The 115,240-nt window shown below is 32.3% G+C and overlaps 7 protein-coding genes across 11 annotated transcripts; 6 read left to right on the forward strand and 1 right to left on the reverse strand.

Annotated features, from left to right (window-relative positions):
* Window positions 1-2,814: 2,814 nt before the first annotated feature.
* On the reverse strand, window positions 2,815-33,898 carry LOC134716227 (probable phosphoglycerate mutase). 2 transcript variants are annotated; one of them, XM_063579090.1, is made up of 6 exons: window positions 33,779-33,898; window positions 11,759-11,968; window positions 11,125-11,208; window positions 10,566-10,664; window positions 9,441-9,549; window positions 2,815-3,408 (listed from the first exon to the last, which is right to left on the reverse strand). In XM_063579090.1, exons 2-6 carry the CDS (start codon window positions 11,966-11,968, stop codon window positions 3,284-3,286), a joined length of 627 nt encoding a protein of 208 aa, XP_063435160.1. In that variant the 5' UTR covers window positions 33,779-33,898; the 3' UTR covers window positions 2,815-3,283. The 2 variants fall into 2 exon arrangements, with proteins under 2 accessions (XP_063435160.1, XP_063435159.1); XM_063579089.1 differs by lacking the exon at window positions 33,779-33,898 and adding an exon at window positions 15,271-15,480.
* On the forward strand, window positions 15,465-26,866 carry LOC134716226 (chitinase domain-containing protein 1-like). 2 transcript variants are annotated; one of them, XM_063579088.1, is made up of 12 exons: window positions 15,465-15,595; window positions 17,647-17,754; window positions 18,988-19,131; window positions 19,758-19,890; window positions 20,114-20,152; window positions 21,033-21,139; window positions 21,703-21,764; window positions 23,381-23,473; window positions 24,019-24,117; window positions 24,746-24,895; window positions 26,212-26,289; window positions 26,705-26,866. In XM_063579088.1, the coding sequence occupies exons 2-12, from the start codon at window positions 17,665-17,667 to the stop codon at window positions 26,844-26,846; spliced, it is 1,137 nt and encodes a 378-aa protein (XP_063435158.1). In that variant the 5' UTR covers window positions 15,465-15,595; window positions 17,647-17,664; the 3' UTR covers window positions 26,847-26,866. The 2 variants fall into 2 exon arrangements, with proteins under 2 accessions (XP_063435158.1, XP_063435157.1); XM_063579087.1 differs by having other exon boundaries at window positions 15,467-15,595; window positions 17,647-17,769.
* On the forward strand, window positions 33,022-62,408 carry LOC134716225 (uncharacterized). 2 transcript variants are annotated; one of them, XM_063579085.1, is made up of 10 exons: window positions 33,022-33,155; window positions 43,806-43,922; window positions 44,556-44,776; window positions 45,415-45,475; window positions 46,108-46,306; window positions 47,161-49,320; window positions 50,539-50,731; window positions 55,066-55,312; window positions 55,823-55,966; window positions 56,999-62,408. In XM_063579085.1, exons 2-10 carry the CDS (start codon window positions 43,839-43,841, stop codon window positions 57,125-57,127), a joined length of 3,438 nt encoding a protein of 1,145 aa, XP_063435155.1. In that variant the 5' UTR covers window positions 33,022-33,155; window positions 43,806-43,838; the 3' UTR covers window positions 57,128-62,408. The 2 variants fall into 2 exon arrangements, with proteins under 2 accessions (XP_063435155.1, XP_063435156.1); XM_063579086.1 differs by lacking the exon at window positions 33,022-33,155 and adding an exon at window positions 37,123-37,208.
* Window positions 62,409-68,099: 5,691 nt separating this feature from the next.
* Window positions 68,100-70,361, forward strand: LOC134716877 (uncharacterized). Its single transcript, XM_063579892.1, has one exon. It carries the CDS (start codon window positions 68,100-68,102, stop codon window positions 70,359-70,361), a length of 2,262 nt encoding a protein of 753 aa, XP_063435962.1.
* An 8,286-nt stretch (window positions 70,362-78,647) lies between these two features.
* On the forward strand, window positions 78,648-89,167 carry LOC134714263 (temptin-like). Of its 2 annotated transcripts, none has more exons than XM_063575500.1 (5): window positions 78,648-78,699; window positions 84,145-84,183; window positions 86,474-86,671; window positions 87,362-87,512; window positions 88,393-89,167. In XM_063575500.1, the coding sequence occupies exons 2-5, from the start codon at window positions 84,172-84,174 to the stop codon at window positions 88,503-88,505; spliced, it is 474 nt and encodes a 157-aa protein (XP_063431570.1). In that variant the 5' UTR covers window positions 78,648-78,699; window positions 84,145-84,171; the 3' UTR covers window positions 88,506-89,167. The 2 variants fall into 2 exon arrangements, with proteins under 2 accessions (XP_063431570.1, XP_063431569.1); XM_063575499.1 differs by having other exon boundaries at window positions 78,690-78,722.
* Window positions 89,168-92,236: 3,069 nt separating this feature from the next.
* LOC134714264 (temptin-like) lies at window positions 92,237-97,361 on the forward strand. Its single transcript, XM_063575501.1, has 4 exons — window positions 92,237-92,399; window positions 94,522-94,719; window positions 95,842-95,992; window positions 96,634-97,361. Exons 1-4 carry the CDS (start codon window positions 92,388-92,390, stop codon window positions 96,744-96,746), a joined length of 474 nt encoding a protein of 157 aa, XP_063431571.1. The 5' UTR covers window positions 92,237-92,387; the 3' UTR covers window positions 96,747-97,361.
* A 5,847-nt stretch (window positions 97,362-103,208) lies between these two features.
* Window positions 103,209-107,022, forward strand: LOC134716228 (uncharacterized). The gene is made up of 2 exons (XM_063579091.1): window positions 103,209-103,261; window positions 104,771-107,022. The coding sequence occupies exon 2, from the start codon at window positions 104,783-104,785 to the stop codon at window positions 106,460-106,462; it is 1,680 nt and encodes a 559-aa protein (XP_063435161.1). The 5' UTR covers window positions 103,209-103,261; window positions 104,771-104,782; the 3' UTR covers window positions 106,463-107,022.
* Window positions 107,023-115,240: the final 8,218 nt, after the last annotated feature.

The raw sequence follows: 115,240 nt of genomic DNA on the forward strand, positions 1-115,240 counted from the left end.
GGGATATGTTCTCAAATTAGACATCAACCCACTATTGCTTAGTGACTTTCATGTGTTCTACCAACATTTTCATGTCAAAAGTGAAGCAATAATTGTCATAATATAATATTCACTGTGCTTACTAAACCATTAGTAAATTAAGTAAAGGGAACATGAAACACTTTGAGTACATTGATGAGACAGACAGAAACCAAACAGCAAAAGTTAAAAAATAATTAAGCATTTATAGCGAATCCTATCATAGTTTTCCATAGATTCACCTGCAAGTTACCTGTCCATTTAAACTTTTGTGTGTTCTATTGTTCCATCTAACAAATACAACAGGTATTGTTCTCTGTATAGTTTATTTGATGGGACCTTTAAATTTCTTGCAAGAGAAATCTATCACTCACTGATTAATTTACCTGAACAAAAAATTAAACTGTCAATGATGGAAATACATGTACAAATAAGTATTTATAAAACTGCATGTGATGTTGCATTTATTTAATCAATAATAAATTTTCAATTTGTTTAATATAAACACTAGTTTAAAAGTTAAAAGTTAATTTCTGATCAAATTTCAACATTTTACCTATTAAAGTTGCTATTTTTTAGTCTGTTCACAAATAAAAACTTGAAATGATAATGTTTAAATAAAGGTCTTCATAAATGTATTGTATAACTGAAGAACCACAAAAAACATGCACATTCTTTGAAACATAAATGCATGCAGTAATTAAACTAGAGGCTCTAAAGAGCCTGTGTCGCTCACCTTGGTCTATGTGAATATTAAACAAAGGAAGCAGATTGAAAATTGACTACAAAGGTCAATAACTCCTACAGGGGTCAATTGACCATTTCGTTCATGTTGACTTATTTGTAGATCTTACTTTGCTGAACATTATTGCTGTTTACAGTTTACCTATATCTATAATAATATTCAATATAATAACCAAAAACAGCAAAATTTCCTTAAAATTACCAATTCAGGGGCCGCAACCCAAAAACAGGTTGTCCAATTCATCTGAAAATTTCAGGGCAGATAGATCTTGACCTGATTAACAATTTTACTTCATGTCAGATTTTCTCTAAATTATTTGGTTTTTGAGTTATAAGCCAAAAACTGCATTTTACCCCTATGTTCTATTTTTAGCCGTGGCGGCCATCTTGGTTTGATGGCCAGGTCACCAGACACATTTTTAAAACAAGAAACCAAAAAGATGATTGTGGCCAAGTTTGGATCAATTTGGCACAGCAGTTTCAGAGAAGAAGATTTTAGTAAAAGATATATAAAATTTACGAAAAATGGTTAAAAATTGACTTAAAAGGGCAATAACTCCTAAAGAGGTCAACTGACCATTTTGGTCATGTTGACTTATTTGTAAATCTGACCTTGCTGAACATTATTGCTGTTTACAGTTTACCTATATCTATAATAATATTCAATATAATAACCAAAAACAGCAAAATTTCCTTAAAATTACCAATTCAGGGGCCGCAACCCAAAAACAGGTTGTCCAATTCATCTGAAAATTTCAGGGCAGATAGAAATTCACCTGATTAACAATTTTACCCAATGTCAGATTTGCTCTAAATGCTTTGGTTTTTGAGTTATAAGCCAAAAACTGCATTTTACCCCTATGTTCTATTTATAGCCATGGCGGTCATCTTGGTTAGTTGGCGGGGTCACTGGACACAAATTTTAAACTAGATACCCCAATGATGATTGTGGCCAAGTTTCAAATAATTTGGCCCAGCAGTTTCAGAGGAGAAGATTTTTCTAAAAGATTACTAAGATTTACGAAAAATGGTTAAAAATTGACTATAAAGGGCAATAACTCCTAAAGAGGTCAACTGATCATTTTGGTCATGTTGACTTATTTGTAGATCTTACTTTGCTGAACATTATTGCTTTTTACAGTTAATCTCTATCTGAAATAATATTCAAGATAATAACCAAAAACAACAAAATTTCCTTAAAATTACCAATTCAGGGGCAGCAACCTAACAACGGAATGTCAGATTCATCTGAAAATTTCAGGGCAGATAGATCTTAACCTGATTAACAATTTTACCCCCATGTCAGATTTGCTCTAAATGCTTTGGTTTTTGAGTTATAAGCCAAAAACTGCATTTTACCCCTATGTTCTATTTATAGCCATGGCGGCCATCTTGGTTAGTTGGCGGGGTCACCGGACACAATTTTTAAACTAGATACCCCAATGATGATTGTGGCCAAGTTTGGTTAAATTTGGCCTAGTAGTTTCAAAGAAGAAGATTTTTGTAAAAGTTAACGCAGGACGACGACGCCGGACGCCAAGTGATGAGAAAAGCTCACTTGGCCCTTTGGGCCAGGTGAGCTAAAAAAATCAGAAATAAACTTTTTATAATTAAATCAGTGCTTATATTGCACAGATTGAATATATAATCATTAATATTGAATAAATACTGTATCACATGCAGGTTATGTGAGTTTATACATGTATTTCAATCAACAAAGAAGATATTTTTTTGGTCAGGCAAATTAATCAATGAGTGATAGATTTTTCCTAGAAGAAATTTAAATGTCCAAGTGAATAAACTGCACAGAGAACAATAGCTATTGTATTGATTCAATGGGACAGGTAAACTTGCAAAAGTTTAAATACCTTGGTCAAGAGCAGACAACTCTGTGGAAAACTTTCATTTGGTTCGCTATAACAGCCTTCAGAAATGGACAAGTGAAATTTATTAAAGCTGTCAATTGGAATCAGAAATATATAAAGGAAAGACATGAAACATTGTCTAAGCATCAAAGTTACTGAATAGGCTATAAAGTCTTAAACAAAAAACAAATGTAAAACAAGCAATTTTATTAATAGATATCATACAATGTAACAACTTACAAATGAATTTGTCTAAAATTAGCACTAGTTAGATAACATAAACACATTAATAACAACTAAAAAAAGAATTTGCTCATATTAAATGATACCATGGCACTGTGACAAAATATTTAATTTATAAAACATTCCAATTTTAGGGAAATTGAAGGAAATACATACTAAAAACTGAAGCCTGAATGATGATTTTTTTTAAATTCTTTTCTGCAAATATGATTTTCTACCGAACACAGGATTTTATTTAAAGTTTGAAAAAAATTCACTTCTTCACAGAAGAGTACAACTATGGTAATACAAAATATATATTATGCAAGCATTATGAAATTGGAAAAAAACTTTTTGTTATACCCTTATGTCTCCACCTCTTCAAATAAAATAAATAACACATAATTGTCTATGAATTTTAAAATGTTTCAGATCTATTTTTTCGCTTTTCCTTGGTTTGCAACTTTCTCCATAGCTGCCTTAACTTGGGCTTCATCGGCCAGATAATAATGCTTAATTGGTTTAAGATTCTCATCTAATTCATAAACCAATGGGATACCTGCAAACAAAAATGAATTAGTGTTAGCAAGATGTTTTGACAATTTCTACATTGATAAAGTATGACAGCATTAAAAAAAAGCAGAGGCTCTGTAGGGTGAAGCTTGATATGACCGCATAGGCCAAACCCTGAACAGTTGGGGCAAGTTTGATACAGCTCTGAATATGGATTGTGATTAAAAAGTTGACACAGAATGAATGTGGTCTATGAATTTAAAAAATTTAAATTGGACATTTACTTATTATGGTCAAATATCCAAAATCTTAATACATGGTTAGACTAAGCATATAAAAAAAACAAGAATTCATTTTTTTATGAATTTCAGAAATCATGTAAAGTTCAATTTTGGACCCTTTAGAACTCAATGTGAACCAATTTGATAAAGGGGTCCAAATATCGAAAAATCTAAATGCATGGTTAGATTCAGCATATCAAAGAACTCCATATATTCAATTTTTGTTAAAATCAAACAAAGTTTAATTTTGTACCCTGAAAATTTTGGACCAACTTGACAACAGGGCCCATAATCAAAAATCTACATTGCAAGTACATGTTTATATCAGCATATGAAAGAACCCTAAGAATTATTTTTTGTTAAAATCAAGCTTAGTTTAATTTTGGACCCTTTGGACCTTAATGTAAACCAAATTGAAAACGGGACCAAAAATTAAGAATCTATATACACCGTTAGATTCGGCATTCGAATCATTCAAAGGTCCTGAATAATTCAATTACAAAGTTTAATTTTGACCTTTTTGGCCCCTAATTCCTAAACTGTTTGGACCAAAATTCCCAAAATCAATCCCAACCTTCCCTTTGTGGTCATAAACCTTGTGTTTAAATTTCATAGATTTCTTTTACTTATACTTAAGTCATTGTGCGAAAACAAAGAAAAATGCTTATTTGTACCCCTTTTTGTCCCATCATTCCTAAACTGTTGGGACCAAAACCCCAAAAATCAATCCCAACCTTCCTTAAGTGATTATGAACCTTGTGTTTTTTTACTTATACTAAAGTTATTATCTAAAAATCATCTTTCTTAATAGGAAGAAGCTGACACTACACAATACCAATATACAACCAATTTTTTTTTTAATTTTGCAGTTATATAATTATGTGAAGAAGTCACACTATTACATGGTCATATATATGTAACCTCTGCTAGGTATAAAAGTTCGCCTTTTTTATTTTATTTTATTCATTTTTATTTTTAGTATTCACATTTGAATCATACTTTTGATCTTGAATTAACCCAGGATATCAGGTTATTCAACCCAAACCAGTTTAATAGTTATTCAGTTAAAAGAGGATACATAGAAAAGAAATTATCTGTCATTATATCATAGACTATTTGTATTTAGAAAACCATTGTAAAAACTATCCTCTAAATAAATCTACTTATTTCAAATATTTAATTTCTGAATATTTTCCTTGTTGTCTCTTCCTTTTATTTAGAGACAAATTTTTATTATTTTTTTTTATAGATAGAAAATCTATTCTATTATTTATACCAGATTTAATTGTATCAACCAAAATGCCAAAATCAAACCAATCATCTGTAAAATTTGGTTACTGGAATATAGGTAACTTATTTTCAAAGGGCATGAATAAAGCAGAGGATCCCCTTTTTCTGAAACATATAGAGAATTACGACATTGTTTTTTTAGTCGAAACTCATGTGGGATATAATTCCCAAATACACAATATTGGTAAATTTCATTATCATCCAATATGTAGAAAATTATCAAATAATAACCGTCATTTTGGGGGTATAGCAATTCTACAGAAAAGTCACGTTAAACCTCATGTCAAAATATTGATTAACAGTAATCCAGATTATCAATGGATTAAATTAGAAAAATCCTTTTTTGGATTTAAAAGTGACCTATTTATTTGTGTACTGTACAACCCCCCTGTTACGTCTAAATACACCCAAGAACTCTCTTCTGATGTTTTTGAATGCATAGAAAAAGATATCTTTCAGTATAAAAAAATGGGTGAAATTTTGTTATGTGGAGATTTTAATGCCAGAATAGGCTCTGAAAATGACTTTATAGTAAACGATGATTCAAAATTTACTCCAATTTTTGATACATACCCTACTGACAAAAACATTATGACAAGAAAAAGTCGAGACCAAAAACTTGATCAAAGAGGCAAAGAAGTTTTGGATTTTTGCATTAGTAAACAAATAAGAATTTTAAATGGCAGAGTTCTTGGTGATACATTTGGTAATTTTACTTGCTATACCCCCAATGGTGCAAGTGTGGTCGATTATGTTGCTGTGTCTGAAGAAATTCCAGATTTATTCCCACATTATCTGATTGTCATTGTAAACTTGAGTGGGAATTATCTGCAAAATATTGTGTTCCTGGAGAAATTGATATTCCAATCCAGTTGAAAAATATGACACCTAATTATATCTGGACTGACTGTTCAGCAATAAAATTTCAAGAAACACTTTCTTCAGATACACTACAAAACTACATACTAGAATTCAACAACAGCACAATTCAATTTACTCAGACATCAGTAGATGAAGCATCATCAAAACTTTCAAACATCTTTTTATCAGCAGCAAATCTATCACTTAAACGACCTTTAAAAAAACACACAAACAAACAAAAAAACAAAAAGTGGTTTGACGCAAGTTTACAACAAGCTCGAACTAACTTGCTTAATTATGGAAAAATTTATTCAAGATTTCCATATGATCCAATTATCAAAAATCACTTTTATAAACTGAATCGTGAATACTCCAAACAAAGGAAATATAAATACAAACAATACAAACAATCATTGATTAGTCAGCTGGACTCCTTGCACGAAGAGAATCCAAAACTGTATTGGAACTTAATTAATGAACTACAGGAAAAAAATGAAACTAAAAAAAAATGTGGAGTACAACCATCAACTTTGATATCACATTTCCAAAAGTTGTCACAACTGAAAGGTGAATTTCAAAGTAGATATACAGAGCTATGTGAAAAACTGAAACAGTTAGAAAACTCAAAATGTTTCAACGAGTTGGACTCCGTTATCACTGAGTCTGAAATATCCAAAGCCATTTCACACTTAAAATGCAATAAATCATCAGGCTTGGATAACATTAGTAATAATATGATAAAGAATGGACAGACTTTCCTTTTAAAAAGTTTTCAACAGATGTTTAATACTTGTCTGTCTTCAGGTATATACCCAACATCTTGGGCTGAAGGTTATATTACACCAATTTTTAAAAGCAACGATACAAGTGACCCTAACAATTATAGAGGAATAACAATAACAAGTGCAATTGGAAAGCTTTTTAATAGAATATTAAGTCTAAGACTGGACAAATTTCTTCAGGAACATAATATTATACATGATAGTCAAATTGGATTCACAAGGAAAGCCAGAACTGCAGATCATATGTTTATTTTAAACTGTATTATTAACAAATACTGTAATTCAAAAGAAGGTAGACTGTTTGCCTGTTTTGTTGATTTTCAGAAGGCTTTTGATACTGTTATACATACAGGGATCAAGATTAAACTACTAGATATTGGGGCTGGGTCTTATTTTTATAACATTATTAAAAGTATGTATGAAATTAGCAAATCATGTGTCAAAATTCAAAATCAAGTAAGTGATTTTTTCCCATTAGATATTGGAGTCAAACAAGGTGACAACCTCAGTCCGAATTTATTCAAGATATTCATAAATGATTTGCCCAGATATTTGTCAGATACTAGAGACCCAGTTAATGTCAATGACAAAGATCTACATTGTTTAATGTATGCTGATGATATTGTTTTATTATCTACATCAGCTGAAGGACTACAAGAAAAGCTGGGGATGCTTGATAAATTTTGCAAAGATTGGTGTCTCAATGTGAATACTAATAAGACAAAGGTGCTGATTTTCAACAAGGCAGGCAGACATGTAAAACAGATATTCACATTTCAGAATATAAATCTGGAATGTGTTTCAAAATACAAATACCTAGGTTTATATTTAAGCTCATCTGGTTCATTCAGTTATGCTCAAAATGAACTATACAAAAAATCCCTGAAAGCTCATTTCAAATTAAGGAAAGATCTTTTATCACTTAACCCTGATGTAAAAACAAGTATTCATGTTTTTGACCACACTGTAAAACCTATTTTATTATATGGTAGCGAAATATGGGGGATGTTTAATTCTTTTTCCTCTAAATGTAAGAAGGAAGATATATCTTTTGAAAAAATATATTCAGGTTTACCCTGTGAGAAACTTCATATAAAATTTTGTAAATTTATACTTGGGGTACACAAGAAAACAACAAATGCTGCAGTGTTATCTGAACTTGGAAGATTTCCAATATATTTTAATATTATAAAAGGAATGTTATTGTACTGGTATAGATTAGAGAATTTAGGTAATAATTTTCCTCTATTAAAAGAGGCATATACACAATCAAAGACACTACATCACATGAATATAACATCATGGTATGGTTCAATAAATGTTGTTTTTAAAATACTTGGTATTGACTATACAAATGCCATAAATGCTCCATTTTGTGAATCCTTATACAAATTTAAGAAATATATACAAACCAAGCTATCAATATTGTTTATTAGCTGTTGGAAAAAACAAATAGATAAATTTTCAGACAGTAAACTGAAAACCTTCCTTTTATATAAAACAAATTTTGGTTTTGAAAAATATCTAACATTGATCAAGAATTTTGAACTTAGAAGAAGTTTTACTAAATTACGTGTATCTTCTCATAGATTACAAATAGAATTAGGTAGATATCAGGGTATTCCCCGAATTAACAGAATATGTAATAAATGTTCTTCCAATACTGTCGAAGATGAGGCACATTTTCTATTTGATTGTAACAAATTTGAGGATGATAGAAATTGCATGTTAGCTAGTATTGCACAATATAATTCTTATTTTAATCATATGAACAGTCAAAGCAAAATTATCTGGTTATTTAGTGTAGAAAATGTTGAGTTACTTAAAATAATATGTAATTTTATATACAAACATCTTCCTTAGTGAAGATTAGTTAAAGGAAATCTATGTGTGTATATACATTTGATTGGACATAGAAAATTATATTCATCTGAATATCAGAAACATACTAGCCGATTAAAAAAAAAAATAATTGTTAAGATATATTATTTATTCAAATGTTCTCTTATATCCTTGAGGCATCGTCCCCTGGTATCAACTGCATTCAAGTTACCTATGATGCTTCCTTGTTTGCTTTTGATACAGGTAGGAAAGAGACATTTACACACATTTTACATGCCTATGGCCCATAAGGTATCGCCCCCTGGTGTCAGCTGCCTTTAGGAAACCATAATGCTTTCCTATTTGCTGCTGACACAGGATGAGTCATGGACATGTTTAATTTCTACTTTCTTTTTGGCTAATTATTATATATTTAATTGATCCAACTTTTTGTGTACTATACATATGTGGATATCTATTTTTCTTTTTTTTCTTTTTGGGCTGCTTGTTTGTTATCTATATCAACCACACTTGCAATAAAATGCATTAGTATCAAAAAAAAATACATACTATAGATTCTTTATCTACGTATTCTTTAAGAACTTAAATAGTTCTCGTTTAACTTTTTTTTTTTTTTTTTATCTCATTGTTTGTATTGTATTATGAAAAAATTATTGATGTTGTAATGTTTATGCCCTTTGGGGCCCATAATTGGAAAATAAAATATCTTATCTTATCTTATCTTATCTATCTATAATAATAAATCTCATTTCAATTATATCATTTGAAGAATAAACAAAAAATCTTTTTTCTCATAAACTTCTCTCATTCATCCAAGACATTATACAGTTCCAGTCTATTTTCAATAAGGTATAATACATGTTAATTGTTTTCACTTTTTCCCTTTAAAATTTAAAGACACTAAAATATGACTTTCTTCAGTATACTATCAGTTCATCACACTTATTTATCTTCATCTGAAAAATAAATCTGATTGAACATGAAAAAAATCAAAGTGTGTACAGACATAAACTTCTACTAACCTGTTGGGATATTGAGTTCTGGGATTTCTGAGTCTGGAATATTATCTAAGTACTTCACTATTGCTCTCAAACTATTACCATGGGCTGACACTATAACTCTCTTTCCTGCCTTTAAAAGATTAAATAATTTAAAACATTAAAACTTGTTCATTCAGAAAACATATTCAAATATATTTATTTCGTATGTTCTAGTAACAGAGGAGCAATGTACATAGACAGATGCCAAGTAATAGGAAAATCTAATAGTTGCCCTAAAACATGTACATACACAACTATTATATTTATCAAAGTTGTACATATATCGATGCAAGTTTGTTTTGTTTGGTAAGGTACATGTGTGTATGCTATTTATAGATAGGTCTGTTTGATTGGATGTATAAGGAATGCGGGTAGCATTTCATGCACGGGTGTTTTTAAGGTAGTTTAAGTCATTGGAGTCATTGCAGTCAAGTGTTCCAGAGGCTTTTTTCTAAATAAATAATTATGAAAAATTATTTATTTACAGGTTGATAGTCCAGGATGGGTTGCAAACATTGATGTGCTAGTCAGAGACAGACAATTAATTTATCACAATACTCATTGGTATTAAATGAATTACCTGTAATTATTATCTGAATAAAATGCACTTAACTTTTGCAAGTGGCTACTCCCAATTAAAAGTTTTGTATTATATTGATAAATGCTTTATGTTCGGTTGAGGTTACGAATTAGAAAATAATGTCTCTGTTCTGTATGTATAAATTATAGTGCATTTAAATCAGTCTACACAAAAGAAAATAGACTAACTGGCATAAAAATCGTTTTTTTGTAAATATATTCTAATTTCAATAAGGCTCATAACTCATGTTTTATCTTAGAAGTTACTGGCACAAAAATAGTTCCACTAGCTAGGTCAACAGGATTGTGGTTTACTCAATAATTAAATTATACAGGAAAGGAAATATTTTTACAGCTGTTTAAATGGAATTGTATGTGTATTCAATTCTTTGGTGGCCTTGCATTTTTTTTTTAATAGTTGCTATTGACAAGAATGTCAGGTAAATAATGCAAACACTCAATGAAAACTTGTAAATAAATGTTTCATGTCCTCAAACTTCTGAATCACACCTGCATACAATTTATTACCTTCATTGCTGGTACAATAGCATCATGCCAAAATGGTAAAGCTCTAATAACTGTGTCTTTTAAACATTCACATGGTGGAACAACACTTTCATCTATACTCTGAAATAAAATACAAAATCTCGGTCAGATAATGTCTTGTCTATCTAGAAAAAAGTTCAAACTAAAATTTGCATTGACCCTTTTTAAAAAGAAAAAAAAAACAAAGATGTTGTATTTAGAACCCAATCTTAGATACAATCCATATTTACTTATTGATCTTTGAATTGACTTATCCCCGAAGGACACAAACTTCAAGATAACACTGTAGTTAAATCTTTGAATATTGTCAGTCTTTATCTAAACTAACCTTAATTTCGTTTTCAATATATACTAAAATTTTATAATATAAATGTTTAATAAAGTTTTGTTTTAAAACTATTTGGCAGTCCTGAGTAGCAGTTGAATATCTGCTGACTTCAACATTTTCAAAAACAGAACTTGTGTTTATTGTGCTATAATCAATGTATGATCTGTGTGATTTCTGCTCATTCTTATTGTTAAAATAAAATTATTAACTTACTGCATATTTAACTTCATTGGCTGACCATCTTTTATCTGATTTCTCTAATGCTGGAGGTGGTGTATCATAAGATCTTCTCCAAATCTAAAACAAAAAAATGTTTAATGTTGCATAAAATCACATATTCTAATAGCTATTTTGTACTGACTGAGTCAGAAGGAGAAATCATTTATATTCATAGAGATTTTTTATTTGTCAACAATATAAAACTGACAGACCCTATCAATAATTAAAGTTTGATCCATAAATCACACATTTTTATAATAGAGAGGATTTCACATGAGCTTATTTGATACAACAATTTGCTCATCAAACAAATTCATTAATTAAAAAAAATACCATTCTACAACTGCACTAAATTTCATTTATTTTCAAATGTACAGGTCAGCCTTGGGTCCATTTGACATGTCAAAATTATATAGGATTTACCTTTTTCAAATATAAAAAATATGTCAAATAAAAATAATATCACCGCCATAGACTCAAATGAATGAAACTTTCAGAAGTGGTATTAACACAGAAATGTTTAAAGTTGATCAATAATTATAACGCTTCACCTTAGATAAAATGAAAATTGGAATAAAAAACAAGGCAACAAAGCATATAAAATTCTATCATATTACTGATATTTTACCTTAACTTGTGCCTCTCCATATTTTTCAGCAGTTTCTGACTTATTAAGTCCCTGCAAAGCACCATAATGTCTCTCATTCAGCCTCCAATGTCTGACAACAGGGATCCAGTGTAAGTCCAGTTCATCTTGTACAAAATACAAAGTTTTTACAGCTCTTTTTAGTAAACTGGTGAAGGCTATGTCAAAGGTATATCCCTTTTCTTTCAACATCTACAATAACATTTATAATCATCATGTTAACAATATATATAATATATTTTTAAATGTAATGCGTCTTTGGATAGGCTGACAGTATTTAGTGTATCAGCTCATAGGCATAATTTTGTTATGTGACCATGGCATCATTAATGTTTTTTCCTGATTTACTCAGGTTTTAATTGTAATTTAGAATTTAATTATTAGGAATGACTGTTATAATAGTCATTACATTAATTGCTTGATAAACGAATTAGGTATAGACAATTCACTTGGAAACCCAACATATACCCTCACGACACTTACCAAAGAGGAAATCCTGGATAATCATAGGTCTGTTCTTTGCTCCTTTGGTATTTCAACCAAAGATGAAGAACTGGATCTTCCATCACTGTATTGGATACCTAAACTACATAAGTGTCCTTACAAACAACGGTATATTGCTGGGTCTTCCAAGTGCTCCACGAAACCCCTTTCTAAATTATTAACATCCATTTTATCAGCAATCAAAGAAGGGCTTCAAAGTTATTGTGAAACTGCCTATTCTAGAGGTGGCGTGAATCAGATGTGGATACTTAAAAATTCCAAAGATCTTTTAGAGTACATAAAATCTAACTCTCTTTCATCTTGTAACAGTATTAAAACATTTGACTTTTCTACTTTTTACACAAGTATTCCACATTCCAAACTAAAAGACAAATTAAAAGAGTTGGTATTACTTTGCTTCATAAAAAAGAATGGCCAATGTAGATACAAGTATCTTGTCTTAGGGAGGGATAAATCATACTTTGTAAAGAACCATTCTGATTCAAACAAAAAATTCTCTGAAACCGATATTATCAAGATGCTTGATTTCTTGATTGACAACATATTTGTTACGTTCGGAGGACGTGTTTTTCAACAGACTGTCGGCATCCCAATGGGAACAAACTGTGCCCCTCTACTTGCTGACTTGTTTCTTTATTATTATGAGGCTGACTTCATGCAGGAACTTCTTAGGAAGAAAGATAAGAAGTTAGCAATATCCTTTAACTCTACTTTCCGCTATATAGATGACGTTCTTTCACTAAACAATTCAAAATTTGGTGACTATGTGGATCGCATCTATCCCATCGAATTGGAGATAAAGGATACTACAGATAAAGTTAAGTCGGCTTCATATCTTGACTTACATCTAGAAATTGACAATGAGGGTCGGTTGAAGACAAAACTTTACGACAAAAGAGATGATTTCAGCTTTCCAATTGTGAACTTTCCATTTCTAAGTAGCAACATTCCAGCAGCACCTGCATACGGGGTATATATCTCCCAATTGATACGATATTCCCGTGCTTGCATTTCCTATCATGATTTTCTTGATAGAGGGTTACTGCTCACAAGGAAGCTATTAAACCAAGAGTTCCAAATGGTGAAGTTGAAATCATCCCTTCGTAAATTTTACGGACGCCATCACGAGTTGGTTGACCGTTATGGAATAACCGTTTCACAAATGATATCGGATATGTTCCTTACGTCGTAAATACAATCCCCTTCCCTTTCATGAATTTGACCTACCGAATTAAGACTATTTACCGGATTTGTAATTACATAAGCAACACGACGGGTGCCGCATGTGGAGCAGGATCTGCTTACCCTTCCGGAGCACCTGAGATCACCCCTAGTTTTTGGTGGGGTTCGTGTTGTTTATTCTTTAGTTTTCTATGTTGTGTCATGTGTACTATTGTTTTTCTGTTTGTCTTTTTCATTTTTAGCCATGGCGTTGTCAGTTTGTTTTAGATTTACGAGTTTGACTGTCCCTTTGGTGTCTTTCGTCCCTCTTTTTTTATACTTTGTATGTCTATTCAAAATAACATAAAAAACGATGTGCAAACTATAAAATAACCAGCTACATGAGTTATTCAGTGCACTATACTTTTAATGTTATTTCTTCGTAGACAGAAAAAATCTATAAATCGCCCCATGCCTGCCAGTAGTCCAAATAATTATGACGTCTTATTAGGCTATTACATTTTTGTTCTCTTTAACACACAAATGACACAGGAAGGCATCAAAGCAAAAACTAAAAAGAGCCTAACAAGATGTTATAATAGACCACTTTCGTGTTTGTCCTTTACCAGAAAAAAATCATCAATTAGGCGGGCCTTTGAGACATCATTTCCTAGATAGAGATTGCCTGTATCTCTGCACTATAAACATTCATCAAGTTTCTTAGCAATCGTCACTGAACAGGATAAACTAGAAACAATATTTGTTCTGTAGGTACTTACTCACAATTTCCCAATGACAGCAGTGCTGAAAGACAAGTAAGAGAATTCAATTTGCCGAATAATTCATGCAAAATAGCTTTATAGTTTTCCAACTATTCACTCAACATTCAAACAGAAGTTTGGACGCCCCTAAATGCATGTTCACTTAAACCAAAGTTTTTGAAGGAAATGCATCGAACACAAAATTTGTCTATTATTTGGACTAGACAGGAGGAAAGTAATGCTCTTTACCGTCAGGCGTCAAACAGTCATTTTCAGCAACCATTGGACATGTTAGAGTCAAATTGATTAAAATTTTACTGTGATTCGTCAAAATATCATTACCGTTATTTGTAAAGGTCTCAAATAATTATAGTTACTGTTATTTTTGGAAAAAAATTAACTTGATTCGTCAAAATCATTCGATCGTTTACTTGTCTAAAAGAAAGTGCACATTTTATAGTCAGGTACCAAAAATTACCATTAACATCATTTGGCAAGAAATTCTAGTGTTATTTGTCATGAAGGTAACCCCATTGCCACCCTCAGACATAGCTGCGGAACCGTAGCTCTTTTAAGTTCTTGTGTTATTTTTTGACTGTTTGCGGAACAGACCTTAATGTAATGTTTTGCAAATAGTAAATAAAAACATAAGGACATATAAGAGCTACGGTTCCGCAGTTACCTCACCTCAGACTTCTTCTTCTTCAAAGTTCTTGTCTCCATATAACAATGTATAAGCATCCTTTCTAACGATCACCACCATAAGTTATGGCGTATACAAGAAGCATTTGGAGCCTGTATCGGTACAGATTAATGTGAGCCTTTGCCGTCCCAATTCCCCAGCCAGGCCGGGTCTTATTGTTATTAACAGAAAGTTATTAGACAGTCAGTACTACCGGCAGCTATGTCAATTTGGACTTTAACATTATATTAGCTCAAACTGCAGGTGTACATAAGTGATGCAATGCAATTTACATGCATCACTGTATGTGAACACCTCGGCTTGGGTCAAGGCACATACATCAATCACATACAAGTGACAGACAACTGTCAACTGACAACATTTACCGTTCCAGCATTTTTAGCTTCAGCTAAGCCGGTTTCTGACAAATCAGCATCGTGCCAGCCACAAAATAAGTTCTTTTGATTCCATTCACTTTCTCCGTGTCTCACGAAAACGATGGTATATTTTGCCATGACTGCTTATTGTTGGAATATGAGAAGTGACCTTCTGCCGGTGTCCTGTCCTTCACCTTTCAGGGAAGTAAGGGAGGTAATCCCAAAAGAATTTCCGTGACATGACGCTACTTTCATTTTGATTTTCCTGCATCGATTTCTTAGCAGCCCTTTTGTCGAAAATTTGAATTGATTTTGACGAAAAATATTTAATTAGGTAATGATATGAACTAATTGATATCATATTTACTGAGTGTTAACTCCACTCGAAGGATTTGTAAATCCCCCCTTTTTTATTAATGAAAGATTATTGTCTGTTTTGTGTATATATTGTATTCTCTTTCTTTGGAACTTGATTGATTTGTTAGTGATAAGCTTCATGATTAGGAAAACATTCTAGTCTAGTCTACTACAGACCAATTTCCATAGTTTTTTATAGGCACTGCTAGTCCAAATAATACACCTTATCGCTATTCCCGGCTGACCCTGCCGCTTGAACTTTTGACGCATACAACAATCACTTTTTCATTGTGGCGTCAGCTATTTTGTTTTATGACGTCATAATTTTACGGGAACCTGTGTGATATTCAGTAATGGCGGACAAATAGCGATAAGGTGTATTATGACGTCTTGAAAGACGAAGTAAGGCGTCAAAGAAAAAATTTATAATAGCCTTCAAGACGTCACAATTTGGACTAAGACACTGCATGACATGCATGCACGCATGTTTACATTGAAATGTAAGGACTGCTGCAAAAATTCATTGATCATCATGTTTCGGTGCCTTGGGCATATTGATGACACACGACCGTAACATAATGATCAATAAATTTCTGCAGCAGTCGCTAAAGTATTGTTGTTTATGTTTTTCAGGCCTAAAATAAGATATTGTTTGTTTCCCCAATCCTGACCAACCTTGCAAAAATGATGCTACTTATAAAATTTTATTGTCAAAACTAAGTCAAATATTATTTTATTCATTTGGGATTATCAGGCTTGCCACTGGTCCGATATATAATGTTCAAGCTTTTTGGAAAAACAAAATTATATTCCTTTCTACCTACCAACACCTGGCTTGACAGGGTCAGGATTGGGGAAACAAACAATATATTAATTAAGGCCTTATAACAACCCTGCATACCCGAGGTATCCACTTTAGGGACTCTATCATACTACAGATTCACTAGGTTACTAGGAGGTTCACATTGGTTTCCAATTTTAGATAATAAAAAAGTTATGGCAGTGGCTATTTTGCTGTTTCTGGTTAAAATAGAAAATATATTGTATTTTTCTGGCTTCTGGCTGGCAGAAGACAAGCTGGGAACAGTATGTCTAATGTATATGTTCCTGAGCCAATTGAAAAACTAATTTGTTTACACATATGCAATTCAAATAACTGACTATTTAATTTACAATAAACATTGTACATTGTTTTATCAAATTTATGATGCAAATGAGATTTTTAAGTTTCATAAATTTCATAACACAGTTAAAAGATCTGAGATTTTACTCTTCGACATACATCATCATGTAGCATTGACCGATTTTAAAAATAATTTCCACTACATGTTTTCAATACACAAGATAGAAACAAATGGATGCTCAATAGTTTTATTTTATTGCTGTTGCCAGTAAAATAGCAATTGCTTCAGAAATATGTTTTTTTTTGTGGCTTAAATTAGGATATTTATAATCAAAGCTGGCAAAATAGCATATCTTACAGTTTTGCTGGTGCTGGTAAAATAGCCACTACCCAAAGTTATTGTTCAATTGGAAACTAATTGCCATAATGAAGGGTTGGGTATAAAGGATTGAATTAATTAGGAATGTACAAATAATATTTATGTCAATGGTTATATACATTGAATGCACTTGAATGTATGCTGGAACTAGTTATATGTATGATTTTCAAATTGGTGCTTTTCCCCAGAAAATATTTATGTCACAAAGCAAATATATTCATGTCACATTAATGTCCTTTGATGTGTATTCCCCTTAACATCAGGTTAACCTCTACAACCATAAATTTATAAAAACATTAAAAATGTTATTGCAAATTTGTTTATTGACAAAGTCATCATTACATACTCTGAAAGATAAAAAAATGAACAACATAAATTAGATAGAAATAGAGGTCAACAATTAGTCTTGTTAAATATTGTGTAATTTGTATTCATTTTGTGCGTATTAATGGTTCAGATGTTAGATGGACAGTACTTGGATACAAAATTAAATCATGATTTTTTCTTCATTTTCTTCATTTTTTAGGCTGTACCTGTTAAGGAGATGATACTTTACCAAAGAAGCATTTTTCTCTTAACTATATTGTATACAGTTCTAACTAATGCTAGTTTGTCTCCAAAAGACAAGAAAAAGGTCAAAAAGGATAAGGTAATACTCAGTAGAGTTATGAGACTACAATATCACACTACCACATGTCACAGACATGAATAAAGCCTATTTTAAATTCTTATTCCATTTTCAGCTAGTAGTCAGGCTACTTTGGTATGCCGTGGTGAAGACAGTACCACTAAAATTTAGGGACAATGACACCTCACCAATTATATAAATCTTGGATCTCCTGTAGTTGCGAAACCAATACTGGTTTACCAGAAAACAGGACTGTTAACATTTTATACCAGTATTGTATATTTTTCACCTAATAAACGTACAAAAACAAACAAATGTTTAATAGATGAAATTCTATTTCCAACCAGATATTCACATTTCTGTAATTGCTACCAATCTGCATTAAAAAAAAATCATCTACTAGTAACTGTCTGGAAACTAAATATAAAAAATTGTTCTCTGAAATAAGACTATAAAAAAAATGTTATTAGTCCTAATCAATAGTTTCTAGTCTGGTACATAGGACTAATGGCTAATGTTGCAGACTGTGCTTCATTAGTCCTAATCAATAGTTTCTAGTCTGGTACATAGGACTAATGGCTAATGTTGCAGACTGTGCTTCATTAGTCCTAATCAATAGTTTCTAGTCTGGTACATAGGACTAATGGCTAATGTTGCAGACTGTGCTTCATTAGTCCTAATCAATAGTTTCTAGTCTGGTACATAGGACTAATGGCTAATGTTGCAGACTGTGCTTCATTAGTCATAATCAATAGTTTCTAGTCTGGGGCATAGGACTAATGGCTAATGTTGCAAACTGTGCTTCATTAGTCATAATCAATAGTTTCTAGTCTGGGGCATAGGACTAAAGGCTAATGTTGCAGACTGTGCTTCATTAGTCCTTATCAATAGTTTCTAGTCTGGGGCATAGGACTAATGGCTAATGTTGCAGACTGTGCTTCATTAGTCCTAATCAATAGTTTCTAGTCTGGTACATAGGACTAATGTCTAATGTTGCAGACTGTGCTTTAGCAATTTTGATTCTCATGCACCATATTTAAAAATTGTACATTTTGGATATCAAATTACTCTTTTTCTTCTTTACTCTAATAATTCAAACTTTTGTTCAATAAAACATATTGGCACCTCCTGTCATCATAAGAACTCGTTTGCAAGATTTTCATGATGTTCAATTGCCCATGTGTTTACTTTTGAGGATGGTTATAAAAAAAAAATTGTAAAATTTTCTTTATATTTCAGTTCAAGCCAGTGACAAACAGTGTTATTGAAAGGGGCCTTGTAAAGGAAGAAATAAAACTGAAGGATATCTTGAAAGAATATGGTTCTATTAGTGAATCAAAGACTCCACATTTTACTGGGGATATTCTAGCATATGTTACTCCTGTAAGTGCCTCTGAATTCATATCTTGAAATCTTCATTATTAATAAAACAGGTTTTGTATAACAAATTTGTATAATGTAGACATTTTAATTTTTGTTGCATCCAGTATTTACAGTTATGGTAAATCTAATAAGATTATCTCCCCTGGATTTGAACCAATCTTTTGGAAAGAGGTCTTTTCCATTGCCTAATGAAAATTTATTTTGTTTTAACATTTTTCTCTTTTTCCTCTGAATGAATATTAATTACTAGTGGATTTCTAAAGTATATTCTTATCAATAATATAGGGTTATTGCATGAATAATTTGGAATATTGTCCCGAGTAGAATTTTATATTGTACGAGCTTGCGAGTGCAATATATGTTCTATGAGGGACAATATTCCTCAATATTCATGCAATAACCCTTTATAGTATAGCAATATAATATTTGAAAGTAAAAATTGGTTAAACTAAGATTTTGTCGTTGATGAAGTCATGAATTTTGAAGATTTATTGCACTAGTGTAAACTCTTTCTGTTTAAAATTACTGCAATACACAGTTCTGTTTAAAATAACTGCAATACACAGGCATCCTAGAAATAACAAGTAATAATACATTCTGAATTAGTTATTAATTCTTCATTGTAGTGGAATAGTCATGGATACAACATTGCTAAAACTTTCAGTAACAAATTCAGCATGGTTTCTCCTGTTTGGTTACAAGTAAAAAGGCGGCCTGGTGGATCATATCACATGCAAGGAGGTCATGATATAGATTCAGGTTTGTATTGATTGTGATAATATCACTTACATTAGACCATGATATTGACTGGATTTAATAAAATGAGAAACCGTCTTGTCTAAATAGGAGAAAAGGGAAAGGTTTGAGCACATGAATCTATTTAGCAACATTCTGAAATAGTAACATTCATGTTATTCCATGAATAGTTTATATATAAAACTACTGATAACTTATTGTAATGTTCTTTATTTTTACATTTCAGGATGGGTTGAAGAGGTCAAGGAAGGAAACACAAAAATGGGTTTGTATTCAATTAATTAAATATTTAAACTTTGTCTGTTAAATCTCTTTGTTTTACTTCCACTCTAAAGTTGTCAGGATGACGAAAAAGCATTTAAGGGCAAGATTTCTATAACATGCATGTTGAGTAAATAAAGTAAATGGTATGACATGTACGGTGTCTTTAACCTATGCCACATGTATGGCAGTCTGATTACAATACAGATTTTATGTCCTTGCTTTGGTTACTAGGATTTAACAACTCTCCCTTCTACTTTGTTTTCTGGTAACAGCTAATGAGATTAAAATATAGCGTAAGCAAATAGTGTTAATGTTGTATTTTTATTTGAAGCAGATTTTATGTACTGTGGATTTATTTTTTTTGTTGAATACCAATTTTTGTGAACAGTTAAACTACGAAATTAAATGTTCAACGAATCAATGAATTTTCTATAGCTTTGTTTGCAGACTACAGCAAAACCACAAAATTAAATATTCACGAATATGCAAGTTTTCCTCAATCCAAGTCAATTGGTACCCAAGAAAATAAATGAATCCACAGTATGGTAAAAAAAATTGTATGTATGTAAATGAAATTATTTTTATAATTTTAATAGAGTTTTGAGTCTCAAATACAATAAAAAAAAAAAGAGGGGCAAAGGAGACCAGAGGGACACTCAAACTCATAGCTCGAAAATAAACTAACAATACCATGGTTAAAAAAGACAAAGACAAACAAATGATAGTATACAAGGCAAAACATACTTGTTTTAGAAACAAAATACTAAGTAACACAAACCCCAACAAAATCACACAACATTTGCAAAGCATTTACCAGTATTATAAATACCTAAAACATCATAAATTTATACAAAAAATAATTACATTGATATCTATTGTAGTTCCAAGAGTATTATTTGATGGATGGAGTTTAAAAGATTTTGAAGCCACATTTTCCAGTGAAGATAACATTGAAGATTGTATTGATACTATGTTAAAGTTTACAAAGGTATTGAATAACTGCTAGAGTATGTGTTTAAAACCATATGAACATGTTGACTGTACACATATAGTTGGTACAAGTTATGAAAAATTCCTGTCGACAGCTATTATTAATAGATTGGCAACACATGAACCGAAAGAGATCACAATAATGAGTTATGACCAAACTGCCATTAAACATTATGACAACTTTTACTAAATTTAATAAAGGAGTATAATAAAAAGAAGGAAAACAAGCATTAAGTCATTCCTAGCTGTTTTTTTTTTTTAAGTTTTAACCTTAAATATATACTGAAGTAATGTAAATATGTAATTCAAGCCTTAAACTTTTTTTTATAAATGTTTTCTTAACTTTTCAATATTTTCCACATTTTAGGTGAATATTTTTGTATAAGACTTTTGTTTAGTAAGAGTGAGTCAGACTGCTAAATTTGTTTTGCTCCATAGATCTGGAATCAAAATAAAAGTCTCATACGACTGAGATGTTTAATATTATCTCCCTTGTTGAAATATAATATAGCTTATAAAAAGAAGAAATTATAACAACTGCATTGGTGATTTATTTTTCAGAAATATAAATTTGATGGATTGATTGTAGAAATATGGTCACAGCTTGGTGGACAAAAAAGAAAGTAGGAATTTATTTCTATTTAATGTGAATGTAGACAGTAAATATTTCTTCTATCTTTTCTCTTTAAATACTAGCAATTTACCTTTGGAAATTTAATATCTGTTTAATAACATACAGAGTGTACAGGTAATGTTAAGAATGGTGCTTATTAATTCAAGTTTTTTTTTATCAACTTGAAATCAATTTTCACTGAAGTTGACAATATTATATTTTTTAAACATTTAAAATCTTGTCAGGAGTCAACCTCTAATACTGATCTAGCTGCGGAACCGTAGCTCTTAGGTCCTTATGCTATTTTTTGACTATTTGCGCACCATATGGACCTAAGAGCTACGGTTCCGCAGCTAATACTGTTCTGTCTAGATAAGATGTGAATGAATTCAACACTGCATGACTACCAAAGATCTGTCATCAAAACTAAAAACCAAAATTAGACAACCATTGAATAAATTCTTGTCTTAGGATATTACTTGTAACATTTTCACTGTTTAATTATTTGTTTATGTCTTAAACCTTCCCCTTATATTGAAATAACCAAAGGGACAGAAAAAAATATCAAATCAAAATCATTCCAGGAAAAAATGTTGTTTATGATATTAGTATTACAGATGACAAACACAAAGTTACACAAGCAATTGATCATCTCAAAGAAACCAATAGACCACTTTCAAGTTCATCCGTCACCGGAAAAAACTTGTCAATTATACTCGCCTTTATAACGTCATTTACCAGAAAGAGGGGGTCGCCTGTATCCGTGCACTATTAATGTTCATCAAGCATCTTAGTGATCGTCATTGTGCAGGATAAACTAGAAATAATGGTTGTTCTGTAGGTACTTACTGACATTTCCCTAATGACAGCAGTGTTGATTGTCAATTTTGAGAATTCAATTTGCCAAATATTTGTACAATATAGAATTAAAGTTTTCCAACCACTCCCTCAACATTGGAATGGAAGTGACGACACCCCTAAACGCACAAAGGACGTTCACTAAAACCAGAGTTTTTGAAGGAAACGGAAATGCATTGAACTCGAAAGTTGTCTATTAATTTAAACTAGCTACAGAATTTAAATGATTCATAATGAAAATAAAATTGAGAATGGAAATGGGGAATGTGTCAAAGAGACAACAACCTGACCATAGAAAAAAACAGCCATTTTAAACATTGTGTGTAGCTTAGTTGCTGTTTCATTGATTATTACCTCACATCATCTGTTTTATACAAACTTAATTGTATACTTTACCCAGTTATAAAATGAACAAGAATACAAGGATATCTATAAATATTTTTTTATTTTAAAGTAAAACTTGGTACATATACATAAAATACAATATATTGCAGTTTTAAACATAAGAATTCAATAAACATGTATAAAATACCAACCAGCCTTTAGAGGCTTATGATGCACTGTCATTTATGTACGAAAAATTATATGAATAAATTTCAAATCTTTTAATCAATTTTATATCTGAGGCTTAATTCTTATTTGATACAATGTAGTTTCAATATATCAGTTGTGTTTAATAATTTAATGAGAATATAAGAAAGTAAGTAACTTAATAACTTAGTTACTATATACGTGTAGTCTTTAATGTTGTCTTTTTTTTTATTACAGAGAGTTAGTACATTTCTTAACACACATGGGAGAAACATTTAAAGCAGCAAAGAAAACATTAATTTTAGTTATTCCACCTCCAGTTTATGCAAGGTAGGTTTTTTTTTACGTATTAACCATCATTTTGATAAACAGAGTTGAGCTTTGGAATTTAGTATTACACTTGACTTTAATATATCAATAACATAAAAAGGAATACAAATAAAAAACAATAAAACAAAACAATATGTTTATAAGGATATCTGTTCATTATTTTTTGTGTCAGCATTGGTCGGACCTTATCAACATGAGAACATATGATTCCGATTACTATTTTTAGTTGGTAAGGATATACTTAGCTTCATTGTCATATGTCTTAATGAAAATTAAATGGAGTTGGATTATACAAAACTCTTGTCTGCTTTCTAATACAAGATCTTCTAATTGGTGCTTTTCCCAGGAAACAAATTGATATCACAATCAAATATCTTCACGTCACAATGTCCTAAGATGCATTTCCCCTAATGACCACATGTTAACCAGGGTACTTCATTCATAAAATAAAAATTGGAATGTTGTGTATTTATATTTCTAAAACATGCTATTCTTTGTACATTGTTTTTTTACTCTTGTCTGTTTACATTATGACTATTTTTCAGTGACCAAGCTGGAATGTTTGGTAAGAAGGAGTTTGATAAGCTGGCACCAGTGATTGATGGATTCAGTCTGATGACATATGATTTCTCAAATTCACAAAGGTAATTTGATTGACAGATTTCTAGGAAATTAATGCACCATTCATATTGATACTTATAGGAATTATGGATGTATAGTGTTTAATAAAATCATCAAAAACTCAACAAAGAAATATTTTTAAATTGTATTAAAAGAGTAGATTTATTGATTATTGGCAGGTTCACTTGTTAGATATCTCATATCAGTGTATTTAAAGTACAACTTAAAAAAATGAAGTGCTGCAACAAAAACCTCTGATTGAGTATAATCAAATTTGACTGATCAATTATTTTTAAAAAAATCATGAACCTTTAAATTATTGCAGTATTCATTCAAATATGGTTTTTTTTGGGTTTTTTTTTTTAAATTCTTTTTTCACTTATTAGGGGATTAACATCCTATTTCAGATTTAATCACGAAAGAAAAGGGGAGATAATCACTCGAAAGACCTTGTTAAGAACTTTAATAATTTAACTTTGAACCCTTTTGTCTATGCCAATGAGACAGCATCTGCCAATGGCAAATATCCCAAAGACATCTACAGGTCAACATAGATCAACATAATATAATTTACCATTGCCTTTTGGTAGTTTTAAATATTCTTTAACCCTTTTGATTAAAAAACATGATAGAAGTTTATATTTTTTTCAGGCCTGGACCTAACAGTCCAATATTATGGATGAAACAATGTGTAGAAGCTATAGATCCTAAAGCTACAAATAGGAAGAAAATTTTACTAGGATTGAATTTTTATGGGAATGAATATCATGCTGGCGGCGGTGGACCTATTTTAGGAAATCAGTGAGTAAATTGTTTTGCACAATATTGCATTTCCAATAAGTTATTTAAATTGATCAGGCATAAGAAATTTCTCTTTTCAGCTGGTCATATTTATATAAAGAACTATCACATTTACACTGCATATTAAAAGATGCTTGCTTTCAAACCAAAATATTTTTATGTGGCCTTTATTTGCTAATATTGGTAGATTTTCATTAAATGTTATAGTGCATGAGCTTATGAATGTAGTTTCTACTAGGTTAGGGATATTTTCTACTAATATGTATGCTTTAACCCTTTTATTGTAAAGTAAAAAAAAAAATTGAACATTTTTGTGGTTTTTATTTTAATGCCCATATGTTCATTTTGCTCTTTACACGTTTCAGGTATTATATACATCTTTTGGTTTAAATTTTCTAATTTTTTAGCATATTGAATACCCAATGTGAAATTTGGTATCAAAATAAAGAAATACTTTCATAATGTCATACACAATTTTAAAGATATTTGTTCATGTATATTTATGTTTCATGTTCACCTAATTATACCCCTGCTTTAAAAAAGGGGGTATACTGTTTTACCTCTGTCTGTCAGTCCGTCCGTCAGTCCATCCGTCTGTCCGTCAGTCAGTCCACCCCATGAAACTTTCGTCACATTTTTCTCAGGAACTACACATCTACCCTTTCTGTAATTTGGTATCAACATTTATATATGTTAGCCATACAGTGTGATGCGTTTTCAGATTCATCACTTGACAACTTCCTGTTTACTGAACACTTGTATGATTTTACACATGATAGCCAAGTTGAAAATTTTCGTCCCATTTTTCTCAGGAACTACAATACAAGGATTTCTGAAATTTGGTTTCAGGATTTATATAAGTCAGCTATACCGTGTGATGTGTTTTCAGATTCATCACTGGACAACTTCCTGTTTACCGAACACTTGTATGATTTTACACATGATAGCCAAGTTGAAAATTTTCGTCACATTTTTCTCAGGAACTACAATACAAGGATTTCTGAAATTTGATTTCAGGATTTATATAAGTCAGCTATACCGTGCGATGCGTTTTCAGATTCATCACTCGACAACTTCCTGTTTACCGAACACTTGCATATTTTTACACTATTAATATTATCCACTTGCGGCGGGGGTATCATCAGTGAGCAGTAGCTCGCAGTTTCACTTGTTCTTCACTGTGTACTGTTTTCTAACAGTTGTTTAAAATGTAATGAGGACAAATGCATTTGTTCTATCATTAACATTTTGTAGGTTTTTTGTCAAATCTGTCAAACCATTATTGGTAGAAATATAATTTATTCGTTCGTTTTTAGATTTATAGAGATTTTAAAGAAACACAAACCTAAATTTAATTGGGATGCAAATGTAGCAGAACATATAGGTGAATACAAGTAAGTATTGGTTAAACTATATATATGTTTTGTGGATAAAATCTTTAAATCTAAATATTGGTACAAATTACATACATGTATTATATATTAATCCATGTGCATTAAGGGAGATAATTTAAAGCAAATAACATGTCATGAAGTGAATAAATAAAAACTTCCTTCAATTTGATTATTGGTTGCTAAGAAATTTGCTATTTTGACATAAAGGGAGATAATTTGATTTTAAAGAACAATTTGATCCACCAATTATAAATTACTGATACTTTGACAAATCAAGAAGGGGTAATAATTTACAGCCCTTCAGATGTTTGAACAGATATTTTCAGAAAGACCACTAAATATAGTATTAAACAAACTGTTATCTTTTTCTAGTAGCTATTCACTGTTTAATATATTTTGATGTTTTCTTTTTCAGACACAATCAACAAGCTAATGTGATATTTTATCCAACACTAAAGTCCATACAAATGAGATTAGATTTGGCCAGATCATTAGGAACAGGAATAGCCATATGGGAAATTGGACAAGGACTTGATTATTTCTATGATTTATTATAGTATTAAAATATGTAAACAAAATATCAGTGCATTTCATAAGATAATTGCAAGGTTAATGATTCATATGTAAAATTCTTAGTTGGGACTTTTGCATAACTAAAATAGTTCCAACCTTCATACCTTCAGAGATTTTTCATGTTGGTTATTAGGATTATCATTGAATAATGCCACTCAATTCAATGCTGCGGATTTTTAATGCCCTGCAACGAAGTTGTCGCTGCCATTTAGTTTACCCTTGTTTGAAATTCCGTAATTCCGTCATTCTGTCATTCCGCAACAAACCAATATACAGATTTTTTTTTGTAAACACATTAAGAAATTGGGCTGATTTTAGGTATGTCAGTAAACTATGATGATCAAGTTTAAGTTTCATACCACTCAGCTTATTTTTGCCGAAATTACGGAATTTGGACTTTGATAATTTGTTGAAAATCACAGTTATACAGACTTTTTTTCTAAACGCTTTCAGATATTGGGCTGACTTTTTGGTATGTGAGTTACTCTTGATGAGTTACAGATCAATTTTAGTTTCGTTCTGCTCATCTAATTTTTGCTGTAATTTTGGGCTTTGAACTTTGATAAAATGTTGAAAATCACAGTTATACAGTCCTTTTTTCTAAATACTTTCAGATATTTGGCTGATTTTTGGTATGTGAGACTACCATCATGTTTGTGTCCACATGTGTTATTGAAATTGCAGATTTTTCAACGTTTTGAGAATGGGCCATTCTTGTCGCTTTGACACATCTAGTTTTATCTGGCTTAGATGTGACTTGTATGCACATGATTCATCTCAACATTGGTGATCAGATGCATAAAGCATGGATTTTGATGATTTTGTTGTCCTATTTCTTAACCAGGAAGTCTGAAAGATGCTGATAGATGTATCCCAATCTGTAATCTGTATATAGAGTGGACTGCAGTGAACACATCAACCACCACAAAGCTTAGGTCAGCCTGAAACTGATCTAGGTACAACAGTCTACTGAAGGTCATTTGCACAAAAAATATTTAATTTCCCAATTTTTTTCAGATATTTGGCTTCTACTAGACCTGCAACCAGAAGTAATGAATCACTAAGTGTATTTCAATAATAAACATGATCATGATCAGTAGTTATATTGCTGCGGGTTAACTTTTTTTTAATTTTATTCATACACTAGATGGAAGTACACTTTCCAAGTTGGTCTTGAAACTGAGTAATGTGACAATAAAAAGTGTTATATCAAGAAAACATGCATGAACTTCCAAATTAATGTAATAAAAGGGACCTCTAAAATTATGGAGAGCCATTAGAGCCAAATGACGGTACTTAGGGTATTTAAGACTGTAATATTATGGTCTCTGCATGGTACCATATATAAGGATTAAAAAGGTGGCACAATTGCTATTATTTTAAAGGACATTGTTTGTCACACAAAAATACCCATTTTTAATATATTTGGTTCATCTGCATCGAGTAAAAAAGTGCATAACTTCAATATCTGGGGAATCATCCTGTAAGTGTAACATTTAAGGGATAAGGGTTGAAAACTGAGGGAGAAATTGATTAAGCAATACTTAATTCATTGAAAAAAAAGATGCACAAGTCTGACAAAGTGGGAAAATGAATTCCTCAAACAATTCCATAATGCATATAGAAGGTACACAACAACTTCAACATTTGTGCAATATTCCTGTAAAGCCAGGAACAGTATATCTAGCATGTATATGTTCCTGTTTTAGGAATCAGGGTAAAAAACTGTAGGAGAAGAAAAAAAAGTACCCTCTTTCATAAATTATACTGAAAAAAGACTAACTTCTCAAGTCTGACAAATGAGAAAAAATATCCTCAAACAATTCCATAACAGCAGGTGCACAACTTCAAAATATTTGCAATCTTCTTGTAAAGTTTCAGGGATCTGGGCTGAAATCTGTATAGAAGTTGATTACACAAATCTTGTACTCCCATAATTTTCTTGAAAAAAAGACATAATTCCCCAAGACTTGAAAAATGAGGGGAAAAAAAATCCACACACACTTCCATAATAGCAGGTGCACAATTGCAGCATGTGCAATTTTACTGTGAATTTTCAGAAATATGAAAACTAGAAAACTGTAGAAGCAATTAATTACACAAATTTGGTACTTTTCCGTGTACGGTTGCCTGCTCAACATCAACAAACTATAAGCTGGTTTTTGACTTTGTCAAACCTGGCCATATTTAGAATTTAATAATATTTTTGAGCCTTGTTAAATAATTGGTGGTAGTTTCTTGATTTTTGGCTATGTCATAGTATTATGAAGTGTAAAAAAAGTTCATGATATCTGTGATTTGGTTGAATTTTCTGTCATCTAACTAATTTATAGTCGTTGGGATATTTTGCAAGGAATGATTACTTAACAGCTAGTATAGGATAAATGATGCATACAAACAACCTGGGAATAGGATAACTTATGTGTCAGCAATAACCTGTGGAAAGGATAACTTATGTGTCAGCAATAACCTGTGGATAGGATAACTCATGTGTCAGTAACAATTTGTGGATAGGATAACTCGTGTGTCAGTAACAATTTGTGGATAGGATAACTCGTGTGTCAGTAACAATTTGTGGATAGGATAACTCGTGTGTCAGTAACAATCTGTGGATAGGATAACTCATTTGTCAGTAACAACATGGGGATAGGATAACTTATGTGTCAGTAACAACCTGTGGATAGGATAACTTATGTGTCAGCAAAAACATGTGGATAAGATAACTCGTGTGTCAGTAACAATCTGTGGAAAGGATAACCGATGTGTCAGTAACAATTTGTGGATAGGATTACTCATGTGTCGGCAATAACCTGTGGATAGGATTACTCATGTGTCGGCAATAACCTGTGGATAGGATAACTCATCTGTCAGCAACAACCTGTGGATAGGATAACTCATGTGTCAGTAACAATCTGTGGATAGGATAACTCATGTTTCAGTAACAATCTGTGGAAAGGATAACTCATGTGTCAGTAAAGATCTGTGAATAGGATAACTCATGTGTCATCAACAACCTGAGGATAGATAGGTTAATCTAAAAGTTATCAAAAACCTGGGGATAAGTAAATTTATGTTTCAGCAACAATCTGTGGATAGGATAACTCATGTGTCAGCAACAACCTGTGGATAGGATAACTCATGTGTCAGCAAAAACCTGTGGATAGGATAACTCATGTGTCAGTAACAATTTGTGGATAGGATAACGCATGTGTCATTAACAATTTGTGGATAGGATAACTCATGTGTCAGTAACAATTTGTGGATAGGATAATTCATGTTTCAGTAACAATCTGTGGATAGGGTAACTCATGTGTCAGTAACAACCCGTGGATAGGATAACTCATGTGTCAGTAACAATCTGTGGATATGATTACTCATGTGTCAGCAACAACCTGAAGATAGGATAACTCATGTGTCATCAACAATCTGTGGATAGGATAACTCATGTGTCAGTAACAATCTGTGGATATGATAACTCACGTGTCAGCAACAACCTGTGGATAGGATAACTCATGTGTCATCAACAATCTGTGGATAGGATAACTCATGTGTCAGTAACAATCTGTGGATATGATAACTCATGTGTCAGCAACAACCTGTGGAAAGGATAACTCATGTGTCAGCAACAATCTGTGGATAGGATAACTCATGTGTTGGCAATAACCTGTGGATAGGATAACTCATGTGTTAGCAACAACCTGTGGATAGGTTAACTCATGTGTCAGCAACAACCTTGGGATAGGTTAACTCATGTGTCAGCAAAAACCTGTGGATAGGATAACTCATGTGTCGGCAACAATCTGTGGATAGGATAACTCATGTGTCAGCAACAATCTGTGGATAGGATAACTCATGTGTCGGCAACAATCTGTGGATAGGATAACTCATGTGTCGGCAACAATCTGTGGATAGGATAACTCATGTGTCGGCAACAATCTGTGGATAGGATTACTCATGTGTCAGCAACAATCTGTGGATAGGTAACTCATGTGTCAGTAACAATCTGTGGATAGGATAACTCATGTGTCGGCAACAATCTGTGGATAGGATAACTCATGTGTCGGCAACAATCTGTGGATAGGATAACTCATGTGTCAGTAACAATATGTGGATAGGATAACTCATGTGTCGGCAACAACCTGTGGATAGGATAACTCATGTGTCGGCAACAATCTGTGGATAGGATAACTCATGTGTCAGTAACAATCAGTGGATAGGATAACTCATGTGTCAGCAAAAACCTGTGGATAGGATAACTCATGTGTCAGTAACAATTTGTGGATAGGATAACTCATGTGTCAGTAACAATTTGTGGATAGGATAATTCATGTTTCAGTAACAATCTGTTGATAGGGTAACTCATGTGTCAGCAAAAACCTGTGGATAGGATAACTCATGTGTCAGCAAAAACCTGTGGATAGGATAACTCATGTGTCAGTAACCATTTGTGGATAGGATAACTCATGTGTCAGTAACAACCTGTGGATAGGTTAACTCATGTGTCAGTAACAATCTGTGGATAGGATAACTAATTTGTCAGTAACAACATGGGGATAGGTAAACTTATGTGTCAGTAATAACCTGTGGATAGGATAACTCATTTGTCAGTAACAATCTGTGGATAGGATAACTAATTTGTCAGTAACAACATGGGGATAGGATAACTCATGTGTCAGTAACAATCTGTGGATAGGATAACTTATGTATCGGCAACAACCTGTGGATAGGATAACTCATGTGTCGGCAACAAGCTGTGGATAGGATAACTCATGTGTCGGCAATAACCTGTGGATAGGATAACTCATGTGTCGGCAACAATCTGTGGATAGGATAACTCATGTGTCAGTAACAATTTGTGGATAGGATAACTCATGTGTCAGTAACAATTTGTGGATAGGATAACTCATGTTTCGGCAATAACCTGTGGATAGGATAACTCATGTGTCGGCAACAATCTGTGGATAGGATAACTCATGTTTCGGCAATAACCTGATGATAGGATAACTCATGTGTCGGCAATAACCTGGGGTTTGAACAACTTATGTGTCATCAACAACCTGTGGATAGATAGGCTAACCTAAGTGTTTACAACAACCTGGGGACAAAATATTCCTCATCATCCGGCCTGCACATTACCTTGCGCATGCCGTAACCCCCAGTTTGCACACATATATATATTGTAGCAATTTGGTTATATCCATGGTATCGTATCGTCTAAATAAAACAATATTATGCATGGTTATGCATAGTTTTGTCTATAATCTTTTTTTCTGGAGACTCCTTGTCATGAATTAGAGAGATCCATCTTTTGACGTGGTAGCTTTCTGGTTTATGGCAAGATTGCACTTTTCTCCCGATCTTATTTCCATGATATTACCAAGTCGAAGACTCTCCTGAGTCGTTTACAATAAGAAGAATCTTGACGAATGGATCATTAATAGGTCGTTTAATCTATAGATTTATCAGCGTACATGGTTTTAATGTTGTTGAAGTAAATTTATAGTAGTGGTTCTCCGATAGATCCACGTACGCTTTAGGGAGCTACCATTTGATTTTTATGGGGGGGGGGCTAATCTCTGTCCTGCCTTTTTATTTTTCACTCTATTCGGTCCTGCTTTTTTTTTTTTTTTTTAGTTTATCCTGACTTCTTAAACATAAATCGTCATCCTGACTTTTTTTTTTGCAAGTGTCTCATCCTGCCTTTTTTTTTTTAACTCAAAACTCCTGTCCTGCCTATTTTTTCAAATTTCATCCTAGCCCCCGCACCCACCCACCCATCCCCCATAAAAATCAATTGGTAGCTCCCTTACTGCAATCGTGAAGATTTCTCGGAACATTTCCATGATTTGTTAAATTATTTTGTTTAGTCCTGGTGTTACATATAAGACTATATGGGTTTTTTTTAAACACACGTATACAGACCGCTATCATGATTTAGTCTACCCTAATTTCCTGGAAAAGTGATACTATTCTGCTGAAATATTGTTACCATGCAAAGATATCCGTACAAACAGACTTATTTCTAATTATTACAGATTGTTTTTATGTTTCACTATTTTTAAAAGAGTTCCTATATATATAATACGAAATTTAAGTCTGAATATTTAGATAAGTTTCTGTTTGTGTGATGTTTCGTTTACTCTAAAAGATACTCTCGTCAGATCAAGATATACATGTTGACAACTACTTAACTTATATTTATTGTGATATCACGATCCAGGAACCTTTTAATTTTAAACTATTTGTAAAGAGGAAGTAAGATAAATTGGAAGACGATATTTACAAGTTACAAGGTTAGTTCCATTTTCATTATCTACCACGTGTGCAATAGTTATACAACTTTTAAAACTATTATTTTTAAAACTGCATGTATATGCCTGCTATTCTAATTTCAACATTCTTTACGAAAGGCATCGAAAATTGGTCACAAATTTTAAATGAACAGAGTTATTTGAATTTTCAATGATGAAAGAATTTAAAATTTGTGGTTACCGATGGACGGAAGAAAGTAACTACTTATTAAGTGCATGCATGTAGTGCCATACTCAGAACGACGGATATAAGATAATAAACAAATGATGGTGAAGGAAAGGGGTTCGCAATGGTAAATTTAGACTGCTTCTGAAAAAGCGTTTGTATAGTAGGAGTGACATTTACAGTCGCGATGTAGTAGTTCCATGACACTTTCTTGGAATGTTCTAACCCTATGTTCAAAACACGCCACGGTGTTATCAATCTAGATGCGTATAGTGTTGTGAACTTTGGTTTAGAAAAGAGAGACGAAAAACACCCATAGGACATCCAAGCTTAAAGGTCGAGAATAAACTGACAACGCCATGGCTCACAAAAAAGACAAACAGACAAACAACAGTACACAAAAACCATCATTGAAAACTAAAGATTAAGCAACACTTACCCCAGCAGAAAACTGGGAGTTAGGGTTCTCAGGTGCCCCAGAAGAGTAATCTGATTATGTTCTTTTCGATATTTTGAAAGAATGTAACTACATAAGTACATGTTCTTATCATAATTAGCAGGACGAATATAAGTTAGTAAAACATGCTGGTGAGGGAGAAAGGTGCGCCATGGTAAATGTATACGGTAACTGCAAAGCGTTTGTACTACACCGTGTAAGAAACTCACACCAGTTTCAAAACACTCCCTTATTGAAATAAGAATATGTGGTATATAACAAATGAGTCAACTTTTCACCATAGTCCGAATGAAGTTCAATGTTTGCAACTTTATACCAACGTATTGGCGTCAAAAACAAGCAAAGTCCGAACCGTATAGTCCGCTATAAAAAAAATAGACCAGATACAACCAGTTTTGAAACATTTCAAACCAGCAGCCTGTTTAAAGACAAAACAATAAATGTTAAACAAAAATGACAGAAGGTAACCGTTAACAAAAACAGATTGTCCAGGCCTACTTAGGGACTGGTATATATAAAGAGTGAGGTAGGATTAAACATACGCGTGTTTGTGAGAGCTAACTGACTATCCCCTATACATAGTAACAATTCAACACAATGTCATACAAACAGTGACTTTTGTACTATGAAATTTTAATAGTCAAAAAGAAATATTGGAAAATCTTTTAACTGTTCAGCTTTAAGGACGACATCAAAATTTTAATGTAGGAAAGATGGTTAAAGTCCAAACTTATGTTAGGGCCGAAAATAAATCCATATTTTTCCATCTGAAAATCGCTGTCGAATAAACAAAACTTGCAGCAATTTTTATCCCCCCCCCCCCCTTCCACCAAGCTATTTGAATTAAATTTTTTATCCTACATTGATCTTTTGATGTCGTCCCTTCGTGATAGTTTTTAACTACGCATCTTTCTACACCCGATATATTCCAAATGTAAGTCGAAAAATAATATTTAATTAATTAATTAAAATCTCCTACGTAGCGACCAAGCATAAAAAACAGCGAGAGCCGGGAGATTCAAATTCAATATTAAAAACTTATCAACCAAGTTTTTACATAAGCATTCAGGACAAGAAGGTATTATATAGTGCATACATTCATGACACAAAAGGCCCACAAAGTGTCGTTAAGAACTATTAACAATGCTACATCTGTAGATGAAATTACATAATAATGTCATCATTGTCATTTAAAAGTCATTTATATTTCCGAATATATTATAATTATGTAATTCACCTTTTCTGTATAACAAAGCACTATGTTTCACTTAACACGACATTGGCTTTCAGGACGTCCGATTGTTTCTATCTACTCGTTCTTGTTTTAGTGGTATATGGGTCATTAAAAATATCGAATTTTCCGGCTGAACATGTTTGTTAAAAAATCATTTTCCAGGAAAACTGTAATAAACTAGTATAGTAATTTTTTTGAATGGAATTTTCTATAGCTTTTAACACAACTAACATCTTTATTGGTGAAATTTTAAAAAAAATTAACAAACTGAACGAATTCAATAGAGAGCTGCGCTATAAGCGCATGATACGCCCGTTGTCTTTTTAGCTTGTCTTTATGCTTTTAATGATTTTTTTCAACGAATAATTTTCCTTGGCCGTTTCTGACATTTTTTTTCAAGAAGAAAAATTCCACAACTGTACAACATCAATTCTGAAATTATTTAAAAAACAAAAGGGTACCTAGTTCAATAGATATATACAAGTCACCATAGTTTCATCATAAATTGCTGAAAGCTTTTTGATTTATTATCCGTAAAACTGGGGGGAAAACTCATTAAAAATAAGACTGCATAACACCAAAAATGTAAAATCTGAAATTTATACAAATCAAAAGGGATCTTACATGAATAGATATAAACAATTCACCATAGTTCATAAAAGTTGGTAAAAGTGTTATTGTCCAAACACTGGAAAAATCCCCATTGTTTAAGTATAAAAATTCATAACTTAAATTCGTGAAATCTTAAATTTATAAAAAATTAAAGGTATCTTAAGTCAACAGAGATAAGCTATTCACCAAAGTTTCATAAAATTTTGGGAAAGTGTTTATTCGAGTGATTGTCCGAAAACGGGAAAATCATCGGCCGCCTTTTTTTAAGCATAACAATTATAAGTCATAACATGGAAACGTAGAATTTGAAATTTATAATAATCGAAAGGGAACATACGTCAATTAATATAAACAATTCACCAAAGTTTCATTAAAGTTGATGGAAGCATTTTCAGTTATTGTCCGAAAACGGGAAATCCCCCCTTTAAAGGATAAAACTTCATTTATGATGATGACATCATCGGGAAACGAAATTTATAAAAATCGAAAGGTTACGTCAATAGATATAAACAATTCAACAAAGTTTCTTAAAAGTTGGCGGAAACGTTTTTTTTTAGTAATTGTCCGACGTGTGTGCGACGGACGGACGTACAATGGTGTACCATAATACGTCCCGTCTTAGACGGGCGTATAAAATGTATGTGAATATATGTGGTTTACACATAAAAAAATATATGATTATTTGAACTCAATTGAAGGTTGTAAACCATCTTTGCACTTTAGCTCAAACAGAGACATATATCTCTGCATGGCTCAAACAACTTATAATACAATTTTGATACGGCTTTGGATAACAGGATATACAAAACTACTGAATTTTGTAATATACGACCGTAACCGTACGTTTATGTTACCAAAAAAAAAAATAGGATAAAATTAAAACTGTGTGATATGTGAGGGAAGTTATTAATGTTGTGTTCAAGTTAAAGAGAGATTTTTTTTTATGATAACCGCTTTATTGCTCCAGGAAAAACAAGTCTAACATATAATCAACATGTTTGGGTACTATAGCCAAAAATCAGTCCTTTAAAAAATGACAAGCAATTGATAAATGTAAACTTCTTATGGACAAATTATAGAAATTTCTTAAGATAAAAGTATACGTACAGAAGTTTTATAATAAAAACTAGCCATTTAGTTATAAAAAAAATCTACGCATTTTTTTTTAATTTGAAGTTTCATATGACTTCAACAACTATCTTTACAAATTTTACAACTATTAACTAAGCAATGACGGTAAAATGGTAAAAATTATGCTCCGCCTCGTGTCCTTTGGTTTCAAATACAATTTCTTAAAACACTATTGTATCTGAAAGATGCATGTTATGTATATAATGATGGTAATATACGTATAATCTTATTCGTTGAACAGTATGATTCATTTATTATTTTAGGCTCGACGGTACTTTATATCCGCCCCTTTCTATCAGTATATAATAAAGAAGATTATTGGTATTTAGCTAAATTATAAAAGTGGTTCAATAATTATCTCCCTTGATCAAAAATATCAACACGGAAGAAGCTGAGCGTAAATAGTACAAACTGATGTTATCTGCTTGTTTAAAAGTAACATGCTATTTTTTGATACAATGATAAACTTAATTTCGCATCTAAATAATTTTAAATGAATATTTAGTCGTAATGTATGTATAACAATGCCACCTGTAGATTTTACTAATTGGGGCACCTGTCACCAAGCTTGTTGATGAGACTGACTGGATGACTCATCTAATCACTTAATTGAAACATTAAATTAATGGCGTAAATAATTGTATGACATGACAAATGCAAATCACAATGGTCTAATGAGTTATCTCATATTCATTGACTAATGAAGTATTATTTTATTGGTAATAAACTGTACAGCCACTTCACTGCCTGCTGCAGGTACTCAAACAGGTTTGGCATAGAATTATAACATTTAAATTTAACTTCCTATAGTCTAAAGTGAGGGATGAATATAAGTTTTTTTCTAATTAAAACATGTCCTTTTTTTCTTGAAATGGTGTGTATACATTTATACATTTAGGCAGCAACCATTTGATTTTTTTCTTTCAATTTTAGCATTACATATAGTGGCAGCTAAGGGTGAAACAAACAATTTTTTTTCTCAGGGTCAAAAACAAATTATTTTTTTCACCAAAAACCATTGAAAACTGGAAACAAACTTTTTTTTCCAAAAAAAAACATAGCCTCCCCCCCCACAGAAAATCAAATGGTTGCTGCCTTATGTTTGAATCAGTGACGACTTCACAACAGATTTTATCCATCAGATCACCAGCAGTGATGGTGATACAAGGCTAAAAATATATTTGTAGAGTCTTCACTGGTTCAGATGTATTTATAATATTATTATTTCTGTGACTTCATTTTACATTAATTTGTAAGATCCTTACAATACATGTAGATAATTCAGCTGATCTGTAACAATTCCATATTCATGCCTTATATAATTATCATGAACAGTGTTACATGTATGCTATATGTAGATTAAAATTGATGAGGAAAGGTATCACCCGGCCACCGATTTAAGCTTGGGATTTCAGGATTGACCCTTTTGTGATTCTGAAATCTATTTTCAAACTTAAAGAAGTCAGGATTTCATGTTTTTCAGCTCGGTATTTCGAGATCAGGACCCCTCTGACCCCCCCCCCCCCCTCATGTTTCCCCCTTCTATCAGATAATCAGACATGCATCACATGGTACATTGTATATCTTCAATTCATACATGTACTATTTTAAAATGATAGAATTAAACATTCTTTTCTGAACACTAATTCTTCCACATTGGCACAAGATGCCTTCCTTATCTTAATCCTTATATTACAAGGCTAAAAATATATTTGTAGAGTCTTCACTGGTTCAGATGTATTTATAATATTATTATTTCTGTGACTACATTTTACATTAATTTGTAAGATCCTTACAATACATGTAGATAATTCAGCTGATCTGTAACAATTCCATATTCATGCCTTATATAATTTATCATGAACAGTGTTACATGTATGCTACATGTAGATTAAAATTGATGAGGAAAGGTATCACCCGGCCACCGATTTAAGCTTGGGATTTCAGGATTGACCCTTTTGTGATTCTGAAATCTATTTTCAAACTTAAAGAAGTCAGGATTTCATGTTTTTCAGCTCGGTATTTCGGGATCAGGACCCCTCTGACCCCCCCTCATGTATCCCCCTTCTATCAGATAATCAGACATGCATCACATGGTACATTGTATATCTTCAATTCATACATGTACTATTTTAAAATGATAGAATTAAACATTCTTTTCTGAACACTAATTCTTCCACATTGGCACAAGATGCCTTCCTTATCTTAATCCTTATATTACAAGGCTAAAAATATATTTGTAGAGTCTTCACTGGTTCAGATGTATTTATAATATTATTATTTCTGTGACTACATTTTACATTAATTTGTAAGATCCTTACAATACATGTAGATAATTCAGCTGATCTGTAACAATTCCATATTCATGCCTTATATAATTTATCATGAACAGTGTTACATGTATGCTACATGTAGATTAAAATTGATGAGGAAAGGTATCACCCGGCCACCGATTTAAGCTTGGGATTTCAGGATTGACCCTTTTGTGATTCTGAAATCTATTTTCAAACTTAAAGAAGTCAGGATTTCATGTTTTTCAGCTCGGTATTTCGGGATCAGGACCCCTCTGACCCCCCCTCATGTATCCCCCTTCTATCAGATAATCAGACATGCATCACATGGTACATTGTATATCTTCAATTCATACATGTACTATTTTAAAATGATAGAATTAAACATTCTTTTCTGAACACTAATTCTTCCACATTGGCACAAGATGCCTTCCTTATCTTAATCCTTATATTACAAGGCTAAAAATATATTTGTAGAGTCTTCACTGGTTCAGATGTATTTATAATATTATTATTTCTGTGACTACATTTTACATTAATTTGTAAGATCCTTACAATACATGTAGATAATTCAGCTGATCTGTAACAATTCCATATTCATGCCTTATATAATTTATCATGAACAGTGTTACATGTATGCTACATGTAGATTAAAATTGATGAGGAAAGGTATCACCCGGCCACCGATTTAAGCTTGGGATTTCAGGATTGACCCTTTTGTGATTCTGAAATCTATTTTCAAACTTAAAGAAGTCAGGATTTCATGTTTTTCAGCTCGGTATTTCGAGATCAGGACCCCTCTGACCCCCCCCCCCCCCCTCATGTATCCCCCTTCTATCAGATAATCAGACATGCATCACATGGTACATTGTATATCTTCAATTCATACATGTACTATTTTAAAATGATAGAATTAAACATTCTTTTCTGAACACTAATTCTTCCACATTGGCACAAGACGCCTTCCTTATCTTAATTTATTAGTAAGCACAACACAACATGGAAGTTTATTTACTATTATGAAACAGAAAGTGATACATTTTAGCATATCTTGCATGTTTAACCTCAAAGAAATACAAATGTACCAAAACTATTCATTTAGTTTTAAAAAGTAATAGACCACTTTCGAGTTCATCCGTCACCGGCAAAAACTCGTCAATTATGCACGCCTTTATGACGTCATTTAACAGATAGAGGGGCTCGCCTGTATCCCTGCACTATTTACGTTCATCAAGCGTCTTAGTGATCGTCTTTGTGCAGGATAAACTAGAAATAATGGTTGCTCTGTAGGTACTTACTGACAATTCCCTAATGACAGCAGTGTTGATTGTCAATTTTGAGAATTCAATTTGCCGAATAATTCGTACAATATAGAATTATAGTTTTCCAACCACTCGCTCAACATTGAAAGGAAGTGACGATGCCCCTAAACGCACAAATGACGGTGATAAAGGCGCGTATAATTGACGAGTTTTTTCCGGTGACGGATGAACTCGAAAGTGGTCTATTGAACACCAGGGATGTCTGTTGTAATACATGTAATAGTGATAAAAATGTAATTTTTTTCCTTTCAAAGTTTAGAATATGGAAATATTTTCATTTAAGTATAAGCATGATAAGGTACGTACCAGGGTTTCCGCTGGCGGTCGACATTTTCGCAATTTGCGAAAAAATAATAATTGTGGCGATTAAAATTCGTCATTGGCGAAAGAATTTGGCGAAAGAAATATATATATCGATTTTATTTTCAGCCATCTTGTTTATTTACTTTTTTTCGAGTTTCTCTGACTTTACCGATCAGACAATACTCAGAATTCACCTTGAACTCGTTAAGATTTTGACAGAAAAGCAATAATCAGCTAATGCATTTATAGCTATGGTCAGCTACCGACTTCAGATGACTAAATAATAAAGGTGTTGAATGTATGATTTGGTTAAATGGCTTCATGCCACAAAAGGGATTTATAACCGCGTTGCGACGCACGTGTAAGAAGCAAAAATTTTGCGCTTCCTCTCCTTCTTTTAATGATATTCCAAAAAAAGAAAACTGTTGTTATGACGAAAAATGTTCAAGAGCAAAGAAGGTCTCTGATTTAAAACTTTATCATTTAAATTTCATATAGATCTTTGATTTGAGTGGGTACTTTAAAGTCGATTCAGTGACACACGTGTTTCAAGCATATAGTTTGACTTTTTTACGATGGTCTAGAAGTAGAAAAGAAAACTGTCGTTATGAAGAAATCTATTCAAAAGGTTGGCATGAGTTACCCTTCAATGTAATGACTTCACCTTGCACGAAGGATCAACTTCAAGTGATAAGGTGTTTTGTTTTGTTGGGGGAGGGGGGCTCGAAAAAAAGTAGAATTTAAAAAAAAAAATATTTTTGTGTTACTTGGCGAAAAAAATTATAAAGTGGCGAAAAATATATTGTTTTGGCGAAAGAGGTGGCGAAAAAAATAATTCACCCAGGGGAAACCCTGGTACGTACTGTACATGTATTTATTTTCAATTTTTCATAGGGGCCTCAGTGGCCAAGTTGTCTAAGCAGTTCTTTTATTGTAATTACTAGCAAGTCAACACTGAGGTTGTGAGTTCAAACTCTGCTCGTGCAGGTGCACTCAACTTCAATCTTAATTGACTAGAATTGTAAGTTTTCCTATTGTAGGTCAGTTGTTTTTTCCACCCATAAAAACTTACTGCCACAAAATAGCCCAAAGTGGCACTTAAAATTGATGATCAAACACCAACAATCAACCAATCAAATTTTTTCATAGATGGTAGAAATGGCAATTGATCTGTAGTTTATCAGGTGCATGTTTTAATTAAATAAGTTGATAATTTGTTTAAAAGCAAATACTTACAAATACAATCTATATGCATGATTAGGGACAATAAGTTTGTTTAAGGATTTAAGGAAACTGAAGCAATAAGTTAATGAACCTGTACATGTACAGATGATTTTTGACACATGCTTGCAGAGTACATATATTTCCTGTATTGGTCTTTGATAATAGTTTAATTACTGTTAGTCAAACATGATAGTTTTGACATGGGGAAAATAGAGGCACCATGAGTAAGATAAACAACTGTTGCCATTTGAAGTAAAAAATCTACATGTAACTTTGTGACGGTGGTCATGGTGGTGAAAGCTAATGCAATCCCTGCTTCTTTAAATTAAACTTGTCAGATTAAAATATTTATTTTCAAGGTACAAAATTTAATGAATTATTTCACCTTATGCTTCTAAAAATATTTACTTGCATGTATACATTTTTTGTTATACTTTACCGGTATCATTGGTTTATGACAATTTTTTTTACAACCACTGAAATCCTTATAAAGTTTTGTGCGGTCAAACATGTCTAAAGCATTAAATCTTTCATCTTGAGTACAATAAACTAGAGGCTCTCAAGAGCCTGTATTACTCACCTGATTCTACAAATGTACTTGGGTTTTTGAAATCATTTAAAAAAAATAATTGGCTAAAAGTAACAATATACCCTCATAAGGAAAGGAACATTCAGGCCATGTTTGATTTCATTCAATTCAGTGGTTCTCTAAAAGAAGTCATTTGTATGCATTTCTCATAGGGTCCTATGTTGGACTAGGTCCCCCCCACTGGCGACCGTCTTGGAAGATGGATCAACTACAAAGTAACAACACTTGGTCAGCACCTCATAAGGAACATTCATGCCATGTTTGGTTTCATTCCATTTAGTGGTTCTCTAAAAGAAGTCATTTGTATGCATTTCCCATAGGGTCCTATGTTAAACTAAGTCTTCCGCTGGCAGCCATCTTGGATGATGGATCGGCTACAAAGTAACAACACTTTGTCAGCACCTCATAAGGAACATTCGTGTCATGTTTGATTTCATTCCATTCAGTGGTTCTCTAAAAGAAATCATTTGTATGCATTTCCCTTAGGGTCCTATGTTAAACTAAGTCCCCCACTGGCGGCTATCTTGGATGATGGATCAGCTACAAAGTAACAACACTTGGTCAGCACCTCATGAGGAACATTCAGGCCATGTTTGATTTCATTCAATTCAGTGGTTCTCTTAAAGAAGTCATTTGTATGCATTTCCCTTAGGGTCCTATGTTAAACTAAGTCCCCCACTGACAGCTATCTTGGATAATGGATCGGCTACTAGGTAACAACACTTGGTCAGCACCTCATAAGGAAGGAACATTCATGCCATGTTTGATTTTCATTACATTCAGTGGTTCTCTAAAAGAAATCATTTGTATGCATTTCCCTTAGGGTCCTATGTTAAACTAAGTCCCCCACTGGCGGCTATCTTGGATGATGGATCGGCTACAAAGTAACAACACTTGGTCAGCACCTCATAAGGAACATATATTCATGCCATGTTTGATTTCATTCAATTCAGTGGTTCTCTAGAAGAAGTTCAAATGTAAAAAGATAAAGACGACAACGGACGCCAAGTGGTGAGAAATGCTCAGTTGGCCCTTCGGGCCAGGTGAGCTAAAAATGTATTTGCATGTTAAAAATTATCTCCATTTATGCAAGGCTTCACAAAAATGTTCCCTGGAAGATAGTATATGTACTGTAAGTGTTAATAAATCTGCAGACATACCTGCCAACTGTCAGTATTTGCAGGGGATTTCCACCATGTAGGCTCCCAAATTGTGCAGCACATATCTTGTGAAGTTTCAGGGAATTGGGTAGAGAACTGGAGAAATTCAATTGTTGGAATATATTTACTGTTTGATCTTACAGGTTATTATGATGTTGCTGATCAAGTAGAATGTTATGGATAACGTCATTAAACAGGGTTACTTAAAGAAATCCAGACCAACAGCTCCTGGAAGTAATCCAGCCAACAGCTTTCTACAGGTGGGTTTTATATTAAATGTTAATGACACATTTATAATTTAAATTTCTTTAGTCTTTTGTCATAAGAGTCAGTGGTTTATTATATAACTAGAATTATTAAAACAGTATTCTTGTAATGTTGATCATACATAAAGGTTTTCGTTGTCAAATGGGAATTGTTGACCACGACTCAAGGTACAAAATTTTACATTTTATAAAAGTAATGTATTAACAATCAAACAAACAGATTTTTTTTCATTAATATTTTTTTTCTGCATTTTTATTAAAACTGTCATTAGGAATGTCCAATGGTTCCTACTTTTCTGAGATCTAATGTGGAAAACAAAATATCTGAAATATTAATACCTGTAAAAAGAGGGATTTTCTAGAATATTATAGTATCTAACAAATAATTGTCCATCACATGACAAGGTAAAACATGATACTGTGTACACAATATATGTACTGAACACACTGGCTTTTGATATGTACTCGTTCAACTTTCACTAGTCAACTTACTGGTTATAACCATGCTGCTCCCAGTGTAAACCATATGTTTCATCATATTGTAATTAAAAATCCCAAGAATATATGTTTATATCATACATTGCGTGTAAGATTATATCATTATAGTCTTTATGCTTTGTTTTACAGCTGTTTGAACCAACAAGATGGTTTGTGTTTGGTCTTCGAATTCGTCGTCCATATTTAGAGTATTATGAGAAAGAGCAGCATGTTTTCACAGCTCAGCCAATCAACAACTTTGATCTTTACGAATGCACTAAAGTTACTTATACTCTGGGTCGTAACAATAGAAACTGGACATTCTGTTTATTTCTACAAGACAGGGTTCTAGAATTAACAGCAGATTCAAGGTAAATTATCAATTATATTTATTGCCATCTTATTATCTTGAAAAGTTACATGTCCTTGCTTGTTTTTTTGTAAACATTGTTCTTGTTTGGGATATTACACTAAAAATTTAGATTATAACTGAATATATAATACTCACCTGACTCAAAGAGTTGGTGTCAGCTTTTGCTCCATGTATCAGATGGCTATTTTTGTTTATCATCATTCATCCTCTGTTAACATCTACAAATATAATCTCCTCTGAAACTATCAGGATAAATAACACCAAACTTTTCCACAATCATCCTTATGATATCAAGTTTTACAATTTTGTCTGGTGATACAGCCTACCAAACAACATGACTTCCAATGCTAGAAATAGAACAAAGGGTAAAAATGCAAGTACTATTTATTATCATCAGAAAGAGAAATCCGTAGGGTAAGAAATTTTCAAAATGATGAGAACTACCTACATACATAGCAGCAATTTCCTCAATTAAAGATTGAAACATTTTTGAGATGTCTATTACATATTTTTCATGATTATTGGACCAGATATCTTTGGAAATATATATTGAACTTTAATTTCAGAACCTCAATTTTAGAAAGACTAAAAACAGTTCTATACATGTGTATAATTTGTATTTTTTTCTTTTTTCAGGGAGGTGATGTTAAGTTGGTGTAGGACTTTGGAACATACACTTCAAAATTATGGAGCTTTAGTGAGTATATTAAATGATAACACATTAATTGCCATTGTTTGTATTCCTTCAGTAACCTTTTTTAATCTGTAGATGAACATAACATAAGCAATATAAGATAATTAAGTAATGCTTATTTAAAGAACGTTGATATTCCTAAATGATATTTTACATATATAAAGATGCTGTGTGGTTTATATCAATGAGACAAAAACTCAAGGACATACAAAACCAAAAGACTAGACCAACAAAAGACAGGTGTCTATATATAGATCTAGTGTGATTCAGATTTAAATCATTTTGTAGTGTTCTGTACCAGAGACTGTCATGCACCTTGTTGCTAAAATGGTAGTAATAACACATACAGTGAAATCCTGTAAGATATGTTGTTTATTTTTATTAGAAACATATGCCATCATAACACATATGCTGTGATAATGCTGTAAGATATGTTGTTATTCTTAAAATCAAAACACATATACAGTGATTTGTTTATATTTAACAGAAACATGTGCCATCAGAACACATTTACAGTGATTGTTTATTTTAACAGAAACATGTGCCATCAGAACACATATACAGTGATTTGTTTATATTTAACAGAAACACGTGCCATCAGAACACATATACAGTGATTTGTTTATATTTAACAGAAACACGTGCCATCAGAACACATATACAGTGATTATCCAGTAAGATACAAACCAAAGAAGTCAGCCAGTCCTCCACCAATAGAAGACAGAGATTCAGCCACTCCCACCCCTCCTCCCTCTGAACCAGCCCCACCTGTTCCTCGAGAGAATGGACTGGTGCCCTTACAACCCAGAGCAGGAGCAGAATATTGTAATTCAGGTATATTTTAAAATGTATTCAATAATAAACTTCTTTTTTTTTCGGAAGTAAGACAAATCTACAATATTCCTATATAGAGGGCAAACCTTTTTCTAAATTGACAGAACAATACAACAGATGTAATGGCATGTGTTATATCTAGAGTTTAATGAAATTATCCATATATTGCAGATAATAAATTTCTTGCATACTATGGATTCATTATTATTCTTTGTATATCAATTTTCGTGGATTTCGTGGGAACAGGCGGACCACAAAATTAAAAGTTCAACGAATTTATAGCAAATTTAGCGTAGGCTTTTATGCAGATTTCAGAAAAAACACAAATTTAAATATCCACGAACATGTAAGTTTTCCTTAATCCCTGAAAATCGGTACCCACGAAAATAAATGAATCCACAGTATTTCCATTTGAAAATAAAATATGTATGATTGCCAATGAGACAAATATACACCAGAAACCAAATGATGTAGAAGTAATAAACTATAGGTCACCATACAACCTCGACAATGAGTAAAACCTATACGTGTACTGCAAAGTCACTTTTGTAATATGTCGATATAATTTCAAGGATGTTTACAGTGGTGTACACTTGAACTTTAACTATTGCAAAACTTTGGCAGACCAGAAGTGATTGATTTTCTAATGACAATTTATACAAAATGAGGAACAGTTGTAGTAAAGACAGATCTTGAAATGTGTTTATTGTTTTAACACAATGTAAGGATTAGATAAGGAAGTGGCAAGCTTTTGGTTTCAGTCTTAGCCTATACAATAGTCAATATATATTGTTACTTTCAATTTAACTATTGTTTTGATATAAGTGGATTATAACTCTTTGAACTATTTTTAGACTGGGTAGTTGCTGAGAAACCAGAGTCTGAACACAGTGAACCAGACACGTCAGAAGACGATTTCGTCAATGAAGAGTTCTTTAAACAGAAAAAGTTAGAAGCATTTAGTAGTAATACATTAAAACCAATATCAAAAACTGAAAATCCTTTCGTATTACACTCCAGATCAGTTGCCTCACTGCCCCTGAGGTCTTTTAGTTTGCCAGCAGAATATGCAAATGGTACACCTCAGTTACCAGCTAGACCACACAGGAATAAACCAGTCACCACTGGTACTTCAGAACCTCAGTACAGTCAAGTTAACAAATTAAAACCCAAACCAGAACCAGATTCTGAAGATGTTTATGAATCAGCATTTGACTTTGATGATCAGGGTACACAATGTAATCATTCAAATAGAAATACATTAACTGACCTGTCAAGTTATACAACTGATGAATTAGACGAGGGTTTATATGAGGCAGCTTTTGATGTTCGTGACACACAACCTCTGTTTGAGAAAACAAGTTCTGATCCAATAGTTGAACTTCCCAAGCGAATTTCTAAATTAAAAGACATCGATGAACTTTCTTCTGAGAAAAGAAAAAGTCAGATAGCTGTTGAAGAAAATATCTATTCAGGTTTTAATTGTGGTGAAGATAAAAATAATGATGGAAAATTTGTTGACAAAAAGGCTGATCTTGCAAATAACAATATTAAAAATGAAAACATTTACAGCAATACTAATTCTACGGACATTCCTGTGTCTAAGGGACATTCAAAAGATAATACAAATCAAAATCAAAATAAAGATCATATTTATTCCAATACTAATGCATGCATTAATACTGAAGCTACATCAATAGAAACAACGATTAACGATGAAGAGTCTCAAGGAACTGCTAGTCCCCTCAAACCTCCTAGAAGGAACTCAAGAAATGCATCGAAAAAGAAAGTAGATCCAGGCTATGCAAATTTTGATAAAGCAGGAAGTAATAATTCCAAAAAGGTGTCAGAAAAACATGAAAAGACTACAGAAACTGTTCCTTTACCTGTTAGAACTCAGCCTGTGAAGGAAAATATTTATGACTTTGGAAAATGTTTACCTCCTCCGGTGAACAAAAGTGAAATAGCAAAGGCTGATTTATATAGTAATTTGAATTCCATTCAAGAACAATCCCGTGGCAGTGCTGATTTTAAGCAAAGCTCAAAATATACAATTCCCCCACCTTTGAATTTAAATTTTGATCATGCAAGATCTGATTCCTCCTCCCCTGAAACTCCTCGGAGATTAATTGAGTCACTTAAAATGCCATCAAAATTTGAACCTGTTTCCACCAAAAATGATCTTGATGACTTGCCACCATCACCAACCTCACCAACAACACCTGTTAATGATCCTGGTATAGAATTTCCTACTGTTCATAAATCCATAATAAATGTGACTGATATATCTCATAAGAAGCAGTCAACCCCATCACCAAAACCTCGTCACTCCAGAACTACATCACACTCACCAAAAATTAGACATTCTGAAGACAAAGGCAAGGAGGCACAAAATGTACTGTTACCTAAGTCAAGACTCGCTTCTGGAAAACAGGAACGCCCACGATCTTTGATAATGCCACAGCAGTATGACTACATGTCGTCTGTTCATCAACCTGTGCGCAAAAATACTGGAGAAGCATTATATTCACCTGTGTTAAATAAGAAATGGTTTGGTTCTCAACCAATGCCTGGAATAACCTCTCAACCAAAAGCTGTTGTTGCTTCACAACCAATCTTAAATCTTGGTTCCAGTATTGGATCTCAACCAGTATCAAAGAATGGATTTCAACCAATTTCTACAGAAACAGACGAAATTTATCAAGTGCCAAAAAGAGCCAGATCTGTAAAGGTAAAGCATGAACCCCAACCAACTTTCATTAGTCGTGATATTGAGAGTAATGCTCTTGGTTCCTCACCAAGCCATGATGGCTTCCAGTTTAATGTTCCTAAGCGACAGACGTCTGCTGAGGATAATGATGATGAGGACAATGATTCACATGATTATGAAGATGCCACTATGCGTCATGGTGAGCCACCTCTGCCACCAAGACGAACCAATTCAACTGCTATGAATAACCGTAGTCAGAGTGTGTATGTGCCCTGTAATATTAACCCAGAAGCATCAAACAAAGGTAAGAATGAAAAGTTTAGCTTCACTAGAAGTTATGAATGTGTGATGACTGTGGATTCATTTTTTTTTCATGTGTACCAATTTTTGTGAATTGAAGGAAATAATTAATTTCATGGATATTTTATTTCTTGATTTTGCAAAACTTGGCATACAAACTTATAGAAATGTTTTTAATTCATTGAACAATAGAAATCTTGGATAACAATGTGTTTACCTTCAAAATTCATTAAAATTAGTGTCCCACAAAAAATAATAAATCCACAATATTTTAAAAACAAAGAAGTCCTTTTTGTTTTTTTAGTGGTAATTAAAAAAAAAAGAGAAAAAAAGCAGGTGTGAACACAATAGACTAGGTCAATACTGTTCTCGTTTGAATTGTTTTACATTGTCATTTCCAGGCCTTTTATAGCTTACTATGGGATATGAGCTTTGCTCATTGTTAAAGGCTGTAAGGTGACCTTTAGTTGTTTACTTCTGTGCCATTTGGTCACTTGCGGAGAGTTGTCTCATTGGCAATTATACCTTCTTTTTCATATATACAATAGAAGCTATCATCCACAGAAGGCTTATGACCAGAGTTTTTGATGAACACAAATCACTGCTTTTCTTTACTTTTTCTCCAAGCAATCTCACTTTTTATACAAAAACCTATGTGCAGACCAAACTGAATGTATTTGAGACTCCACTTTCGTACCATGACATATTAATCCATTCTAATGAATTGGCTACTGTGACTAGCCATAGTGATTATGTTATGGTAGGATGTAACATTTTGGGGATATATAATACAAATAGTATTGAAAACAATATTCCATACAACCTATCCATGAACATTAAAAAAAAATATCAATGAAATACTCAAATAAACAAAATGTTAATAATTTTGAGTCATGTATGTGTATAACCATTTATATTTGTAAGGAAAATGACATAAATTGAATCTGGTATGTTTTCTAAAAATATCAAAAGTAATATTTAAATATGGAATTATCTTTCTTTGTTCATTATATTTTTGTTCCCTTCAAATGCTTAATACACTGCAATCTTGAATTAACCTTTATAAATAAATGCAATCTTTACAAGGGCTCTGATTGTAAAACTACTGACTCTGTTGTTTATATTTAAAACAAAAAAAACAGAGCACCATATTGATATTTATCTTATAAGTGTTGAAATATGTGCTTGATTATGTCTGTTATATACTTGTTTATCTTTTTAGTGATTGTAAGACAGACATCATTACGTGAGAGACAGAGGATTACATCATCGCCAGGATTGGTGACTGTTCTCCCGTTAAAACAGAGTGAAATAGACATTTTACAGGAAGAACAACATTCACATGGGATCATTGTTAAAATATCACCTGCAGCTTGTCAAAAGATAGCTTTGGTGGATAGCTTTAATGGAGTATGGTATGTATTAAACTTGTCAAAAGATAGCTTTGGTGGATAGCTTTAATAAAGTATGGTATGTATTAAACTTGTTAAAAGATAGCTTTGGTGGATAGCTTTAATAAAGTATGGTATGTATTAAACTTGTTAAAAGATAGCTTTGGTGGATAGCTTTAATAAAGTATGGTATGTATTAAACTTGTTAAAAGATAGCTTTGGTGGATAGCTTTAATAAAGTATGGTATGTATTAAACTTGTTAAAAGATAGCTTTGGTGGATAGCTTTAATAGAGTATGGTATGTATTAAACTTGTTAAAAGATAGCTTTGGTGGATAGCTTTAATGGAGTATGGTATGTATTAAACTTGTCAAAAAATAGCTTTGGTGGATAGCTTTAATGTAGTATGGCATGTATTAAACTTGTCAAAAGATAGCTTTGGTGGATAGCTTTAATAAAGTATGGTATGTATTAAACTTGTTAAAAGATAGCTTTGGTGGATAGCTTTAATAGAGTATGGTATGTATTAAACCTGTCAAAAGATAGCTTTGGTGGATAGCTTTAATGGAGTATGGTATGTATTAAACTTGTTAAAAGATAGCTTTGGTGGATAGCTTTAATGGAGTATGGTATGTATTAAACTTGTTAAAAGATAGCTTTGGTGGATAGCTTTAATAGAGTATGGTATGTAATAAACTTGTTAAAAGATAGCTTTGGTGGATAGCTTTAATGGAGTATGGTATGTATTAAACTTGTTAAAAGATAGCTTTGGTGGATAGCTTTAATAGAGTATGGTATGTAATAAACTTGTTAAAAGATAGCTTTGGTGGATAGCTTTAATAGAGTATGGTATGTAATAAACTTGTTAAAAGATAGCTTTGGTGGATAGCTTTAATAAAGTATGGTATGTATTAAACTTGTTAAAAGATAGCTTTGGTGGATAGCTTTAATAAAGTATGGTATGTATTAAACTTGTTAAAAGATAGCTTTGGTGGATAGCTTTAATAAAGTATGGTATGTATTAAACTTGTTAAAAGATAGCTTTGGTGGATAGCTTTAATAAAGTATGGTATGTATTAAACTTGTTAAAAGATAGCTTTGGTGGATAGCTTTAATAAAGTATGGTATGTAATAAACTTGTTAAAAGATAGCTTTGGTGGATAGCTTTAATGGAGTATGGTATGTATTAAACTTGTCAAAAAATAGCTTTGGTGGATAGCTTTAATGTAGTATGGCATGTATTAAACTTGTCAAAAGATAGCTTTGGTGGATAGCTTTAATAAAGTATGGTATGTATTAAACTTGTTAAAAGATAGCTTTGGTGGATAGCTTTAATAGAGTATGGTATGTATTAAACCTGTCAAAAGATAGCTTTGGTGGATAGCTTTAATGGAGTATGGTATGTATTAAACTTGTTAAAAGATAGCTTTGGTGGATAGCTTTAATGGAGTATGGTATGTATTAAACTTGTTAAAAGATAGCTTTGGTGGATAGCTTTAATAGAGTATGGTATGTAATAAACTTGTTAAAAGATAGCTTTGGTGGATAGCTTTAATGGAGTATGGTATGTATTAAACTTGTTAAAAGATAGCTTTGGTGGATAGCTTTAATAGAGTATGGTATGTAATAAACTTGTTAAAAGATAGCTTTGGTGGATAGCTTTAATAGAGTATGGTATGTAATAAACTTGTTAAAAGATAGCTTTGGTGGATAGCTTTAATGGAGTATGGTATGTATTAAACTTGTCAAAAGATAGCTTTGGTGGATAGCTTTAATAAAGTATGGTATGTATTAAACTTGTCAAAAAATAGCTTTGGTGGATAGCTTTAATGTAGTATGGCATGTATTAAACTTGTCAAAAGATAGCTTTAATGGATAGCTTTAAAAGAATGGGGTATGTATTAAACTTGTCAAAAATAGCTTTGGTGGATAGCTTTAAAAGAAAGGGGTATGTATTAAACTTGCCAAAAGATAGCTTTGGTGGATAGCTTTAATGTAGTATGGTATGTATTAAACTTGCCAAAATATAGCTTTAATGGATAGCCTTAAAAGAATGGGGTATGTATTAAACTTGTCAAAAATAGCTTTGGTGGATAGCTTTAATAGAGTATGGTATGTAATAAACTTGTTAAAAGATAGCTTTAGTGGATAGCTTTAATGGAGTATGGTATGTATTAAACTTGTTAAAAGATAGCTTTGGTGGATAGCTTTAATAGAGTATGGTATGTAATAAACTTGTTAAAAGATAGCTTTGGTGGATAGCTTTAATGGAGTATGGTATGTATTAAACTTGTCAAAAGATAGCTTTGGTGGATAGCTTTAATGTAGTATGGTATGTATTAAACTTGCCAAAATATAGCTTTAATGGATAGCCTTAAAAGAATGGGGTATGTATTAAACTTGTCAAAAATAGCTTTGGTGGATAGCTTTAATAGAGTATGGTATGTAATAAACTTGTTAAAAGATAGCTTTAGTGGATAGCTTTAATGGAGTATGGTATGTATTAAACTTGTTAAAAGATAGCTTTGGTGGATAGCTTTAATAGAGTATGGTATGTAATTAACTTGTTAAAAGATAGCTTTGGTGGATAGCTTTAATAGAGTATGGTATGTAATAAACTTGTTAAAAGATAGCTTTGGTGGATAGCTTTAATGGAGTATGGTATGTATTAAACTTGTCAAAAGATAGCTTTGGTGGATAGCTTTAATAAAGTATGGTATGTATTAAACTTGTCAAAAAATAGCTTTGGTGGATAGCTTTAATGTAGTATGGCATGTATTAAACTTGTCAAAAGATAGCTTTAATGGATAGCTTTAAAAGAATGGGGTATGTATTAAACTTGTCAAAAATAGCTTTGGTGGATAGCTTTAAAAGAAAGGGGTATGTATTAAACTTGCCAAAAGATAGCTTTGGTGGATAGCTTTAATGTAGTATGGTATGTATTAAACTTGCCAAAATATAGCTTTAATGGATAGCCTTAAAAGAATGGGGTATGTATTAAACTTGTCAAAAATAGCTTTGGTGGATAGCTTTAATAGAGTATGGTATGTAATAAACTTGTTAAAAGATAGCTTTAGTGGATAGCTTTAATGGAGTATGGTATGTATTAAACTTGTTAAAAGATAGCTTTGGTGGATAGCTTTAATAGAGTATGGTATGTAATAAACTTGTTAAAAGATAGCTTTGGTGGATAGCTTTAATGGAGTATGGTATGTATTAAACTTGTTAAAAGATAGCTTTGGTGGATAGCTTTAATAGAGTATGGTATGTAATAAACTTGTTAAAAGATAGCTTTGGTGGATAGCTTTAATGGAGTATGGTATGTATTAAACTTGTTAAAAGATAGCTTTGGTGGATAGCTTTAATAGAGTATGGTATGTAATAAACTTGTTAAAAGATAGCTTTGGTGGATAGCTTTAATAGAGTATGGTATGTAATAAACTTGTTAAAAGATAGCTTTGGTGGATAGCTTTAATGGAGTATGGTATGTATTAAACTTGTCAAAAGATAGCTTTGGTGGATAGCTTTAATAAAGTATGGTATGTATTAAACTTGTCAAAAAATAGCTTTGGTGGATAGCTTTAATGTAGTATGGCATGTATTAAACTTGTCAAAAGATAGCTTTAATGGATAGCTTTAAAAGAATGGGGTATGTATTAAACTTGTCAAAAATAGCTTTGGTGGATAGCTTTAAAAGAAAGGGGTATGTATTAAACTTGCCAAAAGATAGCTTTGGTGGATAGCTTTAATGTAGTATGGTATGTATTAAACTTGCCAAAATATAGCTTTAATGGATAGCCTTAAAAGAATGGGGTATGTATTAAACTTGTCAAAAATAGCTTTGGTGGATAGCTTTAAAAGAAAGGGGTATGTATTAAACTTGTCAAAAGATAGCTTTGGTGGATAGCTTTAAAAGAATGGGGTATGTATTAAACTTGTCAAAGATAGCTTTGGTGGATATCTTTAATGGAGTTTGGTATGTATTAAATTGGTCAAAAGATAGCTTTAGCAAATAGCTTTAATGGGGTGTGATATGCATTAAATTTGATAAAAAATAGCTTAAGTGGATAGCTTTAAAGGACTGTGGTATGTATTAAATTGTCAAAAGATAGTACATGTACATGTAGTATTAGAGGATTATTTAAGCTAGGTATGTCAAATAATATTGAGGTTTCCATGAGAAAAGATTGGCAGGTTTAAGAAAGCAACAGTGGGCATATGAAGAGTAGAGCTCTCATAATGCATATACACAATACAGAAAAAAAAAGAAATTCAGACAAATGACCTAAAATACGAATCAAAGAACTCTGATCCAGACAATTTTGTTTGTACAATGTACTTTAACTTGATTATTACAGGATTATAGGATGGGATTTTAAACATTATCCAAGGTTATCTGAGAGTATTCACATTGGTGACGAAGTTACTAAAATTAACGACCTCAGGGTAACTAACGCTAACATGGCTAAGAAAGTGTTGAAATCGTGCAATACAGAACAGATAGATCTGGTTATAAAACGTCTTCCTTACGCTAAAGTGATGGCCATACGAAGACATCAGACTGGTGAAAATCTAGGATTACAACGTTTAGGAGGAACTGCTGAGGTCAGCATACTTATATTGATAGGTCAAAATACATTCAGCCAATCAGAAGATGTGTTACTTAGAAATAAGCTAAATAAAATTAAAGTGCAGAAAATAATTTTAATATCATCTACCATTGAGTCAATTTAAGGGTTTGCTATTATCTGTACCCATTAACAAGCTGTTTGTAATCTGTCTTAATTGGCCCCATCATCCTAATTCTAAAATTAGCTGAATTAAAGACTTTTCTTCATTATCTATATATGTAGTATGGTCGATTGAACTTACATCCAAAGCTACCATAGATTTAGTATCATATTTAGTTCATAAAAGTTAGAAATATTCTTCAGAGCTGCATAGGCATTCAATATTAATCTGTCTATTAATTCTGTTATTGCTCTCCTTTAAACTTATGTTAACTTTTCTCATAAATGAATAAATACAAGAGACATCTGTAGGCTTCTATTTTGTTTGGACTTATGATGTGATGAAAGTAATACTAGTTTGAGTGATTGCATTCTAATTTTCCAGATAACCTATGTGGACCCCTCAGGACTAACTGCTCAACATGGTTTGACAAAACATGCTTCATGTGTGGAGAGTGAGGGAACCTGTAACTGGTGGATTACAGAAATAAATAATAGACCACTCAATCTGTCCTTCAAAGGAAATGAGGTAGGGATACAAATAAACACTCAATCTGTCCTTCAAAGGCAATGAGATAGGGATATGAATAAACACTCAATTTGTCCTTCTACAAATTTTCTTATGAAAATGGCTTCTGAACATATGTAAAAGTAAAATATAAAAAAGAAGATGTAGTATAATTGCCAATAAGACAACTCTCCACAAGAGACCAAATAGAACACAAGTTAACAGCTATAGGTCACCGTACAGTTTTCATCAATGAGCAAAGACCATACCTCATAGTGAGCTTTAAAAGGCCCCAAAATCACAAATGTAGAACAATTCATAAGAGAAAACCAATCGCCTACCGGTGTCATTAATGTAAAGAAAAATAGAGGAAAAACAAATATGTAACACAGCAACAAACAACAACTACTGAATAAATTCACAGGCTCATGAATTGGGACAGACACATATATACAAAATGTTGCAAAATTAAATATGTTAGCAGATACCCAATTAAAACAAGTTTTCCACAGGCACAACCGAACTTTGTATCCAAATCTTTATTATCTATAGAAAAATTAGGTGAAGTTTTAAGTAATTTATGGTAATGAAATCCTTTTCTTAATATCTTACCAGTAATACATAAATTATGTTGTTAAAATCTTAAACATCACAACAGGCATTGGCATAGCGAAAGAGTTGTGAAATATAAAGACTGTAAGTAGGTATAAAATGCCTGCTTTTATACATGTACTATATATCTTGATCTATATCAATTTGAGTTCTTATACTATTAGTTACATAGTGTGTTAGTGACCTACTACAATATACATGGGGTCAGTAAATTCCATATGGGGTGAGAGCTTAATTCCAGTTGAAAGGAAAAAAAACCTGGGGAAATATATGCAATAATAAATTTATGCCCTTGGCACATAGATTCAAGATACTTTAATTACATTTTGTTTAAAGTTAAATAGTATACCAAAACATATGAATTCATTATTTTTCAGATTGAGAGTACTTAGCTAAATGAAAGTAGAATACTAGTATACACATAAACCCTTTATTTTTCAGATTGAGGCAAAGCTAAACGCAGTTGGCAAAGACATTTCCATTGTTGTTCATCCATCTGATTTTATAAAGGAACTTAAAAGACAGCTGAAAAAGATGAGAAACTTTAAAGACTTCATGGCTGTGGCATAAACAGAGAACATGTCTGTAATTCACAGTAAATGGAGAAATGTAACTATACATGACAAATACTGTCTGTGATCACTTTTATATAGTCCCATGTAATACTGTCTTTTTATTTTCAAAATGGCTGATTCTGCAACCTGCTACATTTCATTTTGTCATCATTTCATTTTATCATGTGATACATGATGTTTCTCTGTTGAAAGATGAATCAACAGTTTATGCAAGACCAATTTATTGAAATGTTTTTCTTTTAAAGACCATACATTTTACAATTTTTTTTGACATAGTAGATTTTGACACATGTTTGACTACGACTTTCAGGGTAAAACCTATTTATACTTCACTATCTCTTTAGATATCTGTGTTCTGTACATGTATTTATCCACAATTAATTGTATTGGTTTTAAATTTTTGAAGGTCAAAAGATCATGTCAGCATAATCAAAAGTCAGATAGTCCAAGTAGACTCAAATATAATGTTCAGTACAGGTTATAAATAAACTGTTTGAGTTACATTTTAACATAATTAGTACAGGAGTTTTAGAAGCTCAATAACAAGACAGTTTTTAAATTATGTTTGAAATGTTTGGGTTTTCATGTTATTTTATTTGATGACCATTTTGAAGCAAATTTCTAGGATTTTTTTTAACTCCATATGAACAGTAAATTCAATTAAAGAAAGAATGCATGATAGTTTATGATAGAATGATGACTTGGCATGCCTGCCAACTTTTCAAAATGTCCATTGGGGTTTTACGTGCAAGATGGATCTTTTAGTCCAACAAAACCTTCAAAGGGGTCTTCAAATACATTTTAATGTTGTTTTTTGGCTTCTTCCTACATTTACAAGCCTATAGCCATTGTAAAGTTAATTGTTTTGTTTAAACTTATGGACAAATTTGCTCTTTCAAAATTTCCATTTGGGAGCTTTCATGGGGGAAATCCTCCACTGGAACTTTAAGAACTTTGTAACTGTGATCTATCTGTCAATCTTACAGGGTTATTTTTGTTTTATTCCTCAATTTCTATGTAGTGTAATATTAAAGTATATTAAAACTTTTATATTATTATTTATTAATAGATATTTGTAGAAGCGCTAGCTCTTTCAGTATTATAATACGATTATAGTTAAAGTGCTATGTTAGCCTTATACACTGTTTGCCATTTATACTAGCCCTATATACTGGTTTGCCATAAAGATATGTTATTTTTATATATTTTTAATGTTAAACAATTTTGACATTTGTATAGTGTATTGTTTCATATTACATTCATTAATGATTTCATCAACTTATATGAAGAATTTGTATTGCTTATAAATGTTATTTTTGTAATTTGAAACCACATTTTATTGTTAGTTGTTGTTAAATGAGAATTTAAAAAAAGATATTTCATCAAATTCATTTAAACCACTTAAGTAATGCAATTTGTTCAAAACTTAAACATTTTTATTTGAATGAACAAGGTACACAATTTGACCGTTTGACTTTGACATTTAAAAAGTTATATATAGAATTAAAAAAATAGATCCTTTTGTGGAAAGGTAATAATGTAAAACCACAGTTAGACAGACCATTTCATAAAGAGCTATAGTTTTCACACTCACAGCCAATGTATTATAAGACAAGACATTTCAATGGTAACTTTTTTTTTTTGTAATCACAACTTCTTTAACTCTTGTTTGAAAAGTTTGTAAAAAATGACAGAGTATGAACTGTCTATGGCAGCTGTAGCCAAACATATGATATAACCAGGGAAAAGATACATCAAAGTTTCAACTGTATGATTTTTTGTTTGCTTATTTGATGGAAATATGTTGTTTTTGTATGTAGAAAATCTGTTGTAAAATTTTCTACTTAGTGCTAACATTTTGCTGCTTTATTGCTTAGCAATTCTTCTGCAATTTATTTAAATCTAGTATCAGTAGAGCACTCTACATGCTGCATTCCATGATGACTGATGGGAGCTATTCCAATCATATAGTTAATTAGGGACCATAATTTAATGTTTAGTAAATAGAAGTGTAATATATCAGCATGACCTTGCTTTCAGGGAATAAGCCTGGTTGAGGGGAAGTAACTCTGTAATAAGCAATGCACCTTATCGCTAATCCCTGCTTGAACTTTTGACACATACTACAATCACTTTTCCGTTGTGGCATCAGATATTTTGTATTGTGAAGTCAAAATTTTACGGGAAGCTGTGTGATATCCAGTAATGGCGAACAAATAGCAATAAGGTGTATGTGTTTGTTATAGTCAGTTTCATTATGGTTTTATAAGCATTGGCATAACACAGAATTATGATAATCTTTTTTCTATAGAAGCTTGGAAATGAATAATTGCATAGTTTGACACAAGCATACTTTTGATTTCTCAAGAGTTATGTCCCTTAAACCAAATTTATTTCCACCAATCTAGAACTACATTGGAGTTATAGTACCGGTATATATATATATAGTTGCAAATTAAAGGTGCTTTTATGTAGTCTGTTCATAAGAAATAGATTTTTTTGTTTTTTTTATTTGTATCATAGTAAAATGCAATTGGATGATATTTATAGCCATGCAGGCATGGTAATTAATTTTATAATGTCTCAAAACTACAGCATGCATAAATTCACACATGTGTTAATGTTGTAAATATGTTTGTTATATTTTACAAGATTTCAGTTATGCTTATAGCAGATTATAGAATCATTTGTAATTAAATTGTGTATTTTGAAGAAGCTCAGACAAGTTACTTCACTTTTGAGAAGATTTTCATTCACACAAGTTGAATATATAATTTTAGTTTTAAAAATGTGCAATAAACATGTTTTTAGTTCTCACACCTCTCTGTATGAAGTACAAGAGCAAACTATGTAATAATTCCATGCCAATTCACTACAGTAAATTAATTTTAATTGCTGCAGACCTGCCAATTTTTCTGATTTATGGTGACCCCTTTTTCCTAATTTATGGGTAACTTTCCCCTTGGGAGGATATTGACCCGGCTTTTGATTTTTTTCATTATGATACTCTGAATACCTTAATACAGACAAACATCCATCTGAGTGGTATATAGATACAAATATATTCTTTCAAAACCATGGAAAGTACATATTAGTTCAAAACCATGGAAAATATATTTTCTTTCAAAACCACAGAAATTATAAATTCTTTCAAAACCACAGAAATTATACCTGTGAATAAAATATGTTGGAGTAGTAACAGTAGACACCATACCTATTTACCATGCAAAATTAAAAATTGAATGCTTTATAAACTGTGGATTCATTAATATTTGTTGGATACATATTTTTCGTGTGTTTTGTGAGAGCAGGAACACAATTAACTCAAATCTTCAACGAATTACATAGTTTCAATAGACTTTGTATATAGAGATTAGCAAAACCATGAAATCAAATATCTAAGAAAATGCAAGTTTTTCAGCAATGCATGAAAATTGATACCCACAAAAATAAATGAATCTACAGTATCTTTATATGAATTTCATAATTTGACAGCTGCAGGTCAGGCTGATGATCCATAACTGTTTTCATTTTGTTGACATTATCATTATTTCAATATAAAATAATTTTGTATATGTTATTGTAGATAATAATATTTTTTTGTTTTGTCATTTGAAACCAAAAACATATGCACACTTAACAGAAGCAAGTGAAAACCATTCAAAGCAAGGGAAAATGCTTGATTCCTTTCTTCTCTCTTTCAGATAGATTATTTTAAAAAATGTGGATTAGAAATCCAACTCTTTAAACTTTCAATTTTAATTTTTTTTTAATTTTAGAGAAGTTTCACCATAATTTGTCATGTTAAACCAAGGCATCTTAACATGATGCTTTATTGTAAATCCAAGTCTGTAAATACAGCAATCATTTATTGACAAATTGTCTTTTTAGCAATATTTTCAAAACCAAATATTTCATTTTGTCTTATTTTAATAATATTATAACATGCTGAAATCTTGTTATCCAAAATAAAGATGCTGATGAAAGAAAATTAAGATAAGGATCTGTAATCTGTGTTAATTGCTGAAAAGGTCAACCATTTTAATGTGCCTGTCTAATTAGGAGGCATTTGGTTTGCATGTGATCAGGATAATCACTGCTTCATTCTTTACATTTTACAATAATATTTTTTTTAAATAAATATCAGGAGAAGAAAAAATTGTCATAAACAAAGTCCCTGGTAAACAAATATTTTGTACAAAAAGTTGATATAGAAAAAATATGCTGTGAGGAAATTTTGGATATTTGGTTATTTAAACAGATTACTTTATACTACAAAATGATATGCAATGTTATATGTACACAAATTAAATCAATTTTATGATAGATTTTTTTCTTTTTCTGTAGACAGAAAGGTTCTGTTGATTTCAGTGTTTAGAGAATAGATTGCAAGATGTTTCAGTACTTGCACACACACACCATAAAATATATATATTGCAATACTTTTGTACATGCTCACACAAACACACACCAGTAAATATTTTCAGTACTTGTGCAAACACAAACACACACCAGAGAACATGTTTCTGTACTTGCACACACACCACAGACAATTCTGTATATTGCTATTAATTTCATAGATGAGTTTTACAAGAAATTTTTTTTCAGATATATTTTTATACCCTCATTATGTATACCTTACTGTTTTGAAAGAATGTTAGGACATATGTGTCAAATAACTGTACCAGTATTTCGGTTGGTACCTCTGATAATATTTTGAATCTCTCATGTTTTTCCTGATAGTAGAAACAATTATCAAAATAACTTTTATTGCAATTTCTCTTTTTTGTAAAATGGATTTTTTTTGTCTGAATAATTTTTCTCATACAATAGAGTGTCCAGGCTATTTGATGACTTTACTAATAGATACAGTTTATGAATTAAATAGATTGATATAAATCTTGTCATGAAATATTTTTAAACAGACATAATTCCACTTTAAATAAAAATATCAATTTCAAATTAATCAAATTGCATAAAAAGTGAAAGAATTATGTAAGTATCTTTTTATGTCAAACACAACGGGACCAGTATAAAATATTTATCAGACCAAGGAAATCAAATTAGGAGGAATATTTCTATATACATGTACATGTTACTGTATGAAATATCTGAATTATTTCCCTTTATTTGTTTGATTAACAAAAGAGCACTGTAATTTTGAAGCATAAATAAATGTGATTTGTTAAAAATTTCATTTGAATAGAGCTTTAGAAACTTATTGTTATTATGTTTAAATATATATGTTTTTATTTTGGAAATAAATGTTATTTTTTCTAGAGTTTATGTGTAGTATATGTATGAGCATTTAATGCATGTTATATGTTTTTTTGCTATTAAACTATTCAGAAATTCAGAATTGCTAAATATTTGTGTTGCCAATTTAGAAAGGTGATCTGATAAGATCTAGTTACATCATGGGCAGGGATATCTGTCTGTCTGTCTGTCTGTCAAAGTTTTCTTGGCTTCTATGTAAGTGAATGAATTTATTATACCCCATGCAAGGGGTTGCGGAGGGTATAATGTTTTTGACCCGTCCGTCCATCAGTCCGTCTGTCAGTCCTGTTTCTTGTCATCGCAACTCCTCTCAAACCACACAACAGAATTTCACGAAACCTTTTCAGATGATAAGGACATACTATGTAGTTGTGCATATTGACGGGAAATTGCGATTCAATTTTTTTTCTAGGAGTTACGCCCCTTTGAACTTATTTACTTTAATGTACTACTGCAACAGTTTGTCATCACAACTCCTCTCAAACCACACAACAGAATTTCACGAAACCTTTTCAGATAATAAGGACATACTATGTAGTTGTGCATATTGACGGGAAATTGCGATTCAATTTTTTTTCTAGGAGTTACGCCCCTTTGAACTTATTTACTTTAATGTACTACTGCAACAGTTTGTCATCACAACTCCTCTCAAACCACACAACAGAATTTCACGAAACCTTTTCAGATAATAAGGACAGAATATGCAGTTGTGCATATCGACGGGAAATTGCGATACAAATTGTTTTCTAGGAGTTACTCCCCTTTGAACTTATTTACTTTAATTTACTACTGCAACAGTTTGTTATCACAACTCCTCTCAAACCACACAACAGAATTTCACGAAACCTTCTCAGATAATAAGGACATACTATGTAGTTATGCATATCGACGGAAAATTGTGTTCATTTTACTTGCGAAGTGAGAATTTGTTTCTTCAGTGACAATATGAAGACGTGGGGTATGTGAGCGTGCTCACAAAGGTTCTTTAATATTTGATCTGCAGAAAATGAGCAATAGAATTTAAGCAATTTCTACATCTACTGTACAGACTCTTCTGGTTTGCCAAATCTCTGAAATTTAACAGCACTCATTTTGCATGGATATTATCCTTGAATTTTTCTTCATTCATTTTAGGGAATTATCATTTATGCCACATTATATCTGACTTAGTTGCTACCTTAATCAATTGCATGTAGGGATGCAGGTTCAGACACTGTATTGGTCTAGTTTTTCATCTACTGGTTGGACTATTTGAAATAAATAATATGATGAATTATAAGCCCTTAAGACAGTACAATGATACATGAAGACATTTCTATGAAACAGTTCCATTCATTAAAATAAGTCTTGTGAGAAAAAATATTATATATATGTTGTGTACAAGTTATCATTTTGTACAAATAATAATTTGTACAAAAATATTGTTCAAATTAAAATTTGTATTTTGACTTTGTACGAATTGTAATTTGTACAAAAAGTGCTTGTACAAATTACAATTTGTACAAAATAGGACAAAAATTCACTTATAACTTGTACAATAATTTTTCAAATGGATTTTGGAGAAAAAAAATCATTGATACACGTTATTGAATTGCTACTAAATGACCAGACAGTACACCTGAGTTACAAAATTCAAAAGTAGTTCTTTATCAATCGTTTGAGCATGTGATCTAGTGAGTTATGGAATCAGGTATTGCATACCATCTTTTGACTCTCAAATCGATAACAACTTGTTTTACAGACATTTTAACTGTTTCATATAGCGAGCGTTGAAGCTCAGGAATCGTTGCTGTGAATAAATATGTGTTTAAGTACTTCATTCAGACTTTTAGAGAAAATAAATATCCCAGAAGATTAAACACCCCATTTGGTTAGGAATACGACTGCTAAAGTCAGGAATATGTCAGTTGTTTTTTTGCTGTTTTTGTATCAATTTGTTTTTCAACAAGGATTAAGTTATGTAAATCCAATCTTTTGATGTACCAATTACAAATACAAATTATCACTTGCTTACAGAAAGATATGATTGTTTTCATTGACTTTTAGAAATAACAAATAAGTGGCATCAAATCTTTTGCGATCCTTCTCACGATCATCAAAACGCTGTACACGATCTTTCACGATACAAAATAGGGAAATTTTACAAATATAATCGTTTGCAAAGTTCCTGAATAAAAAAAAAATACATCAAAATAACGATAAGAATTAATCAAGCAGTACTATTGAGTGATATTTTTTTTAAGAAAAAGACGTGTATGTATTAAAAATTTGAAAAAAATCCTATTTGTTTACTTTTTGTTTTTTTAAAAATTTCGAAGATCAACCTGCCTTTTGTAGTTGGGTATAAACGGTGTATTATGTTACTACGGTTTAGTGTGTGGTCAGTTAATTACAATTCTATCGTGTGAAACATTGCATTTTTCACAAAAAATCGTATTTAAAACTGTTGTAAAAGTTATAAGTGAATTTTGGTCAAATTTTGTACAAATTGTAATTTGTACAGGCACGTTTTGTACAAATTATAATTTGTACAAAGTCAAAATACAAATTATAATTTGTACAATATTTTTGTACAACTTATAATTTGTACAATATTTTTGTACAACTTATAATTTGTACAAAATGATAACTTGTACACAACATATAGATAAAAGAAGATGAGGTATGAGTACCAATGAGACAACTCTCCATCCAATTCAGAATTTATAAAATAATACCATTATAGGTCAAAGAACGGTCTTCAACAGGTGAAATCACCCTTACATCGCAACAGGAACACTTCACAGATGAAATAATTAGCAAACTTGGCTAATTTGTCACATTGTTCAAAAAATATCCATCCTCAAAACTAACGATACTTGAAATCCCAGTCTACTCTATCACAGAATGGAACAGGTACAAAGGACATAAAAACCCTGAAACCTTTAAAGACCAAGATAGCCAATTGCAAAAACAAATTGAAAACATAAACGAGTGGATCCACACAACAAACCAGGAACTTGGTAGTCGCTCGCCATTACTCAACCATCATCTTCGTGCTCGAAAACAACAAGCAAGAGGGAAACACAAGCCTTGCAAAAAGTATTATAACGTCAAATTGTACAAAGACGGTATTCATCCAAAGCAGCTGTTAGCTAAAGCCTGGCTGGCAGAAATAGTTGAAAAAGTTCGTAGAGACTGTTGGGCATAACATAGTGACACTTATATTAATGCTTGAAGATCAGGAGGCATGGAATGACCAAGCCACACTGAAACCTTCAAGTACTTGATATCAAGCTGTCGATACACTGTCTGATCTGCATAAAAACAACTGGACTACCTCAATAACGTCTAATACTAAAACAAGAATGGCAAGTTCCATTATACAGAGAGCCAAAATTACAGACTCGCACAAAAAGGTGACAGAGCTTATAATTGGTGACTACACTCTTTAGTTGATAAAACCCTGAAGAAAAAACTTGAAGCCACTAAACGTTTGCAACATGTTGAATACAAATTTACCAACGGAGGCGTGGTTATCACATCCGATGCAGCAACATATTCAGAATGGCGGCAATGAGATATTATGAAACACTCCCCCCAAATCATGGAGTGGCACACATAAAGAAAACAACAGACAGCACTCGACTCCATACAGTCCAAAACACTGTGCGAGTAGTACAACCATCGAACAAAAGCTACACAGTGAATATATACTATACAACAAGCAGACTACTGGTGAATGGTAAAAATGTGTCTGACTTTATTGATAGAGACTTGCAGAACATCCACAATATTATTTCTTCTAGTACAAGCAATAACACCAAACTTAATATTAATGACCTCAATGCTATGTTACGGGAACAGCTGACTAGCATACTAAATGCAAATCAAATGAAGTATGAAGAAGTTAATAGCCAAAATACACAAGATAAAGATTCTGATAACATTGCTTGTATAAAATGCACCAGAAATTGTAGGACAAAAAGTACTTACTGCTCGACAGGCAACCACTGGGTTCACTACAGTTGTCAAAACCTAACACAGGAGGACATAACAGAGGTGTAAAAAGGTGAAAATAACACCTACACCTGTACATTCTGTACTGGAGACTCCAAGAAACTAGCTTTCCCAAATACTCTGCAAATAGCCAACTGCAACCAACTAAATGACCTACTACAAGAAAAGGTAACATTAAGAACAGATGAAACTACAATGAGCAACAAAGACCTGTGCTTTGTGTGCGATCAACAAACTGATAACACACCGTGGGATGTTTGTGATCTTTGCAATAATATGAGCCACACTACCTGTATGAACATTGAAAATAATGAACACCACTGTAACGCATGCATAGGTAGTGAAATAATGGAATACACCACTAGCGTAATTAAAACGGATAGGCTCCAGATAAGCCAATATAACTTGACCGAGCCAATAGAGGTCATATCTGAGGAAAATACAAGCACTGTTGAGTCTGAGACAACCCTCAAAACAGTAATATCTAGTAACAGTCCTCAACCAAAACAGTGTGTCTTGAAAAAGATTGTACTACCAGAAAGGATAACAAAAGCTTCACTGCAAACCCAAGAAGAACTCCAACTCAAACATAGTGAACTCAGAGAAAGGGAGTTAAAACTTAGGAAAACTGAAGAGCAACTTAAACTTAGGGAAAAAGTGGTTAATGAATACAAAAAAGAGAGAATACTACTAGAAACAAGATGCCAGAGACTGGAGGCAAGAAACTGTGAATTAGAACAAACGGTAAAAAGCTTAAGGAAAAGCATTGAAATGAGCAACTTGTCAGAAGAAACCAGCCGAAATGAACCAGCTCATACACACGTGAGGAATTCTTTGCAAACAGGCAAGCCGGAAATGAATGATGTGTTCAATATAGTGCAAACACAGCTAAACAACAAGGTTCTGGCCCTACACGAAAAGCTAACAAACATAGTCTTCTCTAAAATAGACAAACAACTGGACAAAATTAGCTTGGCAGACATGAATGAAATGGAGAAAATAAATCCTGAAATGTATAATGTTGAAAGATCTACACCATTACAATCAAAACAGGACAAGAAAGAAACGGAAGAAATAACTCCTCAACTTAACAACATTGAAAGAAATACACTATTGCAATCAAAACAGGACAAAACACCGATTACTTCCAAGAACGCAACAGAAACTGCTCCCCATGTAGGGCAGCCGGTACAGAACAATTCAAAACGATATATGCAACCAAGTAATCCTGCTAACAAATGGAACCTAGCCAACAGCCTAACAGGTCAACCACTTGTATACAGAGGATACCAGAAATACAGTTTGCAACAACCTATGGACCAAGCAGGTGTCCCATTCAACCAAAAACAAGGCAGACGCAACCCACAGATTATAAACAATACAACCACAGAGAAAATTATACAACCAACAAATGCTCACTTTTTAGACAGACCAGGCCTCAAGAAACAGAACATGTAGCAGGAACACAAATCGATAGCAACAAGGGGAAGGGACATCTAACAATAGCCTCCTATAATTGCAAAAACATCAAAACCTGTGGTCATGCAATCGATGAACTATTAAAATCAAATCAATTAATCTTATTACAAGAACACTGGCTTTTCCAATCACAAATTGATATGTTAAGCGACCTGCACTCAGAAATCAACTATGCAGGAAAGGGAGTCGATATTAATAACCCTTTACTCCCGATGTATATGCCAAGAGGCTATGGCGGTGTTGCTATCATATGGCAAAAAAGTATCGATCACTTAATAAAACCATTATCTGAAGGATCAGAAAAGATGCAATGCATAGAAATATTAAGCAATAGTGCGCACAACTTGCTGCTTGTGTCAGTTTACTTACCGTCCAAAGGAAGTCGAGACCATGTTGAGGAATTTTTAGAATGTATTGACCAACTCTACGAACTTTATCAAAAATACTATGGAACGCACGACATAATAATTGGAGGAGACCTAAACGAGGACTTAAACGATACTGCGACGTCAAGAACAAGAAATAGATATTTGAGGAACTTTATCTCAGAGTGTAACTTGTCCTTCAACAATGCAGGAAAAACCTTCATCAAGGCATCTGGAGTAGAATGTTCGGAACTTGATTACTTTCTACACACTCTCAAAGACCCAAAGCTATACTCAAACAAAACAGTTCTACACTCCGTTAAAATGAATGTGTCAGATCATCATCCAGTACAAATGACGTGTGTGTTTGATTTCGCGAAGGTCACACAAAAGCAAAGGAAAAGTAGCAACGTCACCCCAAAAATAAAATGGGACAAAATGGACATGGACCTATATAAAGCTATGGTCGACACATCATCAAAGTTGATATTGGAAAAATTAGACAATAAACAGATAGGACTGGAAGAATCTATTCAGACAACATGTGAGATAATGGCCAACTCAGCCATTAAATCCTCCAACATCAAACCCTCGTATAATGCAAAACCGAAACTTAAAGTATGGACACCTGCAATACAGGTTGCTCTTAAGGAGATGCGAAATAGCTACAATGCATGGGTAAAATCAGGAAAACATGAAGATCTAGACAATGTCCTTTTCTTGGAGAAACAACGAACAAAACAACTTTTTCGAAAATCAGTCCGTGTCGAAATTGCAAAAAGAAGAGAGGACGAAAAAGAGCTGATCATGGAAACTAGAACCAGAAATATGAAACTATTCCATAGGCTAGTTAGAAATACACGTAAAAAAGGCGGAGAAATTATAATGGACTTGAATGTAAATGGACACTGCTATACGGGAGATGAAAACATGCTAGCAGGTTTCAAGGAACATTTCCGCACACTAGCAACATACGATGAAAACATCAACATTGACAACGACTATCATCAAAATGTGGAACATGAAATTCATATAATAAATCAATTGGTTAAAGGCAAGAACATTCCTGATGCATCAATGGAAGAAATTTCAAACGCAATCAAAAATATCAACAAGGGTAAATCTGCTGACTACTATGGCATCACAATTGAACATATAGTTAATGCGGGAGAAATCATGGTCATCTTGCTCCAAAGCATCATAAATGAAATTTTCCAACAAGGATATGTGCCAGATCTCCTAAAAATCGGACTTCTCACACCAATTTTCAAAAACAAAGGAACTAAGAATGATGCAGGAAATTACAGAGGAATAACAGTGCTGCCTGTAGTGAGCAAAATAATAGACACAGTGCTTAAAAATAGAACACAACCATCAGTAAAAGCCGTGCAACATAAATATCAACGTGGATTCACAAGTGGTTCAGGACCAATGAACTCAGCACTACCAGTGGAAGAAGTGTATCGTGAAGTTCATGACGGTGAAACAGAAGCACAAATAATACTACTGGATGCAAAATCAGCGTTTGACAAAGTGATACATACCCATATGATGAGAAGAGTGTACCAAGCAGGTATCGAAGACAAACATTGGTCACTAATAAGTAGTCTGCACCAAAACGCTGCCAGTACCAGCAAATGGGGAGGATATATCTCTGAGTGCTTCCAAGTCTCATTGGGTGTTCGTCAAGGTGGAATACTCAGCACGGACCTATACAAGCTCTACGTAAATCCACTACTAGACAGATTGGAAAACTCAAATCTTGGTATAAGGATTGGTAATATAACATGCAATGCCAGCGCCTGTGCTGATGATATAGCTTTAATGAGTACAAAAGAAGACGACACACAAGTGCTGATAAATATGGCGCACGATTTTGCGTACATGGAAGGCTATGAGCTACAGCCCCAAACAAGTGTGGCGTTAAACCTCTTGTCAAAAACTCATAAAAAGAACAATACCAACGAGTGCATATTCAACATTGGAAATAACGTTATGCCAAATGTCAAGCAGGCACTACATCTTGGAATAATTCGAACAACATCAATGAAGGAAAACGTAACTTTAAATGTGGAGGAAAATATCAAGAAAGCTAGAAGAAGTGCATAGGGCTTATTTGGCGGTGGTTTCCATGGACATAATGGACTAGACCCAGAAAAACTGGTACACCTGTTTAAAACATACATTAGCCCTGTGTTACTCTACGGAATGGAACTATTACTACCCAAACCAGCTATGCTACTTCAACTAGAAAAATTCCAGAAAAGATTACTGAAACAGCTGCTTTCACTTCCTACATCAACTCCAGACCCGGCGGTGTACATTCTATCAGGAATACTACCCGTCGAAGCGCAAATTGACAAAAGAGCACTGGGATTACTTAACAACATCTGTAACCAAGATGAAAGCAGCACGGAAAAACAACTGGCGCGAAAACAAATCAGTGTTAAATCGCTGGACAGTAATAGCTGGTTTATACAACTCAAAGAGATCCTTTCAAAATATAACATGGATGAAATCAACACCTACCTTGATATACCTATGAAGAAAGAAAAATGGACCACATTGATAAACCGAGCTACCCAAAAACACTGGAGCGAGTCAATAACAAGAATGGTTCCTTACTACAAAGGCCTACAACACTTAAATTACACGGAATTTCACCAAGGGAAGCTACACCCTCTAATAAAAATCAAATGTCAATCAGCTAGAGACATAGGAAGAATTCCTCCAAAGCTAAAAATTCTAACCGGCACATACATTTTGCAGTCACACAGAATCAAAATGTATGAAAATGAAACAGACCTGATCTGTCTTATATGTCACCAAGGAGACGAAACGCTGGAACATTTTATCCTGGAATGTGAAGGGTTAGCCGATACTAGGAATTCAATTATGGATGAAATTAGTGCCATTCTGAAGGATTCAAGAAATGTAGACTTTCATAAGCAATCATCAAAAGTAAAGATGCAAATTCTACTGGACATTACAATGCTGCGGGAAAATCTAAAACTAGATGCACAACTAATGGCCGAAATTGAATATTGTAGCCGCCGACTTCTCTTTTTGTTACACACCACCAGATACCGTTTCCTGTCAAAAGGATGGAAAAAGGACAAGAAAAACGTAAAGGTGTAATAACCAAGAATCAGTGCTGTGAACAATGTGTAAATAAACTGTATATATTAAACCAAATTCGATGGTATTGGACTGCACTACACGTATATATAAAGCACACAGGTGGAAGATATTGCTGCACATGTTAGACATACTGGTGCCTATGAAGACACTGGTGTGGTTCTCCTATATAGGAGGTTAAAGATACAGAGGTAAGGTAAGGATGCCTTGGCTTACACCGAACAGCAAGCTATAAAAGGCTAAAACAATTAGTAGTGTAAAACATTTAAACGTCACTAACTGAAAAATGCCTAAGTGAATTTATGATAATTTGTTGAGAAAAGTTAAAGGAGAAGGAAGAGGTTCATCTTAAATGTCTCTTCACCGGGAGTATAGTATAATAGTAAATACTTTCGTGACTATACAACCCGACATAAACAAAGTGCTTTTAATGAACTTGCAATTCAGTGGATATGTAAAGAGAACTAAGATTTCAAGTCGCAGTCACATTTTGGGGTTTTCCAGTTTAGAATACAAGTTTCTCTAATTCTATGGAAAGATATCCCTTTCCGAACCAATTGTATAAAAAAAATTAATCAACGTGTGGCTGCCGGTGATTTCAGAAGATGATTGGCTGAGTCAAAGAGTCATAACCTTTCTCAGCTCCCTGAATTGATCAAAATGTTCTAAAAGGTGTTAATGAAATTGGCTATTTAAAAGTCTAATGATATTAGCCAGGATCGAAATCCTACTATGAGAGTGTCAACTGTGTATAATGAGATGCGAAATATACAAAAAGGTTTTTGAAACCCGTAAGTTGAAAAAAACGTATTACGTCACGTCTGAAAAGGAAACAAACAACCGTACACAAAACACAACACTAAAGACTGAGCAACACGAACCTCAAGAAAAACAAAAGTTGTATGTAAACAAAAAATCTCTGTGTAGTGGTATTGGACATGTTTCAATTTTTAACAAGTGCCTAACCATTTGTGTTGATCTAGAAAGAAGAGTACCATAGAATAACTTTAGAGTCATCAAATGTTTTCGAAGTATAAAAATTTCTAAGAAATAGAGCCGAACCACGAAAGGATTTTCGGGGTATGCTAATTTACGGAAAAATCAACCGCACTTCGTACCCCGAAAATTTAAAACACATCTATTCAAAAGCAAAATCACAAAAATACTGAACTTAGAGGACAATCAATTCGGAAAGTCTACAATCACATGGCAAAATCAAATAACAAAACGCATAAAAAACGAATGGACACGAACTGTCATATATAAAATGTCTCAGCTTTTAAACGAGCCATCACACATATCCAAGTTTACGATATATACTGAGCTAGAGAAGAAAACGTTTCCATTACTGCCTAAGCAGAAACAGTTTCGCATATTGCCCGATCTATCAAATAAATCAGGATAGGAGATACAAGCCCTAAAATATCGTATCTACTGGTAGATATTTGCTTCGTTTGTAGACGCTACTCGAATGTTGCTACAAACTATTGAAAAGTTCAGAATGAGGAAGCTGAAATATTTTGTTTTGTCTTAAAGTTTGTTTTCAACGGCCCCTCAGTGTCAAGTTCTATGCCAAGATATGAGGTAGATTTAACTCTATCTGCTGTGTCCTTTACCTCAAGTACGATGGGATAAAGCCATATACTTCATAAAAAAAAGGCATGAAGATAAGATAAGATAACATAAGATATTTTATTGGTTTAAAATCCAAAATTACAGGATTGATACCAAGACAATACACATTTGTCATATGCAAACATACAAACAGACATATATATATATATATATATCTGATCACATTTATAAACATTATATATACATATACATGTACATACATCCCCTCTATTGTGAAAAGTAAATATTGTTACAATGATTAATGTATATAGTCTCTGAGAGGAGGTGAATGACTGGGTTACAGATGTCTTATTTTATGAAGTTTTTGTCTGTCATATCGGAGATTATTATAACACATTATTCTCAGGACATATGTCCATTGTCATAGTCATAAGATAACTATATATTTATTTTGTACATGGGTATCTTTACAAGGTCCATATGTCTGTCAGGCAGGGATCACGTGGCCCTTTTCACGTCATGGATCAGTATTCAAAAGTAAAATTATAAAAATACTGAACTTAGAGGAAAATCAATTCGGAAAGTCGACAATCACATGGCAAAATCAAATAACAAAACGCATTAAAAACGAATGGACAAGAACTGTCATATTCCTGACTTGGTACAGGCATTTTCAAATGTAGAAAATGGTGGATTAAATCTGGTTCTACAGTGCTAACCCTCTCACTTTAATGACAGTCACATCAAATTCCGTTATATTTACTTTGATGCGTAAATAAACAGACACAAGAAATAAATACTCAAAATATGGGTATATCAGTCATTATCGTATAATGTTCAGTTATCATGGGTAAGCCTATATCTCAGCAACTAGTTATGAGGTCAAAAATGTTTTTTTTTAGAATGTATTGATTTTAAGGTGTACATGACTGTCTGACATGTTTCATCTGACCTTGACGTCTTTGTGCATAGACAACAAGTATGTAAATGTAACATTTTTGTTGTATAATATGTTTCTCTGATACTTCCTCCATATTAGAATGGAAGGGATTCGGAGACCGACAGGTCTACGTAGTCTAACTACTGTACTTGGTATGTCAACACTGAGGTTGTGAGTTAGAATCCCACATGTGGCAGGTGCGATTGACTCCATCCTTTATTGTTTAGGATTGTCAGGTTTCCTACCGAAGATCGTTGGTTCTTTCCTGCCTCCTCCACAAATAAAAAAAAATAGCACAATAGTGCGTAAAATTGTGTTAAACACCGACCAATTAATAATTAAGTCAATTATTATTTGAATGGCTAAAGCGAACTTTCACATTATAACATTAGTGTCAAGTTTCCGGTCTATTAAAGACTTTCTGCAATATATAATCCAGTAGGTTTTCATTACATTATCCCGAATTTTCATTACTCCTTTCAAAACTTCGTTCTCTATTCAATTCAGGTTTAAAAACCACGGTTAAAACCCTCATTTAAACCAAGAAAAACTTACAGCTATCATACCGGATACTGCAAGTCACAGACTTTTCAAGCCAGTTCACATTGGAAACGATGAAAAAAGATAAAACATCTTTCCTTAATGGAGACCATTGCCAACAAAAAGTCTCGATGGAGTCAAAATGGGCAATATCCTTCATTATCAATCGGTTCAATCGAAAATATTTCCCTATTTTAAAGATCAGTCTATACAAATCATTTCTTATATCTATTCCAAACCAATTGCAACTAACATTTTCACCTACACACATGTTTTGCAGGATCTCAATATTGACGACTTTAATTCTAAATCGCCTGATTGCACCTGTGCTGGTTCTCAATCCCAATATAATCCGACTGCCTACGTTATTTACGGTGATCTCAACATTATCAGTAACACTTCCTTGGGAAATGTGTTATCTAAAGGTCCGAAATATTGTGAGCCTTAATCCATCAATTGGAAACACAACTTCAAAATACTGATGCAATCAATCGAAAATTATTCCAGCGAATGGCCTAAATGCGAGAAAGAAGACGAATACTAGTATACTCTTTCCGAATGGATTAAGGTTGTGAGGTCGTTGATACAAATCAGAATTAAGCAGAAACTCTACTTTTCCTTATCAAAACCCATGCTACGTCAATCTTTAAAGACCCAAATATTGCAAAGAACGTGTTCTACCTCCATGACACATATGTTGTTGTACCCGCAGATAAAGCCCCAAACAAAAACTGCTTGATTTTAAATTGAGTTAGGTATTGGCAGTTCACTTAGAAACTGAACATATACCCCGACGACACTTACCAAAACATGAAATCCTGGATAATCATAGGTCTATTCTATGTTCCTTTGCTATTTCAATCAAAGATGAATAACTGGATCTTCCATTTCTGTACTATTTACCTAAACTACTTATTAATAAGTGTCCTTACAAACAACGGTATATCGGTATTGCTGGGTCTTCCAAGTGCTCGACGAAACCTCTTTCATAAATATAAATCTCTGTGTCATCAGCAATTAAAGCCGTGCTTCAAAGTTATTGTGAAATTGTCTGTTCTAGAGGTGGCGTGAATCAGATGTGAATACTAAAAAAATCCATTGATCCTTTAGAGCACATATAGTCTAAGACTCTTTCATCTTGCAATATTATTACAACATTTCTTACTTCTCTGCACTTTAAACAAGTATTCCCAATTCTAAACAAAAAGGACCAATTGAAATAGTTGGTTTTGCTTTATTTGAGAACAAAGAATTGCCAACGTAGATACATGTATCTTGTCTTAGGGAGGGATTACTCCTACTTTGTAAAAAATCCCTCTGATTTGAACAAAATAATCTCTGAAACTGACATCATCAAGATGCTTGATTTCTTGATTGACAACATACTTTTAAGAAAAAATTGAATCAACCCCCAACATATTTGTTACGCTTGGTGGACGTGTTTTATCAGCATTCCCATGGGAACCGATTGAGGCTGACTTCATACTGGAAGTTCTAAGGAAAAAAGTAAAAAGAAAGTTAGCTATATCCTTTAAAAAGTAAAATCACAAAAATTCATAACGGAAAGTCCCTAATCCTAACTTTAACTTCTGCTATATACTAGTAGATGATGTTCTATCACTGAATAATTCAAATATTGGTGAGTATATTGAAAACATCTATCCCATCGACTCAGAGATAAAAGATACAAGAATTTCAGTTGAGTCTGCCTCATTTGTTGACTTCATCCAGAAATTGACAATGAGGGTCGGTTGAAAATAAAACTTTACGACAAAAGAGATAATTTCAGCTTCTTCATTCTGAACTTTCCATTCGCAGCAACATTCTAGCAGCGACTGCTTACGGAGTATATATCTCCTATTTGAAACGATATTCCTTGCCTTGTATTTCCTATCATGATAACATTGATAGATATGTGTTGCTCATAAGGAAGATATTAAACAAAGAGTTCCAAATGGTTAAGTTGAAATCATTCTTTCGTTATTTTTCGGACGACATTACAAGTTGGTTGACCATTATTGAATATCTGTTTCACAGATGGTATCGGATATGTTCCTTATGTCGTTACTATAATCCCGTTCGATTTTCACTTATGTGACCTACCGAATTAAATTATTTTCTCGGTTTGTAATAAAATGAGCAACATGACGGATGCCAAATGTGGAACAGGATTCTTTTACCTTTCCGGAGCACCTGAGATCAGCCCAGTTCATGGTGGAGTTCGTGTTGCTTAGTCTTTAGTTTTTTTATGCTGTGTCTTGTGTAATGTTTGTCTTTTTCTTTTTAAGCCAAGGCATTATGAGTTTGTTTTCGATCTATGTTTTTGAATGTCCCTCTGGTATCTTTCGCCCCTTGTTGTTTGGAGATTTCGTGCTATTGCCCAATACTCTGCTTTTGTACAATATTACGCTTTTGTGCAATACTAATGCTTTTCCGCAATACTAATGCTTTTCCGCAATACTGTGATGTGACGTAATACCATTTAATTGTGCAATACTGTGCAATTGAAGATTTCTTGATATTGCACAATACTGTGCTATTGTGCAATACTGTGCAATTGTAAATGTTAAAAATCAGAAAGTTCAAAAAGCATTTAGAAAAAAAACATTAAATGATTCCAAAATTAAAAATGAACAAATAAATTTCCCCCAAAAATTGAACCGTCTTTGAAGTAATTACACCCAAACTCAATCCCAGCTTTCCTTATGTTGTATGGATCCTTGTAGTCCAATTTAAGAGAGACTCTTAAACACAAGTTATTGTCCTGTCAAAGTACTTGATAAAGTGCAGCTATTTTAAATACTTAAAGGATATTCATTTACATATCTTTTCAAGAACACAGTACATTTTAATCAATGCTCAATAATTACAAACTTTAACAGTACAAATCGACTGCATTTCCGACAGTCATTTACACTCCAGGGCCAACGCATTATTTAATGTACATTTACAAGTACAGGTTATACTATTGTTTAAAAAAAGAAAACAGAACGTACCAAAGGAATACCAGAAAAAAGGACAACACCATATCCCCAACTGGCAACATGAATTTCACAAAAAAGAAATGACGTCGAACTAGATACTACACAGAGAAAAGAAAGACAATAAAACGCCTGCCCTACCAAAATACTCACGTTTGGAGAATACATGTGCACTGGCTAGTCACAAGTTCTATTCATGTAGAATACGCGTTGTGTTGCTCAGGTTTAGAAGTTATAATCTTTTTATATATCGATATGAAGTTTTTCTAACCTAAAAGATCACCAAATCCTCGAAATATTATTCTGACATGAGAGTAATGGTAATTAAAGAAAGATTGCAAAAATATATTTTTTCGAGTAATATAAAACGACATGGTTAAGAAACTCATGTCCTTATCATGTTGACTTGGGGTTGACCTATCTCCATATGAGTCAAGCTGTTTTGTATAGTACGGGCACTAAAGAACCATAGTGACTCAGTTAGCAGAATAATTTTGTTACAAAATTCCAAAATATGGAATCTTTAGTCACTTTTCATTTAAATTAATTTATTTAAGAAAAGTTCAGAGTAAAATTAAGGCAACAGTATTTTTTCTGATTTTCAATAGTCATTATCTAAGTAAGAAACCATAAGATATAAATGCAGATAACAAATAAACAAAAACTTTGAGAAACGAATGGTCATGAACTAACAAGGTAGCAAGACCGGGTGTACCGATATGGAAAGCATCTCATGCACATTCCATGATTGCAAAAACATGCCGCTATTAAACTGACATTTAGGAACATTTTATCGGTCAAGCAATACCTGATTGTACTTTCAAAATATATAAAGTAAAGATGATATTTGCATATACTATAACTTTTCTTTTACAGTACTTTTTATACTGCACCCCTGTCTAACTTAAAAAAAAAACCAGACTTAAATTATTGTCATCATATGCATGTTTTCTGATTCATTGGAAATAAATGCAATACATGTCATGTTTGAATACATATTCTGAATTATTGTAATTATAAACATTTTCTGAGTAATTAGCATGTTTTAAAAACAGAAAGAAATGTTTATAAGTGCAACACACGGTACTTGAGACAAGAAATCAATGTTTGCTTACACTTTTAAAATTCAAATGAAGTAAATATTTATATGCAAGAGAAATTGTTGACGCAGCAATAACAATCTGTTACACAGACTACAATATACCTACTAGGTTGTCACAATAGTGGTGCATTTCTTTCCAGTGGTTCTCAAGCAACACATACAGAAATCTTGGTAAGAATTAAATACCAGTACTGGTAAATATTTACCTATTTAAGATTTATTTTATAAGGTATATTTTTTTTTCAAAAAGGCATTTCTCCATTGATTCACACAGTAATTTCTTTAAATTCCTTGATTTTTCTACTTAATGCTTTGTTAGACTCTCTTTCAGCTTACTTCTATGTATTTTGTTTTATATTTTTTCAACGTTATTTCAAGATTAAAGTTGATAATTTTAAAGTTAGTGTTGATTAATCCAAGATTAAATGTTGATAATCCCAAGATGAATATTTGACAATTCCAAGATCAAAATTAGAAATTTCAAGATTAAATTTGATAATTCCAAGATTTATGTTGGAAATTCCATAATAAGGGTTGGAAATTCCAAGATTAAAGTTACGCGTCTTTGAACCACTTTATCGTTTTATTCGAATACTTCTCAAAGTTCAACGGGAACACCAGAAAAGAACCCGTATACGACCAATAAGTTGGGTTTCTATATATTACAAACAACCAAGATGTCAAACCAGTTACCATGGTTTAGAAGTTTAGAACCAAAGAACCAGGATACTGAGAACAACATATTGCATTCGAACTTTTTATACCTTCAACGCATTTTCCAAAATCTTTATACTACAAAGCAATTAAAGTCTAAATGGCCTATATTTGAACTCGACTCTTCTGTTTTTTTTCGCGACCAGTCTGAATTGGTCTGAATTTCACTCGACATTACTCGACCCCAGTCTCAACCATACTCGACTGTAATAATTTGTACTTGACCGTTAACTATGCCAATGAAAATAGTCTGAACTTCTACTCGACCAGTCCGAAACAGGCTTAACCCATACTCGACCTTTACTCGACCTAATTTTTCAGTCAAAACCATACTTGACCAAAGGACTGAAAAATTCTCAACCTGTCTGAACCATAATTGACCAAAACACACCTTCTTATACGACACAGAATGATTATTTGTAGAACATGTCCCTTTAGTAGGTTTCATCTTACCGTGACCTCATTTTCACGGTCCACGTTAGGTTTACGTGGTTAATAAGACATCATATTTCTGTGATGCTATAAGTAATTTAAATCTATTATTATATTGTTGTTTTGAAATATCATAAGGTTTACATATCAACAGGGTTAATATAAAATTGACTTCATTTACATCGATACTTTATGATGTTAATGTATGTGATGTAGTAAAGACTTTCTTCATAAAGAACTTTGAACTTAATCTAACTATGATCAGTAAAGCAGGTGAGACATTTCAGTGTTTGCACTTTTATTAAATTTGAAAAAAAGTTATAGGAAAGATATAAAATACCAGTTCAAGCAAGAAGAACATGCAATAGTTGATGATGGAATGGTGTTACACATTCTAGTGTCAAACGTGACATGCATTTCAGAATGAGATCATATCATGTAAAACAGACACCCTGCTTTGTACGACCGACACGTTGAGTCATACCTTTATCGACTAGTACAGCTCGTACACCGAGGACATTGAAAAATGAAAGTCTCTAATCAAATGTCAAAACAAAAGCTGAAACACATCAAACGAATATATAAAAACTGTTATATTCCGGACTTGGTACAGACATTATGTAGTATTTTGTTGATTGAACCTGATTTTATAGCTAGCTAAAACTCTCACTTGTATGACAATTGCGTCAAATTCCATTATATTGACAACGACGCGTGAGCAAAGCAAACAGACACAACAGGAAAAAATGTCAAAAAAGAGGTACAGAAGGCAACATTCGGTTATCATCTGAATCACCATTATTACAAACAAATGTAAAAAAAAGGCACAAAAAGGGATACATCAGATCTTTTTCATTATAGGATTTTATATATACATATGTAAAATACACCCATAAAGGATTGAAGATTTTAAGTACTGGGACCGAATTCCTACCCTGACAGACACATGGTTAGATAAACATTAACTGTGAATCGGGCGTTTGAAGTCGCACAGGTAGACATTTCACCTTTATCCTGGTACATTATACTTACACTAACTTGCTAAGATGAAGCAGCAAAAACGTATTGCATGTCTTTAGATCGAACCGGCCACGGATTGCAGATAAAGGGATGTATAAGTTTGATCCTAATCTTCTATTGTGACATCTGATTTTCTATACTATAACTTATAATTTCTCTCGTGGCATCCTTTAAATTTGGGATTTCATCATTCGACATATAGTGTGAATTTTTAACTAGGCTTATAATGGCAACTTCTGACTTGTTCTTTAATAAACTGTAGGTTAAGGCCGAAAAATATCCGTTCAGGCTATTTAAAGGTCAAATTAAGTGGATCGTTTTTTTTTTAATAAATTGTAGTTTCTATACAAACTGGTTTCACAGTATTATTTTACTATGAGAGTTGACGTCTTTTTATCAGATTATAAATCTTTTCAACTGGTCCCTGTGATAGAAAATTGTTCATACAAAAAATTAAAATCAAAACGATGTTCGCTCCTTTGTTGCAATTTCTATTTCTATGTCTTCCATTTAATGTCAACTGCCATATCTAATTTGTTCCCGCCTCTGTTTTACATGTAATTAAAAGTAAATGAATATAACTCGAAAATTTGGACGTCGAGATTCTTACTCTTAAGTTGTTCGTATGCTATATGCATTTGACGTCAAATTAAATATACTCGTTAGTTGTCTTTCTATGCAATTCTCCGAAATAGTGCTTATATCATGAAATTGAAACATTCATGATTTTGATTATAAGCGTTATTATTAATCCTAACTAAACTTCAAATGATTGTTTTTTATAAGCTTATATTTTCTTGTCTTTGTCAATGTAACAAGGATAAAAGTAATTTTCTATGATTCCTTTGTGTTTATTTGTGAATCTACGTTTCCAAATAAGGATAATTTCGACAATTTGCTTCATGACCACTTTTGCGATATGGATTATTAGTTCACAGGTAGTTTGTTTTAAAAACAAACGACAACTTATGCTTCATTTTATTACTGCTTTCATGTATTATACTATAAAATTAAGGGCGTTATAACACGATAAATGTATTATGGTTATTCTAAAATCATATCCTTCAATAGTTCCGTAGGTGTCTCTCTGTTTAGACTAAGCATGATAAATGCAGGATATATTATCAAATTTAATGGTGTTATGGTGCGAAAAATGAACAAAGAGAGTAGGATTGAGGAATACGCCAACGAGAATGCAACAGGCCAACTCTAAAAAAATATAACCCAAAAAATATTTAAAAGACCATGGGCATCTAGATTTTAACATATGGACGGTCTTCAACAACTTACCAATGTAAACGAAACATATCAAGCTTTAGTTTTTCGTCTAGAACAGTTTGAATTTTTAACTGGCATCAATTCAAAATTCTATTAACGACACAAAAAACACTAAGTTATGATTAAAGGCAACCGCTGATAAAGTTATTGATTTGAAAGAGACTCGTATGGTGAGGTTACACAATAAACGTTTTATTATGTCAACTATTATAGGCAATAGCTCAGATTTGAAAAGAAGTGCATGTGCGTAGTAAAATTGAATTGCTTTATAATCGTCGATTTTGAACATTCCAGTTTGATTCGCAATAACATAGTGTTGTTAGGTCTGTTTACATATTTTTTTCATAAATTTCAAAGGGTTTGATTTTATTCAAACGCTGTTGACATATTTAATGATTGAATTGGTTGCTAGTTATTTGTTTTAATGTCCATTATTGGTATACATTTCATCAATGTTCAGGGAGGAAAAAATGAAACAATATGTAAAATAATAATCACTACAAATACATTTTTATAACTAGATTGGCGATCAAATAATTGCTCTAAAAAATAACAAAACTTGTAGCTGTAAACGACCATATATAGGCAACCTGTGTACAATTTCGATATTAGAATGGCGTTCATTATCACTGAACTAGTATAGGGGCCAGCTGAAGGACACCTCCGGGTGCGGGAATTTCTCGTTACATTGAAGACCTGTTGGTGACCTTCCGCTGTTGTTTTTTCTATGGTCGGGTTATTGTCTCTTTGATACATTCCCCAATTTCCATTCTCAATTTTAACCACAACGCCTTTGACTGGAGAGGACTTCAAAGCCAGTCAAGTTCATTAAAAAAAAAGTACTGTTGACGACGAACGAACGATAATTCGAGAAAAACTTGTTGCCTATATAGTTTGTTTGATGTTCGCAATAAAAATGACTTACACTTGTATTTGTCAAAACTTATGAATTTTTGTTCCTCATTACTCTTTGACATCGTACTTTATTTGGCTTTTTAAACTTTTTTATTCGAGCATCACTGATGAGTCTTTTGTAGACGAAACGCCCGTCTAGCACAAAAACAAAATTTTAATAATTGTATCTGTGATGAGTTTATTTACATGTTAAGGAAGACGATAATTATAGTAGCATTGGCTTATTGTTGGTATGAAGATATCTCTCGTATTACGCACTTTCGTCCGAGTTAACCTCTTATTTTTAGTATTTTGAAATTTAAACATTTTAGTTTTAATTTTTTTTTTTATCTCTTTTACATTTCCACATAAGAACAATTAACCTTCCACATACGTCATGGTAATAATCATTACATCATCTCGATTTTGAGGAAATATATTCACATTTCCTTCTATTTATTGTAAACAATACTAACATGCGTCATCCCTTTTCCCGCTTTTTGACAAGGTTTTAAAGGTCAAGTTCGGAGATGGGAAGAAAAAGTTGAAACATGTTTAACATCTAATAAAGATTATTTATGCTTTGTTAGTATCAGTCAACATTTTTACCTAAAATTGTTGAAGTAAAAATCATAAAAGCCTTGGTTATAAGTGTCGCATTAAACATAACAAATTAAACGTGAGTTGAAAGGTGAATATGTTTTGTTATATTTCACCTGCTACTATAAAAAGGTAGTCCGGATGTCTTCTCAATGTAATGACGAACGTATATAAATTTAAGTAACAGTTTGTTTTATTATGCCCCACCTACGATAGTAGAGGGGCATTATTTTTAATGTCCGTGCGTCCGTGTGTCCGTCCTTCCTTGCGTCCGTCCGTCTGTTCCGTTTCAGGTTAAAGTTTTTGGTCAAGGTAGTTTTTGAAGAAGTTGAAGTCGAATCAACTCTAAACTTGATACACATGTTCCTAATGATATGATCTTTCTTATATTAATGCCAAATAAAACTTTTCACCCCAATTGTACGGTCCACTGAACATAAAAAATGAAAGTGCATGTTTCAGATTAAAGTTTTTGGTCAAGGTAGTTTTTGAGGAAGTTGAAGTCCAATGAACTTGACCACATGTTCCTTATGGTATGATCTTTGTAATTCTAATGTAAAATAAGATTTTTATCTCACTTTTACGGACCACTGAACATCGAAAATGATACTGAGAGTGGGGCATCCGTGTACTGTGGACACATTCTTGTTTAATCTGAATCATCAATTTATTTTCCAGCTTAAAGAAGGATAAGGATAGACCACAATGTTTAAAATGGTACGACTTTATATATATATAATGTCTAAAAATATATATTTATTTGTATATAATGTCTAAAAATATATATATATTTGTAATATTTTGATAATAGTATATATTGTATTATGTTTGATTCTATACTAATAAACATTTATTAAAAAATAGAAAAGGTGTCAATATTAATTCAAAACCTTGATCGAAAAAAATAAAATAAATAAATGGACAATGCTGTTGGTTTTTCTATGGTCGGGTTGTTGTCTCTGTGACACATTCCCAATTTCCATTCTCAATTTTATAAATAATATAAAATCGTAGGGACAAATGTGTCTACCGATAATACCAATCCTCATTTGAAGACATTTCAGCAATTCTCTATAGATGACAGTAACAGAAGTGCTATATACTACTTTCAAGTATGTGTTATGTTTCAATATTTGATGTTTAATTTGTTCATTTGTTTAGCACTGGGTCGAAAACCCTGATAATGAAATGTTAGTTCTTAATGTTGTTATAAGGTCAGTTGTCAGTGTTTCGGTACGAACATGATTTATAAATACTTTTTTTGAAATCCTCCATCTGATAATTTAGAAACAACTAAGAAACTAAGGTTATATGTCCCTTTTGAAATGCTCCGATAGATATATAGTTTAAGAAACTATTAAAAAACTGGGGTTCGATCTTCCTTCGACAATTATAAAAAAGAAGATGTGGTATGATTGCCAATGAGACAACTATCCACACAATGACACAATCAAGAACAACTATAGGTCACCGTTCGGCCTTCAACAATGAGCAAAGCTCCTACCGCATCGTCAGCTATAAAAGGCCCCGATAAGACAATGTTAAACATTAAGATCGTGATTTTTACCTGATAAAGGTAAATCTAGAAAAGTGCCAATGATGCACCTTATTTATGTTACAGATTAATTGTCATTTTTATCGTCATAAAACGTTTTGTAAAATAAAATAGTTTTTTGTTTTACCTTTTAGTCCTTTTTATAGTTTTATTGGAATCTTTCATCTGTTCACAGTCGAAGTGTGACACGCATATAGTTAACTTATAACGAATAGCCTATATATATAGAACTGTATGTGTTTTCATAAAGCCTCCGAAATATAATTTCATTTATCATCAACATGAAATAAAATGCATGTTATACATAATCAAAAGTGCAAACGAATGAAAACAAAACAAAAAAGTTGTGTATCGACCTACTTTTTAAAAAAACCACTTGAGCCTATTTTACAGGTTGTTTGATAGAGATGTCATTAATCAAGCCACAGTGTGATCTTAAGATATTTTAATCATAACTTACAAGTCATTGACATATCTATAACGAAAGAAACTAATTTTTATACAGTATAGAAAGAGCAAATGAATTAAACGTTGAATTTGCAAAACGGACAAGATGGTTTAATCCAACATTTTCTACATTTGAAAGTGCCTGTACTTAGTCAGGAATATGACAGTTCTTGTCCATTCGTTTTTGATTGTTATTTGATTTTGCCATGTGATCATGGACTTTCCGAATTAATTTTCCTCTAAGTTCAGTATTTTTGTGATTTTACTTTTTTCTAATTTAAAAAGCCAATCTCAAAAGTCAAGAGTACATAATCTTTTCAGATCTATACTATTAAGTGGAGAGACGGTTGTGAGAAAAAGCTTCTCTGAAACTACAAAATGAAGTAATGTTATGAAACATTGTATGTCACGTACGATATGAATATTAAGTGCCAGTCTTTGTACGAATCAGGCAATTTTGAAAAAAATCAGAACATGGCTGAAAAAAACTTACCTACCCAGCCATCCTATTTTGAAGCAACACTCATCCTGACTTAGAAATGGTAGGTCTTTAGTGTCTGCGTGTCTGGTAACTTGAGAAATCTTTAGATAAAATTTGGTTAGAATGATAGCAAACTACAGAGTTAGCTCTCCTTAATTGTTAATTTCTAGTGCATTGTAATCAAATTTTATCTCCAATTACCAGAATAGGACAAGGAAACGAATGGTATATTTTTGCATTATTATACATTCTGAACATAAATTAATGCCAACCTGAGTGGTTTTTTGTTTGTCATGTTTTCACCACTGCCTGATTCTTAGCTAGACTAGCACTTAAGCATGTTCTCAAATAAAAGGGGGCAAATACAAAGACAATCTGGAAATCAAAATGTGAAGCGGAAAACCTAAATCGTATCTTGTTTAATATGTATGTGTAATCACAAAGATTTAAGTTCATTTTTTTTTGGCGACAGGACCTTTGAGTATTTATATTCTTATTATAAAATTATATCATTTTCTCTCTAGGGACCTTCCTGTATCATACTGTTGATTAGTGTGCTGTATGTTATTGTAAATGTAGATTGCTATCCATGGTTTAGAGACAATATACCAAATGGAGACTTTGTCCCTTGTAATTGTTCAAAACTTTCTGAAATGGCCTGGGAAGCTGTTGGACATTTTAGTTTATTTGACGGTACAGCCAATAAAAATCCGTTTGGAATTGTAAGTATGATAGGGTAGTAAAGATAAAAAATTATAAAAAAAAAAAAATATATATATATTTGAATATTTTTTTACTGGACATCATTGACATCGGATGATAAAAAGTAAAATCACAAAAGTACCGAACTCCGAGGTAAATTAAAAACGGAAAGCCCCTTATCAGATGACAGAATCAAAAGTTTAAACACATCAAACGAATGAATAACAACTGTCATATTCCGGACTTAGTCCAAGCATCTTCAAAGGACTACAGTGTTTGAGGATAAATTCATATACATTTCATCAATCAGTTAATAATGATCGATTAAATTTGGATGAAGCGTATCAAAATTGGCAGGAGTATATATATTGATGAATTCAGTTGGAGCTATTAGAAATTCTAAGACGGGTTGAGCTTTCTTATTTCAATTAATTAATATCTTTGAAAGGCCCCATTAAATAGACGATTTTATGGTATGGGGTTTTCACTTTTTTAAAGGCTCGACGGTTTCCTATAATTGCGTTGTACCTCCACGTTATTTAAAATTTTGAGGATAGTAATCACAGTGCAGTGGGAATCATACAATGGGCTCCTTATTTCTATAGGATTTGTTAGACAAGCAATAAGTAGACATTACATAATTTAATACGAAATAAACCGGTATCCACATTATATAGATCAAAATGGTAAACTGATTTTAATTTATATAGGATTTCCGAAAAAATGGAATGAAATGGACACAAAGTTTGTGCAAAGGGGATTCCGACGGAGATGGGTTATCAAATGGAGAGGAACTAGGAGATCCAAACTGTACCTGGATAGAAGGACAAACACCTGATTATGACGCTATAGGACATCCAGGTACTAACTTAGTTATTCGTGCTATATCTCTTGCACGTTAAATAAACTCATCATGGATACACCTTTGTAGATTTCGTAAAAGAACAGGTTAATGCCGCTTCAAAGCAGCACTACCACCTGTTAAGTGGAAAAGGATTAATATAAGTTGCAAAACTTGTTTCTCAATCTGCCATAAATAAATATTATTTCACTAAACTAGTTATTCGTGGATATGGTTGATTATTCTAATTCAACGTTCGATACGTTTAAAAGAGGGATGAAAGTTAACAGAGAGACAGTCACACTTAAAGACTGAAAATAAACTGACAACACCAGAAATAACTGGCTAAAAATAAAAAGACAAACAGACAAATAAGACACAACATAGAAAACTATAGACTAAGCAACACGAATCCCATAAAAAACTGGGAGATATCTTAGGTGCTCAAGAAGGGTATGCAGATCCTGCTCCACATGTGGCACTCGTCGTGTTTAATGTATCACTCAACCATTTTTGTGTTGGGAATCTTAAACTAACCCCTTTATGTTCGTGTGATCAATACGCATCGTGCAATATTTTACATTTTCAAAATTTTATTTGAATCCTTTTTACTTTTGGTTCAAAGGAAGATTATTTTGTCTCAATTTTTGTTGCTGAAATGAGTTAATTGAGATATTGAGTGTACTCAATGAGTATGTCAAGAGACATCAGCGTCATCAATTGACAAGCCAGAGAAACAACATCAGTGAAAAAAGAAGATCGAAACCGATATTTCTATTAAATGAACAAGTAAACTCGATTGGTCTCGACCGTGATCGATCTGTGTTTTTGTATATATGAGCGGTATATTAAGGGTGTCTTGCGTTATTCATTCTTTGTAATATTTTATTTATATTTTAGGTATTTGTGAACCAATAGGAAGTAAGTTCTGCAAAGACTTAGGACAGTTGTTTACATGTGACTGTTTGGAAGAGGGTCAAGTCTGTCCCATTAACTTGGATGAAAGAAATTGAGTTGAAAATATGTGCTGAACGGAGACTTTTGCTGTCAGTGACGGATATAAGATTTTCTTTTGCTTTTTTTTCTATTGGGAGTTTCAACTGTTTGTAACTGGACCATTGAAACACAATTAAGAAACGTTGTGACAAAAGTGTACATTTATCACGCTTCAGATCGGAAAACAAATTATTTGCATGTAAACAATTTATTTGCATACGAAAGCTTATTAATGCAAGTCGCCTATCATACGTCTAGCAAAAAGGACGATGTTCTACGAATGGTTGTGATTGCTTACATTTAGATAATATCAAAATATTTAAAGTCATTTTAACCATTTCATCGATAAGGATTGTTTTTAATTTTCAAAAAGCCTGTCATGAATTAAATTTTTTTTGTAAGTGAACTATTTTGTATCTTTGCTTTCAAACCTTTCGGAAGACATATAAAAAGGAATTAATTATACCCATCCACACTTTAGGTTAAAAAGTTTATATTCTAGGATAGGAGATTCATAAAGTTTGCACGAAATTTGCATTTTGAATACTCATATATTTTTGTACACATACATGTTTGTGTAACTTTCTGTGATGACTTATGTTATGTTTTATAAATGTATATATTATGTTAATTTCATTAAATGTCAACAATTTCAAATGATAATAAAAATTTGATCATGTTTCTTGTTTGTGTCGTTCACTATTCAGTTGTAAAATATTTTCATATGCTGCTCGGACAAAAAAGCAGTTGTCAGGTCAAAATAACTTATGTTATTAAAGTTTGATAATATATGGTAGTGTTTGTTACGGTGACAAAAATAGTTATAGCGAACCCTATGATAGTTTTCCATAGATTCACATGCGAGTTACCTGTCGATTTAAATTTTGGCAGTTATATTGTCCCATCTAACATATACAACAGGAATTGTTCTCTGTATAGTTTATTCACTCAGACCTTTAAATTTCTTCCAAGAGAAATCTATCACTCATTGATTAATTTACCTGACCAAAAAATAGAACAGTCAATGATGACTTTTGTTTATACCAATACTAAGAAAGGATTCACAAAACTGCATGTGGTGTTGTATTTATTCAATACCAAAAACTCGTTTTTACTGTGTTCAATATTAATACTGATTCAAAAATTAAAAGTTGATTTCTGATCAAATATTCAATATTTTTGTGTGTTTGATGAATAAAACTTTGAATATTATTATTTTTGAATTAAGGTCTTTATAAAAATAGTCTATAAATGGTCAACAACAAAAACATGCAAATTCATTGGAACAATACTAAAAAATGTGTCTGAAATAATCTTTTTATTATTAAATCAGATTTTATATTGAACAGGTTGAAAATATATTAAGGATATTTTGAATAAATACAATATCTCATAAAGTTTATTTGAGTTTATAGAAGTATTTCAATAAAAAAAAGATTTGTTTTGGTCAGGTAAATTAATTCATGAGTGATTTATTTCTCCTAGAAAAAATTTAAAGCCCCAGGTGAAAAAAACTATACAGAGAATAATACCTGTTGTATTTGTTAGATGGGACAATAGAACTTACAAAAGTTTAAATCGACAGGTAAATTGCAGGTGAATCTATGGAAAACTATCATAGACTTCGCAATAAAACCCAACGATTCACTGCCACTTGATGTAGTCAAAAGAAACATTGTATAGTAAACTAGATGTCTTTTACAATTCAACATAGTACTACAAAATGTAGTATTGGAATTTCCCGTCTTTATTTATTGTCTTAGACTCGAGTATTGATTCTGAACTTCAGTACTATTTATGCATATACATATATAAGATTCCAGGGCTGTAAGCATAAAAGTACTAAAATTAAGATTGGTTACGAACAGACGGATTTTTCTTCATATCTTAAGAAAAATCAGTACTACGATTGAATATCTTAAAGTTTTCCCTGCATATCAGCTCTGATCAAAATATTCCTATTGAGACATTATGGCTAAGGTCCTTAGTCCTAACCCATAATGTCTCAAGTTTAAAAGCCACACTTCAATGGAATAATCGTCTTAAATAAATTTTATTATTTCTCTTCCGATCCATCTGAATAAAACGCACATGGCTTCGAATATTTTTTTTTAATTTTGTTTTGTTTTAAAAACTTGATATACACCTGCAAATAATTTACCTTGTATAACCCAGAGAAGTCTAAACAAGGGGTCTTGTGTTTACAATGATCCATCGTATAGGGGTAAACCGTGGACTCTATTATATATATATATATTTTTTTTGGCATATTAAGTAATACATTCATATTAAGTACACAGACAGAGTTTGCGTATACAAGATTTATAACATTCTACAGTAAATAAAATACACCAAAAGTCCTCAAAAGACACACTACATTCTACACAATATTTTACCTTCACTTATAATTGACATCTATTTTTTTGTACGTTGGCTTCGCATATTGGTTGTTTTTGTTAATGCGATTCATTCAGACTCTTACATACATTAGTAAAGACCAATATAAGCTGTCACATATCTTTCTTTTTACCGCAATGAACCAACATATTTTTAATGCAATCAGCCACGATTTTCATTGTTTTTAAGACTGCATATAAGAGGATTTAGATAAATCAGTAAAAAAAACAACAAAAAAACAAAAAAAACAAAAAAAAACCAAAAAAAAACGAGTTGTCAAAGGTTTCTGGAATAATATTAGTTATCAAAGGTACTAGGATTATATTTTGGTACGCCAGACGCGCGTTTCATCCAAATAAGACTCATCAGTGACGCTCATATCAACATATTTATATAGCCAAACAGAGTACAAAGTTGAAGAGCATTGAGGATCCAAAATTCCAAAAAGTTGTGCCAAATTCGACTTAGGTCATCTAGTCCTGGGATAAGAAAATACGTAGTTTTTCGAAAAATTAAAAGTTTTTTAGGGTCGATTTTTGGCTGAAAATCATCATGTGTAGAAATCGACTGACTGCTAGTAACACTACAAAATTGAATAAAAAATATTTTGGAAATCAAGTTGCACATCTTATCACCTTAGCGGTCCCAAAACTCAATCCAGCCAATTGTCAATGAGTTAACACACTATTAATATTGATCTGAGCCTATTTATGATATTGTCAACAGTATATACTCAAACGTCCACGATTTTACATTTGTGAGAACGGGAAACGAAATCGGATATTTACTGTTCATGATATTACTGGATACTAAGAGTAAACACGCCAACAATAGTAAGTTAACCAAACGTTAATAATATGAGGTGTAGAATAAACAATTAACAAACCAAGTCAGGAATATGACAGTTGTCGTCCATTCGTTTGATATGTTTTGTCATATGATTATGCCAAATGATTATGGACTTTTTGATTGAATTTTATTCGGAGTTCAGTTTTTTTGTGATTTTACTTTTTACACACTCATTCCAACAAAGAAATTACCAGTATATTTGAATCTTCAATTCTTTTGACATTTTGTTTGGTGTTTAATTCTTCGAAGGAGTACTTGGTAGACTTGTTTTCTTTTAAACTTAACAAGGTTGAAAAGGTTAAATGTTATTTCAAAAGGAAATACAAAACACTAATGAATAAAAAAAAAACAACGTTGAACCACAAACGTCTGAATTATCTCATCGCGAAGTGGAATTATCCATTTGTGGATTCTTATAAATTCTATATAACTTAAAAGCCTATGTTATAAGTGCCGCATTAAACATAACAAATTAGACGTGAGTTGAAAGGTGAATTTGTTTAGTCATATTTCACCTGCTTATTATAAAAAGGTAGCCCGGATGTCTTCTCAATGTAATGACGAACGTATATAAATATAAGTAATAGTTTGTGTTATTAGATCAGAATCATCAATTTATTTTCCAGTTAAAAGAAGGATAAGGATAGACCACAATGTTCAAAATGGTATGACTTTATATATATATTTGTAATATTTTCATAACAGTAAATAGTATATAATGTTTAATTCTATACTAATAAACATTTATTAAAAATTAGAAAACGTGTCAATATTAATTTTAATCCTTGATGGGATAAATGGACAAACAATATAAAATCGTAGGGACAACCGTGTCTTCTGATAATACTAAGCCTCACTTGAAGACAATTCATCAATTCTCTATAGATGAAGAACAGTAACAGAAGAGCTATATACTACTTTGACGTATGTGTTATGTTTCAGTATTTTATGTTTAATTTGTTCATACGTTTAGCACTGGGTTGAATACGCTGCTCATGAACTGTTAGTTCTAAGTGTTGTCATACACTCAGTTGTCAGTGTTTTGGTACAAACATGATTTATAAATACATTTTGGAAATTATCTATTTGATAATTTAGAAACAACTAAGAAACTAAGGTTCCATTTCACTTTGATATTGTCCGCTATATATATAATTTAAGAAACCAATAATAACCAACAATCTGGGGTTCAATCTTCCTTCGACCAATTTATCTTGGCTATCATTTCTATGTTCATTTTTGATCACAATAATCCTCATGTGTTCAGGAATTTATACAGCCAATACTTTAAAATTTAAGAAAGTTATTTTTACCTGATAAAGATAAATACAGAAGAGCGTCAAGGATACATCTTATTTATGTTATAGATTAACTATCATTTTTATCGTCATAAAACGTTTTGTAAAATAAAATATTTTTTTGTTTTGTTTTACCTTTTAGTCCTTTTTTTTAGTTTTATATGAATTGTTTTTCTGTTAGCAGTTGTAGTGTGCGGATAGTTTGCTTATAACGAATAGCCTAAATATGCATTGTCATAAAGCCTCCGAAATATAATTTCGAAAATCATCAACATGAAATAAAATGCATGTTATACATAATAGAAAAGTGCAAACGAATGAAAACGAAACAAAAAATGGAGTATCGACCTACTTATTCAGAAAGCACTTGAACATATTTTACAGCTTGCTTTATAGAGATGTCAATTGTCAAGCCACAGTGTGACCTTAAGATGTAGAGACATATTAATCATAACTTAAAAGTCGATGACATATCTATAACGAAAGAAACGCATTTTTATACAGTAAAGAAAGTACAAATGAATAACACGTCGCATCCGTTGTACGTTTCAACACATGAAGGATGTTTGCTTGTCATGTTTTCGACATTTTGTCATATTTTTGAAATCCTCTGTTTTTTCCATTTGAATGCCTTAGAAATTGACCCCATTGACCCCCATTTTTCTTTTTATAAATCTTTTACCTGTATAATTATAAGCCATTTGTAAAAGTCTTCTGAAACTGGTCAATGATAAAGCTATGAAAAATCAAGATAGAATATTTCGAAAACAAGCACATTGACCCCTATATTGTTTTTGTTTTTTTGCTTCTTCAATTAATCCCCTATCAATATATACTAGTGATATGGAAAGCTATTTACTTTGAAATTGAGCAACGAACTTCCTGAAGAAAACAAAAATAAAACAGAACGTTAACATTCATAAGTGAGTTCGATTAAAAAAGAGATTAACTATCCATCAGAGAAAGTTGTCCTTTTACGGGTTAACTGTTTGCAATTATGCTCCTAAAATTAAAACAATTGGCGTTTGTGTTTGTTGATATTAACTATAGTGTCTTTATCTACGAAATAATAATCGGATATGATAAAACTACTGTAACGAGTCTTTAATTCACTGCATACACAAATGGCATTAGTTGTCGCTTGAATTTGCAAAACAGAAACGCGAATTTAGAAAGTTTAGAGTACACAATCTTTCAGATCTATACTATTAAATTGAGAGACGGTTGTTGAGAGCAACAGCTTTTACTACAAAATGTAGTAATGCTATATAACTTTGTATGTCACGTACGGTATGAATCACAAGCATGTTCTCAAAAAAAAACAACGATAAATTACAACGACAATCTGAAAATGAAAAGCGGAAAACCTAAATTGTATGTTGTTTAATTGTGTATGTAGAATCAAAGAGATTTAAGTTCATTTATTTCGACGAACAGGATCTTTGAGTATTTATATTCTAATTATAAAATTATATCCTTTTCTTTCTAGGGACCTCCCTGTATCATACTGTTGATTAGTGTGCTGTATGTGATTGTAAACGTAGATTGCTATCCCGGGTTTAGAAACAAGATACCAAATGGATATTTTGTCCCTTGTAATTGTTCAAACCATTCTGAAATGGTCTGGAAAGCTGTTGGACATTTTAGTTTAGATGAAGGTACAGCCAAGAAAAATCCGTTTGGAATTGTAAGTATGATAGGATAGTACAGATAAACAATAATGTAAATATAAATATTTGAATATTGTTTTACTAGACATCACTGACATCGGATGATAAAAAGTAAAATCACAAATATAACGAACTTCGAGGAAAATTCCAAACGGAAAGTCCCTAATCAATTGGCAAAATCAAATGATAAAACACATCAAACGAATGAACAACAACTGTCATGTTCTTGACTTGGTACAAGCATTTTCAAATGCAGAAAATGATGGATTGCACCGGGTTTTATAGAGCTAAACTTCTTACTTGTATAATAGCTCCTACACCGGTTAGTACCGATGAAAACAACGTTGACATAATTGAGTATAAATTCATAAACATATAATCAATCAGTCATTATCGATCGAATCAATTCGCATGTAGTCATAATCAGCAAAAGCTTCATTTTTTCTCTTCTTTTGGCATATCTTGTATTAAATACTCAGCGAAGCAATAAGTTTTCTTCTCACTCTGTACATGGACTGTCCGATGCATTTTAAGTCATTTCTCTTCAGATGCCCATCTTTATGGTGAAATATCTCCGAACATTTGAGACTTTTCAAGTCAACAATAAGAATAAATATATATATTAATCATTACTATTTATAATAGATATGTGTACAGGTAATCTGGCGCAAATAAGTTCCGAATATTGGCGCAATTGCTACATTTGGAAAACAAAATTTGGCGCAAATGATACTCCTGAAAAACAGTAATTGGTGCAAAAGGACTGCTGCCATTGGGTAGGGGTAGGGGAGGAGTTTATATATCAATGTATTAAGTTGGAGCTATTGAAAATTATAAGACGGGTTTAGTTTTATCATTTAAAATATTTCATTTCTTCAAAAGACACAATTTTAAAGACGAATTTATGATTTGGTGTTTTCTTGCTTTTGAAGGCTAGACGGCTGCCTGTAATTTGTTTATACCTCCACTTTATTTGAAATAAGAAGGGTAGTAGTAACATTTGGAATCACACCATTAGCTCCTTAGCTCTTTATGGTTTGTTAAACACGCAATAAGTGGCTACTACAGAAATTTATACGAAATAAACCAGTATCCACATTATATAAATTCAAATTGGAAATTTATTTTAATTTGTATAGGATTTCCGAAAAAATGGAATGAAATGGACACAAAGTTTTTGCAAAGGGGATTCCGACGGAGATGGGTTATCAAATGGAGAGGAACTAGGAGATCCAAACTGTACCTGGGTAGAAGGACAAATACCTGATTATGACGCTATAGGACATCCAGGTACTAACTTAGTTATTCGTGCCATATCTCTTGCACGTTAAAGACACCCTTGTAGATTTCAATGGCTAATGCCGCTACAAAACAGCACTCGCACCCGTTAAGTGGAAAAGGATTAATAGAAGTTGCAAAACTTTTTTCCCAATCCGTTATAAATAAATATGTTTAAACTAAACTTGTTATTCGTTGATCTGATTTACTTATCTGATCCAAAATTTGATTCGTTTAAAAAGGGACATACTTATAGATTGAAAAAAAACTATATGAATTATTATTTTCTCCTACATTGAACTTTTGATGACGTCCCTACTTGTTGTTAAAACCAAAATACACATCGTGCAAATAATTAAATTTTCGAACTTTCAAACGAATGTTACTTTGTCTCAATTTTTGTTGCTGAAATGAGTTAATTGATATACTTATATATATATTTCAATGAGAATACTTCACTGAGACATCAGCATCATCAACCACAAGCCAGATAAACAACATCAGTTAAAATCGAAATCTATCTTTTCATTAAAATAAACAAGTAAACTCGATTTGTCTCGATCTTGATCGATCTGTGTTTTTGTGTATATGAACGGTATATTTAGGATGTCTTGCGTTATTCATTCTTTAATATTTTACTTATTATATTTAAGGTATTTGTGAACCAATAGGAAGTAAGTTCTGCATAGACTTAGGACAGTTGTTTACATGTGACTGTTTGGAACAGGGAAAATTCTGTCCAATTAACTTGGATGAAAGAAATTGAGTTGAAAATATGTGCTGAACAAAGACATTTACTGACGAATTTAAGTTTTCTATTGCTTTTTCTATGGCGAATACAATGTGTTTGAAAACTGGATCATTGAAACACAATTAAGAGACGTTGTTTCAAAAGAACACATTAATCACGCTTCAAATTGGAAAAAATAGAATATGTAGATATAGGAAGATGTGGTGTGAGTGCCAATGAGACACGTTAAGAGTTTACTTCCATACGAGAACTTGTAAATGCTAGTCGTTTATCATCCGTCTAGCAAAGAAGGACGAAGATTATTTTTGAATTTTCAAAAAGCATGTCATTAATTTAAAAGAAATTGGTTTTTTAGCGAATCGTTTTGTATCTATGCTTTTCAAACCTATCTGTAGACCTATATAAAGGAATTAACCCATCCACACTTTAGGGTAAAGAGTTCCTTAAGTTTATCAATTGGGAGGAAGATCCATTAGCTTTGCACGAAATGTGCATTTTAAATACTCATATATTTTTGTTTACATACATGTTTTGTAACTTTCTTTGGTGCTTTATGTTTTATTAATGTATATATTATGTAAATTTCATTCAATGTCAACATTTTCAAATGACAATAAAAATTTGATCAATTCTTTGTGTCTGTCGTTTAATTATTAAAATAATATTTTTGCATATACTGCTCGTTAAAAGACGCAGTGTTCGTGTTAAAATTACTTATATTATAAAAGTTTGATAATATATAGTAGTTTGGTAACAGTGATAAAAAAAGTTTGAAATTCAATTTTTCGTCAATTTCAAAAAATGATAATTTATCAAAACGATGACTAAGAAAACTCAACGATTTACTGCCACTTTATGCAGTTAAAAGAAAAGTTGTATGATACAACTAGATTTCTTTCATAATTCAACATAGTACTTGTGTTGGGTTTTCCCGTGTTTACTTATTGTCGTAGACTGGAGTATTGAATTTGAACTTCAGTGCTATTTATACACATACATGTATAAGACTCCACAAAACTACTTAAATTAAGATTTGTTCAGAACGAACGAATTTTTCAACATGTCATACGACAAATTAGAACTTTGATTTGATATCTTAACTTAAGTGTTTTTATGCATATCAGCTCAGGTCCTTAGCCATAATGTCTCAATTAGAATATTTGGATTCATAAAGCTTTGAAATTAAAAAGTCACATTTCTATTGGTTTGTTGTCTTTTATAGTTTTTATTAGTACTATTCCGATACGTCTAAATGAAACACATCCTGGCTACGAATAATGTGTCTTTTTGTTAATGCGATTGATCAAACTCTCACGTACATCGGTAAAGCCCACTGAAAATTGTCACTTTTCTTTTACCACAATGAACCAAAATATTAAAATGAAATCAGCCACTTGTTTTTTTGCCTGCATATAAGAGGATTTCGACATATTAGCAGAAGGGAAGGTGATTTGATGAAAAAAAAAAAAGTTTCTCAAAGTTGTCTGGGTCGATATTTGGTTGGAAATCATCATGGGTAAAAACCGACTGACTGCTTAACGACCAAAATACATTTACTGTATCACTGCGCCGGAATAAAAGTCTGCTTAATCGAATTTGAATAAATTCTAATTTGAAATTAAGCAAAAACATACTTTTACTAGATTTTTCTGAAATAAATAACTTGAAAGAAAAAAAAGCAAAAAAAACCGTGTCCATCCTGTTGAAAGTCGTAAAAAAAATTACCGTTACACAACGCTTATCAGAGGCAAATGTTTTTTTAACAAATGATGTTCGTTGGACGACATTGATAAACACTATTCTAAACTGTATTTGTAATTGTTGATGTTGTTCTTTTTGCTATTAGTATATATATTTATCAAAGATACGCGCGTTTCCTCTACATGTCTACATACGACTTTTCAGTGAAGCTCCGATCAAAATAGTTATTAAGCCAAACAAGTACAAAGTTGAAAAGTATTGAGGACCCGAAATTCCAAAAAAGTTGTGCCAAATACGGCTTAGGTAATCTTTTCCTCGGAACAGAAAGTCCGTTGTTTTGTCAACAGGAAATTTATTGAAATGACTATATAATTGATACTCATGTGAACAGCAAAGTGTTGACTACTGGGCTGGTGATGCCCTCGAGGACGTCCACCAGCATTGGCATCGACCCAGTTGTGTAAATAGTTATCAAAGGTACCAGGATTATAATTTAATACGCCAATATTGTCAAAAATATATACACAAATGTGTAAATAAATACATATGATTTTACATTTGTCATTTGTGAGTACAGCAAACGAAATCGGATATTTACTGCTCATAAAACTTTAGGAGACTAAGGGTAGAAACGCCAACAATAGTAAGTTAACCAAACATAAACGAATATGAGGTGTAGAATAAACAATTTATTACACACTCATTCCAACCAAGAAATGACCAGTGTATTTAAATCTACAATTCTTTGGACATTTTGGTTGGTGTTTAATTCTACTCTCAGCAGCAAGAAGTACTTGATACAAAAAAAGTCATTTAAACTAAACAAGGTTGAAAAGGTTAAATATATCAAAAGGAAATTCAAAACACTAATAATATATAATACTAGTACATGAGGATGTGGATTGGGGTTTACAAGAAAAAGAGAATACCGTAATAGGCAAAATATATAAAAATAGAAAAAAAGAGGTTAGAGAACAATTAGGTGCTTAGATCTCGAAAACATAGAATAGTGACCAAAAAGAATAAAGAATAGAGAAAAATAATAAAATATAATACTAGTACATGAGGGTGTGGATTGGGGTTTACAAAAAAAAAGAGAATACCGTAATAGGCAAAATATATAAGAATAGAAAAAAAGAGGTTAGAGAACAATTAGGCGCTTAGATCTCGAAAACATAGAATAGTGAGCAAAAAGAATAAAGAATAGAGAAAAATAAGCCTAAAATTAAAGGAATACAGAAATTGAGGACCCTCCATCCAGACCTCTGTACATTTGGTACATGATTTCTACCAACATCATACCGAACGAATAATTGCAAAAATTATGTAAAGCTGAAACAATGAGAAAGCCATTGGTTTATGTCCAGTACGTAGACCTACAAAGATAAAAATAGAAATGCAACAAATACAAATGTGATAGGTTCAAAGTCCAAGGATTTTATTAATATATGATAAAAAAAGAAGATTGCATTGGATTGTATCTAAAGGCAAAATAGATCAATCATAAGTTATTGATACAAACATTTATATTCTTGACAAAAAGTTAAAAAAAAAAAAAAAAAAAAAAAAGAAATGTATGTTTTTGCAATATTACTGGGTATGTACAAGCTTAAGCACAGTTATTAATGTCCACATATTAATTTTGATATACAATTTAAATGATAATTAGCATGGGTTCGAATCCCGGCGAGGGAAGAAACCAAAAAATATGTGAAAGCAAATTTACAGATCTAACATTGTTGGATTGATGTTAAGACGAGTTGTATATACATTATGTACACAGCCATGTATCACCATCATTGATGGCGATCCGATGGATACATCTGCTGTAAAGTTGTCACTGACTCAGACGTACTTATAAATATAATTATTTTCTGTGACTGTATCTTACATTAATTTGTAGGATCCTTTACTATAGATAATTCAGCTGATCTGTAACAATAACATCTTCATGCCTTATATATCATGTACTGCAGTACGCCGCTAGATTAAAACTGACGTGGAAAGGTAACACACGGCCAGCGTAAGCTCTTTTTTTGTAGAGCCCAGGTGTTCGTGTGGTCTAGCGGGACCGCTGCAGTGCAGGCGATTTGGTGTCACGATATCACAGTAGCATGGGTTCGAATCCCGGCGAGGGAAGAACCAAAATATTTGCGAAAGAAAATTTACAGATCTAACATTGTTGGGTTAATGTTTAGACGAGTTGTATATATATATAACTCGTCTAAACATCAACCTAACAATGTTAGATCGGTAAAGGAGTAGGTCCAGAAAGAGCCATTTTTGGCCCCAAGTAAAGCAGTTTTACAAAATTGATAAAATGTAAACGTTTAGTTATTTATTGAACAATAGAGTGTTTCTGCTACATAAATATGGGCTATTTGTGCCTTTACATTGAACATGTATCGGGTACTGGCACCTTAAAGTCATGCTAAATTACTGAATTCTTCACAATTCTAGCATTTTAGTTAAATTTTAGACGGTTTTCGAGTAAAATGAAAGTGGCCGCATTCGTGTTCATCCAAAATATTGAAATGGAAGTTGTATTTTATTATAATACATAACATATATAAAGGTTGAGGATAACACGGAAGCGTCCACTTTCATTTTTAACAAAAACCATCCGAAAATGACATTTTTCGGCATATTTGGTTGATTTGTAATATTTGAGCTTGAATCGGACCGTTTTTAATGACTAAACCATTTCAAATCTTTCACATGAACTTGTTGATTTAAATGAAATAGACACTGAAGTGTTTAAAAAGTGGTCAAAATCTTTTGTCAGATAAACCTGAAATTTGAGGCCAAAATCGGCCCTTACCGGACCTACTCCTTTGCTTTAGCAAATGTTTTGTTCTTCCCTCCTCGGGATTCGAACACATGCTACTGAGATATCGTGACACCAAATCGCCTGCACTGCAGCCGTCCCGCTAGACCACACGACCACCTGGGCTTCACAATAATAAAGCTTACGGTGGCCGTGTGTTACCTTTCCTCGTCAGTTTTAATCTAGCGTCGTACTACAGTACATGATATATAGGGCATGGAATTTCACGCTGGTTTTTTTTTCCAGGAGGTGGGGGTTGTTTTCCCCAGCCATTGGTTCTTTGTGTAGTACTTTGATGAATGTAATAGCCTTGTTTTTGTGTTCTTTTCGTCATTTGCATTGTCCGGTTTTTTTCTCAACTTATGGGTTTTATATCCCCACTTGGTATTTTCTTTCGCTTTTTAACCTGACCATTGAAGTGTGAAATTGAGTTTATTGCCATAATCCTAATTTTTCATTATGGACATTGATAACTTTAGTTTTATGACTTAAACTAACAAATATAAACTCATAAATCAACGAAATGCACCAGATGCGCATTTCGACAATAAATGTCTTTTTTAAAAGTAGTCCTCGGGACCAATATATTTGAAAATCCAAAGCTTATTTAAATGATGAAGAGCTATCAATCAAAAAGAACAAACGAGTATAATCTATGCAGGGCAGGGTATCAGAGCTTTTCACAATTATTTTCTTTAAGATAAAAGATTTTCTATAAATTTTTAACATCCGAAATACTGGCTACTTGAATGGTGAAACCTTTCAGACCACCAGCATAGGTATTGATAACATAAATGATACCAATTTCGCTGCACCATATACGCATTGCGTAAAAAAAGAGGCCATAGTTTGGTGCAGCTGTTTTATATTTCTTACGTGATTGTTTTGCTTAAGTGCAACTCTCGTTTTAGCTGTACTTGATATATAAATCACACTGGTCTGGTCGCAAATGCGGAATTATGACGTTAAATCTGAAACCTAATATGCTGGGAACATATAACATTCACTGGAGGATAATTTTAGAACATTTGTCAAAACAAATCTGAGATTTTGTGATTAAAATTTTTTAATTTGTTCTCTTTCTTTTTGAATATTTATAAAATATTCGTAGCTTGACATTCACTAGTGAAACAAACAATCAATATTTCATACTTATTGTCATGGTTGTCAGTCTTACTGAATTATACTTCTAATATTTACAGGGATATTTAGTGTAAAAATAAGTTTACTTCTCTTTTTGTTGTTGTTGTTGTTGTCTACATGGTGGCGGACATTTTTTATTCATTTCACATTTGATGGGATCCTTGAAAATATGAAGTGTATAAAAGCATTATGTTTTATACTCATTTAAAGCTCAGATTTAAAGGCTATTTGCTTTTGTTTACCAATGGTACTGGATTTATCTTCATGCATGATAAATGTCACTAAAATAAAACTTATAGTTGTTAATGTCTGTGTCATTTTGGTCTCTCGTCGACAGTTGTCTCATTGGCAATCATACAACATCTTCTTTTTTATATATTTAATGAATGGCTATTATCTATTTTGACTTTATTGAACCATAAAACTAATTTTTGACTCTTCACATTGAATAATCCGCGAAGCGGATTATGTGAAATGTGAAGAGTCAAAAATTAGTTTTATGGTTCAATAAAGTCAAAATAGATTATTGCCATTCATTATAAATAAATTTCTATCAAAAATAAGGCTCAAAGAACTTTTTATATTATTCATATTAACAATAACAACGTACACACATGTTGGCGTATGAGTACACAACGTCAGAGTGGGCGTGTCGCCATCAAAATTGACAACATTGAAAATAAAACTAAAAATTTTAACCAATCAGAAGACAGTAAAAACACCAAATTTATTTATAAGTCCATATTTTGATTATCGATTCGTCAATATAAAAGTCAGAGTCACGTGTGATCGGTCGTCACATATCTATTTTATTTATACTTTTATACTTCCTGGTCCTTGATATCACCTCTTGAATCAGGTAAAATATAACAAATAACATTCAATCTACACGTAATTGCTTTACTATTTAACATATATTGTCATTCAGAGCACCAGTTCACTAAGGCATCTGTTGTGCAATCTGCGCTGAGTTTTATGAGAAGTGGGAGTTACGAATTACGATTTTGAATGTCCCATGTTTATCTTTCACCACTCATGTGACTCTGTGGATACCACTGTCACTCTAATATAATTATAATCAATTCAACTATTGTCAGTTTATTGTCTTAATACTGTATGCCATTACCAATTAATGTAAATGTAATAAATATTTGTCTATTGTCTATTGACTATTTCAAATGACAATCTTACACTAGTTTGTGTTTCTTATATCGAAGTTATTATATATAAAGGCATTTTTGAAATAATAAAAAAAAAGATGATATGATCAACAAAATAAGATCTAACAAATAATTTAAATGGCTGAAGCATTTGACCCCGATATTGGTTGTTATTGCCTATGAAAAGATATTTAATTGAAAGAGATTATCATATAACATACAAATGATAAATAAGATGGATCTATCTACTCAGTAGTCTATATGGCTGAAATAGTGAACCAACTCCTAGTTGTATAATTAAACACCAATGACCATTGGATTTCAAATCAACACAATGATTACATTAAACTGAATATAGTACATATAAAAAAATCTATAAGGTATGTTCAAGTTGGTATTGATTATTTTTTTATAAAAGAAATGCAATCTTTTCGAAAACCCCTGCTAGTGTCATAACCTGTGTCCGATTGGGCTCTCAAATCCCTCGCCGTGGTTAGGGCGTACACTTAAAAATAGCCTAGCTATGCCACGGGTTTATTGTCCCCGAGGTGCAAATATTGCTCTGAGGCGAAGCCAGGAGCAATACTTGTATCCGAGGGGACAATAAACATAATATTCCACGAATATCCAGTCGGTAAGTGTTTTATTGTATCGAAAAAGTCAACAGACAATAAATGCGGGGATAAATCAACTATCTTAATATAAAAAGCATGCAGAAACCCCACCATACTGTTGAATGTTTACTTAAAAAATATTCTGAAATGCTAAGGTTACGTCCTGCACTGCCGTCCACGTTAGATTCAATAGGTAAGACGCGACGTCGTAACACCCGCTGTATATTTCAAAGTCCTCCAATCCCGTAGATGCATTTGAATTCTGCGAAATATAATGATGCTAGCGGTCAAATATTTTCAACGGTTTCCAATAGTTGGAAACTATTAACCGACCCAATTTTCAACGTTTGCAATTGAAAAAATCGTGTACTTGTTTGATATAGAAAATGATTACTGAGGTATAATAATTAACTATGGTTTATCCTTTTGCTAAACAAATCCCCCACTTAATATAATCAATTATAATGTTTGAAGACACTAGAACTTGATTATATTAATCAATCACATGAAACAAAGGATGTGTATACTAACTTTACGAATCTGTGTTTAAAAAAACACCAATTTGAATAAAAGAAATTCTTTAATTTTTTGCAGGTCAAGACTTAAATGGCATCATGCAGCACAGTTGCATGTGGTGTTTGTGACTCTCAGCACACGACAACAAATGCTGACTACTGGTGTCCTGAGTGTGACGAAGGGCTGTGCTCCCAATGTCTGAAGTATCACAATGCATCGAAAGCCTTGCGTAACCATGATGTTATATCTGTCGACAACTATAAACAATTACCTCCCTCGATAGCCAATATATCGACATACTGTACACAGCATGAAAGAAAATTCCAAAATTATTGTTCGCAGCATGCAAGTATCTGTTGTCCGCAGTGTGTTCAATCCAACCATGCTAATTGTGTTGGGATATTATCGCTGGAGAATGTCATACAGACAGCAAAGACTTCTGTCTTGTTGGAAACAATTGATCAGAATCTGAGAGATATCAAAATAAATATCGAAAGAGTTGTAAAAGATAGGACACAAAATCTTGTTGAAATCAAGAAACAAAAGCAGAAATTTCATGATGAAATAAAACAGGTCCGTAACCAAATTAACGAGCACCTTGACAACCTAGAACAACAGATTCTTCAGGATCTACATGCAGCAGAAGACAAAATAAAATCACAAATAAATGACCTACTAGGAAAACTTACTGAACATATGGAAAAGTTGGATCTATTACAAACTAATATGTCAGCTTTGAGAGAATATGCGTCAGACCTACAGACATTTCTTGGAAGTAAAATGATTGAAACCGAAATTAAGAAACATGAATTATCTATGCAGTCGTTATATAAGGACGATTGTTTACAGAAGATTGATTTGAATTGTAAAATTGAAGACAAGATATCAGATGTGTTGTCTACTGTTTCTTCATTCGGTTCAATATCTGTTGATGCAAGTTCTCCGTTGGTGGAAATGCAGACAGACAAAGCGGAACAAGCACAGATAAGAACATTTAGTCATGCACCACCTACGAGTATCAATGATATCAAAATTACATTAAAAAGTAAACTAGATTTTTCTTTTGTCATAGGTTGTGCTTTTTCTAGTAATGGAGACATCTTCATGGTCAGCTACGAAAAGAAATGTCTTCTGGTCTTAAAGGAAGTTGGAACATTGCAAAGTAACATACCTTTGTCAAATCCAAACCCAGTAGATGTTACTTGTATCGATGACAAGTCAGTCGCGGTTTCATTTCCGCATTCAAAACAAATTCAAATCATCAACATTTCAACAAAAACAATTGAAAGAACGATAAAAACAACCAGTAACTGTTTCGGTATATCTTATAGAGATGACTACTTATATTTTAATACTGGCTCAGGTATACAGAAAGTAAATGTGTCAGGCAATTGCTCTCCTACTTTTATTAAAGAAGACACAATGTCATTCTTTTGTTTTATAACAACATCCACAGACAAGATATTTTATACCAATCCCTCCAACTCGACCGTTACTTGCTGCTCGTTGACTGGAGAGAAGATGTGGGAATACAAAGATCAATTAGTTTGTAATTATCCTCGAGGAATAGCTGTAGACAAAACCTCAAACGTTTATATCGCTACAGTTAACAGTAGTATATTTGTTTTGTCGCCCGATGGAAAAAAAGCAAGAAAGCTGATTGCAAGTAAAGACCAACTAAGTAGTACTTATGGACTCGCGTTTGATGTAAAGAACGAACATTTGTTGGTTGCGAATGTTAATGGGCCTATATTGTACAAACTCAATTAGAACTCAATTCTTATTACGCGGTTTACAACTACAAACGAAACAGTGTAAAGATACTAAAATCGGCCTGAAAGGTTTTCAAATGACATCATTTTCAAACAGAATATTATGTGTTTCTTTGCCAGATTAATTGCTTTAAGCGAAACTATTATGTATGGAAATACACTTTTACACGTGATTAGCTAATTGCCCGATTTTATAATTAATGGTGATTATTTTTCAATACGTCAAAAGGAGAAGAGTCAGTTAAACCTATTTTTATTTTGGTATTTAGTTTCAATAAAAAAAAAAGATTGGTAATTCTGTGAATTTGATTGTTTGGAAGTATATTACTCGCTAATACCACATTTTCTGTATGTAGTTAAAACATACACAGACTATTTATACTAGCAAAAAAAAAAAAAAAACTTGCTTTGTCAAGTTTTCCTGCAAATATAAACATTATTCCCTAAAATTGACTTTTTGTTTTAAAATTCGTATTATTGAAAAAATTGTCAATTAAAAATTGATAAATTTGTAGAGACTTTTAAGATAGCTACTACAATAAACAAATCATTCTTTTTTGACATATTGGTGATTTTTAGTGGATGTCTTGCATACTGTACATATCCCGAATGTTTACATTAAAACCACTTCATGTTTTAATGATAATGTCGATGGCAACAGATTTTGATAACTATCCAAACAACTGAAAATAAAAGACTTCCCCCATGTGAGGAATTCTTTCGCTGAGATAGAGACCCATTGATGACCGTAAGCTTTCTTCTGATCTTTGGTCGGGGTTTTATTTCTTGCTCACATTCCATGTTTCCATTAAATTTGTTCGTTTCTCGATACTGCAATAATAATTAATCTTTCTTCATTCACGATAATCAACATGGGTAATATGATCCAGATTGTTTTTACGAATTGCACTAAACAAAGTGTAATTATTGCTCCTTGGGATTTCGGAGTGTTTTAAAGTCAAATTTTCCTAAAAACCTCTTTATATATCAAAGATTTTTAATAGGGCACCAAAAATGCTGTTCCGATAATCCTCCCTATGCATATTTACATCATCAAACCTTTTTGATACATAACCAAAAAAAATATCAGAGGAGTTTATTTCAATAATTGAAAACACAGCATTTTGTCCCAAAATGCATTCAATGTTTAAAATGTTCATTATAAAATTAACTTCTCTGATACATTATTATAACCAAAATTATTTCGAAAAAAATAAAATAACTAACCTCATAAATGACTAAAAAAATAACATATTTATACATATTTCACTGAAGTAAACATTCACAAGTACATCCAACTGGGGTAAACATTCACAAGAACGTCACGTCAATCTAGCTTATGTGCAATATGTAGTATTTGCTCTTATTGTTTGGCAAATAAATCCTTTCTGAAGCCATAATTTATTTGTATTTTTATCTTTCATAAGGGCTTTACTTCTGTAAAAAAAAAGGGGGGACGAAAGATACCAAAGGGACAGTCAAACTCATAAATCTAAAACAAACTGACAACGCCATGGCTAGAAATGAAAAAGACGAACAGAAAAACAATAGCACACATGACACAACATAGAAAACTAAAGAATAAACAACACGAACCCCACCAAAAACTAGGGGTGATCTCAGGTGCTCCGAAAGGGTAAGCAGATCCTGCTCCACATGCGGCACCCGTCGTGTTGCTTATGTGATTACAAATCCGGTAAATAGTCTAATTCGGTAGGTCAAATTCATGAAAGGGAAGGGGATTGTAGTTACGACGTAAGGAACATATCCGATATCATTTGTGAAACGGTTATTCGATAACGGTCAACCAACTCGTGATGGCGTCCGTAAAATTTACGAAGGGATGATTTCAACTTCACCATTTGGAACTCTTGGTTTAATAGCTTCCTTGTGAGCAGTAACCCTCTATCAAGAAAATCATGATAGGAAATGCAAGCACGGGAATATCGTATTAATTGGGAGATATATACCCCGTATGCCTAAACTTTCGTTTGCTGTGTATTTTAGTTCATACCATTTGATGATGTTTAATGTGTAATATGAACAGATATTAACTGACTTTGGAATCCTTACACCACTTTACACGAGTATAGGCAATTTTACCATTATGACTTAATGAAGCAAATACAAACAGATAAATAAGATCGCGTAAAAAGGGTAAAAGTTTAATGAAGCATTAAACAACTTGTGGATACAGAAGCTAGTTCATGTTGAGTGTATTGAATTGAATTCCATCAAATTTGTAGATTACTGATGTAACTACAAAATATGAAGGTAGAAAATTATCAAAAATACTGTTATGGCAGTTATAATATATTCTTGTTTTCATTAGTCAAGAACTTGTTTTGCCACTGATAAATTAAGGACTTCAATGTACCACAGTATTCACCGTTTTTTGTCTATTGAATGTCTTCTTCGTGGTTTAGTATTTGAAAAAACACCATAACTGTCTTTTTGAAGAATAAAACCCAAGGGTTGATAGACGTATAGACCTGTGGTAATGCTTTGACTTCTCCAATTGTTTACTGATTTTTGTGCGTAATTGCGACTCCTGTGTTGGCTATATTACATATATATAAATATACAGACACGCCGAGTCGCAATTTTGGACATTAAATATGATGTCTTATACTTGGAACGTATAACACTAGCTTTGGGTGTTAATTAAAGAACATTAGCAAAATAATTGCTCCGTATAAATGAGACACTTCTTCAAAAGAGACGAAATGACACAGAAATTAATAAATATAGGTCATCGTACGGCCTTCAACAATAAGAAAAGCCCATACTACATAGTAAATTATAAATGGCCCCAAAATGACAAATGTAAAACTAACGGCCTAAAAAATGTAAAAAGAAAATGAAGGAAAAACAAAAATGTTGGTCAGCAAAAAACGACAACAACTGAATTACAGGCTCTTGAATTTGGACACATACATTGTATAGAATGTGGCGGGGTTAAACATGTAAACGAGAACCCAGCTCACCCCTAACCTGGTACAATGGTGTAACAGTACAACTCAAGAACGATTTTTAAAAATCAGTTGAAATAGCTTAATTTATCCGATGGATACACAGAGAAATCACAGAGTTAACGTGGCCGGGTACTTGTACACCCTAACAACAAAGAGACACTAACTACATGTATAGAACTGCGAGTACTCACAGTTACTGACAGCTCGTTCAAAGTCAATAACAATAAAAAAAAATCATGTCTCTAAGACTAAATTATCAATCAGTACACATTCAACTTACAATGGATTTAGATGTAAGGATGTCATAAACATGTTTGTATCAAATACAAACATGTCCAACCCTATCCAACATATAATCATTTGCATTGACTGTCTCTATAATTTTATTGTTTTGTGTGACTAATGCTCAGTATTCTCTTTTCGTCTGAATACTTACGAAACTTTTGTCACAGGACAGTCACTTATTATTGTCAAGCGTGTCATCATAGCTAAATGACTATACTTTTGATATTTTTACAATTGTTTAGCGTCAACAAATTTACTTCTCGGTTCAACAAATTTACTTCTCGGTTCTCTTTTTTGTTTGTTGTTAATGTGGGGCGGGGAGGGGATTATTTTCGCATTTTAGCATATCCTTGAAAATTGGAAATGTGTACTAGTATTTCACTGGTGTAATATCGTAATTTAAATGTCATATCCATCTATGCGCAAACAAAAAATATTTTAAACCAGGCTCAAAAATTTGAATATAGTTTCATTTGTTAAATACTCATTTATTACTTTTGATCAATTGACACAATATCTCACTCTCCAATTGACAGTTGAATGTATATTAACTGTACGCAGTACAGTATACACTAGGTTATACTGATTACTATTAAATAAAATGGAAAGCTTAATAAACAATGTTATTATACGTTGGCAAACTGTTATTCGACCAACAATTGCCCAACATAATTTCAAAACTAGATTACGTTGGTAAACTGTTTGCAGTTAACTTTGTTGGCAGATTGTTGGCAAATAGTTAACTTTGTTGGCATACTGATCTTAGGCCAACAAAGACCCAACATGATGGGCAAACGATGAGCAAAATGACGTTGACCCAACATAGTTTTCCAACGTTTTCCCAACAATGTTGCCAACAGAATGCCAACGTGGGCCCAACACATGTTTCAGTGCTATCTGGGCATCTCTCAAATAATCGAAATATCAATAATTTTTATTTTTTTGAAATATTAAGGCTTTTCTAACCTCAGGCATAGATTACCTTAGCTGTATTTGGCAACACTTTTAGAAATTTCGGATCTCAATGCTCTTCAACTTCGTACTTTATTTGGCTTTTTTTCCGACGTAGTCGGTATAGTTTCGGTTTGTGCACTTTGAACTTAAGGACGCTTCACTATGGCAACAAACTACGCATGCTCGAAAATCCTTTCTGTGATTGGACAAAATGCTGTCATGATGGGTGATTTGGTTGTGTTTGAAAAAACGTCTCGAAAATTATATCGTGATGGAAAGCAAGTGAAAAACTATAAATAGTTGAACTAGATCTTACAAAGATTTATATTTTTATTAAAATAATTGTTTCTCCAATAGCTCTTGCTTCCATGAGTATGATGACAACTGTTTATTCGGGACAATTATATAATTTTTAATATAAACTTTGTTGTACGAACGTACATGACTTTTAGAACGCACCTACACATGTGAGATTTCCGCGGGGGTATTGGTGAATGTAAACAGAAACATACTACTTATACTACCAATAGTTTCTAGCTTTGTTAACCATGAATTAAGTTTAATGTAAACAGTAGTAAATTTATATTTGTATCTTTTTATTTGCACTAGATTTTTTGACAAATAAAATTTTTAGGTGTCGTCACAATATTCTTATATATTATTGCCTGTCCTTAATATAACCAGACTTAGTAAAGAATTTCTTGTAGTTACATTCAGATGGAGATTTTATTAAAGATGTCCTGCATCATTAACTTAAAGTCATTGTGCTTCTGAAGGTTATCGAAATGATAGTTTTAAAAATATACTCAAATTTAAATACGTCGGATATCTTTTTTTAAAGATAGTTCTTGTTAAAAACTTTTTTGGATTTGAGCGTCACTGATGAGTCTTTTGAAGAAGAAACGCGCGTCTGGCGTATATATAAAATTTAGTCTTGGTATCTATGATGAGTTTATTTACAACAACTGGGTCGATGCCACTGCTGGTGGAGATTTATTTCCCCGAGGGTATCGCAAGCCCAGTAGTCAGCACTTTTTTGGCTGACATGAATTATCATTGATATTGTTATATTTATAAATTAGCTGTTTAAAATTTTTTAAAATTTTTTGAAATACTAAGGCTTTTCTACCTCAAGCATAGATTACCTTAGCTGTATTTGGCAACACTTTTAGGAATTTTGGATCTCAATGCTCTTCAACTTTGTACTTTATTTGGATTTTTTAAAACTTTTTTGGATTCGAGCGTCACTGATGAGTCTTTTGAATACGAAACGCGCGTCTGGCGTGTATATAAAATTAAGTCCTGGTATCTATGATGAGTTTATTTAATAGTTATAAGGTCACGTGTTATCTGTCGTCACATATCTATTTATACTTTTAACCTTCCTTTTTCTTGATACAATTCATCAAATCAGGTAATGTGGTTTTTTTTTGTTATAGTTTTAATATGTGACACACCAAGTTATCCGAGGCACATGATTTCAACTGCAGCTTGTTGAGGTTCCTGATCAAAACAGTTATAGAGGAATATAACGACTAGAAAAAAAATATCAGCTGGAAAATTAGACGTGAGATATATAAAGCAGCCACAATAAACATTAATGGATTTGTATACTTGCTAGTCACATGCTTGTTTGAACAAACTACACTTATGAGTTTATTTACAATAACATTTTGAATAATGAACATTGTATTATTTTCCGCAGATCACGACTTTAATGGCATCATCCAAGAAATTTCCATGTGGGGTTTGTGACTCTCAACACTCGACATCACAAGCTGGTTGCTGATGTCCTGAATGTAACCATGATTTTATATCTTTTGACAATTACAACCAATTACCTCCCTCAATAGCTAATATATCACCATACTGTTCACATCATTACAGAAAATAACAAAACTATTGTCCGCAACATGAAGCTCTCTGTTGTCCACTATGTATTCAGTCCAACCATGCTAATTGTGTTGGTATAATATCACTGGAGAAAGTCATTCAGACAGCAAAGACTTCAGTCTTATTAGAAAGTCTTGATCAGAATGTAAATGATATCAAATTGAATATCGAGAGAGTAGTTACAGATCGGAAACAAAATCTTGTTGAAATCCAGAATCAAAGGCAGAAGTTTCACGATGAAATAAAACAGGTCCGTGATAAAATTAGCGAGCATCTAGACAGCTTAGAACAAAGAATAATAAAGGATATACTAGTATATGCTGCCGAAAAGAAAGTTAAATCACAATTAGAAGCCTTACTAGAAAAACTTGCTGAACATACAGAAAAGCTGGATCAATTGCAAACCAACAAATCAGCTATCAAAGAATATGCTTCAGATCTACAAGCATGCCTAATGAGTAAAATGATTGAAAAAGGAATAAAGAAACATGAAATATTTATGGAGTCGTTATTTGAGAACGAAAGCTTAAAGAAGATAGTCTTTATCTATACAATTGACGACAAGACAACTGACTTTGTGTCTGCTTTTACTTCATTTGGTTCAATATCTGAGGAAACGAGTTCTCCATTGATAGTTTTGCTGACCGAAAGGGTCAAACAGGCACATATAAGATCATTTCATCGTGCTCCATCTATAAATGATTTAAAAATGACGTTAAGAGGAAAACTTGAATTTACTGGTGTAACAGGGTGCTCGTTTTCTTGTACGGAAGACACCTTCCTGGTAGACTACGCCAAACGACGTCTTCTGATCTTAAATGGAGATAGGACCTTGAAAAATTACATAATTTTGTCAAATCAAAAACCAGTAGACGTCACATGTATCGATGACAAGACCGTCGCTGTTTCATTTCAATATTCAAATCAAATTCAAATCATCAACATTTTAACAAAAACAGTTGAAAACCGAATAGCAACAACCAATTACTGTTACGGTATTCGTTATAGTGATGGTTTTTTGTTTTACTGTGAGGCTGGCACAGAAATACAGAAAGTAAAATTGTCAGACCACTGCACTTCTACTATGGTTAAAGACGATACCTTTTCCAACTGGAGTTTTGTAGCAACATCAAGAGACAAGATATTTGACCATGTTTGGAATAGTAAAGTAACTATGTCAGAAGGAAAACTCATATCTGCAGTGAAAAAGATATTACAAGAAAGATATCGAAATTATTTTTCTCGTGTTTGTCAGGTGAAAAGCAAAACAAACTACGCACATATTACAAGTTAAAAGAGGAATATAAACCTGAGACTTATACAAAGTTAAATATTCCAAAACAATATATTAGACAATTATGAAAATTAAGAATTTCTAACCACAATTTACACATTGAAAAAGGCAGATATAATAAAACGCCTTTGGATCAAAGAATATGTAAACATTGTATTGATAACAAAATTGAAGATGAGTTTCATTTTATATGTGAATGCAACCTCTATCACAAGGAGAGGGAAAAGTTGTTAATATTATATCATGTTTTTGCAATTTAGATAATTTTGATAAATTTAAATATTTAATGAACTGTTCGGAGACTGATGTTCTCACCAGATTTCTTATATATATAGACAACTGTATTTTGACTAGACATTCATCAGTGTAAATAATTGCATAATATTGAAGTGTGAGTTTTGTCTCTTGCTTGTTATAAGTCAAAATTGTTGTCTGTTATGTTATGTTTTATTTTTATTTATTTTTTTGTATATGTTTTTTATGTGTTTATGTGTTTCAGCGATGATTCTGTTGTACTGGATTTTATACTGAATAAAATTAGTTAGTTAGTTAGTTATTTTATACCAATAACAAATACCTCACCGTTACATGCTGTTCAATGACTGGAGATCAGCTGTGGGAGTACAAAGATAAATCAGTTCATTATCCACAAGGGATAGCTGTAGATAAAGAATCTAACGTTTATATTGCTTCAAATGATAACAATAGTATAATTGTATTGTCGTCGGATGGAAAACAAGCAAGAAAACTGCTTGTGAACGATGACGGAATTTGTAATCCATATGCTCTCGCGTTCGATGTAACGAAAGAAAAATTAATAGTTGCTAAATATAATTATGATGAACCTTCATTGTACGGATTCTATTAGGACATAAATGACATAGTTCAGATAACGTGGTTAACAGCTACAAAAGAAGGAACTTAAAAAAGTATGTGTATGAAATTTATTGGGAGGATTTATTTCCCCGAAGGTATCACCAGCCCAGTAGTCTGCACTTCTGTTTTGACTTGAGTTATCATTGATATGTTCATAGTTAGAATTTAATTGTTATCAAAATTTAGAATTTTTGAAATACTAAGGCTTTTCTACTTCAGGAATAGATTACATTAGCTGTGTTTGGCAAAACTTTTAGGAATTTTTTGTCCTCAATGCTCTTCAACTTCTTACTTTATTGGGCCTTTTCACATTTTTTTATTCGAGCGCCATTAATGAGTCTTTTGTAGACAAAACGCCCATCTGGCGTATATATAAAATTTTAATCCTGGTATCTATGATCAGTTTATTTATTGATATTGTTGACAAATAGATATATAATGACAGAACAAAATATACGTAAAATGAAATTGTAGAAATATGAAGATCTTCCTTTATAAT

The sequence above is a fragment of the Mytilus trossulus genome, chromosome 4 (genome assembly GCF_036588685.1).
Source record: "Mytilus trossulus isolate FHL-02 chromosome 4, PNRI_Mtr1.1.1.hap1, whole genome shotgun sequence".
In the NCBI taxonomy this organism is placed as follows: Eukaryota; Metazoa; Mollusca; class Bivalvia; order Mytilida; family Mytilidae; genus Mytilus; species Mytilus trossulus.

What these genes read in the sequence shown, in the direction of transcription:
- LOC134716228 (XM_063579091.1), top strand. Translation starts at nt 104,783, where the DNA reads ATGGCATCATGCAGCACAGTTGCATGTGGTGTTTGTGACTCTCAGCAC.
- LOC134716877 (XM_063579892.1), top strand. Translation starts at nt 68,100, where the DNA reads ATGTATATGCCAAGAGGCTATGGCGGTGTTGCTATCATATGGCAAAAA.
- LOC134716225 (XM_063579085.1), top strand. Translation starts at nt 43,839, where the DNA reads ATGGATAACGTCATTAAACAGGGTTACTTAAAGAAATCCAGACCAACA. An exon ending in AGCAGAATATTGTAATTCAG is followed by an intron (nt 46,307 to 47,160) that starts GTATATTTTAAA and finishes AACTATTTTTAG; the next exon opens with ACTGGGTAGTTGCTGAGAAA. An exon ending in CCCAGAAGCATCAAACAAAG is followed by an intron (nt 49,321 to 50,538) that starts GTAAGAATGAAA and finishes TTATCTTTTTAG; the next exon opens with TGATTGTAAGACAGACATCA.
- LOC134714263 (XM_063575500.1), top strand. An exon ending in ATAAAAATCCGTTTGGAATT is followed by an intron (nt 86,672 to 87,361) that starts GTAAGTATGATA and finishes TAATTTATATAG; the next exon opens with GATTTCCGAAAAAATGGAAT. An exon ending in TGACGCTATAGGACATCCAG is followed by an intron (nt 87,513 to 88,392) that starts GTACTAACTTAG and finishes TTTATATTTTAG; the next exon opens with GTATTTGTGAACCAATAGGA.
- LOC134716227 (XM_063579089.1), bottom strand. Translation starts at nt 15,399, where the DNA reads ATGGCAAAATATACCATCGTTTTCGTGAGACACGGAGAAAGTGAATGG. An exon ending in ATGGAGAGGCACAAGTTAAG is followed by an intron (nt 11,209 to 11,758) that starts GTAAAATATCAG and finishes TTTTTGTTTTAG; the next exon opens with ATTTGGAGAAGATCTTATGA. An exon ending in CCAATGAAGTTAAATATGCA is followed by an intron (nt 10,665 to 11,124) that starts GTAAGTTAATAA and finishes ATTTTATTTCAG; the next exon opens with AGTATAGATGAAAGTGTTGT.
- LOC134716226 (XM_063579087.1), top strand. Translation starts at nt 17,665, where the DNA reads ATGATACTTTACCAAAGAAGCATTTTTCTCTTAACTATATTGTATACA. An exon ending in TTCTAGCATATGTTACTCCT is followed by an intron (nt 19,132 to 19,757) that starts GTAAGTGCCTCT and finishes TCTTCATTGTAG; the next exon opens with TGGAATAGTCATGGATACAA. An exon ending in GATTTCTCAAATTCACAAAG is followed by an intron (nt 24,118 to 24,745) that starts GTAATTTGATTG and finishes TATTTTTTTCAG; the next exon opens with GCCTGGACCTAACAGTCCAA.
- LOC134714264 (XM_063575501.1), top strand. An exon ending in AGAAAAATCCGTTTGGAATT is followed by an intron (nt 94,720 to 95,841) that starts GTAAGTATGATA and finishes TAATTTGTATAG; the next exon opens with GATTTCCGAAAAAATGGAAT. An exon ending in TGACGCTATAGGACATCCAG is followed by an intron (nt 95,993 to 96,633) that starts GTACTAACTTAG and finishes ATTATATTTAAG; the next exon opens with GTATTTGTGAACCAATAGGA.